General features: G+C 46.1%; 25 non-coding genes across 25 annotated transcripts; 3 read left to right on the top strand and 22 right to left on the bottom strand.

The window, feature by feature from the left end:
* Nucleotides 1-26,209: 26,209 nt before the first annotated feature.
* TRNAC-GCA (transfer RNA cysteine (anticodon GCA)) lies at nt 26,210-26,281 on the bottom strand. The gene has a single exon. It is a non-coding gene; the product is annotated as a tRNA-Cys (tRNA).
* A 611-nt stretch (nt 26,282-26,892) lies between these two features.
* Nucleotides 26,893-26,964, bottom strand: TRNAC-GCA (transfer RNA cysteine (anticodon GCA)). Its single transcript has one exon. It is a non-coding gene; the product is annotated as a tRNA-Cys (tRNA).
* A 1,715-nt stretch (nt 26,965-28,679) lies between these two features.
* On the bottom strand, nt 28,680-28,751 carry TRNAC-GCA (transfer RNA cysteine (anticodon GCA)). Its single transcript has one exon. It is a non-coding gene; the product is annotated as a tRNA-Cys (tRNA).
* Nucleotides 28,752-30,598: 1,847 nt separating this feature from the next.
* TRNAC-GCA (transfer RNA cysteine (anticodon GCA)) lies at nt 30,599-30,670 on the bottom strand. The gene has a single exon. It is a non-coding gene; the product is annotated as a tRNA-Cys (tRNA).
* A 1,745-nt stretch (nt 30,671-32,415) lies between these two features.
* On the bottom strand, nt 32,416-32,487 carry TRNAC-GCA (transfer RNA cysteine (anticodon GCA)). Its single transcript has one exon. It is a non-coding gene; the product is annotated as a tRNA-Cys (tRNA).
* Nucleotides 32,488-34,360: 1,873 nt separating this feature from the next.
* On the bottom strand, nt 34,361-34,432 carry TRNAC-GCA (transfer RNA cysteine (anticodon GCA)). The gene has a single exon. It is a non-coding gene; the product is annotated as a tRNA-Cys (tRNA).
* Nucleotides 34,433-36,216: 1,784 nt separating this feature from the next.
* Nucleotides 36,217-36,288, bottom strand: TRNAC-GCA (transfer RNA cysteine (anticodon GCA)). The gene has a single exon. It is a non-coding gene; the product is annotated as a tRNA-Cys (tRNA).
* Nucleotides 36,289-38,136: 1,848 nt separating this feature from the next.
* TRNAC-GCA (transfer RNA cysteine (anticodon GCA)) lies at nt 38,137-38,208 on the bottom strand. Its single transcript has one exon. It is a non-coding gene; the product is annotated as a tRNA-Cys (tRNA).
* Nucleotides 38,209-39,952: 1,744 nt separating this feature from the next.
* TRNAC-GCA (transfer RNA cysteine (anticodon GCA)) lies at nt 39,953-40,024 on the bottom strand. The gene has a single exon. It is a non-coding gene; the product is annotated as a tRNA-Cys (tRNA).
* A 1,874-nt stretch (nt 40,025-41,898) lies between these two features.
* Nucleotides 41,899-41,970, bottom strand: TRNAC-GCA (transfer RNA cysteine (anticodon GCA)). The gene has a single exon. It is a non-coding gene; the product is annotated as a tRNA-Cys (tRNA).
* Nucleotides 41,971-43,716: 1,746 nt separating this feature from the next.
* TRNAC-GCA (transfer RNA cysteine (anticodon GCA)) lies at nt 43,717-43,788 on the bottom strand. Its single transcript has one exon. It is a non-coding gene; the product is annotated as a tRNA-Cys (tRNA).
* Nucleotides 43,789-45,612: 1,824 nt separating this feature from the next.
* Nucleotides 45,613-45,684, bottom strand: TRNAC-GCA (transfer RNA cysteine (anticodon GCA)). The gene has a single exon. It is a non-coding gene; the product is annotated as a tRNA-Cys (tRNA).
* Nucleotides 45,685-47,430: 1,746 nt separating this feature from the next.
* TRNAC-GCA (transfer RNA cysteine (anticodon GCA)) lies at nt 47,431-47,502 on the bottom strand. The gene has a single exon. It is a non-coding gene; the product is annotated as a tRNA-Cys (tRNA).
* A 1,874-nt stretch (nt 47,503-49,376) lies between these two features.
* On the bottom strand, nt 49,377-49,448 carry TRNAC-GCA (transfer RNA cysteine (anticodon GCA)). Its single transcript has one exon. It is a non-coding gene; the product is annotated as a tRNA-Cys (tRNA).
* Nucleotides 49,449-51,294: 1,846 nt separating this feature from the next.
* Nucleotides 51,295-51,366, bottom strand: TRNAC-GCA (transfer RNA cysteine (anticodon GCA)). Its single transcript has one exon. It is a non-coding gene; the product is annotated as a tRNA-Cys (tRNA).
* A 1,769-nt stretch (nt 51,367-53,135) lies between these two features.
* TRNAC-GCA (transfer RNA cysteine (anticodon GCA)) lies at nt 53,136-53,207 on the bottom strand. The gene has a single exon. It is a non-coding gene; the product is annotated as a tRNA-Cys (tRNA).
* Nucleotides 53,208-54,998: 1,791 nt separating this feature from the next.
* Nucleotides 54,999-55,070, top strand: TRNAC-GCA (transfer RNA cysteine (anticodon GCA)). Its single transcript has one exon. It is a non-coding gene; the product is annotated as a tRNA-Cys (tRNA).
* A 2,411-nt stretch (nt 55,071-57,481) lies between these two features.
* TRNAC-GCA (transfer RNA cysteine (anticodon GCA)) lies at nt 57,482-57,553 on the bottom strand. The gene has a single exon. It is a non-coding gene; the product is annotated as a tRNA-Cys (tRNA).
* A 1,445-nt stretch (nt 57,554-58,998) lies between these two features.
* Nucleotides 58,999-59,070, bottom strand: TRNAC-GCA (transfer RNA cysteine (anticodon GCA)). The gene has a single exon. It is a non-coding gene; the product is annotated as a tRNA-Cys (tRNA).
* A 1,839-nt stretch (nt 59,071-60,909) lies between these two features.
* On the bottom strand, nt 60,910-60,981 carry TRNAC-GCA (transfer RNA cysteine (anticodon GCA)). Its single transcript has one exon. It is a non-coding gene; the product is annotated as a tRNA-Cys (tRNA).
* A 2,437-nt stretch (nt 60,982-63,418) lies between these two features.
* Nucleotides 63,419-63,490, bottom strand: TRNAC-GCA (transfer RNA cysteine (anticodon GCA)). The gene has a single exon. It is a non-coding gene; the product is annotated as a tRNA-Cys (tRNA).
* A 2,138-nt stretch (nt 63,491-65,628) lies between these two features.
* Nucleotides 65,629-65,700, bottom strand: TRNAC-GCA (transfer RNA cysteine (anticodon GCA)). The gene has a single exon. It is a non-coding gene; the product is annotated as a tRNA-Cys (tRNA).
* A 1,828-nt stretch (nt 65,701-67,528) lies between these two features.
* TRNAC-GCA (transfer RNA cysteine (anticodon GCA)) lies at nt 67,529-67,600 on the bottom strand. The gene has a single exon. It is a non-coding gene; the product is annotated as a tRNA-Cys (tRNA).
* Nucleotides 67,601-76,615: 9,015 nt separating this feature from the next.
* On the top strand, nt 76,616-76,687 carry TRNAC-GCA (transfer RNA cysteine (anticodon GCA)). Its single transcript has one exon. It is a non-coding gene; the product is annotated as a tRNA-Cys (tRNA).
* A 2,959-nt stretch (nt 76,688-79,646) lies between these two features.
* TRNAC-GCA (transfer RNA cysteine (anticodon GCA)) lies at nt 79,647-79,718 on the top strand. The gene has a single exon. It is a non-coding gene; the product is annotated as a tRNA-Cys (tRNA).
* Nucleotides 79,719-130,066: the final 50,348 nt, after the last annotated feature.

Below are 130,066 nucleotides of genomic sequence, written 5' to 3'. Positions count from 1 at the left end.
ATCATTAACACCTTCGGTCTTGCTACTGATGTTTTCACTTGAGGGAGATTGTCTGGGATTCCGTCCGTCCATTCTTGAAGCTGTGTTGACTTTTGAGCTGGTCTCTTGCTATATTTTTTTTCCAGTAGAGAGAGAGAGAGAGAGAGAGAGAGGGAGAGAGAGAGAGAGGCTACATGGTAGACTCAGGATGAAGCTACGAAAATACCACAGCATTTTCTGCCGAACCGAAGCAGCCGCTAACGAGGCAGTTCACTCGAGCCTGCCTATATCTGTATATATGTAGTTGGTAGCGGAGGTCAAGGACGTGTCGTGAGGTCATCTGTATTACAGCAGACCGTAGGGTCAGGTGATTATATCGTGACTTATGTTGAAACGCTGGACGTGTGTGTGTGTGTGTGTGTGTGTGTGTGGTGTTATATATACCTTGTATGTTCATGCGTGTTTGTATATGATTTCATATTACACTTTTACCCAATCCATAAATGCCACATCCATATCCTTCTCTTCCCTCTGTCTCCCACAGTGGTTCGTCATAGACAACACCTGATCCACGCCTCCTCTCCCACCACTGATACCATAGTCTTCCTCTCCATCTTGATTGTCTCTCTCTCTCTCTCTCTCTCTCTCTCTCTCTCTCTCTCTCTCTCTCTCTCTCTCTCTCTCTCTCTCTCTCTCTCTCTCTCTCTCTCTCTCTCTCTCAATTTTGAGACCTGTGATATCCGCTCGCATCGTCTCGAGTCCCATGCCATATTGACGGATCTAATGATCTCGTTCCGTTGGGTAATTAACCCACCGAAAACAGGTGAAGCTAACGTACCGAACAAACCTCTATATTCGCGCGGATGTTTTTGTTTAAAGTAATTAACCTTCGCCAGAATAATGAAAGCCCATCTTTCGCTGGGCTGGGGTAGGGTGGGGTCGCGTCAACTAATGATGTTAATGGAAGGGTAGATCCAATTATCCTGGCACAGTGTGTGGAAGCTGCCATGGGATGATTAAGTTCATAGCCCCATTGCCCGACACAGTAACTCCAACTGAATAATATTTTTCTTTTATTTCAAGGTTTCATGATTCAGACCCAGTGAATTATATGAGGTCCTCGACTTATATATATATATATATATATATATATATATATATATATATATATATATATATATATATATATATATATATATTGATGGGTGTTACCGGACTACTCCTTCCCGAAAAGTCACCTTCGGCGAGCTGTACCAGTGGCAGGACGGCTTCGTCAAAGATTGCTCGCACCAAAGAAGTCCACCATTTGCCTGGTGCTGGAAGCGACGCAGCGTTGGAGCCGCGGGAGCTCCTGGAAACCGGGTTCCAGAATAACCCCAGGAATGTTTTCCCAGAAAAGGGATGGTAGGGCAGCAGTGATGACCGGATAGATAAATATACATATTGAGAGGCTCCAGTCACGAACGAAAGAGCCGCGTCGAAGACGGGCCGGAACTGAAACAGAAGAGATTATTAATGAGAGGGGAAAGAAGAGAGGAAAACATTTTGGAATTGCGAGGGAAGTCGATACTCAGTCCAGGTCACTGTTGTTATGAAAGCCATGAGAGGATAAAGAGTTCCAAAGCTTCGTGGTGTAAGGAAAGAAACGGCTTTAAAAACGTTCTACCCATGAATTGCCAACGGCCATAGAGTAATCATGTGACGCAGCACCTTGCCGAGTATGGCGTGGTCTAGCTAGTGGTGTGGGGGGCACACAAGCAGCCAGCTCTCGGGAGCAAAAGCCATAGTAATACCTATACATTGCCTATATAGGAACTGGAACCAACAGCAAGACGAAATACCTACCGTCTTCTGTCTACATATATATGTAGGTGGTTCTCAGACGTCAGTTGTCAGCGTTTGTGCTTCATCGTAAGGTTAGACGGTAAGTACCTGTGTGTACTGTGCGGGAGGGAGTGTTATCCTTGTGGGGCCCCGTCTGTTGAACATTCTCTGTTGTCGTGCAACCACTTGACTTTATGGATGCTGGCTGCATAACCTGTGTCGTCCTCAGTCATTCTGTTTAGTTCATCCGCCACTCGTATGCTATAAAAGTATTTATTTACATTCTTTTTAAAACAAGTTACTAACTTATTCTCTTGTTATATCCTTTGGTTACTCTGTCTCCTGCGTCTCTCCGCATCGTCGATTTCCCTTTCAAACCTCCCCACCAGCGTGAGGGCAGACGCTCCTCACCAACCATCTCATCACCAAATGAACTGGAATACTTTCAGGAAAACATCGTCTGGTCCTCGCTCGGGGCCACACTTGTTGGATATGCAGGAGCCATATTTATTCATCCTTTCCCCTCCCTCACCACCACCTCCACCACCACCAACGGCTCGAGTGTGAGGGTAACATTCATCTTTTCCCCTCCCTCACCACCACAACCACCACCGGCTCGAGTGTGAGGGGTAACATTTTTACTGGCTGATCCTTCATGCCACTTACTGTGGGATGTATGAGGTCGTCTCTTACTCCCATGAGGCGAGGCAGGCCATCATCATCATCATCATCATCATCATCATCATCATCTGGTTTTCTCCTCTTACGAGAGAATGAGTCACCACCACTATTCTTCCATCTCGGGATAAGTCCCTGATGGGCATCGCGTCCTTACCCTCGAGTACTTGTGTCGTCAGAGACGGCAGCACAGTCACCTGACGAAGATGTAAACATTTTATAGATTCTTAGCTTTGAGGAGGAAAGAAAATAAAGCGTTATTGACGTGATTGGGTAAACCAGTTAGAACAGTGATGACGGAGTTGACTTAAACGTCACTGATACAAGAACCGTGACTTGTGACGATTACGTAACGGGTCATCGTAATTCCTCCTGGAGGTGGGTGACAGACTGAGGAACAGGTCCTTTTGACAGGGGTACTCCCTCCAGGTCATACCTTCAGGTCTCCTCCCAGGTCTCACTCCCAGGTCTCTCTCTCTCTTTCTTTCTCTCTCTCTCTCTCTCTCTCTCTCTCTCTCTCTCTCTCTCTCTCTCTCTCTCTCTCTCTCACACACACACACACACGCACACACCCACAGCCAGGGATGTCACTTCTTGGGAGCAGCAGCAGTAGGTCAGGAAGTGTTGGTGCCAGCCAGCCAGCCAGCCAGCGACCCGCTCGTTAAATCAGAATAATGAGCGTAATTACCTCGCCTCCGTCGTGGTTAACGGAGGTCCATAAGGGAGAGCGTGCGTCCGTTCGGGCGGTACGCGCGCGTCGGACCGCTGGCGACGACCCACCTTCCCTCGCCTGCCTCGCCGTCGGTCCATTGATTTGATTAGTACCGTTAATCCCCCCCCCCCCCCCCGGCTCGTGCACCCCCATGCTCAGCCTGGGGGAGCGGTAGCGCAACGAGGATTACAAGGGGGGTCACACAGGGGTCGCTGTCAGGCCCCCAGTGGGTTGATAGTACGTTAAGATGTTGCGAAATTCACTGCATGTGTTTCATTATATATACATTACAGTTTCCAAGTACTGCCTCGTTACCCAAGTACTGCCTCTGTCCTGGTCTCAGTGAACAAGAATCATTTAAACGGAAACACCTTTTTTTTTTCAGGTTTTAGGAGCCTTTTAACCGATATGAATTTATTTTAGCTATCAAGAGCCTTTTAGCTACTAAGAAGCTATTTCTCAAGAGCCTTTTCACTTCCAAAAGCCTTTTTAACTTTCAGAAATCTTTCAGCTGGCTAAAGCCTTTTAGCTACTAAGTAACAAGAATCCTTTTAACTCTCAAGAGCCAATCGGCTGTCAGTGGCCTTTTACTACCAAGGACTATCTTACCTTTCAAAAGCCCTTTGACCCCCAAGAAGCTTCTCACCATTTAAATGCAAAAGTGCTGTATAATGTCGAAATTATTAGCATACCAAGATTATCTAATATAATGTCAAGGTTATCGTCATACCAAAATAATTTCTATCAAATTACTGATGCATAGATTAGCAATGTACAGATTATCATCAAGATATCGTTGACGTTGGAGTCATGTTCGTCCTTTGGTATAGTGATTGCAGTCATGTTCGTCCTTTGGTATAGTGATTGCAGTCATGTTCGTCCTTTGGTATAGTGATTGCAGTCATGTTCGTCCTTCGGTATAGTGATTGGAGTCATGTTCGTCCTTCGGTATAGTGATTGGAGTCATGTTCGTCTTTGATACAGTGATTGGAGTCATGTTCGTCCTTCGGTATAGTGATTGGAGTCATGTTCGTCTTTGATATAGTGATTGGAGTCATGTTCGTCCTTCGGTATAGTGATTGGAGTCATGTTCGTCCTTCGGTATAGTGATTGGAGTTATGTTCGTCCTTCGGTATAGTGATGACTGCACATGAGCAGACTGAAGATGCAACATGATTGTCGTGGAGTCTGAGAATAAAGATAACGTTGGTGTGTTCATTCCATAGACTTTGAGTCCGGGTTTCGCCAAATGAATCAGATTCTCTAATCAAGTCGAGGTGTTATTAAAGGGTAACACAGGAAGATGTGGTTATGATCAAGGCATCAGATGTGGGGGAATGGATAACATATGTGTGTGTTGAGACACACTCCAGCTAGATGCTTTTGTAGGTAAAGTGCGTTGGGACGATTCGCTCGAGATGCATTTTGGTGATGAGTGTGTGAGGCTGAGTGGGTAGACATACGCAGCAGCGACGTGTGTGTGTGTGTGTGTGTGTGTGTGATTGTTTATATAGAAATGAACAAAATCGTATGGGTTGGGGTTGGTATTCGTCAACAGTGCATGAAAACCGACATTAGTGTGTTACGTGTGTTGTGTGTGATCGCCACACACTCACTCTGACCATTCAGGCGTGTGTGTGTGTGTGTGTGTGTGTGTGTGTGTGTGTTCGTGATTACTATTTGTGTGTCGCGGGGAGACAGTTTTACATTCGTGTTGTCCCGTGTGTTTTTTTTTCTGTTTATTTATATATAATTACCTATTCGTCATTAACAACTTGTACACAATCTTGAGAGGGAGTGGTACACCCATAAGCCTAGAACTCTTGAATTATCTCAACTAGTAATCACTTTATTAATATTTTACGTGAGGTCAGCATTCATAGTGCCATCAACTTGTTTATTCCAGTCATCCACCATCTTGAAGGTGTTTGTTGCAGTCTTCCACCATCTTGATATTGAGAGAATAACTTTCTTACTAACTTCCAGACTGAATTATCCCCTGGCTTCTTGCTGTGGCTTCTGGTTGGTCTGACGTTGCATTTCAAGAATCACTGACAGCTGTCGACGTAACCATGTACTGATTTAGAAACTTGATGGTCGTGGTTAAGTCACTCCCTTTCTCTTCTGTTTTCCACAGTGGGCAAATCGTCTGTCTCCGGCTTGCGTGTGTAGCACTGGATTTCGGTACTTTGTCTGTTGTCATCCATTGTCCTCCTCTGGACTTTTCTAAATCGTATCTTTGCGGGGCGCGACAAGTGTTATGTCCAACCCTGAAAAGATATTTTCGAGTTTGTGTCTGATATATTTGATGGATGACTCGCCAGGCGTATCCTTATCTATGCGTTAAGATTATATTCTCATATTTTCCATATTTTCCAGCAAACACTTTGTCTGCTTCATGATTCTCCAGGTGTGTAGCTACAACGGCAAGTTAGCTGAACTCACGTAGCTCCCCCTCACCTGGGTAGCTTTTCCTTCGCAAACAGCCAGTCGTCCGTACGTTTTCTCTCCATCTTTTTCCCAGTGTCTAACAGATCACCTCCTATCTTGATGATTGTTATGACATTCGCCACCTCCCAATACTCCGGCACCACTCCATTTTCAAGCGACATGTTGACCAGTATTTCCGACGGCTCTCCAGGTATATCCTCACAATCCTTCAACACAATAGAAAGAGAAACTTCATCCAGGTCACGAGCTTTGTGTGGGGTCAGGGTATTTCAACAGCCTGGTTGCGTCTTTCCCAGCAGTTTCAGTACACCTCTCTCCCATCCTGTCTACGTAGCTGGTGTTGCACCTTGTGCCCTCCACCTTCAAGACACTTCTGAAGGCATAATTCAGCTCCTTGCATATTGTACAGCCACACCAGTGTTCCTCCTCTCTGAACACTTTAGTCTGATTAGCTTTAACTGACAATTTACTCGTGGTGAATTTATGATTAAGTTTTGGATTTTATGTTGCTTTTGATACTTTGCATTGTTACTCTGCTGCTCCTCCCTCCCTATCCTGCAGTACCCATTTCTGACACCGTCTCTCTTGCAAATCCTGGATGGCTATTGTGATGTCTTAGTCTACTCCGCAGTTCCTCTCTAAGTTCATTTTGCCTTTTGATATCATTTACTGGACCATGTCTTTATCTCGTTAACTCTTCCTTCTCCATTATCATTCACTAGTCATACCTGTGTTATTTCCCGCCCACAGAACTTTCCATAACGTTGATCTTTATTCCAGTTATGGATCTTCCATTCCCACTTCATGTCTGGAAGTAATTGTTTACCTCTGTGTAATTACCTTAAGCGAACTTAACTTATTTCTTCTTTCAATCCGTTTTCTTCTTCGATCCCTTCATCTGTGCTCGCTTCAGCCACATGGAGTCAAGAACTGCATGATTTACTTTGTGTTTCCCCCCCCAGTGGATGCATCATGTCTGATGTTCTAAGTTCCACGTTGCATCATGTCTGATGTTCTAAGTTCCACGTTGTCATGTGTGGAACGCGAAGGTCTAGCAGTGCTGGTGTTTCACTACCTTTGCCTCTCGTACGGTCTCGGTGACCCGGTGATGCAAGACATCTTCTTTGTATACGATCTACAGATCTTGCGTCTCCACGACCCTCCTCTTCTTCTTCTACATCTCCCCGTCTGTTCCTACGATGCCGCGCCTTCACCATCCTGATTATTCCATCGTCGGTGTTGCAGCAGCAGCACCACCACAGCAGCACCGTGCTCGTCTTGCAATAATTATGATCGCCATCATGTACACCTTGCAAGGGCCATTAGTCGTCATTTCCTGGACTCTAATGTAATCCCTCATCAAGAGAGTCATGCCGCCTCCTGTTCTATCGTCTCTCTCTCTCTCTCTCTCTCTCTCTCTCTCTCTCTCTCTCTCTCTCTCTCTCTCTCTCTCTCTCTCTCTCTCTCTCTCTCTCTCTCTCTCTCTCTCTCTCTCTCTCTCTCTCTCTCTCTCGCGCGTTATCATTTCATACATGGTTTACTGGTTGACCAGCAGCAATGTTTATGTACTTTGTCCTGATACAATTTCCTGTTGACCTTCATTAACGTTGCTGTTGTAAGTTAAGTCTTGTATGTATTTTGATAATTCTCTCAATTACTCTCCATTCCACGTGATGTTATATTTATAGGTCTATATTGTCGTAACAGTAAGCTTAGGTCCTCCTCCATTGTATTGTAATCATTTCCACTCCGCCTTCGCATTATTACCATTAGGGATTTCGCTGTGGCTTTTTACATGGCTTTACCTGGAATGCCATCTGATTCGAGCGGTGATTATTTCTTTCTTTTCTCTTGCGTGAGTTCGTGTGAGTTGTTAGTATGTCATTTATGGTAATTTTTTTTGAGGGTTCATTTTCATATTTTTGATCCTCCTGTGAACGGCATAATCAGTCCTGAGAGTACGTACGTACGAGCACCTACTGCGAGGTTGTTGCTGAGAGAGAGGGAAGACAGAGAGAGAGAGAGAGAGAGAGAGAGAGAGAGAGAGAGAGAGAGAGAGAGAGAGAGAGAGAGGTACATAGAGAAACGGAGAATCAGAGGATGAGGGACGAAAGAAAGAACAGGAGGGGAAAAGATGGGAGAGGGACGTCGAACACGGCTGCCGGAGGGTGTCTGGCTGGGGCACATGCTCAGGTACTGCTCCTCGTCGTGGTTCGGAGCTTCGTAGATCCTGACCCTGGTGCGCCAGATGGTACCACTGAGTTTCTGAGGCTGCTGCCTGACCCTGGGCGCAGGTAGCAAGACCAGGAGGACACCACCTCAGAGGTAAACATCATTCAAGAAATATCATCCCCGTTCCTCCCCTCACTGGCTGGTCGGGGGGTGTCGAGTGGGTCGACTGTAGAGAGCTATGGTTCGACCCTTCATCACGGCGGTACGACGCTTGGATGTGATGGCTTATAACCTTTGACCTGACCCTTAAAGGGTAAAGTGTGGGGTCAGGCTACCGTACACCAGGGGTCGTACCTCCAACTGCCGAACGAACGGTCGAACTGCCCCTGGCTGATGATTATATCACAGTTCATCGTTACAATCCAGTAAGCAGCGCTCAGAAGTCAAAGCCAGTAGAATTATCTCTGAGCAGTTCATTATGGCATTCAAGTTAATTTAGTTAGATGATTTTTTTCTCGTTTTGTTTCGTTAGGTAAAAAGTGATAATAGTGTCTGGGGAACTGGATGTACCAGGGTGGGGTTTACTGAGCCACTGTGAGGTAAACACTGATTAGTTATTGAAGAACTAAAGAGCAAAGAATGTTTAGGATCTGTAAACGCCCATGATGTTAATTCCAGTGGTTTGGTTGTCATTTTTCAATTAATAATTCAAAATACGAAGTATTGTAGAATGTAGATTATGGTCTCACTCATTTCCTATGACACGTTTTATATATATATATATATATATATATATATATATATATATATATATATATATATATATATATATATATGTATATTATCCCTGGGATCCGATAGGGGAGAAAGAATACTTCCCACGTATTCCCTGCATGTCGTAGAAGGCGACTAAAAGGGGAGGGAGCGAGGGACTGGAAATCCTCCCCCCTCGTTTTTGATTTTCCAAAAGAAGGAACAGGGAAGGGGACCAAGTGAGGATACTCACTCTAAGGCTAAGTCCTCTGTTCTTAACGCTACCTTGCTAACGCGGGAGATGGCGAATGTGTATGAAGATGATATATATATATATATATATATATATATATATATATATATATATATATATATATATATATATATATATATATATACGGGTTTTTTTATGAAACATAACGTGCAGTTTTTCCCTGTGGCCGAACAAGGCGTGAATGTTGTAAACATTATATGATAATAAGGATAGGGAAGACATCTTCATCCACAGTGTACACCTGACCACTCCCTCCCACTGAGTTCATCAAACACTTCACATCTTTAGAACATCAACAACATCTTCGTTATCAGCGGCTCATCATCACCACGATAAGCTGTGAATGACAGTACACAATGTTAGCTTCCGCTACACACACGCACACGCACGCACGCACGCACGCACACGAGTACGAGAGCTGGGACACGTAAACGGTTGTTAGTAACTTTTTTTTTTTTACAACATCCGGGTTGTGTTGTAGGAGTGCTTAGCCTAGCTACATGATCCGGGTTGTGTTGTAGGAGTGGTTAGCCTAGCTACATGATCCGGGTTGTGTTGTATGAGTGGTTAGCCTAGCTACATGATCCGGGTTGTGTTATTGGGGTGATCTCGGGTTAGCCTAGCCGTATACAGGAACCGTAATTAAAAAGTCGTCAGGTACACGCGCGCACCCTGATGAGGAATTAGCACCGGTGTTGTAATGTGTGTGGTGTTCTCATGCGATTTTGACCACGCCAGTGTTGCGTTCGTTAACATTGTGGATCATGCATACACATGTGCATGATCCAGGAGATACACAGTGCGTGCATGATAAACGACATGCATCATCCAGGGCTTACAAATACATGCATGGACTTGGTATGCAAAAACGTATATATGCGTGATCCCATTCATATGTATGATCTCAGGCACACACACACACACACACACACACACACACACACACACACACACACACACACACACACACCCATGATGCCAGATACACATCCACACACACCCATGATGCCAGATACACACACACACACACACACACACACACACTCATACACACACATATTGCTACCAGGATTTTGCTTAAGATTCATTATGACACTTACGAAGGTTAATTGTTCTCGTTTAATACCGAGGGATTTAGGTAAATACACACGAGCATACATACCTGCCTGTTTAGTGCGCTGGTTAATGACTTGATTAAAAGCATTTTAAACCTTAATTATGATGCTAGGATTTGTGCCCTGCAATTCCTCGCGTGCAGACATGTTCAGATTTGCATGTTTCTCTCTGCATATGTATATATAAGACGAAACTAAACACGCGCGCACACCATATTATTAGATTTTGCGCCTGCCTCTGTGTGAGAGACAGGTAGGTAAGTACATATGGTTCCGTACTAGGAGCAAGAGATAGTCTTACTCCCTGTACCGCCCGTATGGTTGATCTCTGTAAAATGAAATGGTACAAAGAAGAAAAATGAAAAGCTTTTATAGTAAGATTATTAAGAGAGAACAAATTGTAAGCTTTTATAGTAAGATTATTAAAGAGAGAATATTCGGGCAACTGTATTGACGAGTTCGTAATGTTTTTTTTGGGAAGTTATGTACTGTCTCCCCAGCTCACGGGGAGCCAGACTGTACCAATATATATAGACAGCTTTCGTGACGAGGGACAGGCTAAGTCTCCCTAACGGATCCACAAATTGGAACTGTTGGTCAATCCTTTAACAACAGAAAAAAGGAGAAAGAAATTGATTTCCTGCTTTTCTGTCACTACGTGTTTCTGTCGCTTGTTAGGGAATAAGATACGGTCCGTCTGTGTCTGTAAGAGGTAAGATATCAGAGTTTGTATGTAAAGACAAGGTTTAGGGTTAGATATGGAATATAGAGTAAGATATGGGAGGTGAGAGTAAGATATGGGAGGTGATAGTAAGATATGGGAGGTGAGAGTAAGATATGGGAGGTGAGAGTAAGATATGGGAGGTGAGAGTAAGATATTGGAGGTGATAGTAAGATATGGGAGGTGATAGTAAGATATGGGAGGTGATAGTAAGATATGGGAGGTGATAGTAAGATATGGGAGGTGATAGTAAGATATGGGAGGTGATAGTAAGATAGGGGAGGTGATAGTAAGATATGGGAGGTGAGAGTAAGATATGGGAGGTGATAGTAAGATATGGGAGGTGATAGTAAGATATGGGAGGTGATAGTAAGGCAGTGTGTGTGAGCGGTGAGATGTCAGGTGAGGTTAGGTACTATGTACGTGGTGAGGTTTAGAGATGTGTAAGCGTTGTGGTTAGGTGTGAGGTAAGACGTAGGATGTAAGACATGGTGTAGGAGAATCCTTGTTGAGCAAGCTGTGCTGACTGTGTGACTGTTTAGTGGGTTGGGCCAGAGAGAGAGAAAGAGAGAGAGGAGGGGGGCGAGGGCTACTCTCTCTCTCTCTCTCTCTCTCTCTCTCTCTCTCTCTCTCTCTCTCTGTTCTCTTTTACTACTAGTATATCTTTTTTCTCCTGTCGTTTTCATATTCTTTATCTGTATTGTTCATCACTTGTATTAGGTACGTCTCCACAAAGAGGGTCAGGTCAGAAGTCGGGTCATCATCATATCTTTGTGCTCGAGTCGTGCCTTAATGCTCAAGGGTCGTGTCGTCGTGCTCAAGGGTCGTGCCGTCGTGCACGAGGGGATTAAGCTTGCTGAGGATATGTATGTCGTGTGTAGATATCCTCCAGACGGTCCCATTGTGTTAAATGTGTCATTACAGGCACAGGTCGGGTGTGTGTGTGTGTGTGTGTGTGTGTGTGTGTGTCTGTGTGTGTGTGTGTGTGTGTGTGTCTGTGTGTGGGTGTGGTGTGTCTGTGTGTGTGTGTGTGTGTGTGTGTGTGTGGGTGTGGTGTGTGTGTGTGTGGTGTGTCTGTGTGTGTGTGTTAAAGGTATGTTGGGTGAGGCAGTTGGCAGCTGTCAGGTTTGCTGTACTCTCTCCCTCTCTTCCTCCCTCACTCCCTGCCTCCCTCCCTCCCTCACTGTCAGCCTCGTCTATGACCTGCTGATCCGTGGAAGACGTCGCCACACATCCCTCACTCTTGTGCTCGGAAGATAAAACGAGACAACAGCCATATTCCTTTTTTTAATAAGGCATTTCTCTTCATATTCGTTTCAGAAACATTGTGTTTTTTTTTCCCTCGGCTCAAAAATATTTCGTCGATACGTCTGCCTCGCTGGGCTGGTGCTGCCCGGCGTTGTAAGGACGTGGTGGGTGGTGATACGAGGAGGTGGGCGGGATCACGTTGATATTGCTGGGTCTACACACACACACACACACACACACACACACACACACACACACACACACACACACACACACACAAACAAACAAACAAACACGCGCGCCTCTCAAGCGTCCATTAAGAAGTTTCTTCAGCCTAGCAACACCTCGGCCCGCGCGACCATGGAATACCAAAAGGTCTCTCTCTCTCTCTCTCTCTCTCTCTCTCTCTCTCTCTCTCTCTCTCTCTCTCTCTCTCTCTCTCTCACACAGCTTTGCGCGCTATCAGCGATTTCCAGTCCATCTCCTTCGCCACTCCCGTACGGCTCCTTCTTTCTTTACTCCAGCAGGAAGACGGAGCAGTGAGTGTCACCGCCTTCTGCTGGGGTTGGCAGGTAGATACAGCTGCTGCTGCTGGTGGTGGTGGTGGTGGTTGGTGGTGTGGGAGGTGGTTGTGGTGGTGGAGATGATGTTGGGGCGTTTGGAGGCGGCTGTAGAAGTCGACGGTCAGAGAAATGCAGGAAGTGTACATTTTGGCTGGTGATGCTCAGTGGGGCCTCTCTCTCTCTCTCTCTCTCTCTCTCTCTCTCTCTCTCTCTCTCTCTCTCTCTCTCTCTCTCTCTCTCTCTCTATCTATCTATCTATCTATCTATCTATCTATCTATCAGTTAAATCAGCCAAACACCACCACGTCTCAGGGCAATAGAGCGTCCGCCCGTCTGCCAGGTTCATAATCACGCCTGACCTGACCTGACCTGACCTGGCCCAGGTGGTGGTGTCGTCCCGGGAACAATACATGATCCAGGGGTCGATACCCCGCTGATCCTCCTCCTCCCAGGAGAGAATCCTCACTCGAGCGACGACAACGACGGAAGGGGAACTTCTACTGTGTGATCCACGCCAGGATCCGCCTCACACTCGCGCGTCATGCAAAAAAAAATTAGATTAGATTCGAGTGCATTCACTGTGCATGTGGGTTGTGTAGGGAGAGAGAGAGAGAGAGAGAGAGAGAGAGAGAGGGAGAGATTTGAGGGGGATCTGTCGTCAATATCATGTAATAGAATTCAGTCATTTGACGGCCTTTGAGCTGGGTTTAAATTCCCGCCCGTGATCCAGTAAAGAGGATTATATAGGATTGTCTTTTGACCCCTTTCACAGACAGACAGATAACAACCCCCTACGCCCATTAATGTTTCAACAGATGATCTCGCTGAGCTTAACGTAATTTTCTGAATCTTCGTAAAGCTTCCATGGCATGAAGAGCATCATTTACAAAATGACTCCCAGTTGGCATAAGTTTCCCAGTGTTGTACGTATGCGAAGCCTCTGCCCCTCTTCTTGGTTGCTAGATTCGATTAAAGTTTTGGCCTGGTGCGTGTGAGACCAGTGATGCCAGAGATGGAAGGATCCTGGTGCGTGTGAGACCAGTGATGCCAGAGATGGAAGGGTCCTGGTGCCTGTGAGACCAGTGATGCCAGAGATGGAAGGATCCTGGTGCCTGTGAGACCAGTGATGCCAGAGATGGAAGGGTCCTGGTGCCTGTGAGACCAGTGATGCCAGAGATGGAAGGATCCTGGTGCCTGTGAGACCAGTGATGCCAGAGATGGAAGGATCCTGGTGCTTGTGAGACCAGTGATGCCAGAGATGGAAGGGTCCTGGTGCCTGTGAGACCAGTGATGCCAGAGATGGAAGGATCCTGATGCCTGTGAGACCAGTGATGCCAGAGATGGAAGGATCCTGGTGCCTGTGAGACCAGTGATGCCAGAGATGAAAGGATCCCATGGTGCCTGATCCCAGAGTTTTTTTTGGGTCACTCGTGTCAAAAAGGGACAATTAATCAATCCCTCCTTATGTACAGGTATATATTTCTATATTACACACACAAATGTTTTCTTATTTATTCCTCCTTCCCTCTACTCCTCCTCTACTCCTTCCTCCTCCTCCTCCTCCGATCTGCACATGAACCTGTAAACAAACTATTTCGTCCCACGTCCCAGTGACAGATGGTCCGCCGGGAGCCATTTGCCCCGGTAATTGATAACTTGGGCTACAGCCTTACGTGGTGACTAATGGGCACGACTTGCTCCCGTTTATATCACACGTCACGACCTCTGGACCCTTCCTGGGCACGGCCCCCTCAGTGGGTTGGTCTGGCCGGAGACCTGATCCCACATAGTCAGGGCTACGTCCTTAAGGGTCGTATACCGTCGTGGACTAGTGGTGACGTCACGAGCGTAATGGATGCAGTGACAATATTATCATGATTAATGATGATAATGATTATCATGATTAATGATGATAATGATTATCATGATTTTGATTATCATTATCATGATTATGATTATCATTATCGTGAAACACATTAAATGTACTGAAACTCGCACGCACACAGAGCTACACTGTCTCACACAGGCAATACGCACTGTATACAGTGGCAGTGCATGTATCTGTTTAAAGAATCTCTCTCTCTCTCTCTCTCTCTCTCTCTCTCTCTCTCTCTCTCTCTCTCTCTCTCTCTCTCTCTCTCTCTCTCTCTCTTTCATAACCTTGTCCTTGACAGATCAGCAACCTTGCCCTCGTAACAATGTAACCTTGAGTTTGTAACAGACTTGTTTACCCTTGATTTCTCACTGACTGATTAACACAGGGCAAGTAACAGTTATGGTATCCTGCATCAAGAAGGAGCTTCTCCCTCTTCTCTGCTCCCTCTCCCTCTTCCCCAGTTCCTCTCACTCTTCTCTGATCCTTCTACCCCTCTCTTCTCGTCCCTCTCTCTCTCCATTTGCTTTTCACTCTTTATATCTCTCACAGAAGTCTTCATCCCAGGAACTTCTTCAAGATTTCGTAATGTTCAGTCCATAACTTACCTTAACTGGGGAAGTTGGAGGAGATTAATCGTCAGGACGTCAGGTGTCGTACTTTTCGTCCCCCGCACACTTTTCCTCGCCCCTGCGTCGATTTTGTTAAACCCTTTCATCATTAAACCAGTGCCTTTAGATTATGAACCAGACGCATAGCTGGACTCTCCTCTCTGCCTCTCTGTTATGTGTTTTCGTCATGATTTATGAAATATATATCTTAAAAGAGAAGTCTCATTATATTAGGTTCTTATAGCGAAGAGGGGGGCATTAGAGACGTGACCACGAGACATCGAAGTTCAGGGTCGAAGAGACGTGAACACGAGACATCGAAGTGGCGGGTAGAAGAGACGTGACCACAAGACATCGAAGTGGGGGGTTATAGAGACATGTCACATGGAGTACGAAGTGAGGCCTTATGGGTAGTAACTGTGACACTGCAGTCATCATAGTCTGTGACTTTAAGGTCATCCCTGTGTGTGTGTCCCCACTGGTCATCATCACATTCTGACATGTTGTGATCATGTCCTCAGCGTCCTGAACGTTCGAACGTTTGTGTAATGAGAGGAACCAACAGCATCACATAAAGGCTGTTGAACTGTGTGGATACCATTAGTGGCAGGTACGTTTATGGCCTCTTAAACCTCTCGTCTTAAACTTGGCTTTCTAAATTCTGCCACCATGTATATTTATTGACCTCCTCAAGACCTACTCTTTTCGTTTCTTAGTCATTTTTTTTTAAACGCGGTGATCAAACTTAGGTGGAATATTTTACTTTCGTCCTAATATACATTGTGGATAGTTTGCTGAACACTTCCTCGTCCATTTACTTAAAGAGGGATTTTAAGATTTGCCAACAGACTGTCTGTCTTCTCTCCAGTTCTCCTAAAGTGGAACTCTGACGACAGTTTATGGACAGTGTCGACACCCAAGGGGTCTCTCTCTCTCTCTCTCTCTCTCTCTCTCTCTCTCTCTCTCTCTCTCTCTCTCTCTCTCTCTCTCTCTCTCTCAAACATACACACACACACACACACGTTATTGATGAGTGCTTCCACTGGGTCTTATCCTCATTACTTCACGTTTACTCAGTTTGATTATCATCAATCTTGGATCAGACTAACTTTGGAGTTTGTACACGTCCCCTTGTACACACAGCACAGGAACGATCTTGTCCCGATATAATAACACAAGGACGAACAAATCTGAGACATGATATATTTTTCTTGCAAATCCAACATCCATGTGACATGTGGGAACGTAATTACATTTTTTGATGAATTACTTTTTGGCATCTCGCACTTCGAGTGGATGGTTCCCACTCGGGTATACCAGCTTCACAAAGTTAACAGGGGATCATTCGCTGGTAATCGTTCGCTGGTCTGAGGGTCGTTGTAGCACTGTGTGTACGTTATAATGCAGCCCTTCTCTTTCTTGACTTCCCTAATGACATCGGCATCACCCGTGAGCATATTAAGGTACGAGTCCAGTCCTTCTTACCGGTCATTACGTTGATAAAGAAGAGCAGTGGCCACAGGAGCTGGCACTGCGGTACACCACTGGGACCCCAACACCATATCAAGAAGTCTCCTCCGACGTGCGTCCTTCGGTCCCTTCGAATATTGTGATTTTCTATCCATCAGAGGAGTTTCCTCAATATTCCTGCTAGAAGACTCAAGCTTTTTCACCAACCCTTCCATGTGGTGCAGGGATTTGTAGTCCAGGAACACAGAATCCATCTATCCCTTTCTCTCGTCTTCAACTGAGTTCACTCTTTCGTTGCAATCCAAGACATTTATCATGCATCATATTCTTTCCCTATAGCCAAGTTGTCTTTTGGGTGATATTCGTCCTTGCCGAGTATTCATCACTTTGATTCCACGTTATCTTTTCCACTGTTTTACACGCCACCTATGTTGAATATAGACATTTTTTGCACTCTACCACCCCTATAGAAGTATCTCCTCCTCCAGTGACATATTGAAGAATATTTCAAACGGAAGGTAAAGCGTAACCACAGTCTTTCAACTCGCATAGAGAGACCTTACCATGAACATTATTTTGCATGTTGCAAGCCCTTTACTAGCATCTCTGCCTGCCTCTGTGTGTGTATGTGTGTGTGTGTGTGTGTGTGTGTGTGTGTGTGTGTGTGTGTGTGTGTGTGTGTGTGTGTTTAATTATACCTAACTGCAGTGTAAGGGGAGGGAGTTCTGCATTCGTGGGGCCTCATCTGTCAAACTTTCTCTGCTATCATACAGTTCTAAACTTCTGTATGCTGTCCAACATTCAGTGCCTCGTAACTCGGTTCATTCCATCCATCCATTACTCGTATACTATAAATATACTTCTTACGTCCTTTTTAGAAAGAATTTGCTTCTCATTTCATGTTGTGGCTTCTGATTGTTCTGTCCCTACATCTGTCGCACTGTACACTATCTGTGTCATCAAAGCTGGACTAAAAGCTTAAAGGCTGTGATCAGATTGCCCCTCATCTTTCTCTCTTCCATTGGTGGCCAGATTTAAGCTTTCTTGCCATTCCTTGTTACTCAACTCATGATTCCGTTACCATCTATGTTGCCCTCCTCTGGACATTCTCTGTTAACTGTTTTTGTGCTTCTTTAACTATGGTGACCATTTTTTTTTTTCAATGACAATGGCGACGATACGGGGAAGTGAATACCTTAATCAAGGTCATGTCATTAACGCTATATATATATATATATATATATATATATATATATATATATATATATATATATATATATATATATAGAGAGAGAGAGAGAGAGAGAGAGAGAGAGAGAGAGAGAGATAAATACCCTTAGGGAGGATGAACAACTGGACTGACTGTGGACCGAGTGCCGCAATCAGGATTCAGTCGTGTGCCCTTGACCCTGAACTGACCGTGAATGCATCACGGCCAGCACCTGAGTATTCGTGTATAGTTCGAGTTTTTAAGACAATTTTTAGGAAAAAGAATTAGGGGTCGACCTATAGATGGGTAATAGTTTCGTTAGATTGAAATCCGTGCACGATGAGAAGGGCTAGGAGGAACTATTTACTTCAGACATAAAAAAACAATATTTACCAGTTACTGCCAGTAAACAATGGCATCATAAATTATTTACCATTTAGTAATGAAAAGCCGTGTACTGCCTTCAGCAGATAGAGCTCACCAGCTTCCAGTAGCTAAACTTACAATGTGCTTTCGGTAGTCTGTGTCGAAGTTTTTTGCTCAGGCTAACTTATCATATACGGTATCGTAGTACCCATGGATCTATAAAAAAAAAAAAAAACGTAATAAAAACCTTTTCGATATTTCACACTTAACCTATGAAATTCAGTGACCTTTTCATCAAGTTCTTGTGGAAGACGCTCTGATATTTTCGTTCTCCGTCTCGATACAAAATCATTTCTTTTCATAAATCTTGTGTACCAACTATGGCTCTCCTTAACATCTGTGATGCCTGATTCCCTTCCAAGTTTCGAAGGAAAGATTCGAATTGATCTTAGGGAAACACCATATCCATTCTGTCGGTTTTCACTGACATGTTTTGCCACTTTAACTTCGGTCTCTGGCCACTTGTTACACTTTCCTCTCTTACCACATTTGTTTTTCGGCATTTACTTAAGTTGTTCAGAGAGCTTTCTCCAGTCTCTTAACATTTGTTTTCAGATACCTTAAAATCCCTTGTCTCCGCGATCAGGGCTCTGCCATATCAGCAAGAGGGTATGTGTTTTTCGAATCGTTTTCAGTAAAAAAAAAAAAAAAAAATTCGCATCACAAGTATTTTTACTTTAATTTTGCCTGAATGAATTTATTTTCAGAAAAGAACTTTAGTTTTGTTGCTGAAACGTGATGTATTTTAGTGTAAAATAGGATAGAATACATGAAAACAAAAGACTTGACCTAACCTTCCGATGTTCAAGAGATGTTACTCTTTTTTTTTTTATAGTTTTCGGTTAAAATACTGTTACATTTATGTTCTTTTCATACTGTACTTGCTATGATAGATTCATGGAAATGTAATATTTTTGCTGAAAGGACGTACGTATTACTGGTGGAAAGTGGGATAAAATCATGACGAAAACAATCGACTTTCGCTTTCTCTCATTCATAATATTTTACCGTAATCGCGTTTCGAATGTTTTTTAGTTAAAAAAAAACTTGTATTATGTATTACAGTAATATTCCATCCTAATTAACGTAAATAAATACTTGAATGGAAATATACAATATTTTTGCTGAAACTGCCCGCGTGTCAGTGTAAAGTGCCGTAATGATAAATGGTAAACAATTTACCTTTGGCGCTCGGTGTCTCAGGCTCAGCGACCCTCAGTTCATAGGACGTAGTCTTTTTTTTTGTGAGAGTTCTCTGAAATGAGTTTTGTATGCAATAAAATATGGTGCTTTATGACCCTCATTTGTTGTTCCATTACCCTCTAATTCTTGGGTCGACCTATACACGAGACATATAGTAAATGATTTCTTAATAAAAAAATCAAGGTAGACTTATAGACAAGTATATACGGTATTTGAATGCTATTTTGGTATTTGTCAGGCAACATAGTGTCTCTTTTACTGTTCTTCTAACGTGGCAATCTGGTGACAAGATAGGGATGAAGTCAACTACAGAGACCCTCATACAGGTTTCTGCAGTTTTTTTCTGTATGATATATTGAGGCCTTTTTCACTGTGTCATGTCGTCATTGATTTATATATGATCGGGTGGAATTTCATCAGTGTGCCTAGATCCACTTGTAATTCGATCCAACCATCCTCTTATTTTTTTGGTTTTTTTTACTTCCGTCATGATCATGGGATCATCTGCTAACATATTTATGTAAGATCAGCTCCTGACAGGCATTCATGTAGATTAAAAAAAGTATTAGCCCACTGTACACTTCCTCCCTCCCACCAGGCTGGACTGGAGTGTTTACACCTGTTAGCTTCGTGTGTATATATATATATATATTGTCGAGGAAAGCTGTGGCAGAACCCCACAGAAAGTTACTCTATCCTTCCTCTCCCGTTCGAGTCACTATTTCTGTACGCAATTTCGATTTCTGTGATATTAGTTTACGAAGGGATATGTATACACAGAAGAGACACGGGAATATATCATCAGTACGAGTTTACTGGTGTGATCTGATTTTCTTGCGTGTTACTCATTTCTCTTACATATGTCCTTGGTGAAATATGTCAGTCTTTTAGACTCCAGCCTCAGACGTCTGAATCTGATTGGAAAGTCTGGGCTTGAGAGAGCGACTCGTGGTATGATTTCAGCCTCGACTGGAGGCTCAGAATCATTCTTTATAGAGAGGAATAGATGAGAGGTGCCAGGAACACCTGGATGTTAGTCTGTGAAACATAAAATGAAAAGAATTATGATATGAAAATTTTATTAGGGGAAAACGAGTAAAGGGGATTTTTTTTTTCTAATCTACAATGTCGTCTTAAAATCCAAGTGAGTATTAGAAATGCCATCGTAGTTTTTGACATCTACAGTTCGACAAATACTGTCCACACCAGCAAAATGAGCAGCCTGGAGTATTTCAGTTTTATCGGTGTTTTCTGGATTTTCAAGACTCCATCTGTCTCACTAAAACACCATGGTTGTTGTCTTCAGCATCTTATAATTCTCTTTAAGTACGTCATATACCTAACCGCACGAGTTTCGTTTCGCCGTTCCCTCTGTTCAGGCAGGGTTAGGCACACTGCCTCGTCGTTCCTCTTGTTCCCGTAGTTTCTTCATGTCAACACCATCGCGTTCCCTGGCGTGCCTCCAGAGCATTTTTCTCCCCATCCTCCACTACATCTTGAGCTAACGTTCCTCCTTGCCATCGTGAAACCTAATTTTTGAGTCATTATTTTTTTTTCAAAGTCCCTAAATACCTCCCTCCAGTAGCCATTTGTTCTCAGCTCCCTCTCGAGAGTGATCCGAGTCCTCATAATGCTCATGTTTATACACCGATCTCTTTGAGAAAGGTTGTAATCCTCTGTAGGTACCTATGATGCCTGTTTCCCTTCCTTCCCTGCTTCTTAACCGCACGCGTTTCCACGTTAAAGCCTCTTAATTCATTTCATGAAGCGTCTAACGCCTTTTGTTTCTTTGTCTCGCATTTCTCTCTCCTCTTAAGTATTTATCATCAGTTTTCACCCTTCTAAGTATTTATCATCAGTTCTTCCCAGTCTTCATCATCAGTTCTCTCTCTTTCTTCCCAGTCTTTATCATCCCATTATGAATTCATCCTTCCGTTACTTACGTCTCTTTTCTACCCCAGTGGCAGAGAAAGTCCTCCTGAATTACAGTATTTCTCTCCTCTTCTTTTACTCCTCTGGAATCGACGTCTTTTTGGAAGCTCCTGCCATTCATTTTTAAGGCGGTGTGTGCCTGCAGGAGCTCGGCTTATCCTGCGGCAGGGCTGGCCAGGGGCGTGAATCATGGAGGTAATGCATGATTGAATGCAGTGAGGAGGAGCACCACCACGACGGCGACGACGCCGCCGGGACGAGCCTTGGGTAGGATGACGGTGTACCATCCACCACAGGTTTCATATAGGTCAGGGGGTCAGGCCGTCAGGCCCAATCGATCGTATTTTCTGTGTTCAAGGGTCGTACCGTCGTTCTCAGTGATTGCACCGTCGTGTTCAAGGGTCGTATCGTCGTGCTCAAGGGTCGTATCGTCGTGCTCAAAGGTTGTACCTTCGTGTTCAAGGGTCGTACCGTCGTGCTCAGTGATTGCACCGTCGTGTTCAAGGGTCGTACCGGCGTGCTAAGTGTTTGCACCGTCGTGTTCAAGGGTAGTATCGTCATGCTCAAGGGTCGTACCTTCGTGTTCAAGGGTCGTACCGTCGTGCTCAGTGATTGCACCGTCGTGTTCAAGGGTCGTACCAGCGTGCTAAGTGATTGCACCGTCGTGTTCAAGGGTCGTATCGTATCGTCGTGCTCAAGGGTCGTACCTTCGTGTTCAAGGGTCGTATCGTCGTGCTCTGGAACATCATCACTGTTCTTGGGACGACCAAGCCTATGCTTTGGCCATACGTGTTTTACAAGCTACGGTCCAGGGTCGTCGTGCACACGGGAGGTCGTCATGATGTATAAACTCTCCAGATGAGCTGCAACAACAAGCGTACGTACTGCCGACGAGACTGTGCCATAAGGTAAGGCCAGCGCGTAGAACTCACCGCAGGAAGACCTGTAGAGTTACGAACTTCGAGTCATGTATGAAAGTTACGTGTTGTTCAAGAGTCACGAGTGAGGTAGAGAGAGACTATATTTCGTATGTGGATTGCGTGCCAGCAGCCCCCCCGTGTGGGTGAGGCAGGAGGTGGGTTACGACAGCGACTTCGGACCCAACGAGTGAAACTTCACAGGGAAGTGGTGTCGCAGTGCGCAGTCGTCACTTAACCTAGACGCTGAGTACCGGTATTATACCTCCGTAGTCGACACCTCTGTGCTCGGTGGCTGCCTGTTACCCGAGAGAGAGAGAGAGAGAGAGAGAGAGAGTCCTGATGACCGTTTGGACAGTCACTTTCCGTGCCTGCCACCCAGACGGCATACATCCGTCACTGTTGCCTTCGACCGATGTTGGTAAGTGAGGCGGCGAATGGCGGGAGATTTAGGGAACAACGCACCGATCATTGCTGACGACGCGTTCGTTCAGCGACCGACGCGCCTTGGGCAGGCTGTCACCTTGCCATGCAAGGGAAGGAGTACACCTCCCTCAGCGCCTCCGTCGGAGACGCGAGAATACCGCAGTCTGGACCGACGGAGCCGACAGACCGTCTTGCCTTGCCTCCGCTACCGTGAGAGGGACACGGCAAATACAGCTCCTCGCCACACCAAGCGCCATCTGTCGCGTTGGCATGGTCTGTACCTCACGTGTGCGAGTAGGTGTTTCCTGCGTGTGGATACCCGCCAGCACAGAGCGCGCTGACGTGTGGTGAGCCGCCACTGTATGATACGATGATGTGGACCATCACGTGATGGTGTGCATCTGCTGCATCACGTAGGAACTGTCAGGTCCGGGTGACCACGGGATAGATATGGACTATCACGTGCACGTAGCCCCCAACGTTGTACATGGACTATCGTGTGCACGTAGCCACAACGTTGTACGTGGAAAAATCACGTGCAGGTAGACCCATGTCACGTATGGACAACCACATGATACTAACCACTACCACTCGCTTGAGAACTAAGCCTGTTGGTAAATAGTCTGATGTTGCTGAGGGAGAATCACATACGTCTCCCTCCTTAGTACATGATCTCGTGTTCTGGTAATAGTTGACCACGCCCTACTGATAGTACCCGAGGACTCGTTAACCACGTAATTATATGTTCTAGTATCTGTCTGACGTCGGCTGGTAATTGGTCATTAAGCCAGAAGTCGTATGCTCGCGTTAGACGATACATAACTGCCAGAGGAGAATTATTATAATGGGTTCTTTGATCGTAGGAACGTGAATGGAGCATGAATGACTGCGGTGATGAGGCAAAATAGACTTTGTCGGTTTAGCGCTGAGGTCTACTGAGGCGGAGGAATGAGCTTCGTTAAGAGGCGAGGTGCTGATTGTTACAGCTCCGGGAGTGTGTGGTGTGACGAGCGAGGTTGCTAGCTCGCCCTTCTTCATTCCTATTAATTGGAGAAACAGCAGGTGTTGCAAAGATCGAGTGGGCGATAACCTCGGCAGGCTTGAAGAAAGGGAGGGATAGAGGGGCTGGAAGGAAGGAAGGAAGGAAGGGAGAGCAGAAAGAGGAGAGAGAGAGAAACGGATGTAGAAGATGAAGGAGAAAGTGAAAGTGAGGGACGAGGAGCGGAGCGAGGGAATGAGAGTATCTAGCTACAGGAAACCTACGACTGTTTCATCATCCTAGATTGTACGAAATCAGTAAGTTCATGTGTGAATATTACGAGAAATGGCACGTCAAGTAACGCTACAGGAAATACAAGTAGGCAATACAAGAATATATTTCGGTGGCACGCCCGCCCTCTGGCTCGCAAACTGTTCAGTGGAGGATGTGTTGTGGAGGCACCACGAGGGGGACATCCCACTGTGTATCAACGATAGATGCACTTGAGGCTCAGTGGTGTCCTGCCTGGAGCTCAGCAAGAGTTCCCACTGGAGTCGAACCTGAGTGCTTACCGTTCTCTCCACAGAATGAACAGTAAGTCATGAACAATATGGAGGGGGAGGAGGAGTCGTTCAAAGCACCCAGGGTGGTGGTTGATGAGGGGTATGTTTGTCTAGTGTGAGTCTGGGAGGTAAAGTGTTATGACAGAATTTAATGATTGTTTTGGTAATGGTGGTGGTTTGGGTGTGATACCTTCTGTCCGTCTTGATCCCATATAATACGTGTTTACATTTCCACGATGTTATTTCATGTATAGTCATTGGTTCCTCGTCGCTGTTGCCACACGTCACCCACACCATTAGTGTGGCCCACCAGGAGCCCCACACCATTGGTGTGACCCACCAGGAGCCCCACACCATTGGTGTGACCCACCAGGAGCCCCACACCATTGGTGTGACCCACCAGGAGCCCCACACCATTAGTGTGACCCACCAGGACCCCACACCATTAGTGTGACCCACCAGGAGCCCCACACCATTAGTGTGACCCACCAGGAGCCCCACACCATTAGTGTGACCCACCAGGACCCGCACATCATTAGTGTGACCCACCAGGACCCCCACACCATTAGTGTGACCCACCAGGACCCCACACTATTAGTGTGACCCACCAGGACCCCACACTATTAGTGTGACCCACCAGGAGCCCCCCACATCCTCGAGTCTATCTCCTGTGACCCACCGCGACCCGCCACGCTTCCCGCCTCTCGCCTGTGACCCAGTGTGACATTCCACCCCGTCAGCCATTCGCCCCGTGACCCACTATGACCCTCGGCCATAGCATCTAACTGCTGACGAGGACACAGTTGCCCCAGACGGGTTGTGGTGAGTGTGGTGGCCACAAGAGCATCATGTTACAATACCTTGACCTCCGGAATATATTGTTTCCATAATCTCAGGACACCAGCGACCGCTCACTGTACCTTCAAAACACCAGGACAAGCGAGTCCCCATTATCAAGGTCTCTGATGTTCTCACGTCACCAAGACAGAATGGGGGTCCTCTTCTCTCGTCCTGAGACGACGGAGAGTAATTGAACTGCAAGATTAATGGATGTGTATCTGAGGCTTCTCCTGCCACCAGCAAGATGTAATTCTGGGCTACGAATGGACACGTATTATTACTTCACGTATTTCAGGAGAGAATGTCCAAGTGCAGTGACGAGGCTGTGATACATTACTTAAAGGGGATGTGTGTGACCCGGTGCACTGGTTCATTTTCTTGCCCCGAAGATCATTAGCCTGGAAGTATGTCACAGACTCGACAGTTGAAGTCGTCAGATCCAAGACCCCCTCACGTGGAGGTGCAGACCACCCTCACTTGCAGGTGCAGACCCCCTCGCCCGTCCATGGAGGTATGATGAAGTAATTTATTTTGCGATGCTGAGTATACATTAGTAATGAGTCATGGTGAGGTCAGGTCCCGCGCGTCGTGCAATATTGATGACCAGGTGAGGTGGCGGAAGGTGCCGACACACACACACACACACACACACACACACACACACACACACACACACACACACACACACACACACTTCCACCAGTATTTTCTCCCAGTGGTTGATAGTGCCATCACAACCCTACGGATGGTGAATGTTGATAGAAAATAGTCTCATTCTTGGTGTTGTTGGATGCTGATAACACTGCCGGTACAGCCGAGGTGTTACGGGCCAGGATCACGTCACCAGCGTGTGCAGGGTAGTGTGGAACACCTGGCATTATTACTCGCACCTGTTGGATGTGGTTGCTACCCACACTGTTAACCACTGGTGGCAGCGAGAGTTGCCATCTCTGTCTTCCCTGTTGGTTGTGGTCAGTATTGTCACCATTATGGACTGACGGTATAAGGTTTGTGGTTCATGACCCAAGTGTTTCCTAAGGCTTCCACTCCGGTGCGCTGCTGGTGGTGGCAGCCATGTGTGCCACCAGTGTGGCCTGGTGTCAGAGTGAAGGCATTGCTGACATCATGAGCGGGTGGGGCGACCCCTCTAGATATACAGTAACACTTTGGGTCCAGCGGCCGTCGTAAGCTGTAAAGGTCACGTTCGTGTTAGTTTGTTTCCTACAACTGGACCTTATTAGGTATCACACCTCTTCAAAAACTAGTGTCAGGGGGCGCCCGGGATTGAACCAGGGACCTCTCGATCTGCAGTCGAATGCTCTACCACTGAGCTACACCCCCTCATGCTCCCGTTGAGAGATGGATGGCCTCGTATCTACCGCAGACAGCACGACTCCCTACGATAGTCACAGGGTATCAAAATCTGTCCACAAAATGACAGTAGCGCCATGAGGGAGGGGGCCCCAGTGAAGTGACTGATTCTAGATCTGATCTGACGAAGGAATTGATGGTGACTCTCCGTGTGGTGTGGGTGACGGGTGAAGAGGGGCCAGCTGGGGAGCTCACCCGGGGTCACCGGAGGTCACAAGACACCTTTTGAAGGTGAAATGTTTCTGTTGTGAAAATAAATTTTCTCGAGACGAGGCAAGAAGAGTGTGTCTAATGTCTATAAAAGGATGTTTCTTGGACTTAACAGGTCTAAGAAACGTTATGGAAGCTGAACAGTTTCGGACCAGGAAATGTAATTTGTAAAGTAATAACTAGTTACCTTATGAGCCTTGCAGTCAGGATGGTGTGAGTCTGTGTTAACTCTTGATGCTGGACTTTGTACAAACTACTTCCTTCATATTACTCGCCCCACCTAAGCATCTGATGGATGACGTGAAGTGTTAGTTTCGTGTGTATTCTCCAGAAGGGGACGCTGTTCAAGGAAAAGAGCCTAAAGAGATGGTAGGGGGCGCCCGGGATTGAACCAGGGACCTCTCGATCTGCAGTCGAATGCTCTACCACTGAGCTACACCCCCGTCCTATTACGCAGGGTATTGAAGCGATAATGACTCCTACGTGAGATTCCAGATTTAGTTACGTATCATCCAAGTACTTTGAGAAACTTGTGCGTGTAGTGTTGTGCTACGGATGATGACGGTATTAGATTTTGGTAATGGTAAACGGAAAACACCGTAGGTTAACCCTTGACGAGACTCCTAAAGAACTTGTACTGAGCACAGTGAAAAATTGAACGAACTTTTGAGTTGAGTGAGACGAGTAGAGACAAGTTGCTACTGCCGGTATGAGTTCAGACCCTCACTGGAAATGACTTTCAGTATAAACCGGATATTTGTAACGCGCCATTAATGTTATTTGTTGTTGAAACACCTCGTTCATTTCACCAGCCAGACACACGTCAGTCACGGTGGAAATCATGGAATCATGTGTCACTATAAACCAGGTAAAGTATTTACGTGCCCATATAGTGTGTATTGGGTATATGACACTAACAGTTGGCGTCTAACTTGATGAGTATCACTGTAAAAGCAATTATTCATCACTGGTCCAGCACACAGACACAAGGATCATTCATGCAATACAAATCATCTTGAGGAGCGAAAAACATGAGGTGTAATTTGGCGGCGACCAGACACGCTAGTCCCACAGTATCATGAGATACGATCCTGAGCACTTCCAAGACACAGCCACCCGGCCGACCAAGAGACCCAGCCACCCGGCCGACCAGGAGAGCCCGCCACCCGGCCGACCAGGAGAACCAGCCACCCGGCCGACCAGGAGAGCCATCTACTCGACGACACTGGCAGGGACGCAGTAGAAGCCACGTCGCGGCGCCCCTGTCCCGTCTATAACCTGATGGTGGGGTGGTGGTCATCTTCCCGAGTACTTCGGGTACAAGGACCACCTGCCTAACTAGCAGCGGAACCTGCCGTTATTGGCCAGCGCTTCATGGTAGACTTGGAGAGGACAAGGCCATGAGAACCATCTACATTACGCCCTCAGGAATCCTGTCCTCGCTCACCTGTCGTCGTGACCTCCTGTTACCAACTGTTGTTACCATTTAGTGTCGTGCTCCTGACCGAGGACCATGGAGCCAGAAGTGCGGGTCGTCAGCTGAGTAATGGATGTAGACGAGCCAAGCGTTCATCTCCTCCACGTTGACGGCAGAGAACCTAGTCTTAGCCAGTGCCTCCTTCGTAGAGAAGACGGCGTGTGCTTGGACGGGATGGGCAGCCTAGCCAGCCAGGATGGAGCTCTTGGGTCATGCGAGAGGCGGGGAGAGAGGAGCAGAGTCGCACGTGGCAAAGACCAAGTCATATCACGAGAAAAAAAATGGTTTGAGAGGAATATAATAAACTCTCATTTTCTCTCAGACGAAAACTGTGGGTCTGATGCCTACTGAGAAGTTTGTTTTATCAGTTTATCCAAAAACACTGTTTCATTTACCAAACAATAAACCTAGATCTTGCAGACAGTCCAGCTCTGAATATATAATCATCCAGAAGCAAAATGCACAACACAAACCAGTTAGCTGTACGTACCTTGCAGCACGGACACCACAAAGTATACAGAGTTGGCTCTTCATTCTTCTGTGTTCTTTTATTAGTCCATTTCATATTGTTGCTACGCACATCAGCTGGCGTCTGGTGACGTAGACTTGAGATGAGTTTAGTGTGTGATCATTTTCTGGAAGTTAATCTTTGTGGGCAACAGATCTCTGAAAACTAGATGTAGGGGGCGCCCGGGATTGAACCGGGGACCTCTCGATCTGCAGTCGAATGCTCTACCACTGAGCTACACCCCCATCTGCTGGGCGTAATGTGATCGTACCTGCAACACTGTGCATGATTCCCTTACAAGGGTAACAGACGCCTAACCTTAGAGCGTTCTTCAGTAATGGAAAGCGGGACATTTGACGAGACTCCTGAAGAACTTGTACTGAGCACAGTGAAAAATTGAACGAACTTCTGAGTTGAGTGAGACGATTAGAGACAAGTCGCTGCTGCCGGTATGAGTTCAGACCCTCACTGGCAATGACTTTCAGTATAAACCGGATATTTGTAATGTTCCATAAATGTTATTTGTTGTTGAAACACCTCATTCATTTCAGCGGCCAGACACACGTCAGTCACGGTGGAAATCATGGAATCATGTGTTACTATAAACCAGGTAAAGTATTTACGTGCCCATATAGTGTGTATTGGGTATATGACACTAACAGTTGGCGTCTAACTTGATGAGTATCACTGTAAAAGCAATTATTCATCACTGGTCCAGCACACAGACACAAGGATCATTCATGCAATACAAATCATCTTGAGGAGCGAAAAACACGACGTGTAATGTGGCGGCGACCAAACACGCTATTCCCCCAGTATCATGAGATACGATCCTGAGCACTTCCAAGACACAGCCACCCGGCCCACCAGGAGAGCCAGCCACCCGGCCGACCAGGAGAACCAGCCACCCGGCCGACCAGAAGAACCAGCCACTCGGCCCACCAGGAGAGCCAGCCACCCGGCCGACCAGGAGAGCTAGCCACCCGGCCGACCAGGAGAACCCGCCACCCGGCCCACCAGGAGAGCCATCCACCCGGCCGACCAGGAGAGCCAGCCACTCGGCCGACCAGGAGAGGCAGCCACTCGACGACACTAGCAGGGACGCAGTAGGAGCCACGACGCGGCGCCCCTGTCCCGTCCACAACCTGGTGGTGGGGTGGTGGTGATCTTCCCGAGTACTTCGTGTACAAGGACCACCTGCCTAACTAGCAGCGGAACCTGCCGTTATTGGCCAGCGCTTCATGGTAGACTTGGAGAGGACAAGGCCACGAGAACCATCTACATTACGCCCTCAGGAATCCTGTCCTCGCTCACCTGTCGTCGTGACCTCCTGTTACCAACTGTTGTTACCAGTTAGTGTCGTGCTCCTGACCGAGGACCATGGAGCCAGAAGTGCGGGTCGCCAGCAACATAAACTCGTGAACAATGGATGGTAGTTCATGTCTCCCGCGTCCTCGTGAATATTAGGACGAGGCTGAGTAATGGATGTACACGAGCCAAGTGTTTATCTCCTCCACGTTGACGGCAGAGAACCTAGTCTTAGCCAGTGCCCCCTTCGTAGAGAAGATGGCGTGTGCTTGGACGGGATGGGCAGCCTAGCCAGCCAGGATGGAGCTCTGGGGTCATGCGAGAGGCGGGGAGAGAGGAGCAGAGTCGCACCTGGCAAAGACCAAGTCATATCACGAGAAAAAAATGGTTTGAGAGGAATATAATAAACTCTCATTTTCTCTCAGACGAAAACTGTGGGTCTGATGCCTACTGAGAAGTTTGTTTTATCAGTTTATCCAAAAACACTGTTTCATTTACCAAACAATAAACCTAGATCTTGCAGACAGTCCAGCTCTGAATATATAATCATCCAGAAGCAAAATACACAACACAAACCAGTTAGCTGTACGTACCTTGCAGCACGGACACCACAAGGTATACAGAGTTGGCTCTTCATTCTTCTGTGTTCTATTATTAGTCCATTTCATATTGTTGCTACGCACATCAGCTGGCGTCTGGTGACGTAGACTTGAGGTGAAATTAGTGTGTGATCAATTTCTGGAAGTTAACCTTTGTCGGCAACAGATATCTCAAAACTAGATGTAGGGGGCGCCCGGGATTGAACCGGGGACCTCTCGATCTGCAGTCGAATGCTCTACCACTGAGCTACACCCCCATCTGCTGGGTGTAATGTGATCGTATCTGCAACACTGTGCATGATTCCCTTACAAGGGTAACAGACTCCTAACCTTAGAGCGTTCTTCAGTAATGGCAAGCGGGACATTTGACGAGACTCCTGAAGAACTTGTACTCAGCACAGTGAAAAATTGAGCGAACTTTTGAGTTGAGTGAGACGAGTAGAGACAAGTTGCTGCTGCCGGTATGAGTTCAGACCCTCACTGGAAATGCCTTTCAGTATAAACAGGATATTTGTAATGCACCATAAATGTTATTTGTTGTTGAAACACCTCATTCATTTCAGCGGCCAGAGACACATCAGTCACATGGAAATCATGGAATCATGTGTCACTATAAACCAGGTAAAGTATTTACGTGCCCATATAGTGTGTATTGGGTATATGACACTAACAGTTGGCGTCTAACTTGATGAGTATCACTGTAAAAGCAATTATTCATCACTGGTCCAGCACATAGACACAAGGATCATTCATGCAATACAAATCATCTTGAGGAGCGAAAAACACGACGTGTAATTTGGCGGCGACCAAACACGCTATTCCCCCAGTATCATGAGATACGATCCTGAGCACTTCCAAGACACAGCCACCCGGCCGACCAGGAGAGCCAGCCACCCGGCCGACCAGGAGAACCAACCACCTAGCCGGCCAGTAGAACCAGCCACCCGGCCGACCAGGAGAACCAGCCACCCTGCCGGCCAGGAGAGCCAGCCACTCGACGACACTAGCAGGGACGCAGTTGAAACCGCGTCGCGGCGCCCCTGCCCCGTCCACAACCTGGTGGTGGGGTGGTGGTGATCTTCCCGAGTACTTCGGGTACAAGGACCACCTGCCTAACGAGCAGCGGAACCTGCCGTTATTGGCCAGCGCTTCATGGTAGACTTGGAGAGGACAAGGCCACGAGAACCATCTACATTACGCCCTCAGGAATCCTGTCCTCGCTCACCTGTCGTCGTGACCTCCTGTTACCAACTGTTGTTACCAGTTAGTGTCGTGCTCCTGACCGACGACCATGGAGCCAGAAGTGCGGGTCGTCAGCAACATAAACTCGTGAACAATGGATGATAGTTCATGTCTCGCGCGTCCTCCTGAATCTCAGGACGAGGCTGAGTAATGGATGTGCACGAGCCAAGCGTTCATCTCCTCCACGTTGACGGCAGAGAAACTAGTCTTAGCCAGTGCCTCCTTCGTAGAGAAGATGGCGTGTGCTTGGACGGGATGGGCAACCTTGCCAGCCACGATGGAGCCCTGGGGTCATGCGAGTGGCGGGGAGAGAGAGGAGGGGTACATGGCAGATATCCTCATATCACAAGAAAAAGAAAGGTTTAAGAGGAATATAATAAACTCTCAGGTTTTCTATCAAACGAAGACTGTGGGTCTGATGCCTACTGAGAAGTTTGTTTTGCCAGTTTATCCAAAGTCACTGTTTTATTTACCAAACGATAAACCTAGATCTTGCAGACAGATCCAGCTCTGAATATATAATCATCCAGAAGCAAAATACACAACACAAAGCAGTTAGCTGTACGTACCTTGCAGCACGGACACCACAAAGTATACAGAGTTGGCTCTTCATTCTTCTGTGTTCTATTATTAGTCCATTTCATATTGTTGCTACGCACATCAGCTGGCGTCTGGTGACGTAGACTTGAGGTGATTTTAGTGTGTGATCATTTTCTGGAAGTTAACCTTTGTGGGCAGCAGATCTCTGAAAACTAGATGTAGGGGGCGCCCGGGATTGAACCGGGGACCTCTCGATCTGCAGTCGAATGCTCTACCACTGAGCTACACCCCCATCTGCTGAGTGTCATGTGATCGTACCTACAACACTGTGCATGATTCCCTTACAAGGTAACAGACGCCTAACCTTAGAGCGTTCTTCAGTAATGGAAAGCGGGACACATTTGACGAGACCCCTGAAGAACTTGTACTGAGCACAGTGAAAAATTGAACGAACTTTTGAGTTGAATGAGACGAGTAGAGACAAGTTGCTGCTGCTGGTATGAGTTCAGACCCTCACTGGAAATGACTTTCAGTATAAACCGGATATTTGTAACGCGCAATAAATGTTATTTGTTGTTGAAACACCTCATTCATTTCACCAGCCAGACACACATCAGTCACGGTGGAAATCATGGAATCATGCGTTACTATAAACCAGGTAAAGTATTTGCGTACCCATATAGTGTGTATTGGATATATGACACTAACAGTTGGCGTCTAACTTGTGAGTATCACTGTAAAAGCAATTATTCATCACTGGTCCAGCACATAGACACAAGGATCATTCATGCAGTACAAATCATCTTGAGGAGCGAAAAACACGACGTGTAATTTGGCGTCGACCAGACACGCTATTCCCCCAGTATCATGGGATACGATCCTGAGCACTTCCAAGACACAGCCACCCGGCCGACCAAGAGACCCAGCCACCCGGCCGACCAAGAGACCCAGCCACCCGGCCGACCAGGAGAGCCAGCCGCCCGGCCGACCAAGATAGGAAGCCACCCGGACGACCAGGAGAGCCAGCCACCCGGCCGACCAAGAAAGCCAGCCACCAGGTCGACCAGGAGAACAAGCCACCCGGCCGGCCAGGAGAACCAGCCACCCGGCCGACCACGAGAGACAGCCACCCGGCCGACCACGAGAGCCAGCCACTCAACGACACTGGCAGGGACGCAGTAGGAGCCACGACGCGGCGCCCCTGTCCCGTCCACAACCTGGTGGTGGGGTGGTGATGATCTTCCCGAGTACTTCGGGTACAAGGACCACCTGCCTAACGAGCACCGGAACCTGCCGTTATTGGCCAGCGCTTCATGGTAGACTTGGAGAGGACAAGGCCATGAGAACCATCTACATTACGGCCTCAGGAATCCTGTCCTCGCTCACCTGTCGTCGTGACCTCCTGTTACCAACTGTTGTTACCAGTTAGTGTCGTGCTCCTGACCGAGGACCATGGAGCCAGAAGTGCGGGTCGCCAGCAACATAAACTCGTGAACAATGGATGATAGTTCATGTCTCCCGCGGCCTCCTGAATCTCAGGACGAGGCTGAGTAATGGATGTAGACGAGCCAAGCGTTCATCTCCTCCACATTGACGGCAGAGAAACTAGTCTTAGCCAGTGCCTCCTTCGTAGAGAAGACGGCGTGTGCTTGAACGGGATGGGCAGCCTTGCCAGCCACGATGGAGCTCTTGTGTCATGCAAGTGGCGGGGAGAGAGGAGCAGAGTCGCACGTGGCAAAGACCAAGTCATATCACGAGAAAAAATTGGTTTGAGAGGAATATAATAAACTCTCATTTTCTCTCAGACGAAAACTGTGGGTCTGATGCCTACTGAGAAGTTTGTTTTATCAGTTTATCCAAAAACACTGTTTCATTTACCAAACAATAAACCTAGATCTTGCAAACAGATCCAGCTCTGAATATATAATCATCCAGAAGCAAAATACACAACACAAAGCAGTTAGCTGTACGTACCTTGCAGCACGGACACCACAAAGTATACAGAGTTGGCTCTTCATTCTTCTGTGTTCTATTATTAGTCCATTTCATATTGTTGCTACGCACATCAGCTGGCGTCTGGTGACGTAGACTTGAGGTGAGTTTAGTGTGTGATCATTTTCTGGAAGTTAACCTTTGTGGGCAACAGATCTCTGAAAACTAGACGTAGGGGGCGCCCGGGATTGAACCGGGGACCTCTCGATCTGCAGTCGAATGCTCTACCACTGAGCTACACCCCCATCTGCTGGGTGTAATGTGATAGTATCTGCAACATTGTGTATGATTCTCTTACAAGGGTAACAGACGCCTAACCTTAGAGCGTTCTTCAGTAATGGCAAGCGGGACATTTGACGAGACTCCTGAAGAACTTGTACTGAGCACAGTGAAAAATTGAACAAACTTTTGAGTTGAGTGAGACGAGTAGAGGCAAGTCGCTGCTGCCGGTATGAGTTCAGACCCTCACTGGAAATGACTTTCAGTATAAACCGGATATTTGTATCGTTCCATAAATGTTTTTTGTTGTTGAAACACCTCATTCATTTCAGCGTCCAGACACACGTCAGTCACAGTGGAAATCATGGAATCATGTGTCACTATAAACCAGGTAAAGTATTTACGTGCCCATATAGTGTGTATTGGGTATATGACACTAACAGTTGGCGTCTAACTTGATGATTATCACTATAAAAGCAATTATTCATCACTGGTCCAGCACAGAGACACAAGGATCATTCATGCAATACAAATCAATTTGAGGAGCGAAAAACATGAGTGTGTATGTGGCAGCGACCAGACATGCTAGTCCCACAGTATCATGGGATACGATCCTGAGCACTTCCAAGACACACCCACCCGGCCGACCAGGAGAGCCAGCCACCCGGCCGACCAGGAGAACCAACCACCCGCCCAGGAGAACCAGCCACCCACCCGACCAGGAGAACCAGCCGGCCAGGAGAACCAGCCACCCGGCCGACCAGGAGAACCAGCCACCCGGCCGACCAGGAGAGCCAGCCACTCGACGACACTGGCAGGGACGCAGTAGAAGCCGCGACGCGGCGCCCCTGTCCCGTCCACAACCTGATGGTGGGGTGGTGGTGATCTTCCCGAGTACTTCGGGTACAAGGACCACCTTCCTAACGAGCAGCGGAACCTGCCGCTATTGACCAGCGCTTCATGGTAGACTTGGAGAGGACAAGGCCACGAGAACCATCTACATTAAGCCCTCAGGAATCCTGTCCTCGCTCACCTGTCGTCGTGACCTCCTGTTACCAACTGTTGTTACCAGTTAGTGTCGTGCTCCTGACCGACGACCATGGAGCCAGAAGTGCGGGTCGTCAGCAACATAAACTCGTGAACAATGGATGATAGTTCATGTCTCGCGCGTCCTCCTGAATCTCAGGACGAGGCTGAGTAATGGATGTGCACGAGCCAAGCGTTCATCTCCTCCACGTTGACGGCAGAGAAACTAGTCTTAGCCAGTGCCTCCTTCGTAGAGAAGATGGCGTGTGCTTGGACGGGATGGGCAACCTTGCCAGCCACGATGGAGCCCTGGGGTCATGCGAGTGGCGGGGAGAGAGAGGAGGGGTACATGGCAGATATCCTCATATCACAAGAAAAAGAAAGGTTTAAGAGGAATATAATAAACTCTCAGGTTTTCTATCAAACGAAGACTGTGGGTCTGATGCCTACTGAGAAGTTTGTTTTGCCAGTTTATCCAAAGTCACTGTTTTATTTACCAAACGATAAACCTAGATCTTGCAGACAGATCCAGCTCTGAATATATAATCATCCAGAAGCAAAATACACAACACAAAGCAGTTAGCTGTACGTACCTTGCAGCACGGACACCACAAAGTATACAGAGTTGGCTCTTCATTCTTCTGTGTTCTATTATTAGTCCATTTCATATTGTTGCTACGCACATCAGCTGGCGTCTGGTGACGTAGACTTGAGGTGATTTTAGTGTGTGATCATTTTCTGGAAGTTAACCTTTGTGGGCAGCAGATCTCTGAAAACTAGATGTAGGGGGCGCCCGGGATTGAACCGGGGACCTCTCGATCTGCAGTCGAATGCTCTACCACTGAGCTACACCCCCATCTGCTGAGTGTCATGTGATCGTACCTACAACACTGTGCATGATTCCCTTACAAAGGTAACAGACGCCTAACCTTAGAGCGTTCTTCAGTAATGGAAAGCGGGACACATTTGACGAGACTCCTGAAGAACTTGTACTGAGCACAGTGAAAAATTGAACAAACTTTTGAGTTGAGTGAGACGAGTAGAGACAAGTTGCTGCTGCTGGTATGAGTTCAGACCCTCACTGGAAATGACTTTCAGTATAAACCGGATATTTGTAACGTCCATAAATGTTATTTGTTGTTGAAACACCTCATTCATTTCAGCAGCCAGACACACATCAGTCACGGTGGAAATCATGGAATCATGCGTTACTATAAACCAGGTAAAGTATTTGCGTACCCATATAGTGTGTATTGGATATATGACACTAACAGTTGGCGTCTAACTTGTGAGTATCACTGTAAAAGCAATTATTCATCACTGGTCCAGCACATAGACACAAGGATCATTCATGCAGTACAAATCATCTTGAGGAGCGAAAAACACGACGTGTAATTTGGCGTCGACCAGACACGCTATTCCCCCAGTATCATGGGATACGATCCTGAGCACTTCCAAGACCCAGCCACCCGGCCGACCAAGAGACCCAGCCACCCGGCCGACCAGGAGAGCCAGCCGCCCGGCCGACCAAGATAGCAAGCCACCCGGACGACCAGGAGAGCCAGCCACCCGGCCGACCAAGAAAGCCAGCCACCAGGTCGACCAGGAGAACAAGCCACCCGGCCGGCCAGGAGAACCAGCCACCCGGCCGACCACGAGAGACAGCCACCCGGCCGACCACGAGAGCCAGCCACTCAACGACACTGGCAGGGACGCAGTAGGAGCCACGACGCGGCGCCCCTGTCCCGTCCACAACCTGGTGGTGGGGTGGTGATGATCTTCCCGAGTACTTCGGGTACAAGGACCACCTGCCTAACGAGCACCGGAACCTGCCGTTATTGGCCAGCGCTTCATGGTAGACTTGGAGAGGACAAGGCCATGAGAACCATCTACATTACGGCCTCAGGAATCCTGTCCTCGCTCACCTGTCGTCGTGACCTCCTGTTACCAACTGTTGTTACCAGTTAGTGTCGTGCTCCTGACCGAGGACCATGGAGCCAGAAGTGCGGGTCGCCAGCAACATAAACTCGTGAACAATGGATGATAGTTCATGTCTCCCGCGGCCTCCTGAATCTCAGGACGAGGCTGAGTAATGGATGTAGACGAGCCAAGCGTTCATCTCCTCCACATTGACGGCAGAGAAACTAGTCTTAGCCAGTGCCTCCTTCGTAGAGAAGACGGCGTGTGCTTGAACGGGATGGGCAGCCTTGCCAGCCACGATGGAGCTCTTGTGTCATGCAAGTGGCGGGGAGAGAGAAGCAGAGTCGCACGTGGCAAAGATCAAGTCATATCACGAGAAAAAAATGGTTTGAGAGGAATATAATAAACTCTCATTTTCTCTCAGACGAAAACTGTGGGTCTGATGCCTACTGAGAAGTTTGTTTTATCAGTTTATCCAAAAACACTGTTTCATTTACCAAACAATAAACCTAGATCTTGCAAACAGATCCAGCTCTGAATATATAATCATCCAGAAGCAAAATACACAACACAAAGCAGTTAGCTGTACGTACCTTGCAGCACGGACACCACAAAGTATACAGAGTTGGCTCTTCATTCTTCTGTGTTCTATTATTAGTCCATTTCATATTGTTGCTACGCACATCAGCTGGCGTCTGGTGACGTAGACTTGAGGTGAGTTTAGTGTGTGATCATTTTCTGGAAGTTAACCTTTGTGGGCAACAGATCTCTGAAAACTAGACGTAGGGGGCGCCCGGGATTGAACCGGGGACCTCTCGATCTGCAGTCGAATGCTCTACCACTGAGCTACACCCCCATCTGCTGGGTGTAATGTGATAGTATCTGCAACATTGTGTATGATTCTCTTACAAGGGTAACAGACGCCTAACCTTAGAGCGTTCTTCAGTAATGGCAAGCGGGACATTTGACGAGACTCCTGAAGAACTTGTACTGAGCACAGTGAAAAATTGAACAAACTTTTGAGTTGAGTGAGACGAGTAGAGGCAAGTCGCTGCTGCCGGTATGAGTTCAGACCCTCACTGGAAATGACTTTCAGTATAAACCGGATATTTGTATCGTTCCATAAATGTTTTTTGTTGTTGAAACACCTCATTCATTTCAGCGTCCAGACACACGTCAGTCACAGTGGAAATCATGGAATCATGTGTCACTATAAACCGGGTAAAGTATTTACGTGCCCATATAGTGTGTATTGGGTATATGACACTAACAGTTGGCGTCTAACTTGATGAGTATCACTGTAAAAGCAATTATTCATCACTGGTCCAGCACAGAGACACAAGGATCATTCATGCAATACAAATCATCTTGAGGAGCGAAAAACATGAGGTGTAATGTGGCAGCGACCAGACATGCTAGTCCCACAGTATCATGGGATACGATCCTGAGCACTTCCAATACACACCCACCCGGCCGACCAGGAGAGCCAGCCACCCGGCCGACCAGGAGAACCAACCACCTAGCCGGCCAGTAGAACCAGCCACCCGGCCGACCAGGAGAACCAGCCACCCTGCCGGCCAGGAGAGCCAGCCACTCGACGACACTGGCAGGGACGCAGTTGAAACCGCGTCGCGGCGCCCCTGCCCCGTCCACAACCTGGTGGTGGGGTGGTGGTGATCTTCCCGAGTACTTCGGGTACAAGGACCACCTGCCTAATGAGCAGCGGAACCTGCCGTTATTGGCCAGCGCTTCATGGTAGACTTGGAGAGGACAAGGCCACGAGAACCATCTACATTACGCCCTCAGGAATCCTGTCCTCGCTCACCTGTCGTCGTGACCTCCTGTTACCAACTGTTGTTACCAGTTAGTGTCGTGCTCCTGACCGACGACCATGGAGCCAGAAGTGCGGGTCGTCAGCAACATAAACTCGTGAACAATGGATGATAGTTCATGTCTCGCGCGTCCTCCTGAATCTCAGGACGAGGCTGAGTAATGGATGTGCACGAGCCAAGCGTTCATCTCCTCCACGTTGACGGCAGAGAAACTAGTCTTAGCCAGTGCCTCCTTCGTAGAGAAGATGGCGTGTGCTTGGACGGGATGGGCAACCTTGCCAGCCACGATGGAGCCCTGGGGTCATGCGAGTGGCGGGGAGAGAGAGGAGGGGTACATGGCAGATATCCTCATATCACAAGAAAAAGAAAGATTTAAGAGGAATATAATAACCTCAGGTTTTCTATCAAACGAAGACTGTGGGTCTGATGCCTACTGAGAAGTTTGTTTTGCCAGTTTATCCAAAGTCACTGTTTTATTTACCAAACGATAAACCTAGATCTTGCAGACAGATCCAGCTCTGAATATATAATCATCCAGAAGCAAAATACACAACACAAAGCAGTTAGCTGTACGTACCTTGCAGCACGGACACCACAAAGTATACAGAGTTGGCTCTTCATTCTTCTGTGTTCTATTATTAGTCCATTTCATATTGTTGCTACGCACATCAGCTGGCGTCTGGTGACGTAGACTTGAGGTGATTTTAGTGTGTGATCATTTTCTGGAAGTTAACCTTTGTGGGCAGCAGATCTCTGAAAACTAGATGTAGGGGGCGCCCGGGATTGAACCGGGGACCTCTCGATCTGCAGTCGAATGCTCTACCACTGAGCTACACCCCCATCTGCTGAGTGTCATGTGATCGTACCTACAACACTGTGCATGATTCCCTTACAAAGGTAACAGACGCCTAACCTTAGAGCGTTCTTCAGTAATGGAAAGCGGGACACATTTGACGAGACCCCTGAAGAACTTGTACTGAGCACAGTGAAAAATTGAACGAACTTTTGAGTTGAATGAGACGAGTAGAGACAAGTTGCTGCTGCTGGTATGAGTTCAGACCCTCACTGGAAATGCCTTTCAGTATAAACCGGATATTTGTAACGCGCAATAAATGTTATTTGTTGTTGAAACACCTCATTCATTTCACCAGCCAGACACACATCAGTCACGGTGGAAATCATGGAATCATGCGTTACTATAAACCAGGTAAAGTATTTGCGTACCCATATAGTGTGTATTGGATATATGACACTAACAGTTGGCGTCTAACTTGTGAGTATCACTGTAAAAGCAATTATTCATCACTGGTCCAGCACATAGACACAAGGATCATTCATGCAGTACAAATCATCTTGAGGAGCGAAAAACACGACGTGTAATTTGGCGTCGACCAGACACGCTATTCCCCCAGTATCATGGGATACGATCCTGAGCACTTCCAAGAGACAGCCACCCGGCCGACCAAGAGACCCAGCAACCCGGCCGACCAAGAGACCCAGCCACCCGGCCGACCAGGAGAGCCAGCCGCCCGGCCGACCAAGATAGCAAGCCACCCGGACGACCAGGAGAGCCAGCCACCCGGCCGACCAAGAAAGCCAGCCACCAGGTCGACCAGGAGAACAAGCCACCCGGCCGGCCAGGAGAACCAGCCACCCGGCCGACCACGAGAGACAGCCACCCGGCCGACCACGAGAGCCAGCCACTCAACGACACTGGCAGGGACGCAGTAGGAGCCACGACGCGGCGCCCCTGTCCCGTCCACAACCTGGTGGTGGGGTGGTGATGATCTTCCCGAGTACTTCGGGTACAAGGACCACCTGCCTAACGAGCACCGGAACCTGCCGTTATTGGCCAGCGCTTCATGGTAGACTTGGAGAGGACAAGGCCATGAGAACCATCTACATTACGGCCTCAGGAATCCTGTCCTCGCTCACCTGTCGTCGTGACCTCCTGTTACCAACTGTTGTTACCAGTTAGTGTCGTGCTCCTGACCGAGGACCATGGAGCCAGAAGTGCGGGTCGCCAGCAACATAAACTCGTGAACAATGGATGATAGTTCATGTCTCCCGCGGCCTCCTGAATCTCAGGACGAGGCTGAGTAATGGATGTAGACGAGCCAAGCGTTCATCTCCTCCACATTGACGGCAGAGAAACTAGTCTTAGCCAGTGCCTCCTTCGTAGAGAAGACGGCGTGTGCTTGAACGGGATGGGCAGCCTTGCCAGCCACGATGGAGCTCTTGTGTCATGCAAGTGGCGGGGAGAGAGAAGCAGAGTCGCACGTGGCAAAGATCAAGTCATATCACGAGAAAAAAATGGTTTGAGAGGAATATAATAAACTCTCATTTTCTCTCAGACGAAAACTGTGGGTCTGATGCCTACTGAGAAGTTTGTTTTATCAGTTTATCCAAAAACACTGTTTCATTTACCAAACAATAAACCTAGATCTTGCAAACAGATCCAGCTCTGAATATATAATCATCCAGAAGCAAAATACACAACACAAAGCAGTTAGCTGTACGTACCTTGCAGCACGGACACCACAAAGTATACAGAGTTGGCTCTTCATTCTTCTGTGTTCTATTATTAGTCCATTTCATATTGTTGCTACGCACATCAGCTGGCGTCTGGTGACGTAGACTTGAGGTGAGTTTAGTGTGTGATCATTTTCTGGAAGTTAACCTTTGTGGGCAACAGATCTCTGAAAACTAGATGTAGGGGGCGCCCGGGATTGAACCGGGGACCTCTCGATCTGCAGTCGAATGCTCTACCACTGAGCTACACCCCCATCTGCTGGGTGTAATGTGATAGTATCTGCAACATTGTGTATGATTCTCTTACAAGGGTAACAGACGCCTAACCTTAGAGCGTTCTTCAGTAATGGCAAGCGGGACATTTGACGAGACTCCTGAAGAACTTGTACTGAGCACAGTGAAAAATTGAACAAACTTTTGAGTTGAGTGAGACGAGTAGAGGCAAGTCGCTGCTGCCGGTATGAGTTCAGACCCTCACTGGAAATGACTTTCAGTATAAACCGGATATTTGTATCGTTCCATAAATGTTTTTTGTTGTTGAAACACCTCATTCATTTCAGCGTCCAGACACACGTCAGTCACAGTGGAAATCATGGAATCATGTGTTACTATAAACCGGGTAAAGTATTTACGTGCCCATATAGTGTGTATTGGGTATATGACACTAACAGTTGGCGTCTAACTTGATGAGTATCACTGTAAAAGCAATTATTCATCACTGGTCCAGCACAGAGACACAAGGATCATTCATGCAATACAAATCATCTTGAGGAGCGAAAAACATGAGGTGTAATGTGGCGGTGACCAGACACGCTAGTCCCCCAGTATCATGGGATACGATCCTGAGCACTTCCAAGACACACCCACCCGGCCGACCAGGAGAGCCAGCCACCCGGCCGACCAGGAGAACCAACCACCTAGCCGGCCAGTAGAACCAGCCACCCGGCCGACCAGGAGAACCAGCCACCCTGCCGGCCAGGAGAGCCAGCCACTCGACGACACTGGCAGGGACGCAGTTGAAACCGCGTCGCGGCGCCCCTGCCCCGTCCACAACCTGGTGGTGGGGTGGTGGTGATCTTCCCGAGTACTTCGGGTACAAGGACCACCTGCCTAATGAGCAGCGGAACCTGCCGTTATTGGCCAGCGCTTCATGGTAGACTTGGAGAGGACAAGGCCACGAGAACCATCTACATTACGCCCTCAGGAATCCTGTCCTCGCTCACCTGTCGTCGTGACCTCCTGTTACCAACTGTTGTTACCAGTTAGTGTCGTGCTCCTGACCGACGACCATGGAGCCAGAAGTGCGGGTCGTCAGCAACATAAACTCGTGAACAATGGATGATAGTTCATGTCTCGCGCGTCCTCCTGAATCTCAGGACGAGGCTGAGTAATGGATGTGCACGAGCCAAGCGTTCATCTCCTCCACGTTGACGGCAGAGAAACTAGTCTTAGCCAGTGCCTCCTTCGTAGAGAAGATGGCGTGTGCTTGGACGGGATGGGCAACCTTGCCAGCCACGATGGAGCCCTGGGGTCATGCGAGTGGCGGGGAGAGAGAGGAGGGGTACATGGCAGATATCCTCATATCACAAGAAAAAGAAAGGTTTAAGAGGAATATAATAAACTCTCAGGTTTTCTATCAAACGAAGACTGTGGGTCTGATGCCTACTGAGAAGTTTGTTTTGCCAGTTTATCCAAAGTCACTGTTTTATTTACCAAACGATAAACCTAGATCTTGCAGACAGATCCAGCTCTGAATATATAATCATCCAGAAGCAAAATACACAACACAAAGCAGTTAGCTGTACGTACCTTGCAGCACGGACACAACAAAGTATACAGAGTTGGCTCTTCATTCTTCTGTGTTCTATTATTAGTCCATTTCATATTGTTGCTACGCACATCAGCTGGCGTCTGGTGACGTAGACTTGAGGTGATTTTAGTGTGTGATCATTTTCTGGAAGTTAACCTTTGTGGGCAGCAGATCTCTGAAAACTAGATGTAGGGGGCGCCCGGGATTGAACCGGGGACCTCTCAATCTGCAGTCGAATGCTCTACCACTGAGCTACACCCCCATCTGCTGAGTGTCATGTGATCGTACCTACAACACTGTGCATGATTCCCTTACAAAGGTAACAGACGCCTAACCTTAGAGCGTTCTTCAGTAATGGAAAGCGGGACACATTTGACGAGACCCCTGAAGAACTTGTACTGAGCACAGTGAAAAATTGAACGAACTTTTGAGTTGAATGAGACGAGTAGAGACAAGTTGCTGCTGCTGGTATGAGTTCAGACCCTCACTGGAAATGCCTTTCAGTATAAACCGGATATTTGTAACGCGCAATAAATGTTATTTGTTGTTGAAACACCTCATTCATTTCACCAGCCAGACACACATCAGTCACGGTGGAAATCATGGAATCATGCGTTACTATAAACCAGGTAAAGTATTTGCGTACCCATATAGTGTGTATTGGATATATGACACTAACAGTTGGCGTCTAACTTGTGAGTATCACTGTAAAAGCAATTATTCATCACTGGTCCAGCACATAGACACAAGGATCATTCATGCAGTACAAATCATCTTGAGGAGCGAAAAACACGACGTGTAATTTGGCGTCGACCAGACACGCTATTCCCCCAGTATCATGGGATACGATCCTGAGCACTTCCAAGACCCAGCCACCCGGCCGACCAAGAGACCCAGCCACCCGGCCGACCAAGAGACCCAGCCACCCGGCCGACCAGGAGAGCCAGCCGCCCGGCCGACCAAGATAGCAAGCCACCCGGACGACCAGGAGAGCCAGCCACCCGGCCGACCAAGAAAGCCAGCCACCAGGTCGACCAGGAGAACAAGCCACCCGGCCGGCCAGGAGAACCAGCCACCCGGCCGACCACGAGAGACAGCCACCCGGCCGACCACGAGAGCCAGCCACTCAACGACACTGGCAGGGACGCAGTAGGAGCCACGACGCGGCGCCCCTGTCCCGTCCACAACCTGGTGGTGGGGTGGTGATGATCTTCCCGAGTACTTCGGGTGCAAGGACCGCCTGCCTAACGAGCACCGGAACCTGCCGTTATTGGCCAGCGCTTCATGGTAGACTTGGAGAGGACAAGGCCATGAGAACCATCTACATTACGGCCTCAGGAATCCTGTCCTCGCTCACCTGTCGTCGTGACCTCCCGTTACCAACTGTTGTTACCAGTTAGTGTCGTGCTCCTGACCGAGGACCATGGAGCCAGAAGTGCGGGTCGCCAGCAACATAAACTCGTGAACAATGGATGATAGTTCATGTCTCCCGCGGCCTCCTGAATCTCAGGACGAGGCTGAGTAATGGATGTAGACGAGCCAAGCGTTCATCTCCACATTGACGGCAGAGAAACTAGTCTTAGCCAGTGCCTCCTTCGTAGAGAAGACGGCGTGTGCTTGAACGGGATGGGCAGCCTTGCCAGCCACGATGGAGCTCTTGTGTCATGCAAGTGGCGGGGAGAGAGAAGCAGAGTCGCACGTGGCAAAGATCAAGTCATATCACGAGAAAAAAATGGTTTGAGAGGAATATAATAAACTCTCATTTTCTCTCAGACGAAAACTGTGGGTCTGATGCCTACCAAACAATAAACCTAGATCTTGCAAACAGATCCAGCTCTGAATATATAATCATCCAGAAGCAAAATACACAACACAAAGCAGTTAGCTGTACGTACCTTGCAGCACGGACACCACAAAGTATACAGAGTTGGCTCTTCATTCTTCTGTGTTCTATTATTAGTCCATTTCATATTGTTGCTACGCACTTCAGCTGGCGTCTGGTGACGTAGACTTGAGGTGAGTTTAGTGTGTGATCATTTTCTGGAAGTTAACCTTTGTGGGCAACAGATCTCTGAAAACTAGACGTAGGGGGCGCCCGGGATTGAACCGGGGACCTCTCGATCTGCAGTCGAATGCTCTACCACTGAGCTACACCCCCATCTGCTGGGTGTAATGTGATAGTATCTGCAACATTATGTATGATTCTCTTACAAGGGTAACAGACGCCTAACCTTAGAGTGTTCTTCAGTAATGGCAAGCGGGACATTTGACGAGACTCCTGAAGAACTTGTACTGAGCACAGTGAAAAATTGAACAAACTTTTGAGTTGAGTGAGACGAGTAGAGGCAAGTCGCTGCTGCCGGTATGAGTTCAGACCCTCACTGGAAATGACTTTCAGTATAAACCGGATATTTGTATCGTTCCATAAATGTTTTTTGTTGTTGAAACACCTCATTCATTTCAGCGTCCAGACACACGTCAGTCACAGTGGAAATCATGGAATCATGTGTCACTATAAACCAGGTAAAGTATTTACGTGCCTATATAGTGTGTATTGGGTATATGACACTAACAGTTGGCGTCTAACTTGATGATTATCACTGTAAAAGCAATTATTCATCACTGGTCCAGCACATAGACACAAGGATCATTCATGCAATACAAATCAATTTGAGGAGCGAAAAACATGAGTGTGTATGTGGCAGCGACCAGACATGCTAGTCCCACAGTATCATGGGATACGATCCTGAGCACTTCCAAGACACACCCACCCGGCCGACCAGGAGAGCCAGCCACCCGGCCGACCAGGAGAACCAACCACCTAGCCGGCCAGTAGAACCAGCCACCCGGCCGACCAGGAGAACCAGCCACCCTGCCGGCCAGGAGAGCCAGCCACTCGACGACACTGGCAGGGACGCAGTTGAAACCGCGTCGCGGCGCCCCTGCCCCGTCCACAACCTGGTGGTGGGGTGGTGGTGATCTTCCCGAGTACTTCGGGTACAAGGACCACCTGCCTAATGAGCAGCGGAACCTGCCGTTATTGGCCAGCGCTTCATGGTAGACTTGGAGAGGACAATGCCACGAGAACCATCTACATTACGCCCTCAGGAATCCTGTCCTCGCTCACCTGTCGTCGTGACCTCCTGTTACCAACTGTTGTTACCAGTTAGTGTCGTGCTCCTGACCGACGACCATGGAGCCAGAAGTGCGGGTCGTCAGCAACATAAACTCGTGAACAATGGATGATAGTTCATGTCTCGCGCGTCCTCCTGAATCTCAGGACGAGGCTGAGTAATGGATGTGCACGAGCCAAGCGTTCATCTCCTCCACGTTGACGGCAGAGAAACTAGTCTTAGCCAGTGCCTCCTTCGTAGAGAAGATGGCGTGTGCTTGGACGGGATGGGCAACCTTGCCAGCCACGATGGAGCCCTGGGGTCATGCGAGTGGCGGGGAGAGAGAGGAGGGGTACATGGCAGATATCCTCATATCACAAGAAAAAGAAAGGTTTAAGAGGAATATAATAAACTCTCAGGTTTTCTATCAAACGAAGACTGTGGATCTGATGCCTACTGAGAAGTTTGTTTTGCCAGTTTATCCATAGTCACTGTTTTATTTACCAAATGATAAACCTAGATCTTGCAGACAGATCCAGCTCTGAATATATAAAAATCCAGAAGCAAAATACACAACACAAAGCAGTTAGCTGTACGTACCTTGCAGCACGGACACCACAAAGTATACAGAGTTGGCTCTTCATTCTTCTGTGTTCTATTATTAGTCCATTTCATATTGTTGCTACGCACATCAGCTGGCGTCTGGTGACGTAGACTTGAGGTGATTTTAGTGTGTGATCATTCTCTGGAAGTTAACCTTTGTGGGCAGCAGATCTCTGAAAACTAGATGTAGGGGGCGCCCGGGATTGAACCGGGGACCTCTCGATCTGCAGTCGAATGCTCTACCACTGAGCTACACCCCCATCTGCTGAGTGTCATGTGATCGTACCTAAAACACTGTGCATGATTCCCTTACAAAGGTAACAGACGCCTAACCTTAGAGCGTTCTTCAGTAATGGAAAGCGGGACACATTTGACGAGACCCCTGAAGAACTTGTACTGAGCACAGTGAAAAATTGAACGAACTTTTGAGTTGAATGAGACGAGTAGAGACAAGTTGCTGCTGCTGGTATGAGTTCAGACCCTCACTGGAAATGCCTTTCAGTATAAACCGGATATTTGTAACGCGCAATAAATGTTATTTGTTGTTGAAACACCTCATTCATTTCACCAGCCAGACACACATCAGTCACGGTGGAAATCATGGAATCATGCGTTACTATAAACCAGGTAAAGTATTTGCGTACCCATATAGTGTGTATTGGATATATGACACTAACAGTTGGCGTCTAACTTGTGAGTATCACTGTAAAAGCAATTATTCATCACTGGTCCAGCACATAGACACAAGGATCATTCATGCAGTACAAATCATCTTGAGGAGCGAAAAACACGACGTGTAATTTGGCGTCGACCAGACACGCTATTCCCCCAGTATCATGGGATACGATCCTGAGCACTTCCAAGAGACAGCCACCCGGCCGACCAAGAGACCCAGCCACCCGGCCGACCAAGAGACCCAGCCACCCGGCCGACCAGGAGAGCCAGCCGCCCGGCCGACCAAGATAGCAAGCCACCCGGACGACCAGGAGAGCCAGCCACCCGGCCGACCAAGAAAGCCAGCCACCAGGTCGACCAGGAGAACAAGCCACCCGGCCGGCCAGGAGAACCAGCCACCCGGCCGACCACGAGAGACAGCCACCCGGCCGACCACGAGAGCCAGCCACTCAACGACACTGGCAGGGACGCAGTAGGAGCCACGACGCGGCGCCCCTGTCCCGTCCACAACCTGGTGGTGGGGTGGTGATGATCTTCCCGAGTACTTCGGGTGCAAGGACCGCCTGCCTAACGAGCACCGGAACCTGCCGTTATTGGCCAGCGCTTCATGGTAGACTTGGAGAGGACAAGGCCATGAGAACCATCTACATTACGGCCTCAGGAATCCTGTCCTCGCTCACCTGTCGTCGTGACCTCCTGTTACCAACTGTTGTTACCAGTTAGTGTCGTGCTCCTGACCGAGGACCATGGAGCCAGAAGTGCGGGTCGCCAGCAACATAAACTCGTGAACAATGGATGATAGTTCATGTCTCCCGCGGCCTCCTGAATCTCAGGACGAGGCTGAGTAATGGATGTAGACGAGCCAAGCGTTCATCTCCTCCACATTGACGGCAGAGAAACTAGTCTTAGCCAGTGCCTCCTTCGTAAAGAAGACGGCGTGTGCTTGAACGGGATGGGCAGCCTTGCCAGCCACGATGGAGCTCTTGTGTCATGCAAGTGGCGGGGAGAGAGAAGCAGAGTCGCACGTGGCAAAGATCAAGTCATATCACGAGAAAAAAATGGTTTGAGAGGAATAAAATAAACTCTCATTTTCTCTCAGACGAAAACTGTGGGTCTGATGCCTACTGAGAAGTTTGTTTTATCAGTTTATCCAAAAACACTGTTTCATTTACCAAACAATAAACCTAGATCTTGCAAACAGATCCAGCTCTGAATATATAATCATCCAGAAGCAAAATACACAACACAAAGCAGTTAGCTGTACGTACCTTGCAGCACGGACACCACAAAGTATACAGAGTTGGCTCTTCATTCTTCTGTGTTCTATTATTAGTCCATTTCATATTGTTGCTACGCACATCAGCTGGCGTCTGGTGACGTAGACTTGAGGTGAGTTTAGTGTGTGATCATTTTCTGGAAGTTAACCTTTGTGGGCAACAGATCTCTGAAAACTAGACGTAGGGGGCGCCCGGGATTGAACCGGGGACCTCTCGATCTGCAGTCGAATGCTCTACCACTGAGCTACACCCCCATCTGCTGGGTGTAATGTGATAGTATCTGCAACATTGTGTATGATTCTCTTACAAGGGTAACAGACGCCTAACCTTAGAGCGTTCTTCAGTAATGGCAAGCGGGACATTTGACGAGACTCCTGAAGAACTTGTACTGAGCACAGTGAAAAATTGAACAAACTTTTGAGTTGAGTGAGACGAGTAGAGGCAAGTCGCTGCTGCCGGTATGAGTTCAGACCCTCACTGGAAATGACTTTCAGTATAAACCGGATATTTGTATCGTTCCATAAATGTTTTTTATTGTTGAAACACCTCATTCATTTCAGCGTCCAGACACACGTCAGTCACAGTGGAAATCATGGAATCATGTGTCACTATAAACCAGGTAAAGTATTTACGTGCCCATATAGTGTGTATTGGGTATATGACACTAACAGTTGGCGTCTAACTTGATGATTATCACTATAAAAGCAATTATTCATCACTGGTCCAGCACAGAGACACAAGGATCATTCATGCAATACAAATCAATTTGAGGAGCGAAAAACATGAGTGTGTATGTGGCAGCGACCAGACATGCTAGTCCCACAGTATCATGGGATACGATCCTGAGCACTTCCAAGACACACCCACCCGGCCGACCAGGAGAGCCAGCCACCCGGCCGACCAGGAGAACCAACCACCCGCCCAGGAGAACCAGCCACCCACCCGACCAGGAGAACCACCCGGCCAGGAGAACCAGCCACCCGGCCGACCAGGAGAACCAGCCACCCGGCCGGCCAGGAGAGCCAGCCACTCGACGACACTGGCAGGGACGCAGTTGAAGCCGCGTCGCGGCGCCCCTGTCCCGTCCACAACCTGATGGTGGGGTGGTGATGATCTTCCCGAGTACTTCGGGTACAAGGACCACCTTCCTAACGAGCAGCGGAACCTGCCGCTATTGACCAGCGCTTCATGGTAGACTTGGAGAGGACAAGGCCACGAGAACCATCTACATTACGGCCTCAGGAATCCTGTCCTCGCTCACCTGTCGTCGTGACCTCCTGTTACCAACTGTTGTTACCAGTTAGTGTCGTGCTCCTGACCGAGGACCATGGAGCCATAAGTGCGGGTCGTCAGCAACATAAACTCGTGAACAATGGATGATAGTTCATGTCTCCCGCGTCCTCCTGAATCTCAGGACGAGGCTGAGTAATGGATGTACAGGAGCCAAGCGTTCATCTCCTCCACGTTGACGGCAGAGAACCTAGTCTTAGCCAGTGCCTCCTTCGTAGAGAAGATGGCGTGTGCTTGAACGGGATGGGCAGCCTTGCCATCCACGATGGAGCTCTTGGGTCATGCGAGAGGCGGGGAGAGAGGAGCAGAGTCGCACGTGGCAAAGACCAAGTCATATCACGAGAAAAAAATGGTTTGAGAGGAATATAATAAACTCTCATTTTCTCTCAGACGAAAACTGTGGGTCTGATGCCTACTGAGAAGTTTGTTTTATGAGTTTATCCAAAAACACTGTTTCATTTACCAAACAATGAACCTAGATCTTGCAGACAGATCAAGCTCTGAATATGTGATTATCAAGAAGCAAAATATACAACACAAACCAGTTAACTGTACGTACCTTGCAGCGCGGACACCACAAAGTATACAGAGTTGGCTCTTCATTCTTCTGTGTTCTATTATTAGTCCATTTCATATTGTTGCTACGCACATCAGCTGGCGTCTGGTGACGTAGACTTGAGGTGAGTTTAGTGCGTGATCATTTTCTGGAAGTTTACCTTTGTGGGCAACAGATCTCTGAAAACTACCTTTGTGGGCAACAGATCTCTGAAAACTACCTTTGTGGGCAACAGATCTCTGAAAACTAGATGTAGGGGGCGCCCGGGATTGAACCAGGGACCTCTCGATCTGCAGTCGAATGCTCTACCACTGAGCTACACCCCCATCTGCTGGGCGTAATGTGATCGTTTCTGCAACACTGTGCATGATTCCCATACAAGGGTAACAGACGCCTAACCTTAGAGCATTCTTCAGTAATGGCAAGCGGGACATTTGACGAGACTCCTGAAGAACTTTTACTGAGCACAGTGAAAAATTGAACGAACTTTTGAGTTGAGTGAGACGAGTAGAGACAAGTCGCTGCTGCCGGTATGAGTTCAGACCCTCACTGGAAATGACTTTCAGTATAAACCGGATATTTGTAATGTTCCATAAATGTTATTTGTTGTTGAAACACCTCGTTCATTTCAGCGTCCAGACACACGTCAGTCACAGTGGAAATCATGGAATCATGTGTTACTATAAACCGGGTAAAGTATTTACGTGCCCATATAGTGTGTATTGGGTATATGACACTAACAGTTGGCGTCTAACTTGATGAGTATCACTGTAAAAGCAATTATTCATCACTGGTCCAGCACATAGACACAAGGATCATTCATGCAATACAAATCATCTTGAGGAGCGAAAAACATGAGGTGTAATGTGGCGGTGACCAGACACGCTATTCCCCCAGTATCATGGGATACGATCCAAAGCACTTCCAAGACACAGCCACCCGGCCGACCAGAAGAGCCAGCCACCCGGCCGACCAGAAGAGCCAGCCACCCGGCCGACCAGGAGAGCCCGCCACCCGGCCGACCAGGAGAACCAGCCACCCGGCCGACCAGGAGAGCCATCCACTCGACGTCACTGGTTGGGACGCAGTAGGAGCAACGACGCGGCGCCCCTGTCCCGTCCACAACCTGGTGGTGGGGTGGTGGTGATCTTCCCGAGTACTTCGGGTACAAGGACCACCTGCCTAACGAGCATCGGAACCTGCCGTTATTGGCCAGCGCTTCATGGTAGACTTGGAGAGGACAAGGCCACGAGAACCATCTACATTACGCCCTCAGGAATCCTGTCCTCGCTCACCTGTCGTCGTGACCTCCTGTTACCAACTGTTGTTACCAGTTAGTGTCGTGCTCCTGACCGAGGACCATGGAGCCAGAAGTGCGGGTCGCCAGCAACATAAACTCGTGAACAATGGATGATAGTTCATGTCTCCCGCGGCCTCCTGAATCTCAGGACGAGGCTGAGTAATGGATGTACAGGAGCCAAGCGTTCATCTCCTCCACGTTGACGGCAGAAAACCTAGTCTTAGCCAGTGCCTCCTTCGTAGAGAAGATGGCGTGTACTTGGATGGGATGGGCAACCTTGCCAGCCAGGATGGAGCTTGGTGTAACGGTTAATTACTGATTTATGAGTCATGCGATTGGCAGGGCGAGAGAGAGAAGCAGAAGGGGCGCGTGGCAGAGATCAAGTTGCCTGAAATGGTAAAGGTGTAAGAAAATATGATTAACTCATGTTTTCGCTTTCAAACGAAACCTGAGGATGGGATGCCTACTGAGAAGTTTGTCAGTGTATCCAAAAAATTGTTTCATTTACCAAACAATAAACCTAGATCTTGCAGATAGTCCAGCTCTGAATATATAATCATCCAGAAGCAAAAATACACAGCACAAACCAGTTAGCTGTACGTACCTTGCAGCACGGACACCACAAAGTATACAGAGTTGGCTCTTCATTCTTCTGTGTTCTATTATTAGTCCATTTCATATTGTTGCTACGCACATCAGCTGGCGTCTGGTGACGTAGACTTGAGGTGAGTTTAGTGTGTGATCATTTTCTGGAAGTTAACCTTTGTGGGCAACAGATCTCTGAAAACTAGATGTAGGGGGCGCCCGGGTTTGAACCGGGGACCTCTCGATCTGCAGTCGAATGCTCTACCACTGAGCTACACCCCCATCTGCTGGGTGTAATGTGATCGTATCTGCAACGCTGTGCATGAATCCCTAACAAGGGAGCGGGGTCATGAAATCCTCCCCTCCCGTTTTTTAGTCTTCCAAAAGAAGGAACAGAGAAGGGGCCATGTGAGGGTATTTCCTCTAAGGCTCAGTCCTGTTTTTAACGCTACCTCGCCGACACGTGAAATGGCGAATATATATATATATATATATATATATATATATATATATATATATATATATATATATATATATATATATATATTATTTTTTTTTTTTTATTATACTTTGTCGCTGTCTCCCGCGTTTGCGAGGTAGCGCAAGGAAACAGACGAAAGAAATGGCCCAACCCCCCCCCCCATACACATGTATATACATATATACATACGTCCACACACGCAAATATACACACCTACACAGCTTTCCATGGTTTACCCCAGACGCTTCACATGCCTTGATTCAATCCACTGACAGCACGTCAACCCCGGTATTCCACATCGCTCCAATTCACTCTATTCCTTGCCCTCCTTTCACCCTCCTGCATGTTCAGGCCCCGATCACACAAAATCTTTTTCACTCCATCTTTCCACCTCCAATTTGGTCTCCCTCTTCTCCTCGTTCCCTCCACCTCCGACACATATATCCTCTTGGTCAATATTTCCTCACTCATTCTCTCCATGTGCCCAAACCACTTCAAAACACCCTCTTCTGCTCTCTCAACCACGCTCTTTTTATTTCCACACATCTCTCTTACCCTTACGTTACTCACTCGATCAAACCACCTCACACCACACATTGTCCTCAAACATCTCATTTCCAGCACATCCATCCTCCTGCGCACAACTCTATATATAGCCCACGCCTCGCAACCATACAACATTGTTGGAACCACTATTCCTTCAAACATACCCATTTTTGCTTTCCGAGATAATGTTCTCGACTTCCACATATTCTTCAAGGCCCCCAGAATTTTCGCCCCCTCCCCCACCCTATGATCCACTTCCGCTTCCATGGTTCCATCCGCTGCCAGATCCACTCCCAGATATCTAAAACACTTGACTTCCTCCAGTTTTTCTCCATTCAAACTCACCTCCCAATTGACTTGACCCTCAACCCTACTGTACCTAATAACCTTGCTCTTATTCACATTTACTCTTAACTTTCTTCTTCCACACACTTTACCAAACTCAGTCACCAGCTTCTGCAGTTTCTCACATGAATCAGCCACCAGCGCTGTATCATCAGCGAACAACAACTGACTCACTTCCCAAGCTCTCTCATCCCCAACAGACTTCATACTTGCGCCTCTTTCCAAAACTCTTGCATTTATCTCTGGGGATAGGGGAGAAAGAATACTTCCCACGTATTCCCTGCGTGTCGTAGAAGGCGACTAAAAGGGAAGGGAGCGGGGGGCTGGAAATCCTCCCCTCTCGTTTTTTTTTTAATTTTCCAAAAGAAGGAACAGAGAAGGGGGCCAGGTGAGGATGTTCCCTCAAAGGCCCAGTCCTCTGTTCTTAACGCTATCTCGCTATCGCGGGAAATGGCGAATAGTATGAAAAAAAAAAAATAATATATATATATATATATATATATATATATATATATATATATATATATATATATATATATATATATATATAGTCAAGCATAACGTCTACAGGAGACCTGTTAAAGGTTTCCTCACAATGTGCCCCGCTTGCCATTACGAAAACTTTAAGATTATGCATCTGTTACCCTTGTTAGGGAATCATGTACAGTGTTGTACATACGATGACATTACACCCAGCAGATGGGGGTGTAGCTCAGTGGTAGAGCATTCGACTGCAGATCGAGAGGTCCCCGGTTCAATCCCGGGCGCCCCCTACAACTAGTTTTGAGAGGTCTGTTGCCCAAGTAGGTTCGTTTCCAGGATATATATAGACAGAAACCTCATCCTGAGTCAACGTCACCAGACGCCAGGCTGACGTGTGTAGCAACGATAGGAAATACAGGATGATGATGTTTGAGATTTAACCTCCCTACATCTCAGGTGTGGGCCCTATGCTCTAGTGGGCCCTATGCTCTAGGGCGACCCGCCGGTGGTGAGGGACATAAGCACTGGGCTTGTTATCCCACCCGGTTTCCACGAGAGCAAAGGCTCCCTCTGCAAACACAGAAATAAAACACTGGAGAATGAAGAGCACACACTGTATGCTTGTGATGTCTGTAAGATACATAAATCCACAGGTAATTGGCTATTACTGTGTTCCAGTTATGTCTTCTGCTCCTAGATATTGTCTGAGGTGAAATGTATCGTCAACAACCAGGTTGATCCTTCTGTAACTTAAACATTCAACAGATTTTGAAGAATATACTGACTCTTCTCTCTAGGCATCAGCCATTTAGTTTTCGTATGGTACAAGAGAGAAATTAAATGCTAATGATAATTATCTTACCACATTTCCTCTCACGTGATGTGACGTGACGTCTGTCTTAGTGGTGCCTCTCTGCTTCGTGGAGAACCAAGCTTGCTTGGGCGGTTGGTTCTCCTGGGTCGCCAGTCAGGTTAATCCTGGAGATGCTTCATATTGTGAACCTAGACAACTATGGGACTAAATGTGTACGTCAGGTGCAAGCGTCATTAAGTAGTACATGTAACGTTCCTTTATACTCGATATATTCGGTATTGTATTATGTGGAAAATAAATAATATTCCATTGACAATGATAGTCCTCACCTTAATCAGATTCTTTGGCCGACCTTGAACCTAGCTTGGTGCATTTAGGGTTTAGGTCAAGGTCCATCTTCACCACACCTCCATTTCTACCAATCTACATCTTTTTATACTACATCCGCACCCTCGCTAAACCCTTATCATCACTAAACCTTAATTAATTCTTTTTGTAACTTCATCTATACTCAAATTTCATCTTTATATTGTGAAAAGCGGCAAAATTCAGGACTGCCTTGAGTTTAGAAATTATCATGGTGTTTGTTTATCTCTGATTGTGTGGGTGACAGTTTGATCTTGCCCATAATGGTCATGTCAGAGCCAGTGGTATCGAATGTGTAGTGATGGGGTGCATTAGATATATGGGTGTGGTGAAAATAGCGTTAGACTTGGCCCATATGGGTGTAGTGAAGATAAAAGCATTAGTTAATGGAAATGATATAATGACAATGAATGTAGTGATGATAAGGTTTAGGTAAAATGGACTTAAACCTAGTGACGTATTGAATACAACTGTGCAGTAAAGATGAAGGCACAAAGAAAATTGTGGTTTAGTGATGATACGGGTGTATTCATGATAAGGGTCTGGTGGAGCTGAAAATGTAGTGAAGATGTAAATAAGTAAGGATGGGGGTGTGGTGAAGATGGACTTTGACTTAGCGCCCAAAATGCACCAAGCTAGGTTCAAGGTCGGCCAAAGAATCTGATTAAGGTGAGGACTATCATTGTCAATGGAATATTATTTATTTTCCACATAATACAATACCGAATATATCGAGTATAAAGGAACGTTACATGTACTACTTAATGACGCTTGCACCTGACGTACACATTTAGTCCCATAGTTGTCTAGGTTCACAATATGAAGCATCTCCAGGATTAACCTGACTGGCGACCCAGGAGAACCAACCGCCCAAGCAAGCTTGGTTCTCCACGAAGCAGAGAGGCACCACTAAGACAGACGTCACGTCACATCACGTGAGAGGAAATGTGGTAAGATAATTATCATTAGCTTTTAATTTCTCTCTTGTACCATACGAAAACTAAATGGCTGATGCCTAGAGAGAAGGGTCAGTATATTCTTCAAAATTTGGTGAATATTTAAGTTACAGAAGAATCAACCTGAATGTTGACGATACATTTCACATCAGATAATATCTAGGAGCAGAAGACATAATTGGAACACAGTAATGGCTAATTACCTGTGGATTTATGTATCTTACAGACATTACAAGCAACCAGTGTGTGCTCTTTATTCTCCAATGTTTTATTCCTGTATTTGCAGAGGGAGCCTGGCTGTCGTGGAGACCCAGTGGGATAACAAGCCCAAACTCCTAGACCCAGTGCATAGGTCCCTCACCACCGACGGGCCGCCCTAGAGCATAGAGCCCGCACCTCCTGAGTTGTAGGGAGGTTTAATCTCAAACATCATCATCCTGTATTTCATACCGTTGCCACACACGTCAGCCTGGCGTCTGGTGACGTTGACTCAGGATGAGGTTTCTGTCTATATATATCCTGGAAACGAACTTACTTGGGCAACAGACCTCTCAAAACTAGATGTAGGGGGCGCCCGGGATTGAACCGGGGACCTCTCGATCTGCAGTCGAATGCTCTACCACTGAGCTACACCCCCATCTGCTGGTGTAATGTCATCGTATGTACAACACTGTGCATGATTCCCTAACAAGTGTAACATAGGCATAACATTAAAGTTTTCGTAATGGCAAGCGGGGCACATTGTGAGGAAATATTTGACAGGTCTCTCGAAGACATTGTGCTGAGAATAGATAAAACTAACGAACTTTGTTTCTATTGAGTTCGAGATGTGAAAAGGCGATGTTCTCTGAAAAAGGAATAGACCATTCTTGTACAGGAATCATTGCTGGTTGTTTTTTGTTCATTTGCAAAACAATATCCTGGATTGAAACATATTTCATTCACTTAAACCGAAGATATATGATAATAGCATTTTTTTTGTCAGCTTAAATATATAGTAGCTTAAGCTACGTACCCATTTGATCGGCCAACCCCGTATTGCAGGATGAACAGCTGGATTGTCTGTGGACCGATTGCCTCAGTGTTGAAGGTAGACAGAAGTTATGTAGCATCAACATTAAGATGATGACCATCGATGTAAAGGGAATATCCATCAATTCCAGGTATACCATTATGTTCCTTAGACACCAGGACCACTTGAACATCTTACTACTAGAACCTGCCCTTAGTGACCAGTGTGTGCTGGGAGATCAGGACGAGACCATGGCCACGAGAGCCGCCTGCAGCCGCATGAGTCCTGCCCTCACTCGTGACCACCACCAACCCTTCACCGTTACCAGTTGTCGTCTTGGTGTCCGACGACAGTAGGGCCAGCAGTGCCGGGTCGCTGACAACATTATTGCGCGAACGACAAATTTGTTCGTGTCTCCCGCGACCGAGTCCAGGATGTCCTCTGGACGAAGCTGAGTACCGGGTGTCCACGAGACTAACCGAGGCACAAGTCACACACACACAGTGGAAGACGGCGTGTTCACCTTGGAGAGGGCGGGCAGGTTTGCCAGCTAAGAGGGAGGAGCTCAGCAGGAAGAGTAACTTACTGATTTATAGATGATGCGGGTGGCGGGGGGAAGAGAGGCATGTGGCAGAGGCGTCGTCACAAGTGTGAGAGATGTGGGAAGAAACTGTTATCTCTCAGGTTTTCTTCCTCTTATCAGGCGAGAACTACGAGTCCGATGCCTAATGAGGTCTTGGTAGATTCCACACAATGTAGCGAACGTCTCTGTTACAAGAGAGCTGACTGGAGAATCTTGAAGAGAAATTTAGTTTTCAAAGTAGAGTTACCAAGAAGTGGAAAACATGTTGAGAACATTGATAACCAGTTTACTTTTAGATGAAGCTTGCAGTGAGGACTATATATGTTATACAGAAAGTATTCCTCATTCCTCAAGGTTCTGCTTCTGCATTTTACATCGTTTCTGTACACATCAGCCTGGCGTCTGGTGAATTAGAGTCGGAGTGAATTTTGTGATTCTTCTCTTGAAGTTAACCTTCTTGGGTAACATACCTCTCAAAATTAATTGTAGGGGGCGCCCGGGATTGAACCAGGGACCTCTCGATCTGCAGTCGAATGCTCTACCACTGAGCTACACCCCCATCTGTTATTGGTGAGGAAGAAAGAGCCAACTGACGCTACAGAGTACACGATTCCCAGAGAAAGTTAACAGATCTTTGAAACATGATATATTACATGGTATATTACATGAGGGATGATAGTGATGTGGATTTTGATTATGGCAGACGGAGCACATATTGAGGAACTATGTGACAGTTCTCCCGATGGTACAGAGCTGGGCGTAGGAAGCTTCAACGAACGTTATTGAGGGAAATATAAAAGATGTCCTGTTCATAGAGTTATTTCAAGTCATAATGTACAGGAATCGTCACTGCTTATGTCTTTAAGTAAAAACCACGTTAGTTTAAACAAAATTTACTCTGGTATATTAACTTTATTTCGGGACACGTCAGTCATTGTGAAAAATAATGGAATCATATGTCAGTATAACCAAGTAAATATGCCCATAACAATATAGTAATGTTAACATAACTAAATTGATGAGTATTATTGTAATAATATTTATCAGTGTAGCAGCACATTAGACACCAGAATCTTTTAATTGTGTAATGCAGTAGAAATCATCTCGAGAGGTCGAAACCTCATTTATCAAGAATGGTAGAGTTCGGGATCTGTGTATCTGTCGTAAAGTGCAGATGAGAGTGGAGTGAAAATGGCCTTCGCATGACCCCCCTAAAATGATCCAAGCTAAGGTTCAAGTCCAGCTCGAGTTGGTTTGGTTCCCGACGCAGCAACGTACAGGTGAGTAACCCCAACAGTCACATGGGGTACGATGCTATGCACCTACGGCGGACGAGGTGAGCCAAACGCGTCGACATTGGCAGGTCCAGGGTTACAGCAGGAGCTCCCTCGTCTCGGGTGATGGAGGACTGACAACCACGAGAAACACCTACGGCGCTGAAGTCGCCGTCCACCACCCTCTGGGGTGGTGTTGGTCCTGCCGGGTACCAGGTACACACACCATCAGTGCCCCTCCGGACTCCAGTCCAGAACCACCTACACAGACAGTGCTGGAACCTGTAATTATTTTGACCGGTTCTTGCTGGTAGACCTGGAAGGTACGAGAGCCACCTGCTACAGCCGAAGGCTTCCTGCCCTCGCTAACCTGTTGCCATGACCTCGAAGCAGCGTCTCGGCGTTACGAGTTCGACAAATAGGCAGCACCTGAGGGTCACTGTGAACATTACCACGTGAACAACGGTTACTTTGTGTCTGGGGTCGGTCCTCCACGATGTCCACGGGACAAAAATGAGTGACGGAAGTCCACGTGTCAGCTTTGATCTCCACTTAAGCTTAGACTGTCCTAGTATTCGCCAAGGATCTGGTGGCAGGGAAGTCAGCAATAACAATAGATTACTACTGATCTATGAGAGAGGAGAGTGGCGGGGAAAGAGAAGCAGAGGGGCACGTTGTCAAAGGTCATGACATCAGATGAGAGAGATGTGGGAAGATGATGTTATCTTTTGAGTTTATCTCTCCCATAAAGCCAAACATTAGGTCTGATGCTTAATGATAAGTCCAAGTAAATGCTACATAATTTATCTAACAAGCAGTTTCAGGTATTAGATAGTCATCATGGATGCTGAAGAGACATTCAGCTCTTGAAATACGATTATCTAGGAAGAGATGACACAACGGGAATAGTAATAACACATTAACTTCGAATGGACATTACAGGAAGGACATTAATTGAATTATCTAGAGTGTGCTCTTCATTCTTCAGTGTTATATTCGTGCATTAACCCATTGTTGCTACATGTATCAGCCTGGCGTCGGATGGCGTAGACTCAGAATGAGGTTCGTGTCTAGTATTCTATAATCATACGCTCTTGGTCAACAGATCTCTCAAAACTAGTTGTAGGGGGCGCCCGGGATTGAACCGGGGACCTCTCGATCTGCAGTCGAATGCTCTACCACTGAGCTACACCCCCAACTGGGAAACGGAGAGAAGGAAACGCTTACTTCATTTTACAGGGAACAGGACGTACTATGGAATCAAGCAGACTTGTGACACATTATATAAACATTCGTGATACTTTTATTCAGATTTTATTAGTGCCAAGTGGAACACAATGAAGGGAAACTGGTCTCTCGAAGATGTTGTGCTGGGCTTAGAAAACCTTGGACGAACTTTGTCGAGTTGACGGAAACCTGAAGATCAGGGGACGCTCTTCTTCGACTGTTAGAACCATTGTGTACAGGAACCAACATTGTAGATGTCTTTACTAAGCTAATGGATGTCACTGTAAACGAAATATTCATCAGTGATACAGCAGGAAACATCACATCTATAATAACTTCGAGTTCGACATCTGTGTATGTCTCATGTCAAAAGATTTCTTTTTTATTTGGTTCTGTCTTCTCATGTTAGGAAGAACTGCAGTAAAGACAACAATGTATTGTTTATCACATGTTTACCAAATGGTGTCCTAGCTACGTCTCTTCGTTGTGTATCAACTGACTGTTATATTTCTCTCTTGTGTCTCCCCTGATGATGTGATTATTACACGAAAGTGCACTTTGGAACTTATCGTGTTTCATTTTCCCCGTGGACTCATAGGAATATACTTGATCCCGTGCAAAATTGTATATATATATATATATATATATATATATATATATATATATATATATATATATATATATATATATATCTTCCTTTCTTTCAAACTATTCGCCATTTTCCGCTTTAGCGAGGTAGCGTTAAGAACAGAGGACTGGGCCTTTGAGGGAATATCCTCACCTAGCCCCCTTCTCTGTTCCTTCTTTTGGAAAATTAAAAAAGAAATGATGAGAGGGGAGGATTTCCTGACACCCCCCCCCCCCCCCCCCCCCCGCTCCCTCCCCTTTTAGTCGTCTTCTACGACACGCAGGGAACACGTGGGAAGTATTCTTTCTCCCCTATCCCCAGGGATATATATATATATATATATATATATATATATATATATATATATATATATATATATATATATATATATATATGCAGTGAAGCTAAGGTAATAGTGCATATGAGAGTATAGTGAAAGAAAGTGTATTGAAAATGGGAAATATAGTGAAGATGGGGAAGTAGTGAAGATGAAGTTTATTTAAGATAATGTTGTAAGGATTATGAAGTCTAGTAAAGATGAGGGTGTTGTGAAGATGACCTTTGACATGACTCAATAATTATCCAAGCTAAGGTTCGAGTTCTGATGAGGTTTGTTTGATTAATGATTCAGCACTGGACAAACACGCTGGCCCCGCAGTCGTATGGGATTCAGCACCACATACTTCCAGGAAACATTCGTCGACCAGTGAACCAGGCCAACCCAACCTACCGCCGCTGCTGGTCGACACTGGCGGGTCCAGTGATGCCGTAGCAGCTTCCTCCTCCTAAGGTGCTGGAGACCTGACTCTCAACATGAGGAACTGCCACGGCGCAGAGGTCCTTTCCACCACCACCACCTCCTCCTCCTCCTCCTCCTGCTGGAGTGGTGTTGATCCTTCCGAGTACCAGGTACACCAGTATGTCCCTCGCACACCAGAGCGAGTGCTGGAACTTGCAGATGCTGACTAGTAGCCACAGGAGTGCTGCCCTCCCACTCTCACCTGTCGTCGTGACCTCCAGCAGCACTTCGATGTTACGAGTTAAGTGTCGTACACTGTGGGCAGTAGAGGGTCGCTGGGTAAACAGATGAATGAATGAATGAGTAATCGTCCTCCAGGATCTCCATGAGACAAACTGAGTGACAGTTACTTGAGTGTTTGTCTCCTCGCCATTAACTAGGATCTGCACTAGTACAGGTCAAGACTCTAGTGTCATGGAAGTCAGTGTGTTCTTGGACGGGTTGGGGCTACCCTACTAGCCAAGAAGATGCTTAGAAATAACAGTGACTTACTGACTTACAGGTGTTACGAGTGGCGGGGAAAGAGAGGCATGTGGCTGAGGCCTCGTCACGTGACGCGAGATAGTTGTAGCAAGAAAATATTACCTTTCAGTCTTTCTCGTTGAACGAACATTGAAGGTCTAATACCTCATCAGATTTAAGTAAATTCTACGGAATTTATGTAGCAAATGTTTCAGTTACGTAACCACCGGTCTGGATATCGAGGAGACATTCAGTTTTCAAAATGTAATTATACTGGAGTACAAAACATACTTAAAAAGGTAATGATGAGCGATTACCTTGGAATCGACCTCACAGTCGGGACATTATTAAGTATACGGAGAAAGCTCTTCATGCTTCAGTGTTTTATTCATGCGTATCACAGCATTCCCTACGCATATTAGCCTGGCGTCAGGTGACGTTACCTCTTGGTGAGTTCGTGGGTATTCCCTGGAATTGATCATCATCTTGGGCAACAGATATCTTAAAAATGAGTGTCAGGGGGCGCCCGGGATTGAACCAGGGACCTCTCGATCTGCAGTCGAATGCTCTACCACTGAGCTACACCCCCGACTGATACCAGTAATCGAGTGAACGCTTACTTTCCACAGATGACACAGTTCACTACGAAATATAACGAATGTATGAAACACAATGTTACGTTAGAGATGATGGTGAAAGAGATTTTGATAATGGTAGACGGAGCACATTGTAAGGAAACATTTGACAGTTTTCATGAAGATAACTGTACTAGGCTTAGAAAACGTTAAAGACTTTGGGGGAAATACGAAGAAAAAAGGCGTTGTTGCTAATGTGTAAACCATCACACACAGTTGTGTACCGTCACTGGAATGTGTTTAACTAAACGGGCAATTTATGTAGAACGCGGAATTGCTTTTCAATTGAATATTCATTCATTTCTAATCGAGAAGCGTGTCAGTCACATTGAACATTATTATGGTCATGTATCACTATAAACCGTGTAAAGGAGATGTCACCATACCGTGTAGATGAGGAAATATAACAGTAACATTACAAAACAGATGAGCGTCGTTGTATGAAACAGTATTCATCATTGATGCAGCACGTACACACAACAGGATCTACTAAATTCAGTTCGTATAGTACCATAGAAATTGTCTCAGGGTATAACGAGAAACATCACATCTGTCTGTTAGTGATGGTATGATGTATGTATGTCTGTCTGTCTGTGTGAGGCGTTCAAGGTCGGTCTAGACCCTAGCTTTATTGAAGATAAGGGTAGTGAAGAATATAGTGAACGTAGCTCAGTGAACTTAAGGGTACTGTGAGGGTGAGGATGTAGTGCAGAGTATAGTGAACATAGCTTCGCGAAGACAAGGGTATTGTGAGGGTGTCATGAAGGTGATCTTAGTGCATGATGATCCAAGCTAGGTTCAAGGCGGACCAAAACAATGCTAGCGGTGTTCACTGCTGGCTGCATGACGAGTGAAGAAATCATTCTGATTTAGGACGCAGCATCGGACGTACGACTCGTCATACAGTCGTATGGGATACGATGCTCTACACGACCAGGATACATCCAGCCGGCGGACAAGGCAGAGCCAACCACTCGTCGACGCTGGCAGGTTCAGTGATGCACTCGGAAGCGTCCTCATGTTGGGCGCTGGAGATCTGAACCTTCTCTTGTGAGGAGCGGCCACGGCGCGGGGGTCCTGCCCACCTCCTGCTGGGGTGGTGGTGATTTTGACCGAGTACCAGGTACGCCAGCATGTCCCTCGCACACCAGATCCGCCTGCACGAACTATACTGGACCAGTAAATCCTAGTAGACCAGAACGGAGCTAAGACGACCAGCTGCAGGAATCTTGCCGTCGCTCACCTGTCGTCGTGGCCTCCAGGAGCCCTTCACCTACAAAGTGTGTCAGGCCATCTGAGCGGTGGGGGCTGTGTAGGTCTGCGGGTTCCACCAGCTTTGGTCGACCGACCACCCAGTCCCATTAGCTTGGGACGAACCTGGTTGTGGGAATGAAGACTTTCCGAAGGCTTGAGGAGTTATTGTCATGCTACTGGTCGACGACACCATGGCCATTAGAGCGTCGTTGTCAGTGTTACGTGTGAAGAACGGATGGTGTGTACGTCAGGCGTCATGCAGGATCTGCACGGGACAAACTCAGTGACGAAGTTGACCATCAAGCGTTGTTCTCCTCCACACTGGCTGATACTACCCTGTTCCCTGCTAATACCCTGGCGGAGGGGAAGTTAGTGTGTTCCTGGACGGGATGGACAGCACTTGCAAGCCAGGCAGGAGGTCAGTAGTAACAGTAAATTACTGATTCATAGGTGATGAAAATGGCGGAGGAAGAGAAGCAGAGAGAGACGTGTGGCGCTGGTCACGTCATATAGCATGAGAGAGATGTTGGGAGAAAATATCACCTTTCAGTATTTTTTTCTTCCGTAAGACGAAAAACTATGGTTGACATCTAATAAGAGCTTTTAGTCAGTTATTTTACAGCAAATATCTTTGAAGTGACATTCAGTTCTCAGAATACAATTATCCAGGATCAAGAAACATAATTGGAGCAGTAATAGCCAGTCATCTTTGAATGTAATTTGCAGTGAGGACGACGTGAAATATCCTGAGTATGGTGACGTACACGTAGGGTGGGGGTTCGCGTATACTCTCTAGAAATGAGCTTTATTGGTCATTAGACTTCTCAAAAGTAGTGCCAGGGGGCGCCCGGGATTGAACCAGGGACCTCTCGATCTGCAGTCGAATGCTCTACCACTGAGCTACACCCCCAGACCATACGTAATGACGCACGAGTTGGAAGGAAGGGATGACAAAACAATGCGTTGCGCTTTCCTGAAGACTTTTAGTTCCCACCGATGAAGAGTTCGATATCAACACTGGTAAATGGAGCACACTGTGCAGAAGCATTGACCGTCTCCAGAACACATGATCCTGAGCACAAGGTGAATCTTGGATCGACTTTACACTGACGTGAGTAAGGTGTGGGGAGGATAGGCGATGCTCTTCGAAAAAGAGCATAAACCATCCCGTACTGGAACCCTCGTTGGAAATGTCTTCCAGTGAAGACGGATTTTTTTTTTTTTTTTTTTTTGTATTGAAAAGTTTCGTTCCTCTGGACCGGAAATGTATGTTAACCACAGAGTTATGAGGTCATGGATCAGTACATATTAAGTACAGTACAGTACAGATGAGATGTGTGTCAGTACAGTACAGATGTGTGTTATGTATGATGTGGTCCTACAGTAATGTTAATCAGATGATAATTATCGTCATAAAAGGAACATGTATTGATCACAAGACACAGACATGATCTTTATCACGTAGTACAAGACATTATCTCGAGGATCAAGGAGCTTTTAACATGTAATTACTGACGTAACGCCTGATGAGTGTATTATCTGCTGACCATCTGGAGGGTACACCCGACCTGTGAACCACGAGAACCTGCAGTCCATCATCCCTCGCATAACCACTGACTCACTGGGACCTCCATTGACTCACTGGGACCTCTACTCATTCACTGGCACCTCCACTGACTCAGAGGGACGTCTGCTGACTCACTGGAACCTCCACTGACTCACTGGAAGCTCTGCTGACTCACTGGAAGCTCTACTGACTCACTGGGACCTCTACTGACTCGCTGGGACCTCCACTGATTCACTGGGACCTCCACTGATTCACTGGGACCTCTACTGACTCACTGGGACCTCCACTGATTCACTGGGACCTCCACTGACTCACTGGGACCTTCACTGATTCACTGGGACCTCCACTGACTCACTTGGACCTCCACTGACTCACTGGGATCTCCACTGACTCACTGGGACCTCCACTGACTCACTGGGACCTCCACTGACTCACTGGGACCTCCACTGGCTCACTGAGACCTCCACTGACTCACTGGAACCTCCCCTCATTTTGGATGGTGGTGGGGGATCTTGCCCGGGTATCTGGTACATCACTATGTCCCGCGGACGACGTGACCCCCCCTCACAGCAGAGCAGCGGAACCTGCCGTTAGTAGCCGCCTTCACCTGATAGACCTGGACGGGGCGCAGCAACGAGTCACACTCACAGCCACGGGAGGCCCGGCCTCGCTCTCCTATCGTCGTGTCGTGTCCTCCAGCAGCCCCTCACCGTCACCAGATAGTGTCGTGCTGCTGCTGGTTGAGGCGCAGTGAGGAAGTTGTGCGAAGTTAGGAGGGTTTTTTTTTTTATGGTATTTTAGGAGGGCACGGAGGATGAGAGAGAGAGAGAGAGAGAGAGAGAGAGAGAGAGAGAGAGAGAGAGAGAGAGAGAGAGAGAGTCCCGAGCGAGAAAGAGATGACTTGGATTCATTTCAGGTGACGTCATATTGTTTAACAGATGTGTGTCACTCCTCATACTGTCCGCCTGGGCCTTGAAGAAGTGTGCACCTCTGAGGACATGAATATCTCTGAGAAGAAATGATTACCTTGGAAACACAGACGATCGATTACCTTCCAACGAGCCTTGTAATCAAGACGTTACAGTGTATACAAAGTTTCCTCATCACATCTTAACTTTTTCTTTAAAGTGTGGACCTCGTTGAGCAGGAACATCTTTTCAAAACTAGTGTCAGGGGGCGCCCGGGATTGAACCAGGGACCTCTCGATCTGCAGTCGAATGCTCTACCACTGAGCTACACCCCCTTGTGTACATCTCAGAGCAGGAAAACCTCATGCGTGCTGTATTATAACGTTGTCAGTGATAATTCTGTTACAGATTTTGATAGTGGGAAGCAGAGCATATTTTATCTGAACATGTGAGGCTCCTGAACACATTTTGGTTCGTGCAAATGAAACAGCCAAACATTATGTGTTTATATCGTGGTCAGGGGAGTGGTAGCGAAACAGACGCTGTGGGAGGGATATGTATTAACCATACGCCACAGCAACCAACGCAGGAGAGACAGCGTGGACCAGCAAGCACCCGAGGAGTGCAGAAAAAAGGTAAAATATTTTGCATGGATGTAAATATTGGAGTCGTTCTCATTCGAAGAAGAGACAACTTTATTTGTCACATCCTGACTCAGTAAAGTATGTAGTTTCATACTAATCAGATACATATTCTCTATTTAGTTTAATGCTACAGTAAGTTCATTTTTCTGTTCTTACTGGTACCTTACAGCTGTGGGCGATGGGTCGTGAGATCTGCTGCCGATGAATTGGTCACTGATGTAGTTTGTGATGGTGAACTGAGTCTTGGGTTGATGAGGTATGGAGCATCTTTGATTGCTTGGAACCACCTTCATGGACCTGTGAACTGAACGCGCTTTTTCAAACATTCTGTATTCGTTTTCTATTGCTGGCCCACGTTCCGTTTTCTGTATTGTCGACTAATCTGGAGCTTTTGGTTCATATTTACGTATAAAAAGAAAATAGACCAACAACTAAGCGTTGTAGTCCACCACAACTTACTTCCCAAAGAATTCCGATGTCGGTTCTTTTTTTTTCTTGTTTTCTGAGAGTAAATCCCTTATTTATAAATTCCTCATCATAGAGACTATCTGTGGGTAATGCAGGACATCTTGTCTTGTCAGCCCAGTGTCTCTCGGACATGGTTTAACAGGATTGATGATCTTTTCATCCCTTTCAGGTATATCTTCCCTTTTCTTTCCTCGAGTACATGCCTACGTCACACAGAACTTGTTATAGGAATGATGGCACACAAATATAGACCCATTTGGACACATGAAACATCGACTTCATGAAGAACATTAGCATATGTTCTGTAAATATGACGTTTTTGCTGTTATGTAATCGTACGTTTAATGAATTTGAGTGTGATATTCATGTATATCGCACGTAAGGAGAGAGAAAAAAAATGCCATTTGTGGACAGCCTGAAAAAGACATGAACCTCCGGAATTATATTTTCTCGTTCTGCATCACCTTTCGTCTCGTGGGTGAAGGTAGAGGCAGGCTTGCCTGCTGGAGCGCTGGTCGCTGGACACTGAAATCTGACTGACTGACGAGCTGAATGCTGGCTTATTGACGTGATGCAAGGGAGGGAGAGAGAGAGGGAGGGAAGGGGACAAGGGAGAGGAGCGACACATGGGAGAGGTCATATGAGGTGAGGTAAGGTCACTTGACGTCAGAGAGAGAGAGAGAGAGAGAGAGAGAGAGAGAGAGAGAGAGAGAGAGAGAGAGAGAGAGAGAGAACTGGGAAGGAAAGATCTTCTTGGAACCCATTTCAGTTTGTTGACAATTACATAGACTTTGATACCGACTGAAAAGCTACACATGAATCCTACTCAACACACGTGAAAATAATTGTCAGTTTTTCACAGCCCAAATCAAATTAGTGTCTTGATACCTGATGAAGTGCTACATAAATCCTGCTAGATACGTGCACATGATATGTCAGTTTTCATAGTCCAGGTCGAATGAGACGAGACGTCCAGCCTTCAGCGTACAAATATCAAGAAAGACAAGACCATTTCTGTTGTAGTGAGAAACATTTGCGTTCCAATTGGTCCTTGATATACGGGTCTGTCTCTCGTGTTGTTCATATATCGTGTCTTGATGCTGTACGTACATAAGGTCGTAAATCATAGTGATTACTTGACGTTGTACCGCCATACCTCCTGATCGTGAGGGAGATGGGCAGACCCGAGGTTCCATGTTGGTCATGGACACCAGAGGGTACGAGGCTATCCTGGCAGTGTGGGGGCAGCAGACTTGGTTGGTGTTGAGTTTCTTAAACTTGTATCGCTAAGTCGTGTTACCGTCGTACATTAACACGTGTGTGTGTGTTTGGGTGTGTGTGTGTATGTATGTGTGTGTGTGTGTGTGTGTGTGTCGCCTATTTGTACAGTACATCACATTTCAGCCCCATAACCTGACCTGACGGCCTCTGGTGAGTAAGACATACATGGTAAGGACTACGCGCTAGTCCTCCCTCGTGACAAAAATACGTGTGGTTGGTACTGGTAAGTAGGTACACTCTCTCTCTCTCTCTCTCTCTCTCTCTCTCTCTCTCTCTCTCTCTCTCTCTCTCTCTCTCTCTCTCTCTCTAATGCCTGAAGTCGTGGAATAATTTTTATACCCAACCTTTTCTCCGTGGCCACAGTACTTTCTTCTTTGTTTTTCTTTTTTTCCTACCGTGTACGAAACTGAGTAAAGTTGAACGCTACAAACAACGTGTCCGGGTAAACGACAAGATTTAATTGAATTTTTTTTTTTTTTTATCTTTTGTTGCCTGGTGTTTTCAGAACCAATCTACGCGAGAGGGTTTTTTTTTTCTTGCGAGAACATAACGTGTATTGTTTTCGTTTTCTGTTGTCTTTTTTTTCTTCTGTTCATTCAGAATTGAATGATACCATTCGTTTGCACGAACATGTTCAGGAAGCACTCGCGAAAATACTGTGTCTCGTTGTGTTGACGCCGTTCGTGACTTCCAACATCCAAAACTTCATTCATTTGCTTGATTTTAGGCTAACGCCAGCCACCGCTGCCCACCTCCCTCCTTCTCTTCCCTCCCACTGTAGGTGGTGACAAGCGTATGTACCCCTTACTCCTTACCCTGCACGACTCCATCTCCTACCTAGGCCCGTAATAATACTCACTCACCAGCGTCAGTCAAGACCTTGGAGCAATCAAGTCGATCACTATCTTCAGATCTTCCTCATACCGTCTGTACCTTCTCCGCCGACTGAAGTCACTCAGCGTCTCACCAGTCGAGCTCAGGAATGTCTGTATCATCATCATTCTACCGCAGCTCATCTCCGCCTCCTGAGCCTCACCGAGAGCTACGCTGAGGGATCACACAGGACGAGTGCAAGATAGAGCGTGTAGAGTCATGCTGCTGCTGCTGCTGCTCCCATCTTACAGCAGCTACCACGAGGCCCCTCATCTGGCTGACCCTGCAGCTCACGCGGCAGTTTGACGGTAAACTGCTGACACACTCCAGTTGCATCTCTTCCTCTTCCTCCGACGCCCTTCCTTCACGGACCGCCGTTCGACTTGACTAATCGCAGCTCGTACAGACAGATATAAGAGCAGTCCTTTACCTGCTATTGTGAAACGCCAAGAACAGTGCAATGACAATGCATAGTTAAGCAAGTAAACAGCTCCGTTTTCTGTTAGGTTGGCTATTCGGTATGTCAACTACTGTATTACTGTACTATCCATCACTCAATTCAGCTTTGTGCATACTGTATAAACCACAGTGTTTACTCTGTAAACATTCCTGTATATGTGCCACCCTGGCTGTCTAGATGTACCTCACTCACGTGCTTATCCTGAGTGTGGAAATAGCCAGCCCCAGCTTGATCTTAACCTTCTGTATGATGGATAACTACATACCATCATGACCACACAGTTCTGTACTGTCTGTAATGCCTCCGCTGTGTATTTTCAACCGGATGGCTGCCTAATTCCAAGAAACCGTTGTATATATGTTAATCTATTTAAACACACACACACACACACACACACACACACACACATACACACGAGAGGGTAAAATAAATGGTGCCAGAATAATGTCAGTTTAGTTGCGGTGGGACGTTAGAGGCCTCAAACTTGACAACCATGGAAGAGAGAAGAGGAAATGGTGATTTGATCACAGCCTTCAAGTTACAAGACGTTATGCAGGAAACTTGTGAGATAAGAGATAAGTTGTCAGAATGACGGGCGACTGGAAGAAGCCAAGTGACGGAGTCAAGACTGCTGAGGGTAAAGGAAAGTGTAGGAAGTTGTGCGATGATGAAGAATGTAAAAGTGATGGAGCCACCACGGGTGTAGAACTCCCTCCCCCGCACTGTACAAAGAGGAAGATACGCACACACACACAAACATACTCTCTCTCTCTCTCTCTCTCTCTCTCTCTCTCTCTCTCTCTCTCTCTCTCTCTCTCTCTCTCTCTCTCTCTCTCGCCTCCCCCTCCTCGCCAAACATAAGGTCAACGGTAGTCTCTGCCTCAACTCCCTTGGCCTGTAATTGTCCTGAGGGGGGGGGGGAGGGGCGGCTTAATTACTCACTTTCCATATCGTGTCTTAATTACCTCAGGTCGCAGGGGGGAGGGGTGTTGCCCTGGCTCCTGCCATCTATTCTACATAAGCGCTGTGGGATGACTTGAGGGGGTCTCTCTCTCTCTCTCTCTCTCTCTCTCTCTCTCTCTCTCTCTCTCTCTCTCTCTCTCTCTCTCTCTCTCTCTCTCTCTCTCTCTCTCTCTCTCTCTCTCTCTCTCTCTCTCTCTCTCTCTCCCACACACAGACAGGGTTTGGCACTATCTTGGTCCTACTGTGTACTCCTGACGTATGATAACAGGCCAGACTGACAAGCCGACCGACCGACCGACATATTAGATTGACCAACCATAGATGAAAAAAAAAAAAGTTATTCCGGTGTGGAAATGTTGATAGAACCGAGACGATAAGTTGCTTATCGCTAGTTATCATTGTGAGAGACCTGAGGTGATAAGTTGCTTATCGACTGTTATCATTGTGAGAGAGTTAACAGCTGACGGGGGGGCTGTGTACGCGCGCGCCCATGGGTTATCATGATTGATATGATTGATGTAGACACCACGACTTGCTGATACTGGAGACCCCACGTCAGGGAGTGACCACCAGTGGGCGGGTGTGTAGCCGGTCCTGACGCTGCCTGCCACTCACAGCGACTCCAGAATTCGTAATGATATTTTTTCTTTTTTTTCATATTATGTTACGAAGTTCCTGTGGTGAATATAGCTGTCAGTACGCGTTCTTTACTTTCCTCGTGTTTTCTATCGTATTCCTTGTATATATATATATATATATATATATATATATATATATATATATATAATTATTTCCATACACATTCGCCATTTCCCGTGTTAGCAAGGTAGCGTTAAGAACAGAGGAGAGAAAATCCTCACTTACCCCCCTTCTCTGTTCCCTTTCTTTGGGAAAGTAAAAACTGGAGAGGAGGATATATATATATATATATATATATATATATATATATATATATATATATATATATATATATATATATATATATATAATATTACTTTACCTTAGCTCAAGAAAATCACTGATGCTACAAAATCTGAACTTGATATTAACGAGACGTTCTCGCGATGGAACTTGGGCGAGGGGGGGAGGCAACGCTGAAAGTTTTAATGAGCTTACCTTCCAGTGGAAATAAAGTTGATCGAGATTTCGACGTACCAGCGCGTATGTGCCATTGCTGTGGCCTCGGGGGTGTGTTCGAACCCGCGTTCCCCAGAAGTCGAAAAGAACCTCGCGCCTTTATGCTCAGTCGTACCCACAGAGTGGGACTCCCGGAGCGGTGCCGCTTGTGTGTACCACTTGTGAGTACCGCTTGTGTGTACCGCTTGTGAGTACCGCTTGTGTGTACCGCTTGTGTGTAACGCTTGTGTGCACCTCTTGTGAGTACCACTTGTGTGTACCTCTTGTGTGTACCGCTTGTGAGTACCGCTTGTGTGTACCGCTTGTGTGTAACGCTTGTGTGCACCTCTTGTGAGTACCACTTGTGTGTACCGCTTGTGTGTACCACTTGTGAGTACCGCTTGTGTGTACCGCTTGTGAGTACCGCTTGTGTGTACCGCTTGTGTGTAACGCTTGTGTGCACCTCTTGTGAGTACCACTTGTGTGTACCTCTTGTGTGTACCGCTTGTGAGTACCGCTTGTGTGTACCGCTTGTGTGTAACGCTTGTGTGCACCTCTTGTGAGTACCACTTGTGTGTACCTCTTGTGTGTACCGCTTGTGAGTACCGCTTGTGTGTACCGCTTGTGTGTAACGCTTGTGTGCACCTCTTGTGAGTACCACTTGTGTGTACGGCTTGTGTGTACCACTTGTGAGTACCGCTTTTGTGTACCACTTGTGAGTACCACTTGTGTGTACCACTTGTGTGTAACGCTTGTGTGCACCACTTGTGAGTACCGCTTATGTGTACCGCTTGTGTGTAACGCTTGTGAGTACCGCTTTTGTATATCACGTGTGTACCGCTTGTGTATATTGCTTGTGTGTACCACTTGTGTGTACCGCTTGTGTGCACTGCTTATGTGTAATGCTTGTCTGCACCGCTTGTGTGTACCGCTTGTGTGCACTGCTTGTGTGTACCGCTTGTGTGTACCACTAGTGTGCACCGTAACCGGCTGACCGTCACATAAAGTTTTGCTCTAAACGAGAAAACGAAATTATATTCAAAGTCTTTCCTAGGGAGCGAACTGTTATGTGTTCCTGGGAATATTTGAATAGAAAGAGGAAATTAGATTTAGAGAGATCTGATATATAGGAAGTGAAACGTGTGTGTGTATTTTTTCTTTTTTCCATTTGGATGAAATTCAGGTATTGTCGATGTATTACAGAGCTCATACATGATAATACGTGTTTAGGATGGAGATCAGGGAAAGGTGATCCAATATTGGTCTTCAGTAGTTTGTTGAATAGGAATTACTCAGCTTTATTTCACACACACACACACACACACACACACACACACACACACACACACACACAGGTGTTGATTAACACATTAGAATGGAGTCAGTAAGGCACAGACGGTATTCTCTGTACACAAGTCCACCAGATTCCCTCCCGACCCTCCACACTTCCCATCTGCTCCTCCTAGTGGCCTGGCACATACGAGGGAAGTCACCCACGTGAAGAGGGAACCCTGGGGAATTGTATAGCATCGTCACAACGTCGTGGTATAGCAGGACGACTTGTGATCATCATGGTTGTGAAGTATATCTACGTACGGTACATGTATATGTATATGTACGTACGGTACATGTATATGTATATGTACGTACGGTACAGCAGATGGACGACACGTACTGCCAGATACTATGGTTACCAGGTGATTCAGTAATCCACTGTCATGTGCGGCGCAGAATCTTTGTATTCTGCGCCGTCGTTAATACGTGACCCAGAGAAGACCACTGTTCGCTTCTACTTCGAGGGGAGAGTTTTACCACCTTGGATATTTGTGTGTTAAGCGACGCGCGTTTGTCTTCTTGGTAGAAGGCAGGTAGACAACGGTAACTGGACATTATCTTCATCTGTTACTTTGTGGGATCTATTATCTACTTCATTAGTTATGAAAGGCATATTTCGTGTGAAAGAAAACGCACGTAAATTCTATAACAAATATTTTCTAGTGACAGCAGTAGAATCCTGTTCCCTCGATTAAGGAATAAAGTATTGAAACTGTCAAAAAGAAATAATCTCTCTCCCCATACATCTTTCCGACGTAGTGTGAGTAGAAACGACCTGACGTCACTATGCCCACGTCTCTTTGTGTTGCTTGATCCCCGCCGCCCGCATCACCGGGCCCCGTGGACAACCTCTCCTCCTCCACACTGCCGCCCGCACATCTGAGGCAGTACATCCCTGGTGGAGTTATCCAGCAGTGACGCAACACAACCAACCATGGAAGAGTGAGGACGGAAAGGACTTACCCTCCACATACCTCCTGGCTGACTACCAGACTGTTAGTCCACTCCACTGATGACCATAACGACCAAGTCTTGAGTAGTCGGATTCTCGTCCAGGACTGGTCAAGCCACGTTGATCATCACGTTGTGGAAGCCACACATGACAGCCCCAGCCACCAGTCAGTCATGTGATACATCTCTGCCATGCATCATGTCTTCGTGTGTGTTCAGTGATCTTTAACATTTTTTTTTTTTTTTTTTTTTAAGCTTCGTCTAACCCATTAAGATTTCTTACAGTAAATCGTTTCCGATAGGGAGAATAGGAAAATGATAATTGTGAATATGCCAGGTTAAATGTGGGTTAGAAGATATATTTGAATTCTTTATAAGCGACGATAGCTTGTCAAATCTATGAGGAACGCCAAAGGAAAATAAACCCGTTATAATGACCGGACACTACGTCTGACCATGGGCAGTAGATGTCACGACCCCTCCTCATCTGGCGTTCTTAAGGACGTGGACGGCGGTGGGCGACAGAAAACGGGGTTTATCCCACTTGGAAAACCATAAGGAGCTGGAGGCATACATGTTCAGTCACAAGGTTCCTCCGTAAGGGTAGAGACAGATGATATTTGCCACGCACGAAGTCGGATGTCGGGCTTCGACGTCGTCGCTGGCAGGCTCTTCCCTCTCGAGTAGTGATGAACCAAGTGTGTCATTCCAAAACGAAGAATTTTTCAGCTTTTGCTGTACACCTCGGGTGCTACGTGCTCCTGTGTTGATCGCTGTGGTGTGTGGTGTATATTCCTTCACGCACACACTGTGGTTCCTGTACTGGTTGGTGTGACGTATGGTTCAGACAGCGTGACTCCTCCGGTGGATGCTGTGACGTATGGTTCACACAGCGCGACTCCTGTGTTAGTTGCTGTGACGTGTGGTTTATACTCCCTCCCTCACACAGCGTGGCTCCTTAGTGTTGTATGCTGTGACCTATGGCCCATAATCCTTCAACGCAACATATTTTCGTTTCCGTTTCCCCACAGAACAGTGTTAACAATGTTCATAAATCGCACTCACCGTAACGTCCTCCGGGACACAGGTCATACATTGTGTCTCTACGTCCCATTATCAGGATCTGTATCCTCAATATCATACATGATAGAACATTAGACATCAAAATCTATGTATAGGTTGATGGCATTTGTTTTTCCAAGCACTGAGTCGTATCCAGTGTTGGCAAATCATCACCTCCTGCCTTGAATTGAGTATGAGGGGGTGTAGCTCAGTGGTAGAGCATTCGACTGCAGATCGAGAGGTCCCTGGTTCAATCCCGGGCGCCCCCTAGGTGTAATATTCAGAGTTTATGTTTCTCTTTTCCAGTAACGTTGTAGAAAGGTGAGAAAGTGAATGACTCACTTCCTGTTACTGTGAGTGTTGATAACCCGATGCTACAAGTGGTGATATATCATTGATGAAATATTTGTATTGGTCAAATTTGTGTGAAGTGGCAACTGTAGATGTGCAACTGTACGCGGTGAAGTAGGTGTACGGCAGCTGTAGATGTGTAGCTATGATAACAGCATGAGCACAACTTACGAAAACAAATCACATCATGGATTTTCTATAGAGAGATCTTGTCGTCTCACAAATTGACCATCACGTTTTACTCATGTTTTGTAGCCGTAGACGGTGTAGGGAAGCGTGTCATAACTCACATTCGATAGAGTTCCTGATAAGAGACTGATAAAGATAATAGAGGCACTTGGCTATAGAAGGGGAAGTTCTAGACTGCACTAGAGTATGGCTGACTGACAGGAAACACAGAGGGTCAGCATAAATTCCCATTGGGACATAGGACTTGCGTCGCTCCTCAGGGATCCCACTTGTGTCCTCTCATCGTCTGTGATATAGATTAATGACTGAGGTAGTCACAGGCGTCCCTTGCAATATCAGTACAACTGCTGACTTTACGAAAATACGGAGGATGAGAAATTCAGGTGAAGATTTTGTATAGCACTAGAAGATCTTAATGAATGACAAATATGGACGGAAAAGTGGAGAGTGAAATTCTGGACAGACGGTTGTATAATGTGATGGGTCCAGTGTATCGCTGTGATAACATAGCTATTGGGGAAATCACCTCGAGAAAGAGGTCTTTGATTACTGATGGATAACAGTGTATAAACGTACTATATGAAGCGAGTACTCACTCACGACCACCTCTTACAGAGCTGAAGCGTAGCACTCACCGCAGGAAAAATGTAGTCACAAAGAATGAGTTGTGAGTTAAGGCGTTTTCTTGTGTTATCTGTGAGTTGGGGAGATTGTATGTGTATGGGCTGTATGCCAGGTGCCCTCGTGTGGGTGAGGTAGACAGAAGAGAGAGAGCAGCCTTGGGACAAAGGAGTGATAATCGACTGCCACTGAGGTAGACTCACATTGCAGCCATGAATATCCTTTCCGATACCTTCACGGTCTGTGGTCGCCCACCAACTGTTGAATTGGATGTATATAATCGAGCAGTATTGACGATAGTATTGTGTCATGCTGCGGGTGCATCTCTGCCCAGCGAGACCAGATCTACATTATTCAGTGTAGTTCTGGCCACCGCGGTATATAGTCGAGTTGCTTTAAAGAAAAAAAAAGATAAGTGTAGGAAGAAGGATGGAAAAAATTATTCCTAGTATTAGAAATGTTTCCTGTAAGCAGAGCCTAATGATAGGATTGGTATTCCTTACCAAGGCGTAGAGTAAGAGATGGGATGATCGAAGTGGATGACAGGTTAAACAGAAACATTATCAGTATGATAATAAGAATAGCAGTCCAGCACGAGCTGGCAACAATTAGTCTTGAACGATAAGTTTTTAGATTTTGACGAGATACAGGAAAGCATCGGTGTGGAAACAAAGAGATTTTGTTGTGTGGGGAAACCTTTTAAAGTAGGAGAGTAAGTTGACGGAGTTCCAGAATATGAATGAACAGATTGGGCCAGCGAGAGTGGGTGAGTGTGTGGGAGGGCAAGTTGACTCACACTTGGTGGAGGCCAGATCACCTAACCTAGCCAGCCACAGTTTCCATCCCAGGTGTGTTGCACGGCTTCACCACATACCCAACCAAACATCAGAACATCTTCGCAACACTCTTGCTTAAGTCGTTTGGATACGAACTTGATCTACGTCTCATTATGAGGATCATTGTAACGTAACCATCATCTGTTACGTTATGATCTCTCTGGAGGTTATACAGAAGTGGGATTGTAGGAGTAGGAACGCTACACCGTGGAAGTGCTTGCCTCTCTCTCTCTCTCTCTCTCTCTCTCTCTCTCTCCTCTCCCTCTCTCTCTCTCTCTCTCTCTCTCTCCTTGCGCCTCAGCGCGCCAGTCGTATTCACAGCGAAATAATAACTGTGGTCTTCCTCTGTACAGGGAAGTCAGCACTACTACACTGCCAACACATACATACTGACGCTGTGTATCATATCGTGTGTCAGGTGTCAGGAAACTTACGTCCTGTGGTCGTGGGAGAGAGTCGCCAGCCAGGGTTCGAGGGCAATATAGCTACAAACATGACGCTCTTCCCACACGCCGGGAAGCCGGTGAAAACAACACGAAGGATGACGTCATCACTCATGCTCTTTTTTTTTTTTTATTTTGATCTTCGAAAAGAACCAATATTTATCAGTCATTATTTTCCCGTTTCTTTCCCCAATAATGAGGGTCCAAGTCCTGCGGTATGATTCATTCTTCTTTTTTTTTTTAACATTTCGTTTCTTGTTTACTAAGTATAATGAAAATTTCAGTTGATAAAGATGTCACGTTCGATCCATGTACAGAGACGCTCTTCATGTGTTTAGCCACTGTTTTGAACCCACTGTAGATGCCCGTCAGCCACTTACAATGAAAATATTGATATGTGTCTTCGAATTTGGTTGATTTTACTAATATATTGTCTATCGGTATGGTTCGAACCCCTCCACAACGCACAATTCGACTGGTGTTAGGCTTATACGAAGTATTATGACACGGTAAAAGACTCATTAGTTATTATTCTCATTATTTAACATCCACATTATCCTTAACCCTCGTAACCCAACCACTAACGAGTTATGTAGTACTGAAAGAGAAGATGCATGAGTGAAAAGGGAGAGTTTTACCCTCGTAGATCTTCTGTATTGTGAAAACAACCAGGAACATAGATCATAAACATAGAAAACGAACGTCACCTCATCTATAACATTACGTTTAAAAAGCTACAGTTTCCCCTGAACCATATATAAACGCCTTCATCCCCCGTGTTAGTGGACGGGGGTGTAGCTCAGTGGTAGAGCATTCGACTGCAGATCGAGAGGTCCCTGGTTCAATCCCGGGCGCCCCCTACACTTAATTTTGAGAGGTCGAAAAGATTGTTATGATAAACATGAATTACAGTTTCTCAGTTGCTAAAAGCTTGATTTAACTTGGCGCTACGAGTGTGATTATTTTGATCAATATTCATGTTATTTATATTTTATCCCAGGGTATAGGGAAGAAGAATAGTACCCATATAGTACCTCCTGTGTCTCGTACATGGTGATTGAGAGGGGGGGCCAGAGCAGGGGATTGGAAGTCATCCCTTCCTGTATTATTACTTCCTGAAATTAAGAACAGTAGAAAGAGCCAAGGAGGTATATGTCTCCTCCTGGGCTTCTTCATCCGTTCCTTGTGAAGGCGTGGGATGGACGGCAAGCAGGTACAGTGAGTGAGTGAGAGATCAGTAGACTTTGTATGAGCGGCAAGACACGAACACGTTAAGCAACAGGTGCAGGGGGAGTGTCGGAGGTACAAGTTAATCACAGACAGTAAAGGGAACTAATCCCTTCAGAGTCTGGGTCACCAGACGCGTGGCTGGCGTGTGTAGTGATAGTACGGTGATATGATATTGACAAGCAGAGATACAGTCCAGATGGTATGGCTGTTAATTTTTTTTTTTTAAGTTTGAAGGCTCCAGTTAAGAACAAAAGTCCATATCAAGGCCGGGCCTTAAATGAAATACAGAAAGAGTTATGAAAGATGAAAGACAAGAGAAAGTATTTACGAATTTGGAAGGAAGAGAAAAATCTCAGGAAAGACACGGGAAAGTATTTACGAATTTTGGAGGAAGAGAAAATCCTGTCTTTTAAAATGTGCCAGGTCATAGTTATTGGGAAAGACATGGAAAGCTTCGACGTGTAAGGAAGACGGTTATCAAAAGTGCCCATCCTTGACTTGCTGATGGCCACACGGTCATCATGTGACGCAGCAGCTTGCTGAGTATTGCGCGGTCTAGCTCGTGGTGGGGGCACACAAGCAGCACACAGAAACCAAAGTAATACCTATAGAAAAGGGAAAGTGAACCAACATTGCGGCTATTACCGTTACAATTTTTTTTCTCCGATGTATTTGTATTTTGAGAGTTGGAAGTCTTTTCAAGGTGCAGCTAGACTGTACGGTAAATGAAACTTTTGCGAAATAGATTATGTAGAATATACTGAAACCTCTTAATCATTTATCATTTCATCAGTTTTGGCTTGCCTTTCTGAGAGCGACTTGACGTTGTGGTGAAATCTTTCTTACAGCCACTGTCATGCCTGGCTCACTGTATTACCTCATCAAGCAACTGACGTTGATTTCGTGTGAACCTTTGTGGCCTAGATAGTTCAAAGGTCAGTTATCAGGCTTATAATCGACGTTCACCATCACGCTGGGAGATATCCGCTCCCGTCCCTCTTCCTTCCGTGTCTTAATTCCTCCAGTCAACATACCTCTGTAATTCTCCAGAAGACAATCGCAACGATTTGGCGGTAGCGCCCACGCATGAACACAATAGGCGTGGCCGACCCAACTCATCTGTTAAATACCCGGGGATCAGTCAGTTAACTCGCCTCATTTCAGAAGCGGCCCCTCCTCTTACCTGAACACGGCTTAACCATATGACTCCTAGCCAGACTCACCATCTCCTTCGGTCTGCTTTAAGCCTAGTTCACCTTTCATTTTTTTTAATTACTCTCTTCATCTTCACATACCCTTACCATCACTTTGCTAGGTTCACAGTGCTCTTCTGCTATAAACCCTCAATTACCACAATACCGTATCTTCACTACACCTAGCCATCAGCATTATCTCCTTTATATAAACATTCGCATCTCGAATTTAAAGTATTAACATCAAGTATGCCCAAGGAAATGAAATTCATTCAGTACAACTTGAACATTTTTTTTCGACAGCGTCGTAGATGTGAGCCAGCAGCCTCGGTCGCTGGTCACATCATGAGGGCGTTATGGTGGACGCCGGGCAGCCAGGTGATGCTTGCCGCCGGCCAGACGTGTTCAATCAAATGGCCGAGCGGCTTAATGGGATTACTCTGCCAGGATTTACCTGAGGCTGATCGTTCGAGCTTACGTGAGGCTGACGCTGCTGAGGGAGCATTAATATGGGCCTAGCTAGGTAGGGTTGTCACCATCTAACAGGAGGGGACTGAAATTAATGGGGGACCGTAGTGTTTTCTTTGCCACTTACAGGGGTAAGAGAAATGATTAAGTGGAGACATTGGTACACGTATCACCACCCACCTACAGGGTAAGGGAAAGGATTAGGTGGGGACATTGGTACACTTATCACCACCTACCTACAGGGGAAGGGAAAGGATTAGGTGGGGACATTGGTACACTTATCACCACCCACCTACAGGGGAAGGGAAAGGATTAGGTGGGGACATTGGTACACTTATCACCACCTACCTACAGGGGAAGGGAAAGGATTAGGTGGGGACATTGGTACACGTATCACCACCTACCTACAGGGGAAGGGAAAGGATTAGGTGGGGACATTGGTACACTTATCACCACCTACCTACAGGGGAAGGGAAAGGATTAGGTGGGGACATTGGTACACGTATCACCACCTACCGACAAGGGAAGGGTGTAGCTTTAGGTGGAGATGATAGTACAGTCATCACCACCTACGGGCTGGTGGCTCTACCACCAGAGGGGCCCCCCTGAATCTGAAGTCTAATTAACCCATCATACAAAAATGTATGACATATACCAGCTGGATCCTCGACAGCTCAGGTTTATATTCAGCCCATCTCTGTTGTCATCACCCAGTTAGATTTCCTAACACATACCAAATTACCGATGTTGTGAGCGATGTCATCTGCTTCCGTCTGTGTGTGTTGTGAAAGGAACATTGTACAATCGTCCGTGTTCGTATACCTGCATATGCCGAATGGCTGCCAGCATAGTGGCACAAAGAGAAGCTTAAAAGTAACGAGTAATAATTTAGTAGTTTGCTTTGATTCAGATGTATCAAATGGAATGTGCTAATGAATCTGATTCGGTAATTATGGGATTAAAGGTCATGGAAGCAACGGATCGAGCCTGCTCATGTATGTAACATTCCCCTGATGGAAGACGCAGTATTGATCATCATGGTTTTTATATAGTCAACTGTACGGTTTCATGTCCTGTACATATTGAAGGTATTGAGCCATCGTCTATATCATGATATAATGATCCCTATAACTGGTCATTTACTTCATATATGTTGCATTTTCATGTGTATGTTATTACCAGTTTTCCATCGGTCCAAATTGTACTCGTAGAATTTCTCGTGATGAAACTTGGCGTGTTCCAGTAATTGGTGTGCAGACATGTGTGAAACTTTGTATAGACTCAGATGTAGATACTTGCAATACAAAATACAGTCCTTGTTTGTTTCACTCCTGAACTCTAGAAATGTAATGATAATATAGAACATGGGAATTTTTAACTCAGACTGTTTAACATTAGCTCACGGGGGGATTATGTACGTCGAAAGAGACTGCTTCCCACCATATGCTGGCTCATGGTTTGGTAACAATTACAACACAACTAATTTTCAGCAATAATAATCTTGTGTTTAGCCAGACAAATATCCATGTGTACCATTGTTACGTCAAGATCTTCAAACCTGATGATTTAAAAGTCATATGCAAGTGATGAGTGACGAAGATTCTGAAATCATCATCATCGTCATCATCATCATCATCGTCATCATCATCATCATCATCATCATCATCATCGTCATCATCATCATCATCGTCATCATCATCATCATCATCATCATCATCATCATCATCGTATGCATGTACTGCCCAACACAGTGTGCCATCCTTGTGTACTGTATCAGGGACCTTCCTCAGTAACCCTCCTGATGGTTTAAAACCTTGCTGGTGCGAAAGTTTCATTATCCAGTCGCCTCGATATGGTCTTCTTCAGAAGTGATGAGACAGAGTCCTCTCATGTGTTCGTGTATGTCTTTCTCCCAGAAATGCTCCCACTGCAGTTTGCTATACCAGATTTATCCTTCCGGAACATGGGTAATTATACCATGAGGTAAACCCAGTTTACCAAAGGCTGCATCGCTTCTTTCATAGAATTGTGATTTACGTGTGACTGGATGACACACACTCTGCTGTATGCCAGACACATGCTCTGGTCATATCAGCTGCAGATAACCTTGCTGCAGTCCTCAGTACGTGGCTCTGACTGTAGCCTCCCATTACTTTATTAACAGATTCTTAACTGGGATGTTGCCTGGGTCGTTGTTCGAGGTTGTGTGTGATGTCTGCTTTACACTCTACATCGTCCTCAGTCTGCATCAGGACGATGTTTGAACAGATCTTGTTTTTCACCAAAAGATTCTAGATCCTGAATTTTCTGTCATACTTTTAAACTTGATCCTTACGCCGGAATCAACTGTGTGTGTGTGTGTGTGTGTGTGTGTGTGTGTGTGTGTCGCTCTGTGGCGTAAATGTAATCTCAGATATTCTTTTCCACATGAATTGACGTTTTCTTGCTGACAAAACGTACAACATCAACCACGATATTTTTACCGCAGCCACTGCACCAGCATCCTCGCCACCGATCTCTCGCAACATTTTTAAGTCGTTTCTACGTTTTACAGCTTCTGGCAGAGCTTTTATGGCAGGACTGGCTCTAGACTCTTTTTTTTTTTTTCCTTTCTAAAGTTTCTTTTATTTTGACGAACTTGACAGATAATGGAAGAGGACCAGACACGAAGTTCCCCCGGCGTCTTGCCTCTCGTTTGTACATCATATCTTCTTTTTTCAATTTCTTTTTTATCGATTCTGCGTGAGAAAAGTTTTACTGACGTTTGTGTTAAAACATCAGGTCAAGCTTCTTTTTTTAGCTACAGAGGAGGAGGAGGAGGAGGTGGTGGTGGTCAGGTAGAAAGAGTAGATGAGAACAGCTGTGCACTTGTCCCCTCTCCCTAGCTTCAGGGAGGGATGGAGGGAGGGAGGGAGGGCCTGGTGTTGACCCGCATGTTCCCTCCCGCCTGCCAGGTGCATCAGCCGCCGGTATTACGTCGCAGTTATTCATCTTTTCTTTTCCATTTTTCTTCTTCGAAGATGCTGGAATGATTTGTGGCAGGGATCAAATATTTACGAGGCTCAGATATCCAGACACAATACCTCGAGGGATGCGCTCTCTCTCTCTCTCTCTCTCTCTCTCTCTCTCTATATATATATATATATATATATATATATATATATATATATATATATATATATATATATATATATATATACAAAAAGAAAGAGTAAGAAATATTATTGGAAAACGAAAACTCGAAACGTTTGTTCTTTCTGGATAGATATGAAAAAAGAAATCGCATATGAAGCCTTCTGGTGTTGATTGGCTTTCACAACACCCGTGAACAAACGAACTCACTCGAGTTGTGACGGTGTGTGAGCTGGACCTGTTGTTGTTCATGTTCCTCAACCTGGCTCAGTTGGCTACACGGGAGACGGTGGGGGTGTATCCCGCAGCTCTGGGAGGGAAGTGTGTAGAATCATATCATGACTCCAGGGGTGTGGGAGAGAGAGAGAGAGAGAGAGAGAGAGAGAGAGAGAGAGAGAGAGAGAGAGAGAGAGAGAGGCTACCTTATCTACGACGAGTATGGCAGACCTGAGTGAGACTGAAAGCCAGCCATACTTCGGGTTGTGCGGTGGCCAGACCCCAGAGTGTCCTGTGGCTGGCTGGACCCGAGCATATCCTTAGGCCAGACCCTGGCGGTGTCCGGCCGAGCGTCCTGTGGCCACAGTGGCCGCGCCAGCAGGCTGGCTGGCGGGCAGCACCGGGAGGACATCATCTTAACAAGATCTGCCGGGCCGGCCTGGGCCTCCCGCTCCTCCTCCCTGTGATAACACCGGTATTTATGGCCTTACCTCACACGTCAGACTTACCACGCATCTCTCAACCACACACTCACCTGTCACCCACCCACACACCAACCACTCACTCACCTGTCACCCACCCAAACACCAGCCACACACTCACCTGTCACCCACCCAAACACCAACCACTCACTCACCTGTCACCCACCCACACACCAACCACACACTCGCCTGTCACCCACCCACCCACACACCAGCCACACACTCTCCTGTCACCCACCCACACACTCACCTGTCACCCACCCACCCACACACCAGCCACACACTCTCCTGTCACCCACCCACACACCAACCACACACTCACCTGTCACCCACCCACCCACCCACACACTCACCTGTCACCCACCCACACACCAACCACACACTCTCCTGTCACCCACCCACCCACCCACATACCAGCCACACACTCACCTGTCACCCACCCACCCACACACCAGCCACACACTCACCTGTCACCCACCCACCCACCCACACACCAGCCACACACTCACCTGTCACCCACCCACCCACACACTCACCTGTCACCCACCCACCCACACACCAGCCACACACTCGCCTGTCACCCACCCAAACACCAACCACACACTCACCTGTCACCCACCCACACACCAGCCACACACTCGCCTGCCACCCACCCAAACACCAACCACACACTCCCCTGTCACCCACCCACACACCAGCCACACACTCGCCTGCCACCCACCCATACACCAACCACACACTCACCTGTCACCCACCCACACACCAGCCACACACTCGCCTGCCACACACCAACCACACACCAACCACACACTCTCCTGTCACCCACCCACACACCAACCACACACTCACCTGTCACCCACCCACACACCAACCACACACTCACCTGTCACCCACCCACACACCAACCACACGCTCACCTGTCACCCACCCACACACCAACCACACACTCACCTGTCACCCACCAACACACCAACCACACACTCACCTGTCACCCACCCACACACCAACCACACACTCTCCTGTCACCCACCCACACACCAACCTCACACTCACCTGTCACCCACCCACACACCAACCACACACTCACATGTCACCCACCCACACATCAACCACACACTCACCTGTTACCCACCCACACACCAACCACACACTCACATGTCACCCACCCACACACCAACATGCTCACATGTCACCCACCCACACACCAACCACACGCTCACCTGTCACCCACCCACACACCAACCACACACTCACCTGTCACCCACCCACACACCAACCACACACTCACATGTCACCCACCCACACATCAACCACACACTCACCTGTCACCCACCCACACACCAACCACACACTCACATGTCACCCACCCACACACCAACATGCTCACATGTCACCCACCCACACACCAACATACTCACATGTCACCAACCCACACACCAACCTGCTCACCTGTCACTTACCCATACACGAACGTACTTGCCACCCAGCCACACTTATCGCCCGCACACACGTACACACACAAAGAACTCGTTCACATCCCTCTCGTACCCACACATCAATTTTATCCACCCATATACCCGCCCATAACGTTAGTCAAGTCGAGACAGAACATACAACTTTCCGATGTTTCCATCTGCACTCTGGATAAAGTACGTCTGTGTATAGTGAGGCGGGACCAGGCTGGTCTTGGCTGTTAGGGCTGCGTCAACAGGGCTGGCTATCTCAATGGCTTTACAGGTCGTTCGCTTCAACATAGCCTTGGCTGCCGTGTACACATGAGTATAACACAGCAATCCTCACTTACCGAGCCTGTATGTCTGACGCAAGTGCCCCCGAAGTGGCTGAATTCTTGTCCAACTTGAAGATGGTGATCAGCCGTGAGTCGCGGTCGAACTCCGGGAGTGACGGTCAACTACCACAACTCCGTCAGATGACAATTACAACTGTATTTGGAAGGCCATGAGTCACGGTCGGCTACCCATGTGTCCTCTCGGCATGGCATAGCGGGAGCAGACGTCTGCTGTGGATGAGAGGGTGAGGGAGCGGTTAGGTAGACGTCGTCGTTCATATTAACGTGAGAGACGAGGCCGGTCCTCATCACTGTCTGGGTAGAAACGTCGGAGTGTCGAGGTGAGGTGAGGTGAGGTGAGGGTTGGTCATCGCTGTAGATTTATGTTCCAGCACAGTCCAGGGTTTGGTTTACTCTCACATGGCAATATCTTGTCGTGGGTAGAGAGCTGCTCACGCATTCAGACACACACACACACACACACACACACACACACACACACACACACACACACTGAAAAAACTATACGTACATGATGTAAAGAAAAAAAAGCAATACCTTTTGTGTGAAATAATATGACACTACGGACGAAGTATTTTAAGAAATGAGCCATTGCTATGGCTTCACAATGGTAGCCCGGCTCTCATACCATTGTTTTATATCGACTGCTAGCGACATTTCCTGTCGTTTCCCATAGTAAATGTTATATTGATCTCATATTTCTGTAGAAAGAGCAATCAAGTGGGGTGACCATATTTACTGGTACATTTGTCTCGTATTCACGCTTACCAACCCTACCGAGACAACACGAGTCGTAATAATCATTTTGAAATTCATCGGACCCATCCGGCAAGATTTTTTTTCCCCCGTGTGTACATACGCTGAGACGGAAACACACTCCAGCATGTGTTAGCTTAACCACGCGCACTACGGAGAGCAACGCTTGTATATCTCAGCACAGGAGCGGTGAAGTATCATTGTATCAAGAGTGTAAGAAGCAATGTTGTGGACGGGTCGTAGATTATAGGTACGAACTGGTTGTTGAAGGAGGTCGATTTAGAATGACATCTAAGGCCGTTCCTTCGTTACGTGTGAACCATGAGAGTGTACAAGGGGTTGTGATGAGGGAGGAGGGTGTGTGCAAGTACCAGCCAGGCGGCATGTGTGTGGCGGGGGCTGGAGGGAGGGAGAGTGGTTGATGGAGCGTGGTGGAACCACGTATCTCGTAGGTCGAGGCAACTGTGTGGTGAGGTGACAAGAGATTTTCTGGGTTTCATGTTCCATATGGAGAAATTCTTTGAAGAAATTGAAAAACATGAGATAAAACTTGTAGTTCTTGGTGACCTGAGTGGAAGACTCCCGGTACGGGCGAGTGTACAGGGGATGGTTGTGGCGAGGAAGGAACATGTATTATGTGTGTGTCGGGCGAGGGGAGTCAGCGATGGAAGGCTGTGTGTGTTATCGGGACGGGAGAGCCTTAGTGGCTCCTGCTGGGGGAGTGGCTGAACGTGCTGCGGGACTCGAGTGCAAGTGGACTCTGGTTGGTGCTAGGGGGGCCCCAGGAGCAGCTGGACTCGAAGCGCTAGTGGACTATGGCCTCACGAGCAGCTGGACGCAAGTGATAGTGGATTTGACCTCAGGAGCAGCTGGACGCAGGTGCTAGTGGACTGTGGTGCTGGTGGCTTCAGTTACCTCAGATCCTTGAGAAAAGCTCCACTCTCTCAGCGAGAATAGCCCTTACCCCCCCCCCCCCCCCCCCCCCCCCCCACACACACACACACACACACACACACACACACACACACACACACATACACACACACACACACACACACACACACACACACACACACACACACACACACACACACACACCTCAAAACGATAAACAAAGCCTCCATTTAGCCGGGATATAGGAGAAAAAGGCGTCAAAAATACGCACGAAAATCCACTTCATACGCCTGTAGACCAGAACGCAATCGTTTACACAGCATTTGTCTCACGTGTTTATATTCCTTGACCAGCCATGTCGGAAAAGGAAGTACACTTGTAGGTGAGGTTTACAGCACGAGAACCTGGATAACCACGAGAGGCTTCACCTTATTTAAGTTTACCATTCAATACATTTTCTAACCATCAGGAATAGAGAAAGGCATGAGTTCTGGAGGGTAACAGTCGTATACTTCCCACGTATTCCCTGCGTGTCGTAGAAGGCGACTAAAAGGGGGAGGGAGCGGGGGGCTGGAAATCCTCCCCTCTCGTTTTTTTTTTTTTATTCCAAAAGAAGGAACAAAGGGGCCAGGTGAGGATATTCCCTCAAAGGCCCAGTCCTCTGTTCTTAACGCTACCTCGCTAACGCGGGAAATGGCGAATAGGATGAAAGAAAAAAAGAAATTTACTATTCGCCATTTTCCGCGTTAGCGAGGTAGCGTTAAGAACAAAGGACTGAGCCTTTGAGGGAAATCCTCACTTGGACCCCTTCTCTGTTCCCTCTTTTGAAAAATTAGAAATGAAGGGAGGATTTCCAGCCCCCCCCCCGCTCCCTCCCCTTTTAGTCGCCTCCTACGACACGCAGGGAATACATGGGAAGTATTCTTTCTCCCCTATCCCCAGGGATGATATATATATATATATATATATATATATATATATATATATATATATATATCTTTTCTTTTAAACTATTTCGCCATTTCCCGCGTTAGCGAGGTAGCGTTAAGAACAGAGGACTGGGCCTTTGTGGAATATCCTCACCTGGCCATCCCTCTGTTCCTTCTTTTGGAAAAAAAATACAATGTATATATATGTGTATATATATATATATATATATATATATATATATATATATATATATATATATTTTTTTTTTTTTTTTTTACTTTGTCGCTGTCTCCCGCGTTTGCGAGGTAGCGCAAGGAAACAGACGAAAGAAATGGCCCAACCCCCCCCATACACATGTATATACATACGTCCACACACGCAAATATACATACCTACACAGCTTTCCATGGTTTACCCCAGACGCTTCACATGCCTTGATTCAATCCACTGACAGCACGTCAGCCCCGGTATACCACATCGCTCCAATTCACTCTATTCCTTGCCCTCCTTTCACCCTCCTGCATGTTCAGGCCCCGATCACACAAAATCTTTTTCACTCCATCTTTCCACCTCCAATTTGGTCTCCCTCTTCTCCTTGTTCCCTCCACCTCCGACACATATATCCTCTTGGTCAATCTTTCCTCACTCATCCTCTCCATGTGCCCAAACCACTTCAAAACACCCTCTTCTGCTCTCTCAACCACGCTCTTTTTATTTCCACACATCTCTCTTACCCTTACGTTACTCACTCGATCAAACCACCTCACACCACACATTGTCCTCAAACATCTCATTTCCAGCACATCCATCCTCCTGCGCACAACTCTATCCATAGCCCACGCCTCGCAACCATACAACATTGTTGGAACCACTATTCCTTCAAACATACCCATTTTTGCTTTCCGAGATAATGTTCTCGACTTCCACACATTCTTCAAGGCCCCCAGAATTTTCGCCCCCTCCCCCACCCTATGATCCACTTCCGCTTCCATGGTTCCATCCGCTGCCAGATCCACTCCCAGATATCTAAAACACTTCACTTCCTCCAGTTTTTCTCCATTCAAACTCACCTCCCAATTGACTTGACCCTCAACCCTACTGTACCTAATAACCTTGCTCTTATTCACTTTTACTCTTAACTTTCTTCTTCCACACACTTTACCAAACTCAGTCACCAGCTTCTGCAGTTTCACACATGAATCAGCCACCAGCGCTGTGTCATCAGCGAACAACAACTGACTCACTTCCCAAGCTCTCTCATCCCCAACAGACTTCATACTTGCCCCTCTTTCCAAAACTCTTGCATTTACCTCCCTAACAACCCCATCCATAAACAAATTAAACAACCATGGAGACATCACACACCCCTGCCGCAAACCTACATATATATATATATATATATATATATATATATATATATATATATATATATATATATATATATATATATATATATATCGCGTGGCAACACTGTAGGTTATATATTTATCGCTGTGGAGCAAGATAATGACGTGCAGGAGACCAGAGCAATGATATAAGAAGAAAAGTTGCTTAATACTTTAACGTCATATGAGAATCGGTTACCTGTGTAATATAATATAATCTTGTGATGGAGCGGTGCGCTCTGGGTGAGGGAGGAACAGAAAACGGTTAAGTGAGAGGGGATACTGAAGGAGATTTGAAAGACTTATGTTGGAAGGGTAGAGTTGCGTGCAACGTAGAGGAAAGTGGGGCAAGTTTGAGGTAAAGGTTGGTGCTTAGATGTCAGAAGATGCGAGAGGTAAAAGTAGATAAGAGTAAGTTCGAGGGGAAATATTACTTTACGTGCTAACTAGACTATATCAAATTAAAACATTGTGGCATTCGAACCAACGACTCTTGCATTATGAGAGTCTTGTTCTACCAACTTCACTAGTGATGAGACTGTTAATCTTGGCCAATGATCCTCCTTGCACCTCCCGAACACACACACACACACACACACACACACACACACACACACACACACACACACACACGGTCAAGAGCATATCTAAGCAACTAAATAGCTTATATTACTGTATCAAAGTAACGCAACTCACGTGAACATATTCATCATTTAATGTTCACCATTAAGTATATAATGTATGCCCACCACAGTAACACCACAATTCAACCAGTGTGTAATTATTCATCTCGTAATGTTCAACTAATCACCACAAAATGCATGATGTATAATCACCACAAATGCACGATGTATAAACCTAGAATTTGCTCTGTAAAATTTCCATGATATCTGGCACATTGTAGATGCACCTCACTCATGTGCTGGTCCAAGGCGTAGAAGTAGCCAGCCATCCTCACCTTGACCGACCCACAAATTTTGCAATAACTGCATGTCTTCAGCCAATTGGGTACGTGTATTCGAAATACTGCTTTTTACACACACACACACACACACACACACACACACACATTCACACACTTTTAAGAAATATTTTAATATCCAACATATTTCCTCTAGCTAGAAAAAAGATAATTAGACCAATGATTAAAAAATTATAGTATTACTAAATTGATATTGATATATAATTTAGAGATCGTTCGTACGTAAAAGCTTTTTTTTTAATTGTGTAAATAATAAGAGACGGTTGCATCCACCATCGTGCAGGCGCCGTTTTCTTTCACATGACACCATGACACTGGAGAACACGCGCGAAATTATTTTGTCTTCGTCTCTTAGAGCCAAGGAATTTCTCAACAAAAATGAAATGAAATTTGAAAAAAGAAATATCTCCTGGCGCTTCCCTCGGGAGTTAGAAATAAAGAAAAAAAAAAGCAGGTGAAGTTTTTAGAAATCTGCGAAAAATAGATAGAAAATGGAAATTGATTAATTGGTTTTTGATTCAAAAACACTTAACTGGTGAGTGAGGCGTAATGACATATTTCTGCTATATAATAAGGGAGTTCTACACTTGTCAGACAGCCATCTCTTGGACCTTCTCTATTGTCGTATAACTTTTTAAGCATTTATATGATGTCATTATTCATAATTTTCTCAGTCCAGTACAGTTATACAATTCTCTACAATTAAGGAATTTCTTTACATTGTGTGTGTGTGTGTGTGTGTGTGTGTGTGTGTGTGTGTGTGTGTGTGTTTAGTTACATGGACCGTGTGTTATTTGTATGTATGCCCATATACCTTCCATACATAAGATGTATATACAAACAGAGCATGTGATGTGTGTGCATCATTGTAGTGAATACATACATACATGGGACCTCAGCCCATCTCTGTAACTTGACCCGTACATTACTTTAGTCACTCCATATGTACGGGTGATGACCCATCACAGTCGCCCTCTAATTGTACAACTTTAAGCCTTACACTCACATTTGTCTTGCTCATGCGATAGCGCAATTTCCGGGTGGTAAACTAACTTACTAATTAACTAACTGACTGGTGGACTAACCAGCTAACTTAACTAGCTGATTGACTAACTAACTAACTAACTAACTAACTAATAGCTCAGTAGGACAGTAGCAAGCTTTGGGGTAGAGGATGGTGGGTCATGACACACTGAGACTCAAGTTCCCCCCTCACGTTCCTGGGGGGATCTGCTCCTTCTGCAGGAGCCACCCGCGGCTACACTGCACGGGTCATCACTTGAACAAACACAAACCCGAGGCTCAAACCCGTGAATGCGATGGCTCGGTATGCCGGTGCCCCTCTCTCCCTGGTCGTGACCAGGATCGCTCCTGAACTCCTGACTTGAGATTAGATCAAGATTTGCATACGTACCCGCTGCCCCCCCCCCCTCCCTGCTCTCCCCCGTGGTCCCTCTCTATCTCCCCCACCCACCCACCCACCACCACCACCCACCCACCACCACCACCCACCCACCCACCACCACCCACCCACCCACCACCACCCACCCACCACCACCAGCCACCCACCACCAGGAGCCACTCGGGGGCAGACTTGAGTGAAAACGGAAGATGCCTCTGACCGGGGGATGGGTGCGTTCCAGTCTTTTGTCAAGTGCTCTTACAATACCCAGCATTTCACCCCCCCCCCCCCCCCCCCCACCCCACCCCCTTCTCTCTCTCTCTCTCTCTCTCTCTCTCTCTCTCTCTCTCTCTCTCTCTCTCTCTCTCTCTCTCTCTCTCTCTCTTTTTCTCTCTCTCTCAGGTAGGTAAACCTACTTCAGGCACTGTCCTATCTGCATGTTGTCAGTGTTCACGTATATGGGTGGAACTGAGTGAGGCCAGCAAGACTTCTTGAGTAGATGCAAGAACGGTTTTACTTGCATGATTAATTCCGGAGTTGTTTTCTCTCTTTCTTGCCTCTAACTTTCATTACTTTTTTTCCCCTGCGTTTAAATGATGCCTTTAGGATGTTGCTGGGGAGGGCAGTGTTGCAGGGGGAGTGTAGCGTTGCAAGGGGAGTGTATTGGTGGGATGACCATATTGGATTCAGCGTAGAAACCTCCTTAACTGAATGACTTCTTGTATACGAGGGTATGAACGACCCTGGAACACGACGAAACGACCCTAAGGTTTTGATGACGTGACTTTTCAGCTGACCCTTAAGCGTCAGGTCAAAGGTCAGGTCGTTATGGTCATGGAGCGTACTGTCGTGCTCTGGAGGTCGTACCGTCTTACCCAGGGGTCATACCGTCGTGTTCAGGGGTCGCACCGTCTTGCTCAGGGGTCGTAACGTCGTGTTCAGGGGTCGTAACGTCGAGCTCAGGGGTCGTACCGTCGTGCTCTGGAGGTCGTACCGTCTTACTCAGGAGTCATACCGTCGTGTTCAAGGGTCGTACCGTCGAGCTCAGGGGTCGTACCGTCGTGTTCAGGGGTAATTAAGATATATGATGCGTGGTGAGCATTTCCCGTACTGCGTTACCCACTTTGCTCGCTGACCTTTTCTGTCCATTCTCATCATCCCATCCCATCCTACCCATCCTCTCTATCCACCCTCTATCCATCTCCCTCTCCCTTAACCACTCACCCTTCTCCCTCCATGTATTTACAGTAGCCAATTTTGACTTACACCTCACTGTTTGCAAGTCAAATTCTCTCTTGTGCTTCTCTGAACCTTTTCCCAATACCTTTATGAACTGGTACGTTTAGGTAGACCAGTGTCGATCATGGGTCCTGGTCCTCGTTATATCGGGGCAGTTCTTGTTATGAATAGACGAAAGAATGAACAAAAAAAGAAAAAAAAAAGACGTGTCTCATGTTCTTCACTTGGCGAACGACCTGCCTCTTTAAGATCGTAATAGTTGTGGGAGAACAATCATTCTAAGATGTGTAGTAGGGCTGAAGGACTACATACACACATCGACCTAAGTCAGTCTTCGAGGTACCAGACCCTCACGCAATATCATCTGGACGTAGTTGAGGGGCGCGTCGGGTCCTCTGCGAAGGAGAAGACGCGCAGGGAACCACGTATCGAGAACAAAATACCAGAGCAATATCTGAGAGAGAGAGAGAGAGAGAGAGAGAGAGAGAGAGAGAGAGAGAGAGAGAGAGAGAGAGAGAGAGGCAGCATTGCGAAGGAGAGAAAGAAATTTCAAACGAGAATTAAGAGAAAGGAGGATGATAGGACAGAATGCTTTTGAGAAATTCTATCATACATGACCCCAGAAGAGCTCCCCCCCTTATGTGGAAATAGTCCCATGGTAAAGAACCTTCTCATATACACTCACTGTGCCGACCTTCTCACCACACACACACCACATTATGAAATTTGGAGAGGATGAACAACTTTAAGAAACCCACTTCAGGATGTGTGGCTCCTGTCCCACCGCCTGGTGTGGTCAAGAAAAAAGTTTACCTCCGCCGCGAAAATTCGAGGAAAATCAACCAAACGACTGAATTGATGCATGATAATCAAGTTAATGATATTGTAGAACTCCCTTTTGACATAGAGTCAGTACATTGGATATTCTTTTAATCGCCAGATGTTCTAACGTACCAGCAGCCATTACCAACATGGTCTCTTGTCTCATCGTGTATGTAATTACTCTGTTTCGAGCGTTCCTGTAATTTCCTCTCTTGGCTTTTAGGCGAATATGTGTTCGCTGGCTGGCCTTGCGCTCTCGCTCCACTAACATTTAATTATATCAACACAATTTCGACTCGATCGAAGACTGTTGTCGTCTGAGATGTTTTCTTCACCGATTCTGACGCGTGAGATGACTTACATAGAACAATAAGTCTGTCTCTCCGATTTTCTTCGCCGTGAACCATTGTTTCGTTAAATTGGTGGAATGAATAGATTTTTACTTCAGTTTATGTTATTTCTTTCGCTTCAGTATCAGCATAGACGCACAGAGGCAGCAAAGGTTGACACCGATATTTCAGATATATTTCAGATGTCCATTGAAATGTAGACATAGGAGAGAAACAAATGAAAACTATACATCTCGAGAAACACAGACTGTACGTATACACAGAAAGGGATATAGAATCGAGAAGGCGACTCGCATGTACAGACTCCTGTACGACGTATGAAATATATATATATATATATATATATATATATATATATATATATATATATATATTACACTTTGTCGCTGGCTCCCGCGTTAGCGAGGTAGCGCAAGGAAACAGACGAAAGAATGGCCCAACCCACCCACATACACATCTATATGCATACACGTCCACACACGCACATATACATACCTATACATTTCAACGTATACATATATATACATACACAGACATATACATATATACACATGTACTTGATTCATACTTGCTGCCTTTATTCATTCCCGTCGCCACCCCGCCACACATGAAATGACAACCCCCTCCCCCCGCATGTGCGCGAGGTAGCGCTAGGAAAAGACAACAAAGGCCACATTCGTTCACACTCAGTCTCTAGCTGTCATGTATAATGCACCGAAACCACTGCTCCCTTTCCACATCCAGGCCCCACAAAACTTTCCATGGTTTACCCCAGACGCTTCACATGCCCTGGTTCAATCCATTGACAGCACGTCGAACCCGGTATACCACATCGTTCCAATTCACTCTATTCCTTGCACGCCTTTCACCCTCCTGCATGTTCATGCCCCGATAGCTCAAAATCTTTTTCTTCACTTCATCTTTCCACCTCCAATTTGGTCTCCCACTTCTCGTTCCCTCCACCTCTGACACATATATCCTCTTTGTCGATATATAAAGGCAGGCACGTTATTACGGCATACGACACAGACGATCCATGAAAAAATCATTAATCTTAATGTTGTAGATAATTTTGACAACTGCTACCAACGTCGGAGGTAATGATTGATAAAGAAGACCCATCACAGATCTAACCCTTAGTGTTATACAAACATTTTATCCATAAATATAAGTAAATCTTGTGAGTAAACACTGGGATCCCCCAGACAATTTTTTTTTCCCCGTAAGCAATTGTTCTTGTTTGGCCGGCCTCCCGAGTAGAGTTGGTGTGTGTGTGTATGTGTGTGTGTGTTGTGAGGGGACACATACGCGTTCCGTCACTACAGCCACGGTGCGTGTGGGACATGACGCACTAGCCCCTGCGTTTGTCTGTCATAACCCCATCCTCGTTAGCACGATAACTCAGGCACGACAGAAACTTCACACTTACATCGTAGGTAAACCCTTGTGGAGGTAACGAGCCCATTAGGTGACGGAGCAAACTTGTGTAAAGGTAAATTTGCATTTTGATTAGAAAGAATTTTTTTTTTTTCTTAGGACGTGTGTCGTAACTCGGGAATGCTGAAAAATGTTAGGATATTCACCTCTGTGGCAGGTATGTACGAGGTGAAGACAGATTTTCATGAAGTGCACAATTATCCGAGTTAATGAGAGTTTTTTGGGGTTTTTTTTCTTTTTTTTTTTTTTAGCTTTTGTACTTTTGGCGGGAATCTAGCAACGTCAAGCCACTTGCCTTACTGATATACACCCTTCAGTTACGTTCATGTATTGCACTTCTTCTCTCTCTCTCTCTCTCTCTCTCTCTCTCTCTCTCTCTCTCTCTCTCTCTCTCTCTCTCTCTCTCTCTCTTTCTCTCTCTCTCTCTCTCTCTCTCTCTCTCTCTCTCTCTCTCTCTCTCTCTCTCTCTCTCTCTCTCAGAACAAATATACATCAGGGAAAAGTTCACGGGCCCAACTCTTCACTCATTACGGCAACATATATCAAACTCTGCTACGAGAAGGGAAAATGGAGACCAGATTTTCTCTTTATTTTGCTGAAGCATTTGTCGAGGGTCAACGCCCGAAGTTTACGAGAGGAATCAGCGAAAGAAAACATTTAAAGGTAAGATTTAGGAGGTTATAGAGTTAGTAACGTATAGGAAGTTTTAAAGTAATAGGAAAATGGATCATACCCGGTGATGGCTGTTCTTTCGAGGGTGCCACAAGGACTGATGTTTGGCTCGTGTTGTCTGTCATGATAATGATGTCGAGATGGCCCTTGATGGCCAGGGTAAGAGGGCCCTGAGGGCTCGAGGTCTGGCCTTGGCTCTTAAGCCTGATTTCAAGGACAGGTCATAACGATGGGTCGGTAGCGTCGTGTTCGAGGTCGTGCCAGTGTCGTACTGAAGAGTCAGGTCCGTCGTGCTCGAGGGTCGTACCAGTGTCGTACTGAAGGGTCAGTCCGTCGTGCTCGAGGGTCGTACGTACCAGTGTCGTACTGAAGGGTCAGTCCGTCGTGCTCGAGGGTCGTACGTACCAGTGTCGTACTGAAGGGTCAGGTCGTCGTGCTTGAGGGTCGTACCAGTGTCGTACTGAAGGGTCAGGTCGTCGTGCTCGAGGGTCGCACCAGTGTCGTACTGAAGGGTCAGGTCGTCGTGCTCGAGGGTCGTACCAGTGTCGTACTGAAGGATCAGGTCGTCGCGTTCGAGGATCGTACCAGTGTCATACTGAAGGGTCGGGTCGTCGTGCTCGAGGGTCGTACCAGTGTCGTACTGAAGGGTCAGGTCGTCGTGCTCGAGGGTCGTACCATCATGCTAAATCGATGAACAAGACAGCAACACTTGACCTGTGCATTAACCACAAAGTTGAATTCACTCGTCCATGAGTTTCTTTTTCACTCCCAAGACTATCAGAATCCACAGCTTTTACTCAGGTTTGGATACATTAAAAGGAAATCTAATGCTGAAAGTATCACTGATCCTCTCCCTATATAAAAACAATAAACTAACACGATCGAGTAAATCATCTTGAATGTAGAGATCAATATTTTTGGCATATGGAGACAATAAGACTCTGGGATACATATTGACCTCGGGTGCCACACAGACTGAATTTTCTTTCTTGATGTAAGATTCTCGTCCAAAATCGTTGCTCTGACGCCCTCGCGAAATTGTACTCATATTTCCCACGCGTTTCAGAGATATATTGGAAAGTCACTGGGAGACGAGAAGTGCGAGGCAGTATCTCGGGGAAATGTGAATTTCATTCGTCTATCTGTGGAACTTTATTAGTTTTATTCGCTGACATAAATATCTAGCGATATTCTTTTTCTTCCAGCGATATTAGAGAATATTTGATGAAGTTATTTCATAAAACTCTCGAATTCTGACAGTGGTCACGGGAGGGAAATTCAGCGAAGGGAAATTTCTCAAGTTGTGTGTCGTTAGTGTCGAGCATAGACGGGGGAAAGACTAATTTTGAAATTGATGGTACGAATGGACGTAACAGTGGCCGGTTAATACACATGAATAAAATGAATGAAGAATTTGTGTCTGTCCGTCCGTTTGTGTGTGTCTGTCTGTCTGTCTGTCTGTCTGTCTGTTTGTCTGTCTTGGGATTCGTCAACTTGGAAATTACGTTTCACTGCTCTTTTCCTTTTCTTCTCGTACCACAACGTAGCGTCCACCTGGACGTGTTGGTCTGCCATCATGGCATCACTCAAGACACCCGTGCACCACCGACATCTTTCGCATTCTAGTTTGGGAGCAGACTGATCACACTAATCACTCTTAATAATACATTATGAAGGTCTTTTTCTCCCCTTTGTCCTTAAACCTTGCTCACACTGCATGCAGGAAGATGTCCATCGCAGGTAGGATGATCCTAGTATTATATTTAGCTTAGAAATATCGTGGTTTGTAACGCACTCTTGACGGATAAGACCAGCGACCCGGGTTCTGCGTCCGCCTCGGCCTGATCCCTCGAGGGAGGGAAGGTCGTCGAGTGGTCTGGTCCACTGAGCGTGCTGCCTCGCGTGCCTGCCTGCCTGGACCGGGGGAGGGAAGGTCGTCGAGTGGTCTGGTCCACTGAGCGTGCTGCCTCGCGTGCCTGCCTGCCTGGACCGGGGGAGGGAAGGTCGAGTGGTCTGGTCCACTAGACCATCTGCCTCGCGTGCGCGAATTCGCCGCGAGAGAAACGGGCCACCAGCGCGGCTTTAAGCCAGTGTGGCATAGATACCTTCCCTCACAATGTGGTCCTTCATCCCCTCACCCCCCACTCCCGTCTGTATCTCCCTCATCATTACCTATAATGGTCATACTCCCCTACCTCATTTTTTTTACTCATACGTACATATAATCGTCTTAACCCCTACCATTATTTCCACATCCCTGCCTATGATTATCATAACCCTTACCTATAATCATCATAACCCTTACCTGTCATTTCTTCATCCCTTTCTTTAATTGTCTTACCTTCTACTCGTTATTTCCTCATCCGTACCTATGATTGTCACACCTGCTACCCATTATTTCCTCATCGCTACATTTGATTCTCTCACCTCTACCCATTATTTCCTCGTCCTTATAACTGTCTTGCCCCTACCCATTATTTCCCTATCCTTATAACTGTCTTGCCCCTACCCATTATTTCCCTATCCTTATAACTGTCTTACCCCTACCCATTATTTCCTCACCCGTACTGAAAAGTTTACCCATAACCTACCTAAAACTCCCTCACTCTAGGTAGATGTCTACCATAACCATAAGCCAGAACTCCTTCATCACTCTGTCCAGAAATACCACTTTCCCTCTCTGGTAATCTTCCCTCTCCCTATCCAATATTCCTCCTCCCCCTGTCTAATATTTCTCCCCAACCGACCAGTAATCTCCCCCTCGCCCCGTCCATTTCGTACACAGTCGTCACTGGCTATCCCTCCCTACCTCCCTCTCTCCCTCTCTCTTTCCCGTAGTCGGCTCGCCTGACTAGGCTTCCACCGCGGGTCCGCTACAGCCATTCCCCCGACAGTTGTATCCCCATTCCTCCCCATACAATGACACCTCCTCTCCCCTCCCAGTTGTAATTACCCGCCTGCCTCTCCTGCACGAGATTCTTTCCCTCTGCTGTGGAGTGAACCTCCAGCTCACGTCTCCTCATTACGGGGGAATCAGTGATTAGGTTTGATATTCTGCGCGGTGTTGTGGGCGGGAGGCAGTGCTGGCCCATATGGCTTAGTAAACACACACACACACACACACACACACACACACACACACACACACACACACACACACAAGGGCTTCCGTGGTGTAGTGGTTAGCGCCGCTGATCGCGATCGTGGGCCCTTCCGAGTTCAAATCCTGGACGTGACAGTCTGCCCACAGCCAATCCCAGACGTTCACTCTTCCCTTGGGGCTGGTGGCGGTAAATGGATTCACGGCTTAGGATGTGGTGTGTGTACGTGTATACACCTCAGAGTGGACATACAAGGTGAAGAGACGAGGCATCAAGGGTATGAAACTCTCTCCGTGTAACACACAAACAGTATGACACATTTATGGTTCAGTTGAGGATGTCTGAGGGCAAAAGTCCTCAGGCATGTGGAGATACACGTGGTACTACAGACAGCCAATATTTGTAAGGTATGGGAGAGCAAGGAACGGGTATAGCACAATTGAAAAGACGAACAAAGAATCTTTGAAAAGAATGACTTAGATAAGGAAGAGAATAATGAAAAAAAAAGATTGTAAATTCCTCAAGAGTGATTGTTACTTAAAGATCAATTAATCAGGATGAGTGAGATGTCGAGGATGATGTAAATATAGTCCTGGAGGTGAATGATAAGTTCAAAGGAGTTTACACAGAAGACACTGTAGACGACACAGCATCATAGAGATAGGTTGGCTGGGAGGTCTTTTGGTCCAAAGCACCGACGTCTCTTCAGAAGACAAAAACAGACTTGCTGAAGGGACGTGATCCACCTGAGCTTCTTGGGTATGATGACGTATCATCATGTGAGCTGTGGTGGTGTGCAGATACGCTTGACCACACGCTTGAAATGTTCAAGACGTCACCGGAGGAAAGCATTATACCAAGGGAGTGGAAGATGGTAAGTTTAGTAACTTGTCTTAAAGAATGGAAACGGGAAAGTTGCTGTGAACTACAGACCACAGACCACTGCCTTTGATGAGTGTGGCGTGTAAAATAAGAGACAGATTATTAGAGAGCAAGTGAATAACTGCTGGCAGAAACATCTAAGCGAGAGAGAACATGGGAATCAGGATAGTGAAGTCGTACGTAAACCTCACAGATATGAGAGAGTGAGCGCCATTTTAGACAAAAGAGAAGAATGGGAGGAGTGTGTGTGTGTAACTAGGCTACCAGAGAGCATTTGACGTCACTTACAATTCTGGTAAAGAAGATGGATTTTCAGACACGATTGAGAAGCAGATGGATAGAAAATTACCTTAGTGGAAGGAAGGAAACAAAGGTCGTATGTCAGAGGAGTTTCTCCGAAATGGGTTTGGCATCACCAACTAGTGTCCCACAGGGCTCGATCCTGGAACCGTTACTCTTCTTGGTATATGTGAAAAAGACCTCCCACAAGGGAGGGAATATGTCTGCACCATCTTTGAGGGCGACATATACAAACTGCGAAGCTGCTCAGATAACTGGTTGTTGAATTTGAACGCGAGTGAATGCAGAGTGCTAAGAAGCAGTCACAATGAAAGAAGACGTAAATGAGAATATTATCGAGTAGGAAATAAGTTGCAAGAATTTGTGTGTGCGAGGGACTTGAAGGGGGTCGTCATTGTACCCAACCTATCACCAAAACCCCACCAGAACTGTCTTCTGGCAAACGTTAGAATCACACTGAGGTACCAGGGTAAGGAAAACTATTCAGCGAACCGGTCACATCATATATCAGGCCAAGACCAGGAAAGACTCACGAAAAATTGATCACCGCACTAAAGAAGCAACGAAAAAGTAATGGAGAAAATCCAGAGAAGGACAGCGAAAGAGGTGAGAGCAACAAGGGAAATGAGTCAGAGAGAGAGAGTCTGGTAGGCTGTGGGTGCGGAGCGAACTCTCGTCACGTTCCAACTTCTGTTATTAGTTGGTCGGCGACCAGCCATATGGACCAGTCCCTGTGGTAGTACAATGGCCGGGAACAGGAGATACTGTGGGTGACTAGTGGATCTGGTAGGAGATATTATCGCATGACAAATGAGTGAGAGGTGTAGCGAGAGTGATTGGTGGTAAGATGAGGGTGGCTGGCGGACTTAATGTGTGACTGGTGGAGAGTAAGTAAAAAAAGTGATTGGATTCCCTTGTAGCTCCCGAGCCGGACGTCCGGGTAGTGGACACGAGACAACCCCAACAAATTTGAAGTCTCCAGGCGCGGGGGGAACTTTTGTGTAGTCTGTGGCACTCCATCTGCAGATGACGAGGGAGGAAAAGAAAAAAAAAAAGAACGAATAATAGTTTGTTGTGGAGTTTCGAGACTGTTGTTGTTATTGTTGTTAGGTTCGTCAGGTCTCTGGCTGCCACGGGTCTTTGTGATACAGACGGCCACATCCTAATACACCTCCATATCTAGAGACTAGATATGTGGGTTGGTGAATTATGGCGTCAGGTACAAAGTCGGTTATAGTCTTCGGGTACACGGAGGCGGCGCCTGTCCCTGCTGACGCACCAAATTGGCCTCACCCAACCACGCATCCCTCTCGAAGGGGAATTATTCTGCCTGCCTTTCATTTTCTCGTGTACCCGATGACGATTTAGCTTGTGATGTAACTCTCAATACTTTGAGTACGAGGGAAGAAGAGATCGTTATTCTCCAGCAACTGAGAAACAACAGAGTAGCGGCTAGGATGTTCTCGAAGGAGCGTCACGGTCGACATGATAAATGACGTAATATATCACCACTAGCAGGATGAAAATTGGCCACTTTTGTCAAATGCTTACGTGAATATGCTACAGTGAGGCATGTACCTTCATTGATAACAACAGGATTATTACAGTGTTCGTGTTTCATGAGCTTACGAAAAGATACTTTTAATGTGGATGCTGATCCTGTCGTAAATTCAGTACAAAACAGTTGACAGGATAAATGCTTTCGATAAAACCGATTCCCCACTAGTACATGATAAATGTGGAAGTAGAAATATGCGTGAAAATGAAGCAGGCAAAACCAAATAATGAATACGAGGAGCGATGTGATGTTGAAAATAATGGAAAAAGGGGATCAAAAGAAGAAAGATAATGTAAAAAGGGGATCAAAAGAAGAAAGATAATGGAAAAGGGGATCAAAAGAAGAAAAATAATGGAAAAGGGGATCAGAAGAAGAAAAATAATGGCAAAGGGGATCAAAAGAAGAAAAATAATGGAAAAGGGGATCAAAAGAAGAAAAATAATGTGAGTGAAGGAAGTGTAGAATATTGACACATTAGAGAGGCACATACTAAATGGATTGAGATTACGGGAGAAAAATGTTTCATTACCACATCTGAAGCTGTCATGGATACAGCTTGTAATAGAATGAATGACACCAAAGATGGTAGAAATTATAGAAAAACAATGATGATGATATAGCGTTAAAGGTCTCTTAACTAGGTATGAAAGCACAAGATAAGGCAACAGCAACAAGGAAGATAAATCAATTTTATGTACAAATAGAGAGGTGAAGTATGGAAATTGTTTGTTTAGAAACGAAATTATTAATTGACTAATACATCTCAGATTGACATCATCAGCTTGAATTTAAAGAGCGAAAGTATACTTATTGATGAAAGTGATGGCCGTAAGAATCCACACTCAGACTGCTCATATGAGCGTACCAAGTGAAATCAGTGACTAAAGTTTAAATTGGTGCTATTAAAGAAAATGATTCAGGAAAACCGATTCCTCCTTGTAAAGCGCCATGAGTAAAATTGGATTTTTAGTAAAACGTATCAACTGGATAGAAATTCATGATCAATTTCAAAGTTTTGCTTCGGTTAAAGGAACTTTTCAAATTGAAATATCCGCTAGACAAAGTAGCTATACATGCATACAATTACCGTCTTCATAATCAGCCCTCAAACTTCATGACGCTACCTAGGCTTCCATTTGTAATTGGAATATTCCTTTAGGGTTTTATTGATGCATTATAGTATTTGTATCCACATATCAGTCCTTCGTGGAACTGAACGTTCATATTAGATATAAAAGTTTAAAACAGTAAGGGATGGATAATTCGATATTAGTTAAACATGTATGTAGTGATGTTAGGGAAGTGGGAAAAGAGGGACGTCTGACGACATGAATATTTTACTTGGTTATATAGAGTACACAGAAATATGACATTAACGTAGTGACGTGAAATTGTTACAAAATATGATCACCGCCACAAATATGTCATCAATCAGAAAACTCATTATTACGGGAGACTTTAATAACAAATGTAATAGTAGTATCATTGTATTTATATTTCACATTTCCGCTGTGGTAGATATGTGCATGGAAAACGAATTCATGATTTTTTTTTTTTTTTTGAAAATATTCATAGAATGGGTTGCATCAGCCCAGTCAACAGGAACATAGTGTTCGCCCCCGAGAGAAACGTGAAATGGAAATACATCGACCACAAAGCCACCGATATTTATGTTAAACTTTTATCATTGCGATTTTAAACTGTGAAGGATTAATTGAATTTTGGTGTTGCCTGCTTAACTTAAAAGTGAGATTTTATGGTTGCGAGGGATTAATTTGGTTTTTTGACGTCTTCTGCATAGCGTAGCCAACACTGGGGCGTAACTTCGTTCGTCCTCCCTCCGTTTATCAGGAGTTATATAGTCTAGGAAATTAATACTTCGTCAGTCCGTCTCATGCCTGGAGTTCTATGCCAAGAGTGAGAGCGCTGCGTGGAGTTATAGCTTGATATAGCGCACACTCATTTGATCTGACCCTATACTTTATACGGTTGTTTCAAGCATATAGAGGATAGGAATGGCATCAAGACCCGTGTCTATAATCTGAATTTTGACTGAGTTAAATGCCGCTTATAAAAAGGTCTGACCTGGAACTTAAGCTGGCTCATAACTTCATGAAAAAAATTCTCACTAGACTTAAAAGTTAGTAAAGACGTGTTTTACAGACGTGTTTTTTTTTTTTTCCCCAGAAACAATATTTCCACATATTGTGGCTGTATTACACTGCAGGCGACAAGAATCCCTTCTATTTACGGTGAAATGAAAGTTTGCAACTCTGTATATACTGATTAAAAGTGTTTATTATTTGTATCACCAACGTTCTATTATGTTGCATTGTAGGCTTTTGCAAGCTTTAGAAAAAAAGATTATGCTGAAATTTCCATCTGTTGAAAACCAAAGATATTTGATGTCTTTTTATCCAAGTTGCTGATCAAAAGTGCAAAATATGTATTTACCGTTTCTCTGGAGAAAGATGCAAAATATGAATTTTTCAGCCACAGATGTATGAAAAAAAAAAGGGGGTTTGCTATAGATAATAATGAATAACCTTGATCAACCCATGATTTAAGAAAATTGAATTTGGGAAGTAATGTTAACAGTACGTGAGAGATGTGTAGGGAATGAGAAATTTTTTTTGTCATTCACAATATGTAAGAATACATTCTCTTTTTTTTTGTATCTAGATTATCTTATTAAGATTCTAATACTCTATATTCAAGACAAAAGCATGTGTGATAATGCATGTGTACTGTTAACACATAAGATAGATACAGATGTGATAATAACACAATAGTATTGTTCATAGCAACGTGTATCTCTCAGATGTGGATTAATAGACTGCAGAACCTAGGTACAATAGATTGCAGAACGCAGGCACAAGTATAGATCATTGAATTTACAGAAAGTAGAATTAAATATGATGGATGGGTTTCCACTTGTATATCTGAATATTATGGAAATAGGCATTTTGCTAAAGGAACTCTGAATGTAGGGTTTTTCATTTAAACAAGTAACTTTTGTTGCTTATTTTGAATACATTAAAAAATCGTGTGGATATTATTTTCATCTGTGACTATCAGTACTGATACTGATGACCATGGGTGACGCTACAGCAGTTAGATTAACTTCAGGAAGATGATGGGATTATTATTGGTTGCAACACCGAGGAAGGTGAGATTTATTGGTTGTATTCTCGAGCGTATTCCTATTTTTTGATTACTTATGCCGTGGGTCCTCGTTGACTGGTCACCACCGCTTGCCAGACGAGGTGACATTTTTGCCCCTGTTTGGGTTCATCCATCTCTCTCTCCTGATAAGAAAAAGAACCAGCAAGCAGGATGTTACACTTCAGTACTCCAGGTGACTAGGCTTGGACCAAGTGACCACTACCAACAGCAGTAGCTTTCTTGCCCTCCTCCCAACAGTGATAAACCTGGTTCGTGAATTCTGAGGGGAAAAAAAGAGAGGCTGTTTAGGGGAAAGAAGTAGATTATCAGCTGAGTCACAGAGTTCCAGAATCTCAGATTGAGGAGGGAAACACACACTAACAGAGAGGACAATCTGTAGTACCAAGAGGTAAACTGTTGACTGACCGAGAGAAGGAAAGGTAAACTAGAATGCAGAAAAGTCAGGACCAGCAGTGAACAGGTCAGCGCTCAATCCTTTACACTCAGTGGAGGTACCGTCATACTCAGAGGTGTTATATTACAGACTGTCCTAACCTCTGGTTCATTATGTAGGGGTATCCAACTGGTCCCCGAGGCTCTAGCCTGCCTCCTGACAAGTCACTACCTTCCTCTAGCCATCTTAGTAGGAGGACGCTGTAAGTCAGGGTCTCTGCTATTTTTTTTTTTTTTTTTCCACTGGTCGAGGTAGGCTACATCCATGACCTACGTTTTCTATGGTTGGGCGAGGCTTGGGTTCTCCTCGTTGGTTCCTTCCCCCGTAACGGAAGGTACATTGAAAACAGTTGATATATTGTTCGGGCTTTTACAAGCTCTTTGGTAACCGTTACTTTGTATATGGCGATGTCATTTACAGTATTCGTAGTCTGACGTAACATTATTACGTCACTTTGTCGAAAGAGGATAGGCTTTGGGAGGGGGACGCTGAAATTTATGTAGATTGACGGACTTGCAAATGAGCGTAAACAATAAACAGTACATCTGCCTGACGGGCACTGGGGAATGGAATTGGAGGATGATCTAACACTGTATCAGTTACTTTAGTTGGCCTTCCAGAAGAGCCGAAATACGGAAGGGGTTTTGGAAGAGAGAGACTGTTCAGCTTAGATCCGAGGCAGTAGCACTGTGGGCGGAAGACTTAAGTGATAAATCTGGTTTGTATAATACGATTTTGCTTGAAAATTCTCTCTCTCTCTCTCTCTCTCTCTCTCTCTCTCTCTCTCTCTCTCTCTCTCTCTCTCTCCGAAACAGGAATACTTTTTCTTTGCTGTGAAAATGCATTTGTTTCCATTATTTAGGAACCTAATGATTTTGTAGTGGCAAAATTTGATTGAAGCTTTTCTCACTCCTTGCCACTAGTCTGCTCTAACCTGTGGCTTTTTCTTTTATTTTTTGTACTGACATTTAAAGTAGTAGTCCATGATGTGGATTAGTGAAGGTAACTAAGAGCGTCTTCATCGGCATTTTTGCATTTCTTTACCACATTGTCGGACGCAGGGAAACACCGAGTGGTTTATGCAGACATCGTGAGAAGGTAGAATTAAAAGACTGAAATCCCATTGACATGATATGTGTTTGGTCGTCTTGAGCCGACATCGCGTTTTTTTTTCTTTCTTTTTTCTCCACCCTCCTCTGACGGTGTGGTTCGTGGGACAGAGAGCAGCTGGACAGGAGGGACTGGGCAGGAACGAACAGTAGGATGATATGAGCCTCACATGAAGTTTGGGCAACTTCCGCTCAGAAACTACAGGGGAGGTAAAAGTTGGCAGAGGAGGTACAGCCGGGTCCGCGCCCAACCTCCACGAGGTCTTGATCAAGAATCCTCCTTTCTTATTCTCTCTCTCTCTCTCTCTCTCTCTCTCTCTCTCTCTCTCTCTCTCTCTCTCTCTCTCTCTCTCTCTCTCTCTCTCTCTTCCCCTTTGGTTCTTCCTCTGAGTGTAAGGTTCCCAGCCTGGCGCATAGACTGGTTCACGATCATTAGCGGTAACAAGGAAAATAGATTATATTTGTTTAGGAGAATTGGTCCCTGTACAAGCTGATGCCTGGATACAACATAAATGGTCGATCCCAAGTCAATGTCGGCGAAAGTAAAACTGCATATCACTTGGTATGATGCTCTTCATCACGTACGCATCCGCGAAGATGTTGTCAAGAGTGACGAGTGTTTGGTTTCATGTCATAATCAAAGCCAGTGTAGGGAAAAGATATCGGTGCTGGGAGGCCTGCACGAGGCAGACGCGCTGCTGCAAGACGTAAACAGAGAGAGAGAGAGAGAGAGAGAGAGAGAGAGAGAGAGAGAGAGAGAGAGAGCGAGAGAGAGAGAGAGCGAGAGAGAGAGAGAGAGAGAGAGAGCGTCCCGGGGAATAAAACTTGTAACGTCAAGGAAAGCAACCCGCATAGAACCTTATGTTGAATTTCGGTAATACTTTCCTCTAATCTGCCACAGTCCCACGTGTTTGGACGGTCCAAGTTTGACGCAAGTTTCAATATTTGTGTTGGCCGCATGCGAGCCTCGGGGGGAGCTGGAGGGAGTGAGGGAGGGAGCAGCAACTGGTGAGGAGGCGACCGGGTGAGGCGAGAACCGTTGCTTGAGTCTCAAGCGTTGCTGGACTCCCGTAATGGATGGACGGTCGGCTTGGTTTTTCCCTGGAGGAGTAAGGTGCCCGCCACCAGGAGGGAGGTACTGGATGATCATTGGAAACCCTTGATCCCTTCCCTCACATGCCATCCCTCCGCCAGTCCCGGCTCCCGTGGGACCTACGTTTGATCCCTGACACTGCAGCCGGCAGACCGACCTTGAAGGTGAGTGTTGGTCCACAGGCTTTATCAAGCCTCTGCTCTCTGTGCCACACACGTCATTGTTGGTCCACAGGCTTTATCAAGCCTCTGCTCTCTGTGCCGCACACGTCATTGTTGGTCCACAGGCTTTATCAAGCCTCTGCTCTCTGTGCCACACACGTCAGTATTGGTCCAAAGGCTCGATCAAGCCTCTGCTCTCTGTGCCACACACGTCAGTGTTGGTCCACAGGCTTGATCCAGCCTCTTTGTCTCTGTACCACACACGTTAATGCTGGTCCACAGGCTTTATGAAGCCTCTGCTCTCTGTGCCACACACGTCAGAGTTGGTCCACAGGTTTGATTCAGCCTCTTTGTCTCTGTACCACACACGTGAGTGAAGTTGTTTTACAACAGATGTCTCGCTCGCTGACAGTCAGCAGCGGTGAGGGACGGAAGGCCCTCACTCCCTAACACTGCCAGTGGTGGAGTACCCAGCACGAGTGTGGAGATGATCACTAGGTCGTTGCTTGAAGCGTCTTGTCTCAGCCAACACAAAACTTTGTACTGGGGGAGGTCAGGTAATTGGGTGTCTTTGCCTGTGGATGATTATGTTATTCCTGCTTGTAATTAATCGAGGAAAGATAAGCACCGTCATTTTGCTTTGAGATAACTTACTCACAAGTGTTTCATGTTCCGTGTTTGAGGAGTGAAACATTTTGCTGTGTGTCTTTGCCTTCGTGGTGACCGAGTTTCTCGTGTTGATTTATAGTTGTCATGCGTCTCCCTCTGTAAAGCTGGAGCCAAGTGAGAACTTGTCAAGTTATAATGTCATTGTACTGTTGCAGGGTAAACACAAGTCTTGTTTGTAACTCTCCTGGTTCCTCAGTACAATTTGCATCTTAACTACTTTTTTTTTCATGCACTGGCTGGATCTTAAACCCTTTGAGCATGACGGTACAACCCTTGACCACGACGATATGACCCTTGCCTAAGGTGGTATATGACCCCTGAGCGTGGTGGCGTGACCTTCAAGGCATCATCATGTTTCAAGGGTCGTTAACGTCATATTCAAAGGTAGTACCATCGTGCTTCGGAGGGAAGGAGGGGGGGAGTGACGTAACTCTGTGCTCAAGGATCGTAAGCCTCATGCTGCTGAGGGAACTGAGGAACGGCTTTGTACGAAGACGTGGAACAGTCTCCCGCAGACAACCTTGTGACACACACGCTGCAGACTCTGGAACTATTGCCGTACTTCCTCCGAGACCTCCTCATAATCTCCTTCCTCATCATTTCTCCTGCCAATATTATTGTAGGTAATTACAAGCGCCTCCCGTCGGCCAGAGTTTCCCCCATTACTGAGGCAATTATTCATTTTTGTTCACACACGCTTTAGTTTTAATTGGTTTTGGGAACTACTTTCGGAAGTCCACTTTTCAACCTTAATGGCTAATTAGCCGGGAAAATTGATGACTTTTAAGTACTTCCGTTCATTTTATGGTAAGATATTTTTTATGATCAGTCTGTGATTCATAAAAGAATTTCAGCTTCTCTCATTACATTATGAAAACGTAATACAAAGATTGTAGAAATGATTAACGTGTGTGTGTGTGTGTGTGTGTGTGTGTGTGTGTGTGTGTAACAATGCCCACCCTGACAGCAAGATTCGAATAGCCACCATATGTGTGTGTGTGAAAGCTGAGGCCACGGGCTCCATAACGTACGAGTAAGCGTCCGCAAATCCCACACAAATAGTAGTGGTTTGAGTCCTGAGTCAAGAGGGCGTTATGCGTTCTGAGAAACTGAACTCAAGAACCTCCTGACTGTTCTGACGGAGGACGAGACTTGTGAGGGAAGGAGAAGGTTTTAGGGTCATCTTCCCGCCAACCTGCAGGACCTGGCTACATCATGACACTCACCCGCTCCTTCCGCCGCAGTGTTGGCTAGGCTTCGCCATGTGAACCAACATGCACATATATGTCGGCGGATACCACGCCTGCTCATATAACATGATGGATGAACGCCCAAGATCTGGCCACCATCCATCACTACAAGCAGACAGACAGACACAGAACAGACCCTAAAGAAGGTCTTTTCTGCTGGCGTTGTCTCCTCTCCATGCACAGGAAAATCTTTGACGGTCCGTTCTGCTTGCATTGTCTCCTCTCCATGCATAGGAAAATTCGGGACGGTCCATCACTATCTAATCGCAGACAAGACCTAATCTAAGATCCCTGGGACCGCTCAGTAGACGTGGCAGACTATTTGAGAGCAGTGTGATTTCCACAAAGATATCCTGGAGGTACAAGAGCCATAACAACAACGTGATGAAAGTCCTTAAAACACACGAGCCCAATGTCGGCAAGACGAACCTCCGACCGTACTAGCTGGGAGGAACAGTCCCAAACATTGCATGGGAATTCATCTTGGCTGAGGTGGTATGAGCTACAGATAACAAACAAGACGGACCCGTATCTCAAGCTCAGCTGGTGGGAGCAGACCACGACCATGGAATCTGGGAAACTCCAGCTTGAAAGATTATAATCCATACAAGAATTATATAGAAAAATATGAAAGGTTGTAATGCATACGAGAATGATATAGAAAAATATGAACGATCGTAACTCCTACAAGAAATATATAGGAAAGTATGAAAGATTATAATGCTTACAAGAATAATATAGAAAAATATAAACGACTGTAATTCCTACAAGAATTAAATAGTAAAGTATGAAAGATTATAATGCATACAAGAATGATATAGAAAATATAAACGATTGTAATTCATACAAGAATGATGTAGAAAAATATGAAAGATTGTAATTCTTACAAGAAGTATATAGAAAGATATGAAATTATAATTCCTACAAGAATTATATAAAAAATGAGATTATGATTCATACAAGAATTATATAGAAAAGTACAGAATGTACTTCATAAAAGAATCATATAGAAAAAAGTGAAAGGTTATAATTCATACAAGAATTATATAGAAAATGAGATTATAATTCATACATGAATTATATGGAAAAATATGAGATTATAATGCGTACAGGAATTATATAGAAAAATATGAAAGACTATAATTTATACAAGAATTTAGATGGAAAAAAACTGTTTCATAGACGAAATCAGGAGAGGTGAAACCAGAATATTTCTATTTTTTTCAGAAAAGGGGAGTTTTACTTATACTTTTGGATAAGTACCAGACTGATTTCACAGATATGAAAAAGACAGCAGCACGCTGATCGTAATCTCTCTGACGTTAAAGATATATTTTTTCAGATAAAAAGATTTTTGCACACAATTATCTGTAATTGCTCCGAAACACGTAACAAAAAAAAAAAAAACTAGATTTTCTTTTCAGATATCACATTTATTTTAAGAGAATGGGGGAGGCACCTCAAATTACTACACGGGATGATGAAAATAGAGCCAGCTCTTTTTATATCCCCAAGGATGGTCTGAAATACGCTGAGCAAATCTTCCGGACTCGGGAATATCGTAATTCCTCTCATCACGAGTGCACAACCCTGAGTTATCACAGACCCGAGCCGCTGGATGTCGGAAGACGAAGACTCTGTAAACTCGTGTTACGTTAACAGACAACGAATGCCCTAATTATAGCGTCTCACGCTGTGGCATATGTAAAGGAGAGACATATGTCAGAATCTCGTACCATAAGCTGTATTCTGCCGAGGCCCGACACCAAAGGAGTCTTGACAAATAAGCCAACTAAATTCAACACGACTGCCGTGCCTCCAGGAATAGCTGAGCTCCCCAGACGGGATCCAGGACTTGCTTACTGGTGACGGGACCACTCTAGTCTGTCCTCACCATTATTCTGGGGCTCCACACAGCCCTATGGTATCCTCGCCATGCAACACTTGATCCCCAGTGGCTGACGCACGGTAGCAGCAAATGAAGACATTATTTTATTATGTATTAAGGTCTAGGAATCGCATATTATATACTGTTCGAACACAGGTAAATGAAACGTCAAAACTGAACAGTGGGAACCAGTGGGTTCACTGAGTATTAAGAATCGTATTATCAAAATTCTGCAGGCTGTCATGTTACCTTAGGTTACACAGCTGCAACGCCTCATCAGCAATATCCATTTCTCCTACTGTGCCTCGCTTTATTCCATTGATATCACTTCTTACGAGGTCCTGAGCCCAGCCTTAGCAACGATCCCAGCACCTCCCAGCTCGCCCACATCCCCAGCCCTCACATCCTGAGACAGTTGTCGGTCAACGCTGGGTCCGGCAACACGTCAATAGCCTCACTGTCTTGCCACCCTGTTGGGTTACACTCTCGCCCTCACAGTCCTTCACCTCACCCACTGTGGTGACACGCTTGACCCCCTCCGCGCCATCCAGACGTCACAAGAATGTGTCAACAAGCGAGTTAACCCGATGTCCCAGAGCCACGGCCCTGAACACAAAACCTGGGACCCCACGGCCAAGGGGCACCACCCCGGCTGACAATGACGCGTGAGGACTAGAAAGAGGATATTACTTTTGGCGTTATATATTACATTCCTCTCCGCGGCGTCTTCACGCAGCTGACGACATCGCCTCACGAGAGGTGTTGGTAGGTTCTCGGGCTCTGGGCGACCTTTGGGAAAATACCGTCCTGACCGACGTGAGATGACCCGTGACGATGACCCGTGATCCCTGGAGAACCTGGAATTTAGTGTGTCACATGAGCGACATCGACTTTGTACATGTTACACTCTCATCAGCGGGAGAACAATAACTCTCTCTCTCTCTCTCTCTCTCTCTCTCTCTCTCTCTCTCTCTCTCTCTCTCTCTCTCTCTCTCTCTCTCGAGCAGTGTGCTCACGTGGGGTTCCTCAAGGAGCCTGCCTTACCCACCTTCGGCTCCGTGCCCTCCCTGACTACCCAGATTTGATTTGTGCCGGTCTCCCCGGCAAATATACTGTGCACCCCATGCTCATCCTGTGAGCGGTAGCGCAGAGGTATTACAAGGGTCACAAAGGATCTTAGTCAGACCTCAGTGGGTTGATATTACGTCAGATGTTACAATTCGTATTTCAGTACATACATTACATAGTTTCATATGGACTTCTCCCTACCCACCCTCGCCTTAGGGCCACCGTGTCGCCCTCATTTCTCCCACTCGTCTCCCTTAACCATGTAGCCACACTTCCCATTCATCTCCCTCCTCCTGTTTGAGCCACGAATAAACGGGAATGCTGAGAGACAGAGATAGACGCCGGGTACGAATGAACGGAGAAAAACAAAAGAGGCACGGGTGGACATGGAGGCGGAAGCCCACGGGGACGACGAAGAACACGGATGCAACCAGCCAGGTAAACAGACTTGTCGACTCGTGCACTTTTCATCTCTCTCTCTCTCTCTCTCTCTCTCTCTCTCTCTCTCTCTCTCTCTCTCTCTCTCTCTCTCTCTCTCTCTCACACACACACACACACACACACACACACACACATCATGTACTGCACTGTCGTACTGCACTAAAAGCCAAACAACATTGAAGAGTCGCTCACGGTCTTTGAGTACTGATTGGTCCCGACGTTCATCGCAGGTCTGGGATGGCCTGGGATGTCTCATCGCCATGACGTCATCCCATCACCATGATGACGTCCAGTCAGTCACCACGACGTCGTCCCTTCACCATGAGGTCCTCACATCACCATGGCGTCGTCCCACCCATCACCATGGCGTCTCCCCCCAATCACCGTGACATCTTTCCATTACTAGGACGTCTTCCTTTCACCGTGACATTATCCTTTCCCTGGGACATCGTCCCATTACCAGGACGTCATCCCATCACCACGATGCCTCTATCATGACAACTGATCCATAGAACATCATGGAGATGCATGAACATCATGGAGATGCATGAATCGTTCCACAAGAACAGAGTGGGGGACAGATCAATGATGTGGGTTGCAGGTTACGGCCACCAGGGTGTCCTGATGTGTGGTACATGCGGGAACCTCCGAGGGCTGGGTCCTCACCAGGACGCTGTGTCTGCGCCGTGCTCCATAAGGACACTAGCTCGGGACTGGACCCCTCACGAGGACACTGCCTCAGGGCTGGACCCTCACCAGGGCACTGCCCTACAGCTGAACCCTCCCCAGGGAATCACAAAGACCCTCTGCCACTTTTGACCATTGTAGGGTCCCAAGCCGTGAGTCAGACTCCATCAGAACCCGTCAGTACCCAACAGACTCCATCAGAACCCGTCAGTACCCAACAGACTCCATCAGAACCTGTCAGTACCCAACAGACTCCATCAGAACCCGTCAGTACCCTGCAGACTTCATCAGAACCCGTCAGTACCCAACAGACTCCATCAGAACCCGTCAGTACCCTGCAGACTTCATCAGAACCCGTCTTGTGATTTCCTGTCATATCGAATAACATCACACACACACACACACACACACACACACACACACGTACACACACACACACACACACACACACACACACACACACACACACACATGTACGTTCCTCCACACAGGGAAACTGTGAGTGGCCGGCAGTATATAAATTAATAAGCTCCTTGATGGCATAGAAAATTTCAAAAGATGTGGCCCGACCAATGTAAGCCTCTCTCCCCGTGCTGTACAAATAGTTAATTACAGATACATATTTATACAGTACTCCTCTCACGAAGGAAACACTTTAAGTTTCAACAGGAATTTTTTCTCCTTTTTTTTTTTCTCTTTTTTTCTTCCCAGTATTGGCTCGTCATCCGGTTTGGTCAAGGTGATGCAGCCCCTCCTGGCGCACATGAACAAGAGTGAGGTATCGAAGTGTACCCTGTGAATAACTTGATCACAACTGCCTTCCACTGAAACTCTGATTCGAACTTAATGACTCGTTCAGAATCTCAATACCATCTTAGGCATAAGAAATATTCCTAAGATTATATTGATGAATTGGCAGACGTGAGTGTTTCCTCCATAGTACAACACCCTCACCACGACAATACTAGTGGATGGGTTGTGAAATGATAGATTAGTGTTCAACGTTGAACGAAAGAGATGCGAACCCCTTTCATTCCACCTTTTGTTTATGGCATCCATACTCATAGGTTTTTGTTTTTTTTAGATTAACTAGATCTCCAGTCAACCATAGCCCCGCCCTCTGTGTTCAAGAGCTGACCTGGATCCAACGACCACAAAGAAGGCGGCCACAAAGAACGATTTGCAATAAATCCCCGAGGGTTTGTGTTCTTGTATTTAGGCCATAGATCTTTTATGAAATATTTTGTATTGGTTGCGCAGTGCGGGTGGTATGAAGAAAAGTTTACCAGTGACGGAGAGGATTTTTCTTTTTTTTCATTGAATTGTCTGGTAAAACGCACCTCCGTCCCCAAAGAATTAGACGTATCCCTAACGAGAGAAGACTGACCCAAGGCTTAATTAGGTACGGACGACGGTAATGAGCTAGGCCAGAGGAGGTGATTAGTACGTTAATCAGCTCGTTATAGCCTCGTTACCCCGCTGCGATTGGTCGGGTCCCCTGTGGTCCAGTAGAATACCCTCATGGCCTTTACAGCGATAGAATTAATGTTCCTTCTCTCCTTCATAATATATCATGACAGACAATCTTTAGCAGACAAAAGGAAACGATAGATATTGTATTTATGTCTGTATTGACGAAACGACTTGAAATATCTCGTCTTTTGGCGAAGGGAGTGTATGTGTGGGCTTTGAAGATATTCATTGTGAAGACGATTCAGCAGGAGCAGAGGGCCTTCTCTCGTGGTACACCGTGGCTTCAACACCTCTCAGATGGTGAGGGGGAAAATCTCTGGGAGTATTTCAAGACGGGCGTATTGTTCCCCGGGACTGGAAGGCTCTCTGGGGTCGTGTTGTTATGTTCCGCCCCGAGTGTGTGTGTGTAGCGAGGGTCTGTTATGACCCAGGGTACCCACAGAGGCAAGTGTGTCGGGGACAGGCTCTCCTCCCGGGGATGTGACAAGACCTTTCTATCTAGACAGAGGTTTTAGAATTAGACGGAACACACGTTTTGACATCGTTGGGTATTTTTTTGTCTGTTGCTGGTGAGGGAGTTGTCACGTCGCCCGAGCAGTATGGATGGAAGACGCCCAGGGGGATCACTCCCTCCTCCGTCGTCGCCTTCGTCAGCCCGACCTCCCACCCGTTTTCGTGAGTTGAACTTTAAGCCTGCAAGAATATAACGTTGGTCACTTAGTATCTTGATTAGATACTCTTGAAATTTTTATTAAGTAGTTTTACTACATCTGAACAGTCGAATTATGAGTCATGACTCGAGTTTGGATATTGTTTGACTTATGCTCTTGTTAAAAGGGTTTACCCTGGAAATTTGTCGGGTTTGTAACGAAGAAAATTCTACCTCAGGCCATGATATATATATATATATATATATATATATATATATATATATATATATATATATATATATATATATACGCCCGATAAACTGATTTTACTCCTCTTACCTATGCCACACTGCAAGCAACACAGGTGTTCCCTGGAGCATCCTCCTAGTTGTATATGTGTATCATGCCTTTCCCCTCGTGTGTGTATACACACACATGCACCCTAGCCTAAGCCGGGTATCCATTCATGGAACAGCCCTGAGGAGAGGATGAACTGGGTAGGGTGTAGGTCGACTGCCTCACCTAGGATTCGAACCCACGTGGGCTCGACCCCGGGCGGGCCTCCGGTAACTCATAGACAGTTAAGAGCAAGTCTGGACACCCCGGAGGCCCGTGTGTGTGTGTGTGTGTGTGTGTGTGTGTGTGTGTGTGTGTGTGTGTGTGTGTGAGCAGGCGATAAGGCCACAATGTCTTTAGATTCCGGTGAGGAAATCTAAGGGGCCGTTGGACACGCTGACCCGACCTGGGGAGCGGCAACAGGTGACAACAATCATGGCTCCTGTGAAGTGCGAGCAGCTGGCAGGAGGAAAGTTCGGGCCGGACATGGCCAACAATATCACGTGTATCCAAGACATGTTGCGAAGACTGAGATAGAGAGATTCCATGACACCTGGTGAGTCGTAGACCGTCCAGGAATAGTGTATATGAGAGGGAGAGGATGCAGAAGCGTTGGGCACGAGGGGGAAGTACCGGAGAGTAATTGCATAGTTGGAGAAAAATGCTCGGTGTCTGGACCTCTGAGGTGTTATATGTTGCAGGATTGGTCCTCCTGCAGGATACAGTTAGTGTAGGATCTCAGCTGTTACCGGGTGTAGCATCTGTAACCCACAGTTCCACCGGAAGGGATGAGAATGGCCCGTACATGTATAAGATTGCAAGTGAACACAAAGAAAGGAATTCAGAGAGAAACACATCATTTTGATCTTAACGAGGATCTTTGTGATGGTGGAAGAGATCAGTTGTTCATAGATGAGTGTGGTACGAGTATATAAACACACATGTATATTAGAGAAAAAATAAGGCTGTAAATTATTCATGTAATTATGGAGGTGCATATAATGTTATTTGTGGATTTGAAGCGAATTATTTATCAAGTGTTTTCTTAAATGTCTCTGTGGCGCTGCTTGCAACCTTTACAATTGGTAAATCATTTCATTTGTTAGCATTCCAATTGAAGAAAACGAAAATTGTCTCATTTCAAGTAAAGCGTTTGCCAAAGAAGTTTTATGAATGAAATCCCACAAATTTGGTCTTGAATAACCGCTTGAGTATCTGTATCAAATCGCCTTTAAACTTTCTTTTTTTTTCTGAGCCAAGTAAGTTTCAGTCAAGCTCGCTCAAAGAGGATTTGGTTCTCAGTCTTGGGAATCATCTTAGCAGCTCGACGCTGTGTCCTCACCATTCCATGTATGTCTTTTCTTAAGTAACGTGGCCAATCAAGGTGGGGACGCGCCAGTGAAGTGTAAAGAGTAATGATTAGTATCTTGTACTTAAATTCTTAAAATCTTGTTCGCCATTTTCTTCGCTGCTTCTGTGCTTTGGTTACTCGAGCTTTTGAGGGTCCAAAGAGATTATCACACGTGTGTCTTTTTTTTTCTCTCTCATTCACCTTCTGTAGCTCAACTGAACTCGCACTGTAGCGTAACGTCTTGATTGTACTACGTGCACTTACTGTGGTAGTGAAATTCATTTGCCACCTGTTAAACCCAGCCCATCAGTTTTCTTTTGTCAGCTTGAAGCGGGAGAGACTCAGGTTCTGTCGTTCCTTTATTTTCTCATGTTGGTATGGTCGGGGAAATTTTGGTGTCTCGCGACGATACCCCATCATCATCGTTGCCGTTGTATGTTGCCAGAAAGAGAAGTGGACCCAAGACAGATCCTTGCGGTACACCAGCTGTCATATCTAACCGTTCCGTGGCTTGATTGTTCATAACTATCCTTTTATATATATATATATATATATATATATATATATATATATATATATATATATATATATATATATATATATATATAATATATATATATATATATACATATATATATATATATATATATATATATATATATATATATATATATATATATATATATATATATATATATATATTTCACCGCTGAAGTAAAACTCTATCTGTACCATGATCAAGCAGATTCGTCAGATATTAGAAAAAAAATCGTTGACAACCAATCTAAGGATCGTTACGTAGTAACCCTCAAAATAATCTAACAATCTTACCTTGAATGATGATGGTTTCCTTGATTAAGTTAACTAACTACAGACGTATAGCTAATTAGGCGGTAGTGACCGGGTAGGGACTTTTTACATTTTTTTCTTAAAGGAAAACTCCCGGTCTTCTGGGACTTTCCCTAAACAGATATGACACAAATATACATACATACAAACGCACACCCGCGCGAGGAAGGACTGAGGCAGTAGCAGCGGAGCCACACACACACACACACACACAGGACACGTAACCCCTTCTAACAGACCTGACTCCTCCTCCATTCGTCTCCACCAACACACTCGATCTTCTGCCTCACTTGTCCACAGCCGCTCAACACCAGCTGGCCGGTACCTCCCCATGCTAACTCACATCTCATACAGACACCACAGCTCTCTACATATCGTCTTCACAGGTATTCCCGTCACCCCTCCGTCTGCGACCTGTCTTCGCGATTCATCTTGAAAATGAGGGTCTTTGTCTCTTGGAAAACAAGCGCACTGTGAAGCGCGCCTTGGGGACCTTGAATTTCCGAACTCTGACGTCATCTGCCTTAATGTTTGTCTCCCAACTACCCACTGTTTTCCCTCCGGTGTGCACACGGCCCGTCCAACACTGCTACCTTTATGCAACATTCTTCGAGCAGATTCATCTTTGATATATATATATATATATATATATATATATATATATATATATATATATATTCTTAATTCATTTCATTACGTTTCTTTCGGTGTTGAAAGGTGTTACCGAACTCCACCTGCAAGTAGTAACACCGCGTGTGAAACGAGTCTGTACCGTCGTTAGCGGACTGAAAGGAGTACAATCCCGTCCAGGATCCTTCTCTTCTCCAGAAGAGCCCACCTTACCTGGCTTCCGCATGGAGCGCTGCCTGGAAGCTTCAGGAACTCCCATCACAGAAGTCTTGGTGTTTCATAACTAGTTCAATGTCTGCTCTAAACTGTGTTATTCATTTCTTATTTATTCATTTATTTATACGTATTTATTATTTTTTTTTTTTAGCAAACTAGCCTCGTGTGTGCGTCTGTGCCTTTCATCTTCAGAGGAGGCAGGAGCACAAGCCCCTGACTCTCAAGAGGAACACCTCCATTATGCAAACATGTTCATTATGCAAACGAGGAGGATTCGAACGATTCGCTTGTTCCGCTACTTTGATGATCAGTGTGAACCACCGTGCCATGCTCTCCCACCGGGCCCCGGTCACGTTCCCCCTGGGGTCTGCACCAGCCTCATGGAAATGAGGCATGACTCTGACCAGATATGAGATATGAGGTGATCACCCTCTCAGATTGGACATTCCCTGCACTTGTGAATATATGGCCGTCGTTTGGTCTGGTGCAGGGGCTGGAAACACTGATGTGAGGGAGTCATGAGGTGTGGTGGTGGTGGTGGTGTGAGGGAGTCATGAGGTGTGGTGGTGGTGGTGGTGTGAGGGAGTCATGAAGTGTGGTGGTGGTGTGAGGGAGTCATGAAGTGTGGTGGTGGTGTGGGAAATGTGAGGCAGACAAAAGGACTCAAACAGCAACTGACCACTAAGGGTCTTTTCGAGGTTGTTTTTGATAGTGGAGGATATCAGAAACTCACAGATTAGTGTGGTAAAAGTTAGAAGGTATATAGGTCATTGAAGGACAGTAACCTGTAAGTTGTCATTTTGACTATGGAGGAGCTGATGATGTAAGTCGCGGACTTGAAGCGAAGTACTTATCACGACTCTTCTTAAACGTATCTATAGTACTGTTTTCAGGCACTCTACTTGGCACATCTTTCCATGTGTTGACAGTCTCTTGGAGATAAAGGACTACGCTTCAGTCGACTTAAAACGTTTGCCTACGAGTTTGTATCCATTACTACGAGGGTTGGAAATCAAACGAATCAAGTCTTAAGTAACGTAATAAATCAAGATTAACAAGGCCTTTGGTAATTTTGAATACTTGTGTTAGATCACCTCTTAACCTTATATCTTCTGAGCTAAATAGATTCAAATCTTTTTATCTGCTCTCAGCCCAGGAATCACCTTGGTGGCTCGATGCAACACTCCATCCATTCTGTCTCGGTCTGTTTTTAAGAAAGGTAGGATGACCAAAACTGAGCACAATATTCAAGATGGGGACGAACCAATGATTTGTGAAGAGTGAGGACGATTTCTCTAGACTTAGACTCAGAGGCCCAGCCTTTGAATTCAAGATTTTTTTTTTTCGCTCTTTTCACTGCTTTTATGCACTGCTTACTTGGTATTAGGTCACCAGGGATTATTACGGCTAAGACGTTTTCCTCATTTGCCTTCTGCACTTCAACAGAATTCCTCCTGTAGCTTGCGTTTTCATTTTTACAACCGGTATATAAAACTTTGCACTTATCGATACTGAAATGCACTTACCATCAATAAGCTCAATCCATCCGTTTGTTTTATGTCAGTGTGAGGCTATAGACGATCAGGTTTATTAATACATTTATGTCCCAGCTTTGTATTGTGAGCGCATTTTGATACCTTGCAATGCAGCCCATTATCAGTGTCGCTAATATGTGTGTGAGAAAGAGAACCGGTCCCAAGACTGATTGATCCCAGTGGCACTCCACTTGCTACGTCTGGCTGTTTGATCCATGTGGCGCTCCACTTGCTACGTCTAACTAATCTGAGGCATTAGTCACAACTTTTTTTTTACGGCCAATTAAGCAATTTCCTGTCCACTAAAGTACAACCCCATCATTGCCGTGTCAAAGGATTTTTGCCACTAACCTTTTAAGCAGAACCTTATCGAAAGTTTTTTTTTTCTTTGGAAAATTTGCTGCATTACTTTCGCCATACATGTTGATCATATCATGAATGATTTCTTGCCACATTACATGCAGTGTTGAAAGCTCCCTCAAAAGCGATGTGTCAGTGATCACTTGTACCAAAGTGTTCTCCATTATTGACGAGATCCTCTGGTTATTTTCCTCCTAACGCTATTGTCACTAACTCAGAGATTTCGTTTGGTATACTGCGAGAGTTGACATGACATATTTTTAGACGAAATTGAGACCAATTTGCACGTGAGATGAGATGGTAATACGAGGGAAACATGAGGTGTGTGTAGTGGTGGTCATGTGAGTAGAATATGAGAGCCGTCGGATATCTGTATCACCTAACGACATAACTATAGCCTGTATCTGGTGGGGCAGGGCATCACAGCGGTCCTGTGTGTGTGTGTGTCCTCCCCCGTGACACGTAGTGATGATGATGTTATCCCTGCCTGACGCAACGGAAGCAGTTGTCCTGTGTGTGTGTAGGAGCAGGAGGTCTCCTTTTGGGGTTGTCGTCCTGATGGTCGGCTGGCTGGCTCTCTCTCTCTCTCTCTCTCTCTCTCTCTCTCTCTCTCTCTCTCTCTCTCTCTCTCTCTCTCTCTCTCTCTCTCTCTCTCTCTCTCTCTCTCTCTCGGTTGCCCTCCGCCCGGCTGGCTGAAACCGCCACGACCACCACTGGGACGAATCTCACACAAACACATCGAGTCATATTGGTTCTGGAGTCTTTCTCGAGGTAACGTAATTTACTAATCAGATTTCCTGTGGGCCAGAGTCGAGTCTTCCTCCTCTTCTGCCGACCTGACAGCTGCCCGTGCCGTCTCAGCAAGACATAACACAAAGCGCACGTTGTGACTGGCGACGTTGAAGAATTTCATGCTCAAACAGATATGAACTCTGAACTCCTTCAGGTTCCCCTCCCTTCCCTTCCTTATAGGATGCTCCCCTCACCACGGGATCCTTCCTTTCCGCCCAGAAATTCCTTTCCCACAGGTATAATGGCGAGTCGGATGACATCTCCATTTCAATTGGATCACGGTCGAGTTGCAGAGAAACTTGATCACCCGCCGCCTTGCCAGCTAGTCCCCGGCGCCTCCTGCCTCCTCACCTTCCTCCAGTCTTTCTCTTCCCTCCTCCACTTGCCTCTCTTTTTTTCCCACATTTCCTCCATTTACTTACGCGTCTCTCTCTCTCTCTCTCTCTCTCTCTCTCTCTCTCTCTCTCTCTCTCTCTCTCTCTCTCTCTCTCTCTCTCTCTCTCTCTCTCTCTCTCTCTCTCCAGCCTTTTTCTTTCATCCCCTTGTATATCCGACGACCCAAACAACCCCCCCCCCCTGGAACCAACGCCACCGTCCCTCGGCGCCGGTCCTCTGAGGTCGACGTTAAAGCTCCTGTAACTGGGTCTCGCCGGAGACTCTGAGGCTGAGATCCATATCGGATTATTTTTCACACCTCGAGACGAGACTTCAGTTTTCTAGCCTGCGACTGTCGTCCTTAGGGGAGTCCTCCTCCTCCTCCTCGTGTGCGTCCTATATTCACCACACAGCCTGGATGGGTCCATGGCGAGGGTCCCTTCTCATCCACACACACACACACACACACACACACACACACACACACACACATGTCCTGGAGGGTACCTGATATGGGGGGGTCCGACTCCACAACACACAGAGGCTGAAGCGTCCTTTAAGTGGGCCCTCACCTCCACTTAGAAGGGTATCAGTGTATGGAGAATGTATGGTCCTCGGCACCACACCACTCCACACACAGCCTGGAGGGCCCCGATATGGGTCCACACACACACACACACACACACACACACACACACACACACACACACACACAGCCTTATGGATCCCTCCCTGTTGTATGAGGGCTGCACCATACCACCATAGCCTTCTATAGAGAAAGAAACTAATTAGTGTATTTTCCCAGTGGATTAATTACCCTCCAATAACTTAAGTTTTAATATCTCACAAAAGATTCATTCTCCCCCCCACGACGTGGTGTGTGAAGTCTCATCTGTGTGATGGTTTCCTCTCTAGGGGAACAGAGGACGACGACAAAGTAGGAGTTTATTATTATCAGAGAAAAACCATTATGCTTCTGTCTGGCCTGGGGCCCACCCGGACCACCTCTCTCTCTCTCTCTCTCTCTCTCTCTCTCTCTCTCTCTGTCTCTCTCTCTCTCTCTCTCTCTGTCTCTCTCTCTCTCTCTCTCTCTCTCTCTCTCTCTCTCTCTCTCTCTCTCTCTCTCTCTCTCTCTCTCTCTCTCTCTCAAATTATAGAAATCCTGCACTTAACATTCAGCCAAAGAGTAATACCAGCACATAACTGGCTCAGATCTGTAGCGTAAAATCGCTTCTGTTGGGGGAAATGGACGTAGTGAGATTACGTTGAAATAAAAAAAAGACTTTCGAATTTGGACGAGACAACGAGTGATTACAATACTTGGCTCCCGAGGGGAAAAGGTCGGAAGGAAAATATTTTGGGGGGGAAAATGTGTTTGGGTTATGGCGCTTGAAATAAAAGAAAAAAAAAAACGGACGTGGCTTGATTTTTGTTGTGGTAGATTGTGTGTTAGTGGTGGTGGTTGTAGTAAATTGTCGGGGATTGTGAGTGAGGGTGCTGTTGGAGATGCTGGTGGTGGTTGCCTGTTGGGGATTGTGAGAATAAGGCTGTTGGTGGAGAGGAAATCGAGTGTGGTGGGGGAAGACAAGGTGGTACAGGGTGGTGATAAAGAAGAGAAATAGTCATTATAGAAAAAAAAATCGAAATTTCTACCTTACCATGTGGACACCAGTTGTAGTATCCAGAGTGTTGTGTTATATCTTCCGCTCAGATCCTTCCATATTCTCATACACTCACCATATACTTATACATTCTCTATATACTGATACATTTTCCATATTCTCATACACTCACCATATACTGATACATTCACCATATACTGATACATTCTCTATATACTGATACATTCTCCATATTCTCATACACTCACCATATAATGTACTGATACATTCTCCATATACTGATACATTCTCCATATTCTCATACACTCACCACATACTGATACATTCTCTATATACTGATACATTCTCCATATTCTCATACACTCACCACATACTGATACATTCTCTATATACTGATACATTCTCCATATTCTCATACACTCACCACATACTGATACATTCTCCATATACTGATACATTCTCCATATTCTCATACATTCTCCATGTACTGATACAATCTACATATACTGATACGTTCTCCATATTCTCATACATTCCCCATGTACTGATACACTCTACATATACTGATACATTCTCTATATACCGATACAATGTTGTAATTATCGGTTTTCTGTGAAACCTTGCACTTAACATATTGTGAGTCATTATAATGTCATATACAAGTTACCTTTTCCACTTTGGTCTCGCAGGTTCTCTCTGCCCGAATAATGGTTATCCGATAGCAGACTAATGTATTTTATTAATACCCTTAATTACCAAGTAATTAGGGTTTAAATCAGATGAAGTGGCTTTATGTGTGATGGAAAACGTGGCTATAGGTTAATGGTCTCTGCCTGGTTGGTGGTAATTAGCTGGTACAGGTTGTTTGAGAGGTCCGACGTAATCAGTAAAAAAAGGTTGACTCTAGGTTGAACTTTAACCTGATATTGTTTTAAGGGTCATTAGAGGAGAGGAAGGAGATGTGGAACAGAGGAAAGGGATAGTTTGACATGGGACAGAAGACGCATGTGTGTGTGTGTGTGTGTGTGTGTGTGTGTGTGTGTGTGTGTGTGTGTGTGTGTTTATTTACTAAGGTAGATATTGGTCGTTGTGTACATCGGCGGATGGCGGGAGCGTCCTTCAGTGCTTCGAGGGAGCCTAGGATGGTGTTCCATGTTGGTATTGTTGTCCACATCTGGGATTTGTCTGTAGTTGGGATCACCTTTTTCTTTTGTTTGTCTCTGCCATATTCTTCGGGCAGCTTCCCTGAGGGACGAACCGACTGGTTTCATCTGTAATGTTTCGTGATGTTCTACGTTTTTCTTTTTTTTTTTTTCAACGTAAGGGAATTTTTCATTTGTGGCGAATCGTAGGGCCTTATTTTGTATTGAGTGTAACCTAGCATGAATAACCATTCTCTCTCTCTCTCTCTCTCTCTCTCTCTCTCTCTCTCTCTCTCTCTCTCTCTCTCTCTCTCTCTCTCACACACACACACACCATCAGTATCCAGGAACCCAGAGCGAGGCAACGAAAACCTTTTAACTTCCACGAAGTGTGGAGTGAGGGGTCGCTCGTGTGTGGCTGTAGCACCAGAGAAATATGATTAACTACGAGGGAAATACATTTACTGAGTTTTTGGCTGTTTTGTGGCAAGTAAAGTATTGCCTGTGAATGTATTTTCAGCCAGATATTGTTGTATGAATACATCTTATCATTGTATACAACAGGAGTATGGTTCGACTACAATGTTTCACATTTTGGGAGGGTATGAGTCATTTCCTTTACAGTAAGCTAAAGTGTCGTCGTTTATTTTGTAATATAATGAACCTTTTTGTTATAAGATTTGTTTCAGCTCGATTGAATTTGACCCATTGTAAACGACCCTTGACCTGATATGACCATCGCTTTATTGTTCTTTCAACGTCTCAAAAACAACATTACGACGGTACGACCCTTAGGTATGATGATTCAGACTCTTGACCTGACACTTACGCCTCAAACGAAAGGCTAGGTCATCATACTCAAAGGGTCGACCCGTCGTACTCAATAATCATACATTGGTGCTCATGTGTCGTACCATCATACTCAAGGGTCGTACCGTCGTACTCATCAATCATACAGTGGTGCTCATCTGTCGTACCATCATACTCAAAGGGTCGTACCGTCGTACTCAACAATCATACAGTGGTGCTCATCTGTCGTACCATCATACTCAAAGGGTCGTACCGTCGTACTCAACAATCATACAGTGGTGCTCATCTGTCGTACCATCATACACAAGGGTCGTACCGTCGTAGTGAAAGGGGGTTGAATATTATCCATAAGGTATACATAGGAACACACGTCACTCGGAAGATGCACGAACGGGTCTCACGCGTGATCAGCCATCGCGTAAACAATGTATACGTCCTTGGTGGATGCTCGTGTCATTTTCTGTGTCGTTTCCGTGTGTGTGATGCGCGCTCATCAGGTCTGATACCCAACCAGAAGTTGAGGGCCATCGTATCCGACAAACTACTCAAGACTGGTTGTCAGGATTGTACTACACGTCATGACTCATGGTTGTACATCAATGTGCTTTTAAGTACAACGCTCTTCAGGTGTACCTGTGGCTTGGCAGACGGAAGCTCTGCGAAAAGTGTCGTATCCTCATTCTCGACTTTGCTGATGGTGTGCTGAATACATAACACACCAGTGATTATCTGTTAGTTATAATGATTATAACCTTGAGTTCACTGATTCCTTCGTCTATTCAGGAACATATCTGACTGAAGGCGTTAACGTACAAAAATTGTAATATTTGTTAGAAATGGAAATCATTAAAAAACTGAGTTATATTTCTTTATCAAACGGTAAGGAAGACAATCTGCCAATTTGAGTCCAATTTAGATGACTGATGATCGAAATTTTGTCTCCCAACAGCAAAGCTTTGATGATGGTGAGTGTATGTTGTTGTTTACATCCACTGATCACATTGTGTACACTGCGCTGTTAGCAGTCAGACCAATATATATTCCCCCCAGGCGAACCTTCCATCTGCGGCGACGTGGCAGGCGCCAGAACCTTTCTGTCGGGGTCCAAAATTCCCTTTGAGTCTGGAACCCATGTGACAGGGTCTGGAACTCAAGTGGCAGGGTCCAGAAACCTTGTGGCAGGGTCTGGAATTTTTCCCGTATGATGAGAACCCGTGTGACAGGACGGTGAAACCTATGTGGCAGAATATTAAACCTACGTTGCAGGGTTTAGAACCTATATGGTAGCGTCTGTAACCCATGTGGGCCGAGTCTTAAATCCATAATGGTTGGGTCTGTAGTCTAATGGGGTCAGGCTCTGGAACCCATAAGGGGCTGTGGACGGACCCCCTTGAACTCATGTTGGCAGATTTTGGCAACTCCGTGTGGGCAGAATCTGGAATCCATACGGACCGGGTCTGGAACCCAAGTCATACGACGGGGGTCTGCAACCCCCACGAGACTCGCTGAGTCGTCACCACCAACCCACGCCCCTTCAGGTGGTCTCATGCTCAGCGCCTCCTGCAGGAGACAGACGCCAACGTATAAAACACACACACACACACACACACACACACACACACACACACACACACACACACAAGCCACATTTTCGTTTAGTCTCACGACTTTATCGGTTTAATTAAAAGTCCATTCAGTCACAGAGGAAAACTTTTTTCTCTTTTTCTTTTTTTTTTTTGCATGACGGTAAAGGAGGCGTTTTCCCCCCGGGGTAGACCGTCGACGCCCCGTAATGGATTCGTCATTTCTTGCATTAATTCACGAGGGAGGCAAAAGCGTGA

Source organism: Panulirus ornatus, chromosome 17, assembly GCF_036320965.1.
Source record: "Panulirus ornatus isolate Po-2019 chromosome 17, ASM3632096v1, whole genome shotgun sequence".
Lineage (NCBI taxonomy): Eukaryota > Metazoa > Arthropoda > Malacostraca > Decapoda > Palinuridae > Panulirus > Panulirus ornatus.
This window is presented reverse-complemented; position numbering and strand designations above follow the sequence as displayed.